The 144,179-nt window shown below is 36.8% G+C and overlaps 3 protein-coding genes and 2 pseudogenes across 7 annotated transcripts in view; 2 read left to right on the top strand and 3 right to left on the bottom strand.

Moving 5' to 3' along the window:
- LOC105048934 (uncharacterized) overlaps positions 1 to 16,269 on the top strand; it is a 52,928-nt gene extending 36,659 nt beyond the window's left edge. For all 4 annotated transcript variants that reach the window (XM_010928436.4, XM_010928434.4, XM_019851637.3 and 1 more), the window contains one exon: positions 15,952 to 16,269. In XM_010928436.4, coding sequence (XP_010926738.1) covers positions 15,952 to 16,029 — 78 coding nt within the window. In that variant the 3' untranslated portion in view covers positions 16,030 to 16,269. The remainder of the gene's footprint in view (positions 1 to 15,951) is intronic.
- A 2,354-nt stretch (positions 16,270 to 18,623) lies between these two features.
- Positions 18,624 to 22,022, bottom strand: LOC105048933 (auxin efflux carrier component 5-like; annotated as a pseudogene).
- Positions 22,023 to 34,221: 12,199 nt separating this feature from the next.
- LOC105048932 (probable inactive ATP-dependent zinc metalloprotease FTSHI 5, chloroplastic) lies at positions 34,222 to 106,640 on the bottom strand. Of its 2 annotated transcripts, XM_010928433.4 has the most exons (19): positions 105,572 to 106,638; positions 99,268 to 99,739; positions 98,378 to 98,578; positions 97,908 to 98,201; positions 97,500 to 97,769; positions 96,908 to 96,997; positions 96,671 to 96,802; positions 95,605 to 95,778; positions 94,927 to 95,048; positions 85,591 to 85,792; positions 84,277 to 84,405; positions 73,190 to 73,372; positions 62,562 to 62,681; positions 60,883 to 61,068; positions 60,685 to 60,759; positions 43,673 to 43,732; positions 43,403 to 43,510; positions 42,624 to 42,704; positions 34,222 to 34,514 (listed from the first exon to the last, which is right to left on the bottom strand). In XM_010928433.4, the coding sequence occupies exons 1-19, from the start codon at positions 106,462 to 106,464 to the stop codon at positions 34,443 to 34,445; spliced, it is 3,864 nt and encodes a 1,287-aa protein (XP_010926735.1). In that variant the 5' UTR covers positions 106,465 to 106,638; the 3' UTR covers positions 34,222 to 34,442. The 2 variants fall into 2 exon arrangements, with proteins under 2 accessions (XP_010926735.1, XP_073117232.1); XM_073261131.1 differs by lacking the exon at positions 73,190 to 73,372 and having other exon boundaries at positions 105,572 to 106,640.
- On the top strand, positions 66,767 to 70,180 carry LOC140859476 (uncharacterized; annotated as a pseudogene).
- Positions 106,641 to 107,675: 1,035 nt separating the features above from the next.
- Positions 107,676 to 116,366, bottom strand: LOC105048931 (stearoyl-[acyl-carrier-protein] 9-desaturase, chloroplastic-like). Its single transcript, NM_001404965.1, has 3 exons — positions 116,115 to 116,366; positions 109,190 to 109,691; positions 107,676 to 108,681 (listed from the first exon to the last, which is right to left on the bottom strand). Exons 1-3 carry the CDS (start codon positions 116,231 to 116,233, stop codon positions 108,121 to 108,123), a joined length of 1,182 nt encoding a protein of 393 aa, NP_001391894.1. The 5' UTR covers positions 116,234 to 116,366; the 3' UTR covers positions 107,676 to 108,120.
- Positions 116,367 to 144,179: the final 27,813 nt, after the last annotated feature.

Here is a 144,179-nt window from a genome sequence, read left to right as displayed (position 1 = left end):
GTAGAAGTCTAGAAGGACTATTGTTTGTGTAGTGCAAAAGTATCCATGGACTTTTACCTCCAACATAAAAAGGAAAAGGCTTATAGGGTTAAGTTGTTGACCTAAGTAGGCCTATAAGACCTGCATTTAGTCATCTAGCTATCAAATCCCATTTATGGTTTTTCTAAGTGTGAAGTTAATTTTAGAGCAAAAATGATCATTCATAGAGTAGCTAACACATACATACCAAAGTTAATGCTAGAGCAAAAATGACTATTCATAGAGTAGTACATACACCACATATATTGACATTCCTCCCTTTCTAAAATAATATTAGCAAGAGTCTTCGGAATGCTCTTTTCAATTCCCACATCTAGCAAGAGTTCTATCTCCAAACCCCTTTTCTCGTGGCCACTCTCATTGCTCCACATCCATCCACTTTGCAACTTTGAGCCTTACAGCCTTCTTTCAATTCAGTTAGGATGGCAAACATCTAAAGAAAGTTTTAAACCCACCACAAATCATTTCATTCTCAGTTGCCACCACCATTAGTCTACTGCTACCGACCATTAAACCAACAATCACCTTTATCTTCACCTCATACCACCACCCCCTTATGTCAGCTCCTTTGAAAAAAATTAAAACCTTGCATAACCTTATAAAACCCTGCCTCAACTCTTGTATGAGCCCTTGTTGTCCTTGACAACATCACGACGTTGACTCTTGTATGAGTTTCTGCCTCTCTATTTCTACCAAGCATGCAAATCATTGAGTTTCACCTTAATCCCAAGGCCTTTATAGGATGGTGGAGGCAACAGAGATGGAAAGATGGGTGATCTAGGTGAGGTGGGGAATGGTGGGGATATTGATAAGCATGAAGGGATGAGGATGGAGTTTGAGATGAGAGGGTGCTGCCATTATGGCGAAACAGGAGGTGAAGGGGACAGTGTTGGCCAGAGTTGGTGGTGAATGAGGTGTTGATGGAGATGGTGCTACCGGCGGGGAGAGGTGTTGTTGGTGGTGTACCTGATGGTGAGTTCAAGCTAAGTGGGGCCTAGCAGAGATCACCATAGTCTAGGTGAGGCAAGGAGTACAACTGATATTGTTGAGTCATGCAATGGTGATGGTGATCATGTAATTGAAGTGACAGCAGGGTTGATAGTGATGGTGGTGGTGATGAAGGTCATATTGGACACAATGGTAGTATAGAAAGTGGTGATGATAGAGGTGGTAGTAATGATGCTAGTCTTGATGGTGGTAGAGTAGGGGATGATGCTGACTGGAGTGGAGGCGGAGGGATGAGTGTAGGCAGTGGAGTTAGGGGCCTTAGAATGATCAGAGATGGGGTGTTATGGGTTCTTGGATGAGGAAGATCATGGAGGAGCAGGACTACTTTCAACCCACTCACCTTTGAAAGGGGAATTTAGTTAATACATGTAAAGACACATTAAATTGCTTTGGCCAAAGCAAATTTGCTTTAGCATTATCAACTACCCTTTTTCTAAGCTCAGTATACATAAATTGCTAATATTGATTATGTTGGACCCATTTATGACTTTGGTACACTTATACTTATAGGCCTTTAGCTATATTGTCCTTGCTACATCGTTCATGTCTTCATTGGAATCATGGCTTATTCATCAACCAAACTAGGGTACATAATTTACTGGTCTTGTAATCACTATACATAGTCCTATCAAATTTATGGAGCCTATTTCTAACTTAATTGACTCTAAGGGGCCATATCTAGCGATGTTAGGCTTCTATAGCACACCTATTTACATATAGTATGAATATTTCATCATGCAAAACCATAAGACCTAGTTAATGGCTCTATTAGGAAATTTTTGGGTCTATATGGCATCATGGCCATGTGTTCCTTTTGCCATATTGGGTACAAGATTCCCAGTTTTGAATGTGGGATTGTACTCTCAATCTCTTGTGGCTGTCTTTTGGGCTTTCAAGCCGATATTGGTTATGTTAAGCAGTTAGATATCTACTTATGGTATATTGAACTATCAATATCAAATCCACTACTGTATTGGTTCAATTTAATCTAGTTTTGTATTAGGTTAAATTGGATTCATTGATGTTGTTCAACATAGAAGAGTCCAACTCAAGCAATGAAGTTAATTTTATGATTCATAAGGCTTATACTAGAGCTTGCTTAGACATAGGAGAACAGAATAGGACATTTTTAGGGTTAGACTCATTTAAACCATGTCATTTATGTGCACCATAGGGCTCAAAATGGAGCCTATTTTGGTTTGGATTATGATCAAAGGATTCAGGTCCCAGTGGAACATCCCGAAACGTCCTGTGGAACATCGGAACGGGGTACCATCCCATATGTTGGGGCAAGCCATCCCACTAGTGTCCTAGCATCCCGATCGGGATGCCTTGGGACATCCTCTATCCCAGGTGTTGGGACGGGGTGGGACGGGGATGCCTTCCATTCCATGGGAAAATCGGGATAACCCCATCCCACGGGATTTAAAACCTTCATATTTTGTACTACTCAGTGCTATGGACCAAAAAAGCTTGGGCATTAAGCCTTCTTTAGAATCTTACTCCAAGGTCAAGAATGGGTAAACCAGGCTATGAGCAAGAGTTTCCCCTCAAAAGAAAAAAGACATGGGCAAAGGCTTAATTGTGGAATATGTTTGTGCTTAATCATGATTTCTAACATTGGTACCGAATCCAATGCCAATAGATGAGTACAGTACCAGTACACATACTAGTATATCGATGGCATGTATGGAAATTGACAGCTTCAAAAATGCAAACAAAAAGCTCTTGGTACTCACTGGTGCAGTCAGGCCACATTGTTGACAATAGTGCAGATCGGTATGGCTGGTACATTACCGATACACTGAGTTTCATTGGCCTAGCAGCCACATGATTCTAGTTTTATTTTAGAACAGTGCAATACTGGTTGCACCTTTCCATTCCAACGGTTTATGAAACCATGAGCTTAGTAGCATGATTCTTAGTAACTTAACAAGTTAATAGAACTTTATCATAAAATTTATGTTCTCTTCTTTTTACCTAGATGACTCAAGTTTGTGTAAAGAGCCTTTGGGCTTGTACAATAGTTTTGAGAGCTCCAACAGCAATTTGCAATAGCATAGCCTTAAGTGTAAAAGCTATCGGTTCTTAATCTAGTTCTATAAACTCTAATAGTTCACACAGGATTTAAAGAATAAAGAATGGCCTTCATCAAAGAATAAAGCTAGCAGGTTTCTTAAAGAGATTGAAGCAAAGATTTAAGTGTCAGCTTATAGCAGTCCATATTGGCATATTAAGTTATAGACTTGTAGTGGTAAGCAAGGTTTTAAAAAACCAATTATATCATGCTATGTAATGCCCCATACCATGGTACGTACTAATACATATTATATGCTGTAATTCTCCATATTGGCAAAGCAGAGGTAGACAAAATGGTGCAGCATATACCATGATGGTATGTGATCAATACACCCCTGTATCAGGGTAATCAAACCATGCCTGCAGGGTATGGATATTGATATGCTTCCCATATCAGTATTGTACAGTTGTACTGTCGCATGATATTTCATTTCTGTTTTACCATGCTGATACCAAGAGACATACCCTGTCTGGATACAATACCATTGCATTAATAAGATACCGATACTGTTCTAATTATGACCTAATCTACAAGTTTAGAATTTAGAGGGTCATATTGGGGTGTGAAAACTCTTTCTGCAACCTAGCATGACTGGAACTGAAGTACAGGGGTTGTAGCAGGGTTCGCCGTACCGGGCCGAACCGCCCGGTACGGGGCGTACCGAGCCGGACCGGTGCTCAAATGGTCCGGTTCGGACCTTTTTTTCGAGAAACAGCCCGAACCGGTACCGAACCGAGCGGTTCGATCCGGTTCGCTTCCATACCGTCCAAAACCGGACTGTATGGTCCGGTTCGGTGTGAACCGAACCGTACCGACACCCCATGTGCCAAAAGTGACGGAGGGGGAGGGGAGGGGGGGGTCGGAGATCACATGCATAAAAAGCCTTACCTGCTTTGGAGTTCTCTGAGATGTCTCAGAGAACTCCCGAGGGTCCGAAGGTCTCAACGAAACCGTTGAGACCTCCGAAAAATTAGAAAAAAAGAAAAAAATTTCGTCAAATTGCAGGAGTGTTCGAGGAGAGACTGATCTTTGGCTGGAGGTAAGATAATGTTTATTTTCTTAGTAAATATTTTTTTTTAATTTTTGTTGTTAAAAATAGGATAAGAATGAGAAAGAATGAAAATAAGAGAAAATCATGCCAAAATCTTATGATTTTGAGATGATTTAATTATATGTGATAAATCTTTGGAAGATCTACATGATGACACAAAATTGTTAATTTTCGTTAATTATATATTTTTTAAATATTTTTAAATATTTATTTATTTAAAAATTAAAAAAAATTAAATTTTAGAAAAAATCAGAGTTTGGGAATCATGTTTAGAATGATTCAAACTACTTAAATCTAATTTCTATTTTTTTTCAAATATTTGAAATTAAAAAAATATTTTTTTAATTATTTAAATTTAAAAATTTAATTATAAAATAAAAAATATATAAAAATAGTGTTATATTTTAGTTAATTTAAAAATATTATTTGAAGCATATAACATATTTATTTTGAATTTATAAGTTTTAAAATAATTATTAAAATTATTTTAAAATTATATATAATTATTTTAATTATCGTTAAACTATTGTTGTTTGTTATACTTGCATATATTTATAAGAAAAAAATTTAGAGCATGACGTTCGTTCACTTTAATTAATCAGCTATTTTATAGTATATATTTATTTATATAAAAATTATTAAAAAATAAAAATAAAAAATCAGTGTTAGTTTTGAAATTGAGAATAATGTTTAGAATGATTCAAAATAATTGAAATATTTGAATCTAACTTGAGATTTTTTTGAAATTTTTTTTGTAAATATTTAAATAGTAAAAAATATTATCAAATAAAAAATATATGTAATTAGTGTTATATTACAGGTAATTCGAAATAATTAGTATTTTGTTATATCTGCAGAAATGAGTAAGAAGAAAGATCAAGAGCGTGACATCGGTTGGGATCATGGCGAGATGCTCTCGGTTCGGCATCATTGGAGATGCAAATGGTGCAACACAGAGTTCAAGGGAGGAGTGACTAGGTTGAAGCAGCATCTAGCTGGTGGTTATCTTAATGTGTCGATGTGTCGAAATATCCGCAAGAGGTCCGACAATTGATGAAAAAGTACTTTGCTGATTCGAAAGCGCGAAGGAAAGGACAAAGCAGAAAAAATCGAAGTAGACCGTCGAGCTGCAGAGCCACCTTATCACTCTAGAGATCAGAGGAGGCTTCTGCTCCAGATGATGAGGCACAGATTGAGGCTGCCATTCATGCGAGCTTGGCGGATCAGTACCAGCAGGAAGAGATGGCTCGTACAGAGACCGATTCGGACCATCATGCTACGAATCAGGATCTGGATCAGCGACTAGTAGGGGAGAATTCGAGTTCAGGAGGACTACCTCAGTCAGAGAGCCTGGTGGTAGAGGGAGCAGACGCAGCATGTCTTCTTTGTTGGGAGCTTTTGGCAGTAGGAGGAGGTCCTCCAGAGATATTCCAGCAGGAGCCAGCATTCAGGATTTGGATCCACATGCTTTGTCCAGTAAGGATTCAAAGCAGCAGAGAATTGACAGTATGCTGAAAAAAGATAAGAAGAAGGATACGTGGCGAGCTATTGGATCATGGTTTCATTTCAGTCATATTCCAGCAAATGCAGCAGCCAATCCTTACTACCGATCTGCTATTTCAGTCATAGAGGCTGCCGGCAGGGTGTAGATCCTTCAGGACCTAAGGACATCTATGTCAGCTTCTTGACAGTAATAAGGAGGATCTGCAGAGATGGATTGCTTCTTACAAAAATAAATGACCTACATACGGTTTGACAGTGATGTGTGATGGTTGGACAGGTCCTACTAGGCGGAGCATCATTAATTTTTTGACATACTGTGATGAAAAATATTTTTTTACAAATCAATCGATGCTTCAGATAAGATGCACGATGCCACATATATCCTTGGTCTGATGGAGAAGGTGATTGATTCAGTGGGTGAGCAGCATGTCGTGCAGGTCATCACAGATAACGGACCACAATATAAGGCTGTCGGAGAGTTGCTGATGGAGCAGCGACCGCAGATATACTGGACCCCATGTGCTGCACATTGCATTGCTCTTATATTGATGGATATCGGAAAGATTCGCAGGGTGCAGCAGGTAGTGGAGATTGCTTAGACCATTACTAGATTCATCTACAACCACACATGGGTTCTTTCATTGATGCGGACGTATACTGGGGAGATCTTACGACCGGATATCACACGGTTTGCTACCAACTACATAGCACTTGATAGTCTTCTTCAGAAAAAAACAGCCCTACGTCAGATGTTTGTCAGTGCCGAGTGGCAGGAGAGCAGATATGCGAGGGCCGGCACTGATGGAAGTCATGTGGAGAACTTGATGACGAGTCAGTCATTTTGGCAGCGGGCTGAGAAGATAGTGAAGGCTATCAAGCCTTTATATGAGGTGCTTCGCCCGTGGACAGCGAGAGATACCCCCAGATGGGCTTCCTATATTACATGATGGAGAGGACAAAGAAACAGATCAGTGAGAATGATCCAAGCATGCTCAAGAATTCATTAACATTATTGAGCACCGTTGGGACTATCAGATGGGCAGAGATTTGCATCTAGCTGGTAAGTTTGGATTCAAGAATGTTTTAAAATATTTTTTCGAAGCATGAAAATAAAATTATGCTTAATCAGTCTTGAAATTTATCTGCAGCTTATTACTTGAATCCGAGATTTCAGTATACTATTCGGGGATAGATATGGATAGCGAGCTTCTTGCTGCTCTTCGCAATGTCATATATAAGATGGTGCCTGATCCAGAAATTGCGTCGTTGTGTCTGCAAGAGGTATGCTAGTTTAAAACAGATGTAATTATTCAACTGAATTCGATCTGATATATTTATAAATAATAAATATATTTTATTTCAGACGAAATAGTTTAGAGAGGGATCAGACAGTTTTGGAGTTCCATCAGCTGTCGAAGCAAAAAGCAGATGAATCTAGGTAAATTACATATCAATAATGAGCAATGTAGATTGATATGTAATTTTGCTTAATAATATCATCAAATTTGATATATAATTTTACTTTTGTAGCTGAATGGTGGATTCATTTTGAAACGTCAGCAGAAAATTTGAGACATATGGCTGTCCGTATTCTTTCTCAGACGGTCTCTGCTAGTGGTGTGAGCATAATTGGTCCACTTTCGTCCTTATCCACAGCAAACAGAGAAATCATCTGACACAAAAATGCCTCGATGATCTTGTATATGTTCACTACAATCTGAGGTTGAGGCTAAAATGTATTCAGGAGGAAGTTCAGTTGAAGTACACTGATCCGACGCTGGATGATTATGCCGACGAGGATGACAATCCGATCATTGGATGGCTTGCAGTCAGCAGTAGGAGCCAGAGCTTGATGAGTCAGGATCCCTCCACAACCAGCCAGTGTGGTGGCAAGGAGATCAGGGTGGATCCAGGACAATGGGCAGAAAAAAATATTCCACATAGGGTTCCAGCTGATCAGCCACAGTCTGAGGGGACACAAGGACTCATTCATCACATGACTCGCTATCCGATACATCTTCCAGAGATTCGAGCGAGAGATGTATAGACGTTCCTCCCGGCAGCCAGCAAGAAGGCATCCATCCTCCCAATCACAGGAAACTCAGTCACAGAGGGGCACAAGGGGGGAAGGAAAAGACAGTTGCACGTGCACCACTCTCGAGAGTACAGGAGCGATCTGGTTCAGATACGGACACCAAGGAGAGTGATGATGATACTGGTAGTAGTAGCCATGGATCTGATGATCAGGAGGAACTGGAGGACAGGAGACCACCGTTTATGAGACACAGCCACAGGTGATATTCGATTCATCGGTGAGTCTCAGTTTACGTATGTCACACAGGATAGGGATCATGGTGGACGAGTCAGTAGAGATCGTGGGGAGCCGATTTCATATAGACGACGGGCTCCTAGAGGTCGTTCAGCACATGATGCAGCTGCGGACGATCTTGCACGTGAGTAGGGTCCATGGATTATCTGGATCATCCTCGCATTATGGATCCTATTATCCACAGCCACCTTATGATCCATATGCATATGGTGCATCCGAGGCATCATCTTCTAGTGGTTACTATATGCAGTCTGGAGCAGCTCTAGGATCAGATTTTGCTACTGGCATATTTAGATGGGCTCCTCCACAATCGTACCATCATCTCGAGGATACTTCTCAGAGTCAGAATTTTAGCGAGAGGTCTGAGATGTCTTACAATCCAGAGAGGATGTCTTATGGGATGATGAATATTCGAGAGTACGGTGCAGCTTGGCTAGAGGGTTGGACTGATGTCCTTCAGACTATGTTGATGATCCAGATATCTACGAGCGTCACAGACACTCGACAAGAAATTAAAAGCAGAGTACATCTTAAGGTTCGTATATCAGTTATTTGGCTTTGTACTTAAATATTTAGATACATTTTAATGCGTATTTTATATATTTTTTCTTTATTTTAAGATGACATAGTTGTAATATAATGTAAATAAATATATGTTTGAAATTTTGGATCAAGAGTCTTTGTACCGCAATCTAACTCCAAATTGAACCCAAATATGTCAATAATATGTAATATAATGCCATATTGAGGTTGTATTTATCAATTATTAATTTAAAAATAAAAAAAAATTAAAAATCAAAAAAATTGTGTACCGGTACCGGATCGGTATGCCGGGGCGTACCGTGTGTCGGTATGGTATCGGTACTGTACCGGTCCGGCACCGGCACGCCGATCGGTACCGGTACAGCGAACCTTGGGTTGTAGGTTTGCAGAGTTATGAGCACTGCAGTGGTTTCTGTCATCTCCAAGTTGAAATAAAGAGCTTTCTTTTTTGGGAAGTTCTAACGCATGGTTGATACTACCTATATTGGAGCATAGATTCTGATGGTTCATGTTGAAAATTCCCTAAAATCTCTCATCTAATTGTAAGATATTTATATAATTTTCTATTCTTCCTCTCTTTCCTTAAACACTATAACCATATTTAATTATCCCTTATTTGATGGGATTTACATGGGATTTGATCTTGTCTCTTATTTCGTGGGATTTACACGAGATTTGATCTTATCCCTTATTTCATGAGGTTTACATAGGATTTGATCTCTCAAGAAGATCATTCTTTGTATATTTATATGGGATTAATTATCCACTGTAAATAGAGAAGTTAATCACATCTTTTCTCATGGTATCAGAGCTCTTTCCATAGGGTCTGTTTTTCCGCCATTGCTTCTTTTTCTATCTATCTTCATCACTGAAGTCCATAGCCTTCATCGCTGTTGGTCCCATTGCAGTCGACCTTATTTGTCTTCATTGCAGACATCTTCAGAGTCGACCCCATCTGCCTTTATCGCAGACGTCTTCATCGTTCCCTGCCTTCATCATAGAAGTCATCATTGTTCGCAGCTTTTCTCTATCGACCGAATCTGATTGTACTCCTGTTGTCAATTAGTCTCTCTATTGTTGCTGTTATTTGATCCCTTCTCCTAATCAACATGTCTGAAGCTTCTAAGGCAACGGCGTCCAGCCTTTTCGGACCCGCCTTTGGGACAACTCAACCCATTTTAAACGGTGAATTGCAAGGCATGAACCCTTCCTATCATCTTGATGGGAAGAATTATTTTCAGCGATCACAGTTGGTGAAAATTTTTCTCAAGGGATGTGGAAAGCTGAATCATTTAATTGCTTTTGGTCCGAGTCTCCCAGATCCAAAATTTTCTACATGAGATGAAGTTGATTCCGCGATCATGTCATAGCTCTGGAACTCAATGCAACCCGAAGTCAACCACAATTGCATGTTCTCTCGTCTGCTAAAGAAATATGGGACACTGTTCGACAGATGTATTCTAAAGTCTGGGATGTAGCCGTCATTTATGAACTTAAAAACAAAATCTCTCACACGAAACAAGGTTCTCTTTCTGTCACTAAATATTCTTATTAAGGGCTTGTGGCTTGAGTTAGATCACTATCAAGCCATCAAGATGTCTTGCCATGAAGATACTAATACCCTTCTAAGTCTTGTGGAATGAGATCATCTCTTCGAATATCTTGCAAGACTGAATGTTGAATATGATCAAGTTCGTGTTCAGATTCTAGGAAGGGACGACTTCCACAATTAAAGGAGGTCTTCTCTATCATCCAGACTGAGGAAAGCCACCAAAGTGTAATGCTCAAACTCCCCCTTCAAAAGGATCCGTCTTAGTATCCACCAAGAGTTCGGATGGAGATCACAAGCCAAATACTTTTAGAGCAAAATCGGATGATCATGCTTCAGACAACCCTTCCAAGTAGTCCAACCATGATGGTCTTTGGTGTACTTACTACAAGAAGCCTTACCACATAAGGGATAATTATTTTGAACTTCATGGCAAGGCACAAGTTTTGAGTAGAATCGGGGATTCAAAGGGCAACAGCGGAATCAAGCTAATTTCACCAACAAGAGGACCTATACCTGAAAAATCTAAAGAAGCTGAATTTTGGAAATTCAACAAAGAGGAGGTTGAGAATTTACGAGGTTTTCTAAACTCTGTCTACTTCCTCTGGTTCATGTTCATTGGCTCATTCTAATAAGTGCATTATTTCTAATTCTCTTAATGGCTGATGCATTGCCTCATTCCTCCTGGGTACTTGACTCGGGAGCAACAGATCATATGACCCATAGCCCATCTCAATTTAGACCTACAAACCATGCCCAGAAAATCAAACAATTACCGTGGCTAATGGTTTTCCTATTACCATAGTCGGCCAAGGCCAAATTTTCTTAGCCCCTTTCATTTAAAAAATGTGTTACTTGTTCCAAAATTATCCACTAATCTAATCTCCATTTATTAGCTCACCAAAGATTTAAATTGTTGTATCACATTTTTTGATACCCATTGCATCTTTCTGGACAAAGTCATGGGGAGGATGATTGGATCTACCAAGGAACGAAATGGTCTTTACTACCTTGATGCTGTCAGTAGTTCTTCCACTCCTACAAATCGGTTCACTCTCTCCTACATATCGTCCAATCTGCTCATCCTTTCTCTTGTAATGAATCTGAAATCTAGATCCAGCATCTTCGTCTTGGCCATCCACCCTTTTTTTTGTTGAAAAATATGTTTCCTTTATTATTCAATAATGTTGATGTTCAAAGCTTTCATTGTGACACTTATGAATTTACTAAACATCATCATGTGTCATTCTCTTTGAGTATTAATAAATCTTCCAAACTTTTTCTTCTTATACATATAGATATTTAGGGTTCTTCTAGAATTCCTACTCGTACTGGAGCAAAGTGGTTTGTGTCATTCATTGATGACTGTATTGGGACCATGTAGATATATCTTATGAAGAAAAAATCTGAGGTCAGCCATATAATTCCATCTTTCTATCAAATGATAAAGACACAATTTGGGGTAACCATACAAAGAATTCATTCTGATAATACTCGAGATTATTTTAATTTCACTCTTGCTTCTTTCACAAAGAAGGAATCATTCATGAATCCTCTTGTATTGACATGCCCCAATAAAATGGGGTAGCAGAGAGAAAAATCGACATCTTCTAAATGTCACTTGTGCCCTACTTTTCCATTCTAATGCTCCGAAATTTCTTTGGAGAGATGCTGTCCTTATAGCAACTTTTTTTATTAATAAAGTCCCTTCACGTATCCTTGGTAATCAATCTCCCATTCACCTATTGTCTACCTTTCATTTTGAGCTTCATTACCCAAGTAATCTTCCTCTTCGCGTCTTTGGGTGTGTCTCCTATGTCCATATTCATAAACAACATCGGGGAAAGCTTGATCCTAGAGCTCTAAAATATATTTTCGTGGGCTATTGCAATACACAAAAAGGATATAAGCAGCGTTTTCAAAACCGCCCTGAATCGTCCGATTCGGGGCATACCGAACCGAACCGAATCGGCACCTAACTGGGCTGGTTCAGTTGTGGTTTTCAACACCAAAAACAAAAAAAAAATTGAAAACCGCCTGGTTTGGCCCGGAACCGGATGGTATATGGCTTGAACCGGTCGGTTCAGGCTTATTTGAACCGAACTACCTAGTTCAGTGGTTTAAAAAGAAAGAAAGAGGCAAAGAGGAAGCTGAAAGACCTCCTCTCTGTTTCTTTCATTTCTCTGATGCTTTTCCTCACTCTCTAATGCTGAGAACATCAAGAAATCATCGGAACAACGTAGATTAGGGGTATGTTCTCCTTCCTAGCTTCCTTTCTTCTCTTCCCCTCTTCCTTTTTTTTTAAAAATTCATGAAAAATAAAAAATAAGAAAAAATTATGTCAAAATTTTATTTTTTTGTATGATTTTAATATATGTTATAGATCTATGGATGATCTACATAACGACACTAAAATCATTAACTTTCGTTAAATATATAATTTTTAGAATTAAAAATATTTTTTCAAAATAAAAATTATTTAAAAAAATTTAAATTTTGAAAAATAACTTAAATTCATATCACATACGATTAATGTTGTATCGGAGTGATATGAACATTAATTAATATCATTAAATAATCATTTGAACTTCAAAACATTCAATAATCACTAAAAATTTCATTGAATACCCTTTCTCAAAAAAAATTCAAAAAAATTGGCGTGCCGGTTTGGCCGGCATGCTTGGCCATACAGCATGTCGATACGGTTCGGTATCGGTATTGTACCGACTAACGACCGACACGGCCATTGATATCGGTACCAAAAATCTTGGGTATAAGTATTATCATCCTCCTATCCAAAAAATATTCATCTCCATGGATGTCACCTTTAATGAGGATTAATTTTATTTTTGTAAACCTCATTCGTCTCTTCAATGGGAGAAGCCTAAGGATGGTTCGGAATGGGTTGTACTTGATAATCTCGGAAGTCTACAGCCCATATCGCCTCCACATAAATCATCCTCATATGAGATGCCTTCTCCACATGAACCATCCTCATATGAGCTGGGATGAGACACTGAAAATCAGCAACAAAAACAGCCTGAATTATTGCAGTATTCAGGGAGAACAAAGGTGATTTTCGAATCAATGCAGACCCAAGACTCCAATCCAGATGAACAAGAGCCAGGTAAATCAGTTTCTCTCACTGATTCTATTCTTGATGAATCTATTCTTGAAGAGTCTATTTTTTAAAATCTAGATCTCCCAATTGTCTTAAGAAAGGCCACCAGAAAGTGCACTCAATATCCACTCTATCCAATTTCACAGTTTGTCTCCCTTCATCATCTTTTTTCACAACATAAAAGTTTCCTCACTGTCTTAGACTCAATTGATATCCCTAAAATCATACAAAAGGCATTAAAAGACAAGAATTGGATACAAGCCATAAAAGAGGAAATTACTGCACTGGTGAAGAATAAGAATTGGAAGGTTGTGACTAGGCCAAAAGGGAAACAACCAGTTGGATGCAAATGGATTTACACTTTAAAATACAAAGCAGATAGGTCTCTTGAGAGGTACAAGGCAAGATTAGTTGCAAAGGGGTAGACACAAACCTATGGGGTAGACTATCAAAAAATTTTTGCACCAGTAGTAAAGATGAATACTATAAGAATTCTATTATCTCTTGCTGCTATATTTGATTAGGATTTGCAGCAATTTGATGTGAAGAATGCATTCCTACATGGAGATTTAGAAGAAGCGGTCTTTATGGAGCCACCATTTGGGTTTGATGGAGATTTTGGAGCTAATAAAATCTACCATTTGAAAAAGACTTTGTTTGGTCTAAAACAATCTCCTACAACATGGTTTGGAAGATTTACAAAGGCAATGCTGAGAATGAGATACAAAGTCAGGAAGACCACACGTTATTTATAAAATACTCAGGTAAAGGTGAAGTTACAACCTTACTAGTGTATGTGGATGATATTATTGTGATAGGAAATGTAGCTGAAAGAGAATCTCTTAAAAAAAGATTGGCTCAAGAATTTAAGATCAAAAAATTTGAAAAATTGAAATACTTCCTAGGTATTGAAGTGGCTTACTCAAAAAAAGGTATATTTATCTCTCAACGGAAATATGTACTAGACCTTCTTAAAGAAATCAGAAATCTTTGCAGCAAAGCAACAAATACGTCTATTGATTATAATCATAGGATAGGAAGAACTGAAGAGGGTAGCTCAGTTAATAAGGGGAGATATCAGAGACTTGTAGGGAGATTAATTTATCTCTCACGTACAAGACCAAACATAGCCTACTCTGTGAGTATAGTCAACCAGTTTATGCATGACCCAAAAGAAGAATGCTTGCAAGTAATTTATAGAATCCTCCACTATCTTAAAGGTACATCAGATAAGAAAATCTTGTTTCAAAAAAGAGGAGAGCTTACTCTTGAGTCCTATACTGATGCTGATTATGTTGGATCACAAGTTAACAGAAGGTCAACATCTGGACACTACATATTCCTAAGAGGTAATTTGGGGACTTGGAGGAGTAAAAAATAGAATATGGTGGCAAGGTCTAGTGCTAAGGCTGAGTTCAGAGCCATGGCTCAGGGGATTTGGGAACTACTTTGGGAAAAAATAATCCTAGATGACTTAAAGATCAAGAGAGAGGAAACGATCAAGCTATACTGTGACAACAAATCTCCCATTAATATTGCATATAATCCGATTTAGCATGATCGAACCAAGCACATTGAGATAGATAGATAGTTCATAAAAGAGAAGTTGGACAGTGGGTTGATTAGTATCCCGTATATGCCATCAGAGAATCAGTTAGCTAATGTTCTGACCAAGAGCCTACCTATAACAAGATTTCAAGAAATTATTAGTATGTTGGGAATGGAAGACATCCACTCATCAGCTTGAGGAAGAGTGTTGAGAATTTTCTAAAATCTCTCATCTAATTATAGGATACTTGTATAGTTCCCTATTCTTCCTTTCTTTCCTTATTCACTGTAACCATATTTAATTATCCCTTATTTGATGGGATTTACACGGGATTTGATCTTATCCCTTATTTCATGAGATTTACATGGGATTTGATCTCTTAAGAAGATCATCATTTTGTATATTTATATGGGATTGATTATCCACTGTAAATAGAGAAGTTAATCACATCTTTTCGCAGTGATGGTCATAAGAACTCTAATGTGTATGTGGCAAGGCTTGGATTCAGATGTAGAGATTGCAAGATTTGGAATGAGAGAATATAGGGAGGCTTTGGAAGAGATTGAAAGTGAAGTGGAGAGAGACTAAGTTAGAAGTAAGCAACAAATGATTGGTGCAAAATGAAAGATGCTTTTATAACCTCTTGATGTAGCTACTCCTAGCAGAAGTTGGAAACTTGGAGTATCCATGCATTTAGATTTCAAAGGCTGGAGCCGTCTAGTTCATCTAATGGGAAGCCATGGCCCTGAGAAGGCCTGGTTTGACTGCCAAATGCTAGCATGCATTTGGCATGCAGTGATTCATTGCTGTTGCACCTTGTAGTGATCTGCTTCATCCTATTGTCCTGTCAATTAGTGGAAAAGACATAGAAGCACCTTAATTTTCCCTGGTCAGAAACCAGAAAATAAAAAATCCCTGGTATGGAAGCTCACAAATTTGAGGCAAGCAGACTTTTAGCATGGTTCTTTATGTTTTCTAAATAAAATGGAACTTAAGAAGAGGACTGATATTTAACAACAATAAATCTATAAATGAGGCTTATTGGCTCTTTATAGTGGCATTGAGAAGTCATACTAAAAAGAAAGAAGATATGTTGCATTTCTGTTGTTGATTTTCGTTAAAGTACTATTCATGTTAAGATTTTAGTAGTGAAATCTTGTCTTTTGCTTGGTTTTGCAGGCAGGTCATCATGTACAAGAGGATTCTGGTGAAGAACTTGGTAGGATCATAGCAGAGATTATCAGAAAAAGCAAATAATTTGCCATAATTTCCATCATCTCTCTCTCTCTCTCTCTCTCACCCATGAGAAAATTTAAAATCCTGACAGAGCAAAAGTTAAGAACCGAGCAGCTTCAGCTATGTAAAGTTGATGTATAGTTGATGGGTTTAGCCAACTAATAAACCTTGGTGATGGTGATATGTTAAATATGAGGTTCTTCTCTTTTATTTATAAAATATACATTATAACTTTAACGATAAACATAAGTTACCTCTTAATCCCTGTTTCTAGATTTTATTTTATTTTATTTTTACCTTTTGCTGAAATTGCATTTCATTTCCTTGAAAAATATATTCTCCTGCATGTCGTACAAAGTCTAACTATATAGTTACAGGTTTCCTCGTTGATTATTTGTATAGCTTTTTGTCTGGGATTTTGATAGGGAATAGGAAGGCTTTGATTATACCATGTAGATTTTTGAATTCAGATGAATGATTGTTGATGAGCCACATGAGCTAGGAGATCAATCAAATGCACATTGGACAAGAAAGTTTGCAGATCCCAATGATTTAGTTTTCAGTTTTTTAGATGTCAAGACATAGCCATCTATCAATTAGGGAATCACTTGTATTTTGAGTGATCAAATGTAGACTTGATCATTTCTTGATCAACATTTCTGTTACATTCTGCAGTTTTACGTTGTCCGATCTATATATACATTTGCCTTACTAAATGCCTTTTAATCACAGCATGCTGTGACTTCTGTTATCTCCTGATGAAATCCTATAACTTTCTTTCGAAGTTGTGCTTTTGTAGTGAAAATAGTGCATAACTAAATGATTTTATGTACCATAAGGACATGACATCATAGACTGTAATCTGTTATCAAAATTAGGCTTAATTGTTCCTTTTTCTTGCATATTTTTCACCATCAAAATTTCTCTTCAGTTGGTTTCTTCCCTCAGGACAATTATAGAATATTGACTCATCTGGAGTATATTATTGTTATTTAGATATATCATGACATGTCTTTATGAATTTTATCAGAATAGCTTTTCCCTTTTCAATGCTTTAGGTGATGTTTAGCTAGCAAACAAGATCTGGAATCTTGATCATGAGAGATTTGCTCTGCTAGAAGTTCAGCCACCCTTTGTGGAAAGCAATATTTTTGTTTGAATCTCCATCTATAGGTTTCAGGTTCAATGTAAGGAAGAATTTTGAGACATTGAAACTCCTAAAAGTTCTGTGGACAGTAGAAAGTTAGTTGAACCAAGTAGAGACCATAGCTTTATGGTTGTTTGTCACTTTATTTATGGTATTTCAGTGGAGCTGTCACTAAGGAAAGTAGCCATTCTTTTTTTATCTGTTTAATTGGTTATCAGACTAGTGACATGGTATGAATGTCAAAGGATCGTTCCACCCATTCAATGTGACTTCTTCTCCCAAAAACATACATACTTATGGAGATGGAAAATGGTCCTATTGTAGGGGTGGAATCACTATACTATTTTAATATGTTTGGCATAGCTTTTCTTCTCCATTGATGTGTGGAACTAAAATTATTTTTGATATTATAACTTATTTTATTTTTTAAGTTCTCTTTGAACAAACCTTGATGTTTGCCTACATCCTTGTTATTTGAATGCAAGACCATATGCTGGTGCTTCGCTAGATGGTCTATGCAGGGTATTGCTGGATTGTGCATATTCGGACGTAATGAATTATAATTAGGGATAGAGCTTTTGTCATTTATGTCTATCTGGATCTAGTTCAATCTTGGCATCCTACTGACTCAAATGTATGATTAGGATCGAAACTTGATCACCTGATTGTAGATTTACAGCCAAGTTGAATAAACTCTGACGATGTGACGGTATATACCGAGCCAGTCTGCAAGCATCTGAGAGTTGAGCCAGAGCATGGTTCAATATATATAGTTGTAAAATATAACTCTGGTTGGTGGTCTCATGATGAGTAAGAAGATGGCTATACTAGCGAAATTTGCCACCCAACTGGTACCTTTTTGTTTGATTATTATTGGTGGAATGATGGAAGGTGAAATTACTGTTCTGTTAGTTTAGACAGACAGATGAGCTTGCAGTAACCTCTCTAGTAACCGTTTGCTTGCTAGGTTTAGAAAAAGCAGTTATCTTATAAAACTTGCTTTTATTAAATTTTGTTTGGGTGAAGATTCTAAATTTAGTTTAAGTATGACAAATGTTATTAAAAAGAAATAATTCGCTTAACTGGTCTGGAAGTTTTTAATGCTCCACTCAATGGCATGGTGTACAATGCAAACTTGGGCTGGTCAATCAGATCATAGCAGCTTGCGGAAAGAAATTTGGTTCTTATTGGATTACGATGTTGAAGCATATGCCTTACAAAAGCTTGGTTTATTCCGCCTGGATTTGTTGTCTATACGTCAGCTTACAGTGGAATATATTCGTTCATAAATCAAATGATTTCTCTGAGAAGATATCACAAATTGAGATGGAAGAAAGCCTTGAATGAATCTTGCACAATAGATGTGTCCAAGTATTTCTTGCATTCAATCCTCCTCCGTAGTTTTCATTGTTGGTTTGCCAGTGGTGTTCGCATAGTAGTTGGAACATGCCAGGCTAGTGCCATGTAGTTGAGAAAGCTGTTATTATTTATTTACTTATTTGGTACAGAGAAAAGGGGGAGTAAAGTATGCAATTAATTGATGAAGCCTAGAGCAATATAGTAAGCAACCAATAGTGGCAGGGAAACCAACGTTCCAAATATGACCCTGCAAGAACGACCAACATCAGCAAATTCTGTTAAAAGAATTGCATTGCATTCTATGTGATGCATGGTCTTTTATTTATATCATTTATATCATAAGGTAGACTTACGCAGTGCTAAGCACATCAGCATGCAATCCATACTCCCTAGCAAAAATAAATGAAGTTATGGCTTGAGGTAATGCAGCCTGCACGATAACATAAAAGAAGTGTTAATTGTTAAACACGTTGCGTGGAATACAAATTCATATGCTATTGTTACCTATGAACAATTCGCAGCTTTGATCCTCAATTGGGTGCCATACTTTGATCTCTTCATATTGAGGTGTCAACATAAAACGAAGTAGAAAGTAGAAAGACGATAACGATTTATGGTATTTTCATGCTCATTGTCGGATGAGTCGGCCCCGTTGGTACTCATCGAAGAACTATGAAAGGAATATTGGGTCTTGCCCTACTGATGCTGGCCAACAAAGAAGAACAACTCACTGTGGCGCACTAACTTAGTGCTCTGATAACACTTTTTGCACCATTAGTGGTGAGAGATTGTGCTAGCTTTTTAACTGATGGCCGTGAACTAGCCAAACATATGCTAGGAGATGGGTGTATCCATTCTGGCTGACCCTTTCAAGTTGTACCGACCACGATTCATGGGTAAAGATCCTACTTGAAACAAATGGGCCTTCTTCAATCTGGTTTATTATGTGACATGTAACTAACAAGTTTTTAAGCTTTTAGTGGGCCATCTCTGTTGGGAAGGAAGGAGGAATTGAGTTCCAGGGAAAGCACAAAGAAAAAAAAGTATGATCAATTATTCTACCTAAAAAAAAAAAAATCGTAGTCATGAACTCTGGTGAGCAGTGCCCACCATAGCCCTCCAAAACGTACTGCTCCCGATGTCAACTTCCTTTAACTACAGCAGGCTTTTGACAACTTGACGTTCGTCCACTAACTTAAATAGTTCCATTCTGAGGCTTAAAGGACGGCCCAAAAAGTTTCTTGCTTTTATAACAAAAGCAAAAGTGTAAACAGGACGCTGGAAAGACCCAGAACCCTCTACGGTGCGTGGTTTGTACCATAAAGTACTGTACAACGCTCGATGGCTGCCATTGGTAAATGGATACTATCAATAGCGATGGGCCATGTGTAGTATATAAAGCCATCTTTGTCTTAATAGTATATGGTTATCCACGTCTTGATAGTGGCTATGGAGTGCTGCACAGTACTTTATGATGCAAAACGCGCACCACAGAGAGAATCTCAATCGGAAAATAGATAATATATTGATCAAGAAAGTTATATCGTGGACATAATGTTAGATATATCAAAAAACAGGATGGCTTCTAACAACGATAACAATATATTTTTAAAATAATAAAAGTAAAAGAAAAACTATGAATTCCATGCATCAATGAATAAGAAATACCAATTTCTACGGCCAATTTAACAGGTGAAAAATATGCAACCGTCTCGCCATAAACCTTATCTTGAAATCATCACAGCAGCTACTATAAGCATCATATATATATATATACATGCAAAGCTATAGATGCCTCAACGATCATGAGAAACGTTATGTGCACCAAGATTACCACAATGATCGCCACACGCAGAAGATCACCATGAAGTCCAACAGCAGTGGCACCGATCGCCATGGCTGCAGGTCCTGCAATGAACCTTAATACCATTCCGAATGCGGTCAAGTTCAGCCCACATGCAATTATCTTCTCTTGCAACGCCATGAACAATCCTACTCACAACAAACTCAGGTGGTTGTTTATTCCAAAGAAGGCTTAATTCAGACATTAATTAGTTATATAAACTTGGAGAGTGCAGTACATATATATCCTTACGTACCCATGCTAAACATAGCCAATCCAGCCCCCGTCTTTGACATGATCAGTATCGAACCCTCGATGATGCCTGGCATCTCAAAGTGCCACCTATCCAGAACAAAATAATCACCAAGGGCGAAAAGGAGCATTATGGAGTATAAAATAACAATTATATCTAGTAGTTGCATGGTTTATATGTTTTTGGCTTTCGAGAAACTTTGTGGTAGCTCGTCACCTATGCATATGTAAGAAAGAATTCTTCTACGTGCTAGTATTTTTACTATAAAAACCATGTTATGAACTTGCATCATGTTGCCACCTTCGATTGAATATATAACACTTAGTGCCTTAAATGGACTAGTAGACGTTAGATTAATATTTCTGGAAAAACGTTGTGATTATTTTTCTATATATGCAGAAAACACCTTGTTAAGTAAAGTATATTAGATTAAATATTCCGTGTTTACCGATTGGCGATAAAAGCCCAGGTGACACCGAGAAAGCTCGCATAAAAGTTTGGATTGAATGCAAGCTTGAGCCACACAATCTTCATCAGTGACCAGAAGGAAGGCCGGCTGGCCACCTCGATGTTACCCTCTACATCCTTCACGGTCTGAAGTTCCACAGACACACCATCACCACCACCACCACCATTAGAGGTAGCAGCCACCGTAGCTGCCAACGTTCCTGCCTTCCTCAGCTCGAACATGAACAAAAGGAGGATAACCCATACGATGGATTGCACCACCGAGAGTTGCACCACGAGGTCCTGCGCCCACCGCCCATACATGGCGTTGAGCAGCGGCACGCCGACGACCAAAGTATTGTTCAGTGTGCAGAGTGAATAGCTGGTGATGGACCAGCAGTAGTTCCCTTTGCCACTAAACTTGGCCCATGCAGCTAAAACTAGCACTATGATGACCTTAGAGATGGCATCGGCTGCTATGACTCGGTAATTCATGGCAAAGGGGTCAGTATGAACTGTGAACTCGAAGGCGAAGAAAGGGAGGCAGAAGTAGGCCACAAGGCGGTTGATTGCCCGCACTGCTCCGGTGTGAAGATCCGCCACCACCGCACCGAGCCATAGCCGAGACCGAGGGCGACGTAGAGTGGCACCATAGCCACCACCACCTTATATATATCAGCCCACCCTATCATCCTCCTCTTCAACTATAATGGCTTGTTAAGATGTGTCTAACGTTTTAGTGGAAAGGAATATGTTAATGAGTTAAATGGAGGTGTGTGATATATATAGGTTGTTGGAATGGGAGGGAGGAAATGGGAGGACATGAAGCATGATGTGGAAAAAAATGTGGTGGATTGGATTCTAATGCTGCGGATTCTCACCTGAGCATCTGTGGGTAGAGAGAGTTAGGATTTGAGCTAGTGGGTGGTCAGTGCATGAGGTGGCTTTGGATAGACAAAGGAGACTTGTAATGAAGCCTTGGAATATGGATTCAGTGGTCATTCCACTGGCAAGGGAGATTTTGAATTATTGTGTTGGTTATTCCTCAACGTGCCAGACCAAAGCCAATGCCAATGCCAATGCTGGGTAAAGAACTTGGTTGGGAGAATATGGAATACCTGCTTTCGCCATTGTTGGATATTATTTTGTCTTACTGATTGAGAATATGCAGAAAAAGATACGGTTATTGGGAAATGATTATTACGTGAAATTATGTTATACATACGTGCTTCCGTATTGTAATTTCTCTTTTGCCGCCCATACTTTTGTTGGGCTAGGTGGTGGACATGTCAAAGGCTAATGAATCCATAATTTTAAAGGCACAATCTTAGGTGTCACTAACGTCAACGACATCCTCGTCACTCCCCATTATATTTTGTAGAGACAACGTAGTCAAATAGTTTCCACTTTCACTCCTGTTCAAACTTTCAAAGGAATTAGAAGATTGCATAATGGTTGACTTTTCCTGCATCAAATTAGCCTTTCTCGGAAATTAGGAAAAAATATGTTTTTCTACAATGAAGTATAGGGGTATTAGCAATCAAGTGATCCAAATTTTATCTTTGCTAATTAATTTGGTCAATAAAATAAAAAAATTTATCAAAACCAGGAAAATGGACAGGCGGAGTTCAACATCGTTTATTTGTGACCATCATGTGACCACTAAATAAGCATACGTGACAAGTTAAAATTGAAAACTTCAGTCGGTTAAAAGAAAAACCTCCCTACTTTTCTTCCATCCCTCTCAAATCCCAATCTGATTTTTTTTCCAAGTATTCTTTTCCGACTATATCTTCATCCAGCAACTTGGTCGGCCAAATCAGCCACCTACCTATTCTCCCTTAGAATGCTACCGTCGTTGTGAAGAAAATGACTATTGAAATACCTAAATTGAAGATTCTAGGGCAACTTAAGAGTTACAGATTAAAAGAATAGGTTTATAGTTAGGGGGCATTAGAATTTTGCATGAATCTTTATACATGGGATCTATACTTTATTTGTTCTATAGGATTTTTGTATGATATATTTTTGTTTTATTTTTTCTCTAAGTCATGATTGTGGTCTCCTAGTCTCCGCTTTGAGATGCTGAAATGCTGAAAATATCTAGCATAATGTCTGCTTCTCTACTATAGAACCCCTAATGTCTGCTTCCAATCTGCTATAGGACCTATTATGTCTACTTTCGATCTGCTATAGGATCTCTAATGTTGGCTTTTGTCTGCTAAAAGATTTATTATAATATTTCAATGGATCCCTAGTGTCCATACTAAGTTATTATCTAATGGTTTAGTTTATCTATTATGTCTTGTTTAAAAATAAAAGTGTCTTTATATTTATATGAATATTTTAATCATTTACAGTATGGATATAGTTTTTACAATTGTTATTCATCATGGTGGCTCATTCGTCAACTATCCTACATTCGATTATGTTGGTGGATCAATGATAGAGTTAGAGGATATTGATGTAGACAAAATATTATATATTGGTATTATTGATAAGTTAAATGAGTTGGTAATAATAATGTGAAAAAAGTGCACTATGGGGTACTAGGAAAGAATTAATTTAAAAAATAGCCTTAGACTTTTATATGATGACCAGCCATTTTTTGAGACATTTAGTCTAGTGAACTATAGGGGAATAGTGCATATTTATATTGAACATCACTTAGATATACCTAAAGTCTTTGATACTGCTGAATTTGCAAGTAAATCTAAAAAGGATGAGAATATAGGTGCTAGTGAGAATGATTCTTATACTTCTACTAAAAATGTTGATAAAAAGATTGATGAAAATGTTGATAGTATTGAGAATGATGCTCGTAATAGTGCTAACAATGATATCAATAATGACTCTGATAGTGATTATAATAATAATGCTGACTGTGATAGTGATTTATGGATGTGAATATGATGGAAGCTAGTTATAGTATTGACTTCGAAAGTGATTTTGAAATAGAGATGCACATGTGTACAAAGACTTAAGTCCATTTAATCAGTTCTTTAAGAATATGACAGAAGAAAAAAATGTCTTATTCTCATTATGCTGATTCTAGTGATGATGGTGATGGTGTTAAGAGAAGTGATGAAAAATTTGAAGAGTTTAATATTAGAATAAATTTGAAAGACCTAAAACTCTTAAATGAAATGAAGTTTGATAATCATAAGGAGTTTAAAGATGCTATAAGGACATATAAGATATTGAATAGATATAATATTAGATTCAAAAGAAATGTCAGTTTTTATATTGCTGCTGTATGTGCTGATGGTTGCCCATGGAGCATATTTGCTTCATGGATGAGTACAAAAAAAGTCATTCTAAATTAAGTACCATTGCTTTGAATACAAATATAGTAAAAGCTATAAAAACTACTAGACGGAGTCATCATGGCTTGCTAGACACTACTTAAATAAGTTTATGAGCAATCCTGATTTTAAAGCCAAAGACTTACAGGATGATATTCATAAGAATATGATTGTTAATGTTTCAATATACCAGTGTTATAGGACAAAAAAAGTAGGCACTTGAGAAAATTTAAGAATCTTATAAAGTGCAAGATATAAGACTGCATGACTATACTCAAGAATTGAAAAAATCGAACCCTAACAACACAGTTGCTATTCATGTATGCTTAGATGCATGCAAGAAAGAATTTCTTGCTGGTTGTAGGCCCATAATTTATTTAGATGGTTGTTTTTGTTGGAATTTATATATGTAGATTGTGCATTAAAGGAAAAGCAAACATAAGTATAAAGATGAGAGATGTGGAAAAAGCTTATGCTCTTTTGTCCCACATTGGAAAGTTATAAAACTTACTTTTGATTTAAAAGTAAGAACTTACTTATTTAAAATATTTTGGAGGGAACCTCTAAAATTTGAAGGGGATGAATGATTGAATATTTATATAATCATTTAGATGGACACTTAGGCACTTGGGGTGAAATTGAAGATGTACACTTATATTATTGATTTATTTTATTTTTATTTTAAATTCAGTTTTGTAATACATATTTTCATTTACAATTTTTTTAAGTCAGTTTGCCAAGGACATCTATTGATGGCAGTCGAGAGAGATGCCAATAAAGGAATGTTTCCTATAGCTTGGGCAATAGTAGAAATAGAAATAAGAAAGTGATAGGAGTAGTTTCTAAATTTGCTTTAGATGGACATTAGCTTTGTACAACAAAAATATTAGATTTTCATGTCAGACTAACAAGAGGTAATATTGAGCAAATAAATTTTTATTTTTTAGTTTTTTTTACTCTCTTTTTTTCAATTGCACAAACTTATTCTACATTTTTTTTTGTCTTACAATGCAAGGTTTGGTACCATACTTCTAGCAAGTTTTGCGAGAGGTTGAGCATAGGTTTTGTATGATGCACATGCAAAGTAATTTTAAAAAAAAATACAAAGAAAAGATTCTTAAAAATATACTATGAGAGATAGCACTTGCCTACGCAATACAGGAGTACGAGGCTCCATTAGAATACTTGAAGAGTCTTAAGCAAATTGGAATAATTGAAGAATCTAAAAAGAAGAGGCTTACAAGGATGTCATAAATAAAAAAGATACTGCTCCTCAAACATGGGTTTGAGCTTTCTTCGCAGAGAGAGCAAGTAGTGATGTGGTACAAAATAAAATGGCAAAATATTTTAACTCATACATCTTGAAGAGTAGAGATAGACCTACTATCATAATACTAAAAGAGATTAGGATCCTTATAATGATCAGGTTAAGACAGAAAAGAGAAGAGTTGAAGAATTTTAGTAAGATCCATATGTTCTGACATCCAAGCAAAGATAGAGAAAGCTAAGATGAATAACAATATTATACCTTAACCTACAATAGGAAGAGTAGTTATGAAGTGAGACATGGGGTTGATAGTTGGATTGTAGATCCAACAAAAGGAATGTATAGTTGTAGAGCATGGTAGCTTAATAGAATCTAATATCCCCATGCAGTGATAGTGATATGGTTTAATAAACAAGTTGTGGAAGATTATATGGCACATTGGTTGAGAATTGAAACTTATGAAAAGATATATGATTATGCCATAGAGCCAGTCAATGGATGAAGACTATGGGCAAAGTCTGGGTATGACCCATCAAAACCACCACCACTTAGAATACCTCCGGGTAGACCCAAAAAGCATAGGAGAAGAGACCTTGGATGAGCCTAAAAATCCATATAGGCTATCTAAGGAGGAGGAATAGCAACTTGCTCCAAGTGTCACATGATTGGTTATAACAAAAGAGTATGAAAAGGTCCAAGTACAACTCCTTTCAGCAGCCAAGAGAAGAAAAGATAAGGTGCCAATAGAAGAGGCAGTGCATGAGTCCACAACTCTCAAGAGACAATGCAGGTATATATCTACCCATTTTCAATTTATATGGGTATATTATATACTGTCTAAATGACTTTCTACATCAGTCATCTCAGCTTGAATATCAAAGACAGAGTAATAGTACAAAATAAAAATCAGTGGCAAATCAATAGCAAAAGAGGAAGCAGAAAAAAAAGATAATTGATTGATTAAGTTTGTTCTAAGATTATCTTGAAAACATATTAACAAAAATGATTTAATTGGGTGATATAGGACTCAATAGTTCTTGTTCGCTATAGGATATATGTTCCGGATCAAAGTGAAATCTTTTTTGTGACTGAGAGGTGCAAGTTGAATGTGATTTCTATACTTGGTGTCATGATACAGGTGAGACAAAGGTTATGATCAATGTGGTGTTGTGCTAATTCATCAATAGTCTAACATATTATATATAATTTTGTAGGATTCTAACAAAGACTACATCTTAAGGGACAGTACCACAAGGGACAGCATTAGAAAGGACAGCACCACAAGGTCATATGAGCAAAGGAGGATTGTTATTAGTATTTAGACATCAATGATAGAGTCAAATACTCCCAGTCAGTTAAGCCAAACATCACAAGAGTGAACATGAAGTATTAAAGTTTTGGATTATGATTGTTGTTTTGTTCAAATTGTATGTATACTGAATATGAAATTATTAGAGTTGCATGCATGTAAACAGTTCTTATTTTCACTAAGTGAATGTTAGAGTTGGCTAATTGAATTTATTGTTGTTTTAGCTCTATGAATATTATAGTAGCCAATGAAAATTGAAATTATTTTGACTGTTTGCAATGTTAAAGTTGGTCAATTGTGGTATATTTCAAATTACTTATAATCAATTGAAACTGTTCCTATGCTATTCATAGCATTATATGCTTGGATACAATGTACTGGTTCAATGAAATTTAACAAGTCTTTATGAATTTCCATCTCATTGCTATTTGTTAGGTTAGTCCATATATACTCATTATTGACAAGAAGCAGATTGTTTAATGAAAAATAAGAATGTAATAACTCTGTGATATTGATATCAAATGGTGGCAAAATGGACTATCAATATATAAGCATAGTGAGGATGTATGTGTAGGTGATGTACTAGCTAGTATGATATGTTGGAATGAAGGCTCTTACTACCATTGCTGTGACAAGTAACTTTACATTAAAGCTCCTTCTGGTATGATGTAAATTTACATTGTCTATAGGTGCTCATAAGTATTAGCTGATATTATGTACTAGCTGGAATAATATATTAGTTAGTATGATGTAATTTTGTATTAGCAGCTTTATCTACTACTTTTCAAGGTACTCTACCTTATTTGGTTTATGTAGAAAACGGGATGGAGTTGTTTCTTCTAAGGTTTTGGAGAACACACTGATTGATTTTTTTATTTTCTTCATTAATTTATTATAAGATCCGGATATTAGAATCACTCGATATTATATGGTCCCAACTTATTCCAAGTCAATGATTTTATCGTACCAATTGAACATGATAGCCAAGTATCACAACCTACATATAATAAATAAATATTTTATAATTATAGATAAATTGATTATTGACTCAAGGATTGATTTTGATAATAATAAAATATTTGATTATATACTTGGATACTAACGAGTTGTTTAAGCTCTTGACAAGAAGTTTCAGAAAGCTAAAACAATATTTCAAAGAATCCCCTGATTTTCATCTTAAAGGTCTAAAAAAACATAGATGAAAAAGGCCATACCATAAAAAATCAAGTGAAAAAGGTTGAGAGCCGACTCCAAGCCTTGAAGAGTCAACTCTAGCATGTAAATATTAGATGGCACAGGCCTTGAGTTGACTTCAAGCATTACTTGAGTCAACTCTCTGTGGAAGACAGAGAACATGTTTTCTAAGACTAGTTCTTTAGTCAACTTCTGAAGATTTGGAGTCAACTCGAAGATATCTCGAGTTGACTCCGGACCTAATTCGAGTCGCCTCCATTGTGACTAATAGCTCTAGCGGCTAGTTTTTCATATATTGCAGTTTTACACAAAAATTCTATAATAGCTAGTTTTCAATCTTCAATGGCTAAAAATCCATTTTTGAACACTCTAACAAGGATATATAACACCAAAAGCATTAATGAATAAAAAGATGAAAATAGAAGACAAGAGAAAGCAAAAGAAAGGCTAGAAATCAAGTGAAAATCATTTTAAGCATTTAGTGAGCTTTCAAGAAAAGAGATTAAATTTCTAACCACCAACTTCTTAAGTCTTCAAATGATTTTTAGAAGAAAGAAGGGTGCATTGATTGTAAAGCTTTCTCATCCCCTCAACTTGAGCTACATCAAGTTTTTCTTTACTCTTAAAGAAACTTTTCACTTTGTGCTACATCTTGTACTTTAAATTTGTTACTTTAACAAGTTTCAATTGAGATTGAAACTTGGGGATAGGCATATCGAAGTCTTGAATTAGATTGTATGTAACTCTAGGAGTGGCTTGGGAAAAAATTTTGGTTGGTGAACCTAAAAATCAACTGAAATTAATTATGATCCCAATAAAAAATTAGATTATAATCTTAATGATTATAGTTGGAAATCATAGGAGATCACTTGGAGAGTGGATGTATGTGCTGAATTTGATGCTGAACCACTATAAATTATTGTGTTTGTATGTGCTCTTGCTTACTTCTATTTTGCTGTTATTTACTTCAGCATATTTCTTATTTAAATACATTACTTCCACTACATCCTCAGTTCAATTTAATTAAGCACATACATGTTTTTAAGTTTGTAAAAATTTTAGAAAACTTATTCATAGCCCCTCTTAGATTGTCTCTCTAGGCAACATTAGTCAACAAACATTCCAATTATAATATGAAGAAAACTATACTTAATGTAAATTACTAAAAATCCAATCATTAAATAGATGTATCTGAAATTGATCAAAATGCATCTGCTTCTTCCATTAATAATAGAAAAAGTTTAATTCAGAGAGTATGAAATTGTAATAAATATTCTAAACATACTCAACCCAAATGACAACCATCCTTGTATATTTTTAACTTTATAGATTATACCAACATACCAATATTATTATTATAGAATAGATTTATCATCCAAAAATTCATAACTCATAAAAACAATGCAAACAAAGCCAACTTTTTAAAACTCCTATACCAAGCTTCTAATTTCTGTAATTTTTGAATCAATTCTGACTCAACTTCATGAAGTCTATTTGCATTTTTTTTAGCTGCAATAAGTTTTGTTTGACAAGCAGAAACCTACAAATTTATATTTTTTTTTAAATTTTGAATTTCATCACGTAACTTAGAGATTATCATCATTGATCGAGCACACATAGAAAGGTTTATTCAATCGAAATATCATAATATAACTCCTCATCTTACACAATTAAACCACTCAATAACTAAAGAACAACTAATATTTGAGAAACATAACCTTTGATTTATTAAATTATACTTACATGATAGTTAGGGTAGCTAAGAAACCTCCTACTAGGATTATCATTAGTCCATGATGCCTATTATTAAATAAATACATTATAATTGCATTTTTCTAACCAACATTGCTCTTCTCAGATGGATCAAAATGTCAGAGTGGAGGTGGAATATTGCTTATTGATGAAGAGGCTGAATTGCAGCTAAATTATTGTATTCATAGTTTAGAAGGGAATAAAATCATGAGAAAAGAATGAAATTTTTCTTTAATACCTGAAATGAATTGCTTCTCCTCTACCTTCCCTTTTTGATCTCCATCCCCCTTTCTTTTCCTTTGAAGCCCTGGATGAGGATAACAAAAAGATGAGAAAAAAAGAGAGGTGTGGTTGGAAATCTAACTATATTCCAATCTTAATCATTGATTAAGATAATAAGATGCTATGTCAATAGTGCTTAACAACTTTTTTATCTGTATGCTTGTTTAGTGGACCACGTGCGATCAGATGATGGTCACAAACAAATGACATTGAGCTCCGTCTATCCATTTTCCTAATTTTGATCAATTTACCACTTTATTTATCAAATTGACAAACATGGAATTTGGATCACTCGATTGCTACTATCCTTAAACTTTACAAAAATGCATTTTTTCTGAAAACTACATGTTGTTTCAGTCTTTGATATTGTTGGGGGGTAATTTCGTACTAGCTGAAGATGTAAGGCATATGGGGACGTAAAACCATATCAGGCTTGGCCTAGTCCTGGTTCCATCACACCATCCCATTAAAATATGAGAATAATCTGGAGTAAAAAAGAGCCTCCATTCTCAAAACAACTGGTTGTCAATCTATGCCATTAATGAAGATGGACCCCATGTGCTAAAGGGTGACACTACCTATCAGATCCAAAAAAAATCAAAAAGCCCAATATGATTTTGAGGATATTCAATGGAGGACGAAAAGATCTCAATAGCCACTTCCTTTTTCACGGTTTTTCAGCCTCCGCCTATAAATAAAGGCTAAAGAGGGACCCTCGAGATACGCGATCTCTTCTCTCCCAAAATGCTCACTCCTCTCTCTGTTGAACAAAAATTGACTTGAGCATCGGAGGGTTTCCGCCGGAGCCAACTCCGATTAGGGATTTCTTTTGCAGGTCTACCACAGCCGTCTGACTGTCACTGACCTACCGTCACCGCCCAACTTCAGTTGATCTAACCTTGAGACAAAATTCTGCATCAACGGATATATAAGTAGACTATCAATCCTTTTCGTTCTAAAAATAGAAGATAGAAAATAAATAAATAAATAAATAATCATTCATGCATACCCAAAGAATTCTAAACTCGCAGCCAATAATGCGGCAATATCTATTGTGTTTGTCCTAATTTACTATCATACCTGCTTCCTCCATTTATCCGATAATTTGTTTTGTCTTCAAAATTCATCGGATAACTGTTGTTTTATTTTATCTTGCCTCATTTAGCATTCTACATAGTTAATGAAATATCTCTGTTCATTGTTACAAAGGCCTCTTGTACTTTTACGAAGCCGGAAGTGAATGTTTAATTCATTAAGGCTTGCACTTTCCTAAACCCAATAAATCTTGGAGTAGCCTCTTCATCTTTTCACGATTAACATGACTTTCATGGTTTAGCATTCACTTGATGCCACCATTGTCCTTTTTTTTTTTTTTTTTTTTTTTTTTTTTTTTTTTTTTTTTTGTGCGTGTGTGTCATTCACGGTTTTATCGATATCTGCCAAAAATGAAATCCACAAATCCTAAATCAATATTATTTACTTTCTTTTCAAGATGGAAAATCCGCAAATCCCAGCCTGATATATTGCCACTTTTTCCATCCACAAAAAGATAAATCGATATCGCTGCTTTCAGGTTCCACTTTTCCTAACAGATAATTAGTCCTCAAACAATGCTGGATTTTGAAATGGTTCACCTCACCATGATAGCCTTCTCTGATAATATTATTCTGCTTGAAGATTTGCTCAGATATACTACCGACATGCTTATTTGATCCTTCTGGAAATAAGCGTCCACCACTCATATTCCTCCTGCAGGTGCTCCATGGGAGGTTCAAAGAATAGAATTTCATTTGGTGGTTCATTTGCTGACGCAACCCTTGACTGAGACAGGGTCTACCATCCCCCCTAGGCTTGAGATGGATCCTTCTTTTCTCGATTTTTTCTATTGCTCTTCCATCTCCCCTTCCTTCCCAATACCAGGCCTTCGGTCGGTGGATTATCGCCAATCATCCTCTCACCATCTTAGTGCTCGACCTTTAAGCATCTACTTCCATCCCTTTTTTTTTTTTCCTTTTCAATCAAAAAAGAAGCATATGCTTCCTCCTTCTTCCATGGTATATGTCCAATGGAACAGTAAAACATAATGGGAAGACAACCATCCAATGCAAAGGCTAGTTAGTGTATGGATGCACCACCCATGACTGATGTGGTGCCATTCCAAGTCATTGAACACCATCAACTAAAAGGGCAGGCAGACGAGAATAATAGATTCTATAAGCTGATCTTTTTGGTGGCTTAGAGCAGCCGGCTTACTGGAGCTAGCGTGGTAGCACTTGCAGTTTGGTACAACAATTACAATATATAACTTCAGAAGACCACAAACAAGACATTGTGCACTAATAATGGTCCACATATTGCCATGTGCTCTTATGACACAATCTATGTTGAGGAAAAGCTGTAGTGCATCTAAACTAGAACAGATAAAATATAAGAATGGAATCAGAGAGATTAAATATCGAATCATCATAGCAATAGCTGATCATCCAGCAGATGATAGTGCTTGAAAGCAGCGGCAGGTAGAACTAAGATTTGACATCACTAGCAGTCTGACGCCTGTAGAAGAATGCATCAAGTTGAGAGCCAGCAGCACAAGCAATGTCAAATCAGAACTCCTCACACTTTCAAGTTTCGATAAAGCTTTAGAGGAGCACTCAAACTTATGCTAGCCAGAAAAGTCTCAAACCATGCAAAGTAGTGTCCTAACCTTTTCCAGCGAAAAATGGGGACGGCACTAAAACCTGGAAAGCAGAGAATCATAAAGTACCAGGACTAGCACTTAAGAGTTCACCATTGACAACCAAACTACTGCAAATAACAAAAATTTAAGAAAAGAAAATCCTATGTTTGTTACACAAAGAAATGGTTGATGTAGAGAACAGGTGAAATGATCTTGAGATAAGATCTACGATTAAATTTTTATTTATTTCGAAGCTCTTGTCATATATTATTCCATTTACAATCAAATAAAAAGCAGAACTTGACAGACGTATTTTTCAGAAGAGATTGAGACAATTAGACTACAGCTCCTGTATCACCATTTTTGCCTCCAAACTCTATAGGTATTTTCAGGAAAAATGATAAGTTTATGATAATAGGCATTTGTCCTCGTGTAGATGGATTGATGGGTGAGAAAGCAGCAACTCCTAGCAGGTTTGCATCTTGAACAAAACCAGAGCCTCCATCCTCCACTTCTCTCAAATCTTGGATCAGGTAGAAATTACTACACTCTTTTCAACCAGAATTTTGCTCATGTTTTACTTTGGTTTTGTGATGGACGTGTACAGAGGACTCATCATAGGAAAGGCCATCACTCATGTTCGACCGCATATATGTGGAAAGGAAAGCATGCCTGCAGGCCCCAGCACATAAGGTGTCACAAAAAATAGATCTGTTGATGTCCTTGCTGGGACTGGATAATGATCACAAATGTTATACACATATAATCAAGAATTTAAATCTCATAGGATGGGATCATCTTGATTTTTCTGTAGAACGAGATCAGTTGTCATCCCACCCTATCTCAACAATTGGGATGGAAATTTCTCAGGATAAGACAATAGGATGACAACCAAATGATTCTGTCCCGGCACTTAGGATGGCATCCCATCCTGATGCCCAGCTGCATTGGAATTTGAAAGTGGTGGCAATAATGAACATTTGCTACTCCATGAGTGCCAAAGCCATAAGCTAATCAAAATTGACTCGAAGCAATCTAGCCACATGACAATCTACATATTAAAGGGCAGCCCAATAAATGAGATCCCTCTGGTTCAGATTTGAAAATGAGCATTGCAGTCCGGTTCAAAAGAGGATGCGTGTGCAGGTGGCTCTGATCCATATGTAGCATCTCTAAGTTAATTGTTTCTAAATGCAGATAAATAGGTAGCAGTGGTAACAGAGATTGCCTTCTGAATTTTCAAATGGGTAACAAGTCCATGCAAAAGTGTCCATGCTAAACTTGAGAAGATTGGCATCCATGCAAATAGTATGAAGTCTAACTACTAGCATGCTGTCATGCCAAAAAAAAGAAAAAAAAAGGAAAAGAAAAAAAAAAGGAAGGCAAACTATTGAGCTTTACTTTTCTTTTCACTGTGCAAGAAATTCAAAAGAAGTACATCATACATAATCCAATATTTGTAATGAGAATATTAGGTGAAAATATCAACAAACAATAGAAATCAATTCCTCAATAACTATACATCTGCGCTCGGTGAGAACTGATACAAAACATGTGAGCTGTATTTGAGCTAGTCTACAAAACCTTGGCCATCATGCCTTATGTTGAGGCACCTAATAGGTCCAATACTTGTGAATTCCCATCACCATACAGGGAGGTGCCAGATGTAAGCTGCAGAAAAGACATGATATGATGCATCATAAATTAAATGGAAGTCTTTTTCTTCTGGTAAACATAAAAGATACAATAATAGACTCAAAAAATATTGAACAACAAAATAGAAGCCCAGGTAGCAATATGAAGGATGAACCCTAATCTGATTTGGAGTTCAAAACAACCCTTTCCCATCAGGGATTTCCTTATGGCACCATATCACATCAGCAGTGTTTTGGATATAGAATCTCCTTGAATCTCCCTTTCAGATTACTAGGATGTTGAGTACATTCCAGGTACAATATCATATGAGGCCCCAAATAACCATAGGGAAACAATAATTTAAAATGATTTCCAATCTCACAACTGACATCTGAGATAAATCTATGAAGGAAGAACACTAGTACATTCTGGTTATTTCAAAGATAAGAATTAATATGTGCTTGCTTAAATGCTAGATCTATATGGACATATTTCAGAGGTACCAAATGCAACAGTCAACTTTACCAATGCTGAAACACTATGGAAGCAGAAATTCCATTAGAGACTTGTTATTTAAAAGATAATTACAACAGCAAGATGAGATCAAATATACAATATTCATTTATCAAGGACAAACCAACAGGTAATCCATTCCATGAATAATTACCGAGTTTGAATGATTACTTCAAAGAAAATGATGAAAACCAGAAAAGCTTAAGGCACAATGGGTGAAGGAAGCCGATGAAAAACATACATCCCAAGATTAGTGTAAAAATAAAAATCAAAAGCAAAATTGTATTTAAAATCCTTCCATATTAAGTGTTTACTTTGTTATTATTAGTTATGACTAAAGAAGTTCATAGAAGCCATTTTTGAAATGCTAAAATGTGGCGAAGGAATAGGTATCAGTTCCCATTCCAGTCCATTCCATGTTTGGTAACTCACATGGACATTTGAATTATTGATTTCAGTGGGCATTGGATTCCCATAAAAAGGGATAAAGGCATCCTACAGGAGGCCTTGGGTATGCTGATTTTTTCCTTGTGTTGGATATATGCATGAGTAATTCTAAAAGAATTTCTTTGTATTTAGGAATATAAAGTATATATTATAATAGAATATAAATTATATATTAAAAATATATTATAATAATACATCATGCACTTAGAAATAATTTGACACAATATATGACTATGTAAACAGTAGCATTACAAAATACTAATAAAATAAATATCAATTACTTATTATAATAATATATAATTCAATAAACTTACATCACTTTATATATTTCAATATTGATATACTAAATATTATAATAGATGTTTAATAAATTAAACAGTAATAGAGTATTAGTAAAATCTTATGATCAATATAATATGCTCCAAATACTTTAAAATTGGTATAACATATAATTTTTCAATCATCAACTAATATTTTATTATTAAATTATATTTATGAAAAAGAGAAATATGTTATATAATTATTGTAATACATTTTATACAATATATTGTTTAATGTATATTGCATATTTATCATATATCATTACTATTGTTTTCTACTTGGGGCCTTGATGCAATTGTAAAAGGCTGAGGCAGACAATGCATGATTTTATTATTATAATATAATATCATACAAGAAATTTCTAAAAGAAAAGTATAAAAATAACTATCATAATATTGTAACATAATATCAATATCATTATAATTTTAATATGTTATTAACTTTTTAGTATTATAAAATAAATTACAAGATAATACTTACTATATTATTTATATTTATATTGCATTTCTAATATCATACAAATACTTATGCAAATAGGAATATGCTATAAGGTTTGCAACTTTGTTTTGTTCACTCAATTACATGGATATATCCAAACACAAAAATCAAAATCAAATATTCCCAATCATCCCAAGTAATGGATATCCTATGTGTCATGCTCCGAACCCAATATCTGGATCGACCACATGATATAGCCGCATGAACCCTAAACTGAAACCTTAGATATCATTCAAGGCCTATAAGATGACTCCACTACTCGAACTCTGGGTCAAACCTATACAAAACTATATCCTACAGTTCTGAAAAAGGAAAAGAAAAGAGGATTGTGAGCTTTACAACCCAATAAGAATCCCCCACACTCACATCAACATAAATATGAAATATATATATAGCTAATAGAATAATAATAAGATTTATACATCATCAATTTGATAACTGAATAATATCATTACAACTCTATTAAGCACATCACATATCACCAATCAGTAAGTACTCAATAGCAATTCAATGAGATTACTTATCATTAACTGGTTAACACAGCTCTGGTCTTGACAATATTATCATTCCGGCACTGAACTAAATCCACCCATGATCCAGTACATGGTAGGCCAAACATATTACATTTCTCTCTATGGCCAACAACCATATCTCAGCCCATAATTGATAGCACAAATACCACAATTCACACGTGCCAGCTAGTCCAAATATCCTTCAAATAGATATAATTCATCATCTTGATTTGATTTCAGCACTGAACTAGTCACAACCATGCTCCAGCCTATAGCAAGCCAAATACACACACCATGCTTCCACCTATTGCCAGCAATCATAAATCATATCTCAACTTGCGGCTAATAAGCCATGTTTCATACATGGCCGACTAGTCCACATGCTCCTTTTCTTGCTCTTATAACTATGCAAAATTATATTTGTCCTTCCGATATTGGACTAATTGCAATTATGCTCCAGCTCATGGTAGGCCAAACACAATATTGCACCTAACCCAAGGCTGACTAAAGACAACCACATTTTTTACATGGCCAATCTGTCTAAATACCATCCATGCACCATCCGTATTATTAAAGTCATGATTTGATTTTTGGCATTCAATTAGTCACTGTCATGCCCCAACCCATGGTAGGCTAAACACAATGCTGCACTTTATCCCGAGGCTATCCCAATATATATGCCACGTTTCTTGCATGACCGACTAATCCAGATGCCGTCGACACCCCAACAATTAAGTCATATTTTCTTTACTCAACAATCATTAAGCACCAATTAATCATAATTCAAGCAATGTCAATTTAACAACACATAATACATGTACCGATATATATAAAATAAACATCAATCATATAGATACATTTTTATATATAATTTTTCATACATACATACATACATACATACATACATACATACATATATATATATATATATATATATATATATATATATATATATAGTTGATCGTGTTGAAGAACCCTTATTTCTATTGAAGACTAACTTAAGTACGGTAAGCACAGATCCACTCCTCGATCTGTAAACCTAGGATAGTGTTCGGTTCAACACCATCTTGCCCAGATAATTGCTCACCTACAAAGCTAGGCCTTACCATCTGATAAATCATAACATCAAGGATCCTTAGTAGAAAATCATAGAAGATTAAGGTAGATGGTTGCACGATATTAGTCTGAGAGGGCAGGGACCCCTGATTATATATCGTTAGTCTGGGATCCCTCCTATGGTCAGCCCAAATCCACAAGGCATCCTGGACCCACCACTAGTCAGAAAGAGTGTGGATGAGAGAGAAAATAGAGAGAGAAATGAAAGAATCAATATATTTTCTTCTTTTCTTTCTCTTTCTCGTTTTATTCTTCCTCTTCATGGAAAAATAGGGGAAAGGACAGATTTCTAGGCCAGCCACTCCACAGCGGCTACCGCCAGCAAGCGGCGACTCATGGCACTGACCCACGATATCGACCCCTTGATGATAATAGCTGTAGCAACGGCCTATGGTGATAATGGTTAGCCAGATGAAACGAAAGAAAGAACAAAAATAGGGGAGGCCCTGTCTCATGAAATTTGGTAGCCCACTCGCTTAAATCTGATGATGGTGGTGGCCCACAAACCAGAAAGAAGGAAGTGAGGAAGAGCTAAGGTTGTTACCTCGACTCTAGCGAGGTCTTGCAGCCAAATCTGACAGTGGAATCCCCACAGAATCCTCAAGATCAATGGCTCTAAGGGTGCGAATTGATGGAACTTGAGTATGGGATGCAAGATAAGGGGTGAAGACTGATTTTTATAGCCAAAATCTATGGTTTATCAAGGAAAATCAGAATTCTAGATCCCTACTTTCATCAAAATCAAAAGAGAACTCCCGATTGATGGAACTCAAGTATAGGATGCTAGATCGGGGTTGAAGACTGATTTTTATAGCCAAAATCTATGGTTTATCGAGGAAAATCAGAGTTGTAGATCCCTACTTTCGTCAGAATCAGAAAAGGTGGACTCCCATTGGAGTCCTTTTCCGGCCCACATGCCCAGCATGTGTTTTTTCCTTTTTCTGCATGCTGGAAAGTTGGGCTTTTGCGATCTTTTTGGCCAGCTCATTACATTGTGAATAGGATAAGCACTGGTTTTCTTTCCTGACAACCAAACATGGCCATAGTGTTTTCAAGACTAGCTCTAAAAGCAAGATGTAGCCTGTGAACTAAAGTCTAAAAACTTAGTTTTGGTTTCAATTTTAGCCAATTCCATGAATCTCTGATTTTGGTAGGTTTTGTGATACCAGAAGTTTCACTCCAAGTTACAGAGTTTAGATCAAAAAATCAATAAAAAAATATAGAAATATTAAAGAAATCGAGAAAAGTTATTATACAATATTTTTAGAGTATTTTGGTTACAAAGGTTCTCTATTTGTGAAGTTTTGTCAATTTTAAGATTAAATTAATATTGAATAGAAGTGAAATTCAAATATGACTTCTCGAACTACAATTGTTCGAAAAATCATTATATTAAACAACTGCAAAGCTTTTCAGTGGCTAGTGCACTCATATCTTTTCCTTCACTTATTTGTTCGAACCACAAACAATATCGAATTTAGGCATTTCTTCAAACCAAGGTTCGCTGTACCGGTACCGAACGGTTACCAGTACCATACCGTACCGACACACGGTATGCCTGGGCATACCGGTCCGGTACCGGTACACAATATTTTTTTCGATTTTCAATTTTTTTTTTGATTTTTGAAGTTAATAATTGATAAATACAACTTCAACATGGCATTATATTGCATATTATTGACATAATTGGGTTCAATTTGGAGTTAGATTGCGGAACAAAGACTCTTAATAGCCATATATTGCAATCGAATCAATTTCATGTAGAAGAAAATGGGTTTGGAAGATTCAGAACACATCATAAAGCCCTCAACCATTTAACTTGATTAAAATTAGGGTGGTAAAACACCTGAACTCTCTCCTATTTGACTTATTTATGAAAAGCCTTGCTCCAATTGTGATCCTATATGATATCGCATATAACAGTTTAAGCTTCCAGCATCACAACATTATGCAACCAGAAGTTATTCAATTTTATGATTCCACCATAAGAATTTCTTCATTAACTCTGAGATATATATACCACTACTAGCATCACAAGATTTATGATATTGATACAACTAGATATTATTCAATTTTATGATGCCATTTTGAGTTACTAATTGGAATATTAGATATTGCCCATGCTTCTTTTTTAATCATAAATGCTGAGTGTTGTGTGATTATAATACTGAGATTTTTATTTTAAAATCTTGTTGAGGTCTCTAAACTATTTGTTACAACTGCGATTAATTGTTGTGGAAACGAATACTTAAAACGGTACGAATGCACAGGGTTAAATGAGCAAGGAGTCATGGTACCAAACAAGGAGAAGGGTAATGGTAAATGCTTAGTAATTGTTGGGGCGGGGAACCTCTATTACTAGCTATCAGAGGTTCAAAATTTCCTTTCAGGTTTCTTTCAAGTTCTCAGAATGCTTCCCTAGGCATTTTCATCTGTTTGGTGATGAAAAACCAAATCAAATTCATCTTACGAGTTGGATTCCGATGAACTAATACATGGTACAAGCTTTACAATCTCGATACCGGATCTTATACTGACACCATTCTATTATAATGCCGATATATATTTCAATTTGGTACAAAACAACATACCAAATATTGGTATAATATGAAATAACATATCAATATGATATAATACATCATATCGGATACTACAAGACAGATGGTATAACAGATATGATAGAGAAAGAGAGAGATGTGCGTGAGGTTTCATTTTATTTCAGATACCAAGAAAATAACACAAGATCCTCATCAAACTGAGCCACCTTCCCCCTTTCTCATGGGCGGTACGGCTCGGTTCACCCCAAACCAGTCCAGAACCGAGCCGTACCGCCCGATTCCAAGCGGTAAGAGCCCGAACCGCACCGAACCGCCCGGTTCGGTGCGGTTCGGGGTCTTTTTCCGAAAAAAAGGCCCGAACTGGACCGGTAACCGGTCCAGCTCAGTACGCCCCGTACCGGGCGATTCAGCCCGGTACGGCGAACCATGCTTCAAACATTTCTAAGATTAAAAGGTTCTATTTAATCAAATACACATCATTTAGAATGTCATATTTTTTATATAAAGAATATATTATAGCTATGAAATGTCTTATAATTAGTGCTATTAAATGAGCCTTTTTGGAGTCCTAAACTCGCCAAATATTATGTTCGTTATCCTTCCACTCTTTTAATTCAAGAAAAAGAAAGAAAAAAAAGGAAAATTGAGAATATATAGCTTATCTACATAAATTCGTTAAGAGATGATCCCAAAATTATAGTGAACATCAAAATAAAATATAAAAAGAAATCTATAGTTGATTTCGATTAGCTTCAGCCGAAACTGGCCAAAACCACCAAAACTAAGCTGAAACTGAAACTGAGTTCGATTTTGGTCCAGCCTCCACAAAACCAATTGGTTTCAATCAAAACAGATCAGTTAACCCGTTTCAGCTGAAACTTAAAATATTCCATGAAGTAGTTTATTCACATCGATGAGGTAAATACTTTGAAGACTATGTGGTCATCTTCAATACATAGGATTGTACAATGAGTGAAATGTTCACAACCAGCTAATTTTGGCATGAGATTGGCTCAGTCACCAAGCAAATGAGCTGAGCTTTAGCTAAGTCTGGCTCACTCAAGCTTCTACAAATTAAACTCAAAATATGAACATAAAAAATTTATAAATAATATACTATTATTTTCTCTATAAAGACTTTTTATATTTTATTTGCTATAAATTAACATTATTTATGTAGAATAGAACATTTTCAATTATAAGATTAATATAAACTAGAATAATTATATCAACGTATATAAATGGAAGTCTTGAAATACCTCGAGCTCTCACCAGATCTCTCAAATGATCTATCTATGAGATGCTCAACTTCAGCTCAAAATTAAATAAGCTGGCTTGAGCTTGGCTTGATCGTGAAACAAGCTGAACTTGACCTATGCATGGCTTTCTCAAGCTTGGTTCATTTACACCTCTATGAGCAGGAATCTGATGAACTAGATCAAATCTTACCAGAAGGATTGACCTTTGATGAGATTAAAGTCCCAAATAACATGAAGGGTATATAACTTCTCGGCAGGCTGCAGGTCTTAATTCCAGATTTGTCATAAAGGGTTTATAATTTAAAGGACCACAAAATCTGAAGGTTCATAAGGGATCAAGTAAGGCTTATTGATGCATGCCTCTGAATGCTATTCCATCCACAAGTGTCCATAACAAAAATATGGACTGGAGCTAACAAAATTGGTCTTTGTGGTCTTAAAAATGTGATAATTCTTCCTTAAAGAAACACCAAGTTTTAAAGTGCTAACTAATAAATCCTGCTATAAGATAGGCCATCAAATATTAAAGTCCATCTCCAATACCTATCCTTTTTCATTTCAAAAAGTTAATAGTTTAACAGCAAATAGTCCCAGTAAAGACATAGCCTATCATGAAAATTTAGTAAATGGTGAAAGAGATGGTTTTGGATAGAGAACACAAACTTAAGTGGTACATATTTTTTTCTCCATTAATAAGGTCCCAACCTCACACATTTGAAAAATATGTAAGATCATACCACACCATGCAGAGGAAGCAAGGGAAATATGTGACACACATTAAAGTCTTTTCATATATTGGTGGAATTGCATGCAGATTTGTTGTTTATAACATATCATCAGATTTGTTGTTTATAATATATGTCATCAAACAATCCACATTTAAGTCAGTACAAGATGTTCAAAAGAAATAAAAGAAAATACCTCCTTATAATAATGTTTTGATAGAAAGAATGGTTCTTGCTCCAGAGTTCCTCCATAGTCCTCAAGAATATTTAACAACTCCTGGCGGAAAAAGAAAATGAATATAAATGCCCACTGATTATAAAGATTATGATTTATGAAGGTGATATAATTTAAATACATGCATGATTATTGCAACAGCATCCTACCTGGTAAATATTCAGGTACATGAATAATTACCAAAGGATTTAAAATCTATCAAGTTAAATGTATAACCAGTAAACTGATTGAACAATTATTGTTATTTAATAGTTCTTAGATGAAAAATAATAAAGCTTACCTATAAACAAAAATAAAAGACACTGAAGGGTAGCAATACAGAAAATATAAAGTTCAATATCATGTCATTATGAATCTAAATAACAATGATTGCTGACATGGTGCTGCGATGCTAAGATAGCAGTTGAAAGTTAGAAAATGTTAAGAGGCCCTTCATCAGATGCTAAAAAATACTTAAAATATCCCTAAAAAATATTTCTGTTGCCTTTGCCATAAACTTTTTATGAAGTTTCTTGTGAGTTCATTATCACACAAGCAATTTTATGCATTCGATTTTCGCATACAAATTCTTTTGAACTGATAAAGGCTCATGTATCTTTGACTGCATGGTCAACCTGGTGGACGCTAAACCAAATTCAAGTTTTTGGGTTGGATATTCAGACTATGCCAAATTTCATTACTTTCAGCACCTGGATTGAAAAGTATATTTTATGCAATAAATACTAAATGGAAGCACCCACCTTTTGCGTCAGATTTTCAAACTTGAGCAACTGCTCCACAATTTTCTCAAGCACTTGGCGATTTTTTTGAAGCATATCCCTAGCCTTGTCATATGCCAAGTTGTACATCTGGGAAACAAAGCACTCAAATGGATTGACAACATAAATCATCACAACATAACAGTTTGCAGATAGTGTCATCAGTTCCATATTTATATGCACAGGAAATACGGAGGGTCTGATTCCACAGAGCTAATACACTGAATCCACATGAAGTAATTGGATCCATACCTTCTCAACTTTAGCTGCCATCTCAAACTCATGGTTGTTACCCATACTCAAAGTCCCAACCTAATCAAAATAACGAATCAATAGTGATAAGAAAGGCAGCAAGGATGAACATTTATAATTCCACATAGTTCACCAATAAAAAAAGACCAAAAAATCAAAAACATAGACTTGCAACTCAAGATCCAATCCAACAAATCAATATTCAAGTCGATCTGAGCAAATAAATTAACAGTGAACTTCCAGCAAATCAAGATTTAATTCTACAAAGAAAGCTGCAAGTACTAATTTGGGTGAACTTGAGGAGCCTAAATAAATATTCTGGTCAATATCCAATAAAAAAAAAGATACATATTAACCTCGAATAGATAAAGATCTAACTCCAGCAGGAAGCCTTGAATGGTAATTTAGATGAATTTGAGCAGTAAGTTAAAGTTACATAACAATTGACAATCAAGCTCATGAGTTGATGTTTCAAGGATCACACTAATGCAAACTGAAGCAATCTTTGCATAATCATAAAAATGATAGAACCAAGGTATGCTGAGCCGGTACTGCTAGCCGTATCGGCCGGCGGTACGGTTCGGTACGGTTTCGTACCATACCGAATCGAGGAGAACCGACGAAGGCAAGCAGACCTGAACCGGAAGAAGAAAAAGAGAGAAAGAGAGAAATAGAGAGAGAGGAGGAAGAAAAAAAAAGAGGGAGGGGAAGGAGCCAATGGGGCCGTCGGACGGCCTCCGGCTCGCCACCATGGCAACCGGAGGGCACAGTCCACGTGGGCGGTGCCGCGGGCTTGAAACAGGGGCGACGCCCGTGTTTCACAAGTTTTTTTAAAAAAATCTAGTTTTTAGTGAAGCCAGCAAATAGTTTGCCGGCTTCACGATTTTTGAATTTTTTTTAAAAAAATCCCTGAAGTCAGCAACTGGGTTGCCGACTTCATCAGTTTAAAACCAAAAAAATAAAAAATAAAAACAGACGATGGCCTGTTTCGAAAAAGAAGAAGGGGGTGGAACCACGAAGGGGCTCCGCCTGCTCGACCGCCCTCAGGCCATCGGCATCGGCTCGCCGGCCATCAGGGGCCTCGCGACGGAGGTGTCGTCCATCCAGTAGGTCCCTCCCTCGAGCGCTCTCTCTCTTTCTCGCTCTCTTGAAAGCCCTATCGGGTAATACGGGGCTCGGAAGCCCTTCGACGGCCGCAGCCGACCTCCGACAACTCCCACCTCCCTCCTCCTCTCTCTCTCTTTCTCATTTTTTTTCCTTCCGTACCGCCGGTGTACCGAATTTACCGACCGAATCGTGCCGGTTCCCCACTGGTCCGGTACGATACGGAGTGTACCGACTGGTTTGGTACGGTATGAAAAATCTTAGATAGAACCAAGGAATGCCATATCGGGCTGAACCGCCCGGTATGGGGGGTGCCGAGCCGTCCCGACGAAGAACCGAGACGGTTCCGGCATGCAAAACGGCACATGCCGGTGCCGAAGAAGAAAAAGAGAGAAATAGAGAGAGGGAGGGAGGAAGAAAAAGAGAGAGGAGAATCCACCGGAGGGGCCGTCGGAGGGCAGCCGTGGCCGTCGGGCGGCGGATAGGGCTCCTGCGGCTCCGCGCAGGGAACAGAGGCGATCGGCCCCTGTTTCTCGGGGAGTGAAGCCGGCAAAACCCATGCCGACTTCACTTTGAAAAGGCTTTTTTAAAAAAAAAGCCCCGAGAAACAGGGGTGGATCGCCCCTATTCCCCGCGTGGAGCCGCGAGAGCCCTTTCTGCCGCCCAACTGCCACGGCTGCCCTCCGGCAGCCCTCCGATGGCCCCTTCGGCGGTTCCCCTCTCTCTCTCTTTTTCTTCCCCGATTCGTCCGTGTTTTCCTTCGTCGGTTCACCTCGGTTCGTAACGGAACATAGACGTGCCGTACCGTACTGCCGGCCAACCGATCCGACCATCGGTACCGGTTCTGCCGACCTTGGATAGAACATTCATTTATTTGGGTCAACCATGTAAGTCCTTTAATATCTATTCCTATCAAGTGGATTTAATGGACCCATTTCTGATCTGCAAATGAACCCAATGCAACAAGGCCCAATCTGAAAATCAATTGGGGTCATGTGGTTGGTGCAACCTTTCAGTCCATATGGGAAGTTCATTCTATAAGCATTGCCCAAAAGGTCTAGCCATGGTTGACAAGATGTATGGGCTAAAGATAAAAGCGGATGGAGTTGGGTGCTAAGGTGCTCAGTTTCTTGAGCAGCGCAATGAAGTTAGGGAGAAATGAGCAGTTTGGGTGGAAGAGAATGAGTAACTAGAGGTTGGAGCCCCTGCCAACTAGTTTCTCTCCCCCCTCTCTCTAGACACACCTTGTCTATTCCACTACTTTTAAATGAGACAAAGCATAAATACAACTTTTTTTATTTTTTGGATCTTTTCATTTCCTTGCTTGCTCAAGGATTCTTCTAAGAGCAGTTTCCAAGAAGTGCACTAAAGGATTTTGCATTAAAAAACACTTGATTATCAATTGTGCAAGAAAAGGCTAGACTTTTATCTCTTAGGTGGTGCAATAAAGTTATGGAGAAAGGAGTGGTTTGGGTGGAAGAGAATGAGTAACTAGAGGTTGGAGCCCCTGGCAACTACTTTCTCTCCCCCCGCTCTCTACACACTTTGTCTATTCCACCAATTTTAAATGAGACAGCATAAAATACAACTTTTTTTATTTTTGGATCTTTCCATTTCCTTGCTTGCTCGGCATTCCTCTAAGAGAACTTTCCAAGAAGTGCAATGAAGGATTTTGCACAAAAATACACTTAATTATCGATTTTGCAAGAAAAGGCTAGTTATTTTTCTCTTTTTTGCAAATGAGACACTTAGCTATCCCCAACAAAAATTATCCCCAGGTCCAAGTACAAGACAGGCAATAGTCTAAACAAATGGTTATCAGATAGTCAATATGTGCATCAGATATTCAATAAAAATGTGTTGGGTAGTTAGTAAATGTGCATTGCTTGCCTCATACTTAGCCCCAGCGGGAAAAATCTCCAGCGACCCATAAATGTGTAATGTTCTTCAAAAAATAATAATAATCTGAATTTTCTTGCAAATTGATATTTAGTGGGTAGTTTATGCAAAATTCACAAGCACATTAGTTAATCAAACTCAAAAAAATAACTTTTAAGTTTTAATAGAAAAATATGAAATTGAAGACAATTTTCAATTTTGAACTATCAGGGTCCAGTTTTACTTCTATTGCAGTAGAACAATTTAATGAAGCTTTGCTAATTCTAAATCAGAAAATGGATGGTTTAGACAGTTTGGTCATCCATGCCCAAACCAGCAACAAGGAATTAAAGGAGGCTAACATGCACATAAGTACAAATATCATGATGATCTTACAACAGAATACACAAGCTAGCAAAGTGGCATCCAGAGAAAGAAGAGAAGAGTGCCAATTAAATAACTCAGGGCAAAAGGACTATACAAACAAAATAACAATCAAAAGGCCACAGTAGTGTACAAATCAGGGGAAATGTAAAGCAAATGAGATTTTACAAAGGTGAAAAAATAGGGAATGGAAGCAATAAAGAAACTTAGAGTTGGAACTTGGATGAGCATGCAAAAGGATGTTAACTATGAAGTCATGTACTTAGAGATGGAAGAAACTATCATCTTATACACTGTTGTTACAGTTCAGTGTTTTAAAAATTTCAAATATTTTGAGAATTCTAAACATAGCATAGTTATAAGTAACCCTCCAGCAAAAATGACAAATCAAATATTTCACCATAAATGGAACTATTGTAGCATATACCACTCAACTGTCAGATTTTAGCACATCGAATGCAACTATAATGAAGGTTGCTGAATCTCTGATAACTAAAAGGATTAAAGGAACATTTTCTCAATTAATCTTTTTTTGCTACCTTCCTAATTAGTCTTTATTGCTAGTAAAGTTTTCTAAAACTTTCAACAAATCTAAGATTTCCTTACAAGAACTAGGTTGAAATGTCCAATAATAGAGAAGTATGAAGGAATAAGAAAGAATGATGAGGCTCCAAATCATGGTTCACCGAACTGCCCCGAACCGGACAATTCGGGGTATGCTGAACCATACCAGCAAGCAACTTACCAGTGCAGTTTGGGTGTTCAATTTAGAATGCCAGCAAAAACGAAGCAAGGGAGAAGGGAAGAGAGGAAGAGAGAGAGATAGGGGAGCGAAGGAAAGAGAAAGACTGGCTTCACTGTATATCGTTTTTTAAAAATATACAACGAAATGGGGGCTGCATCCTTGTTTTGAACCCACTATGGCCACGGGCTGTTTTGGGCTATCAGACAGCCACCCAGCGGCCCTCCGGCAGCCTCCCCGCCGCCTTCCCCTCCTTCACCTTCTCTCTATTCCCCCCTCTCTCTATCTCTCTTTACTCTATTTTCTCTTGCGGAGCCTGGGAAGCACGCAACCTCCGTAGCCCTCCGGTGGCCACCGCCAGCCTCTCTTTCCTTCTCTCCCTCTCCCTCCCTTCCCCCCTCTCTATTTCTCTCTCTTTTCCTCTCTAGTTCATCCCTCATTTTAGTGTCGGTTCGGATCCGATACAGTCTGCTACAGGGGCATACTAACTCGTACCATCGGCTAGCCGACACGAGGTCCAATTCTGAGTCGGCGATTTTTGCTTTGAATCAGATATTTAGTTGAACAAAACAAAAATGTTACAAAATGAAATCTAAAAACAAGGATCATTGAATGCTAAAGGCAATGCTGAAATTCAAGAGCTGATTAAGATGTATCCTTCTTTGTGAAAAGCTGGTTTTGAAAAAAGAAAAGAAAGAAAACCAAAAACAGGACATCAAATACAAGGATAGGATTGACACAAGTAAAAATGAAGCACTCCATTAGATCTACCGTCATTGAGAATTAGTTAAAAGCTTAGGGAACATCACAAAATCAATCACAATAATAGAACCAAACATGTGAAAAGGAACTTTAGATGAGTGTAAAATGGGGCATCTTAATAAGTATTCATATAAAATTCTTACTTGATACCAAGGTTCATTGTAAGGGCATTAGTAATCATATTGATACGTTACTAGTGTTGCAAGATATGCCCCTATACTGACGGAAGGTCAGAAAACCAAGGTTCGCCATTCTAATACAGGATCCCATACCAGTACCATGCTAGTACGGTGTCAGTATGCCTGGTATGGGGGTCAGTTCAATGCATTGAGGCTTGGTATGTCCCACATACTGAGTGTCAATTTTGTACTGGTATGGTATAGTAAGCCCGGTTTGGGGTGCACATTGATACAGCAAACCTTCCAAGAGACCCTTTTCACATTCTCGGCTATCGTAACACACAAAATAGGCAATATGGGTTAGTACAAAATGAAACTAGACAAAATAAATTTGTTTCCACCTACTACATATCGAATTGGCCCTAGACTATATTGAACCATGCAATACTAGTACCATACTTATATGGTAGGACACACCCAATACCAAGCGACACAAGTCGATACAGTGAACCATAATTGATGCACAACTAGCTAATCCAATATATTCTATGATTTATTTTCTTATTGGGTTGTCAAACCTTATTCATCTTTCTACAAAAGTAACATTTAATTGGTCAATCTTGAATCATTTACAAATAAAAACCCCAACATTAGTAAGTGGCCATATTTGTAGAGGCAAATTGAGAGGGGACATGGACACTACATTATATTTGCAGCTGTTGTTCTCAACAAACTCTAAACAAAAATACCCTTGTAAAATGCCTGTAGTTTCTTTCAACCCAGATATTCTCCTAATTCATGTTCCCCCTCATCAATAATGGATTTTATGCAAGGTTCGAAATAGTGAGGATTAAACCCATACCAACCCCTGGTAGGGCATATAGCATGCACCATCTCAAGAATCATGCTAACAAAGGCTATCAATTGGTAAGCATAGATGTGCCCCAAAGTTTTTGGTACAACATCATATTAGCTCCAAAATCTAGTTTTGGACTTCTTATCATATTTCCTTATCATAATACTATGTTTTGCAAGGAATAAGATGGGAGTATTGACTTTGGTGCTCAAGTTGTGGTTTTCTATAAATGCTGAGGTTAGGATAAGGTCAGCAATCTTGGTATCGAGTATCATACTAGCGTGTTATCAGTTCAGGACAATATAACCAGTATGGTATGCACCTCGTATCAAGACAGCCTCATTCTCACTTTTTATCATGGTACCACTTGAAACTAGGTGGTACAATTAGGACGATATGGTATGCACTCCAATATTGTTCCGCTTAATACGCACTGGTTCAACTCATATACCAACCAAATCTTGATACTATATCGATATTTGTTGGAAGATGAGTAAATATCATAATGAGTTGTCAAGATTATGACTACTATGGTAAGTATAACCTCAAGGATTTCAAGATCAGATATCATGGCTATTATAGTCAGAATATCATGACTATTATGGTCGTAAAAATCATAGCTTTATGGTAGTGATTATTATAGATTCCAGGACCAAATTAACCCTATTGTTAGATACAATTATATAGCTTCTATATGTGTGTGGATACAATTGTAAAGTTACTATAGTAGCTATTCTATTTTAATCTATTTAAAGAGTTGTATTCATGAAATTGAAGGTGTGAAATAAAAATCTTTTTCCACATGATATTAGACCAAGGTTAACCCTAGCCGTGCTCCACCATAGCTACCGGCCACTCTAAAAACCGCCCAGCCACCGCCGACTAGGGTTAGAAAACCCTCTGCTGCCACTGTTCAGACATGCTACAAGTCCTATCGTCTCGGACAAGCCCTGAAAGAGGCTCCCTTGCTATCGGCCAGTTGCTGTCCAGCCTCTATCGATTCCTATTCTGCTACTGATCATCTCAGATCCGTTTTTCTGTAGCAATCAAATCTTGGTTCAGCAATATTTTTTGATCTAAGATGGTGAAGACAGCGATGACAAGATCAATCGAAGATAAAGAGGACTCCTCATTTGGAGCCACAATAGAGATTAATACTGTCACCGGCACACCTCTCAAGATAGATTATTCCACTGGATCTACTCTTCCACTTACCATTCACACAAAATTGAATAATACAAATTACTTGGAATTAGGGTTCGCCGTACCGGGCCGAACCGCCCGGTACGGTGCGTATCGAGCCGGACCGGTGCTCAAACGGTCCGATTCGGACATTTTTTTTCGAGAAACACCCCGAACCGGTACCGAACCGAGCGGTTCAGTCCGGTTCGCTTCCATACCGTCTAAAATCGGACGATATGGTCCGGTTCAGTTCGGTTCGGCGTGAACCGAACCGTACCGACACCCCATGTGCCAAAAGTGACTAGGGGGGAGGGGGGGGTCGGAGATCACATGCATAAAAGAACCCTTACCTGCTTTGGAGTTCTCTGAGATGTCTCAGAGAACTCCCGAGGGTCCGAAGGTCTCAACGAAATCGTTGAGACCTTCGAAAAATTAGAAAAAAAATTCCGTCAAATTGCAGGAGTGGTTCGAGGAGAGGCTGATCTTTGGCCGGAGGTAAGATAATGTATTATTTTTTTAGTAAATATTTTTTTTTTAATTTTTGTTGTTAAAAATAGGATAAGAATGAGAATGAATGAAAATAAGAGAAAATCATGCCAAAATCTTGTGATTTTGGGATGATTTAATTATATGTGATAGATCTTTGGAAGATCTACACGATGACACCAAAATTGTTAATTTTTGTTAATTATATATTTTTTAAATATTTTTAAATATTTATTTATTTAAAAATTAAAAAAAATTTAAATTTTAGAAAAAAAATCAGAGTTTGGGAATCATGTTTAGAATAATTCAAACTACTTAAATCTAATTTCTAATTTGGGTATCACACGGTTTGCTTCCAACTACATAGCACTTGATAGTCTTCTTCAGAAGAAAACAGCCCTACGTCAGATGTTTGTCAGTGCCGAGTGGCAGGAGAGCAGATATGCGAGGGCCGGCACTGATGGAAGTCATGTGGAGAACTTGACGACGAGTCAGTCATTTTGGCAGTGGGCTGAGAAGATAGTGAAGGCTATCAAGCCTTTATATGAGGTGCTTCGCGCCGTGGACAGCGAGAGATACCCCCAAATGGGCTTCCTATATTACATGATGGAGAGGACAAAGAAACAGATCAGTGAGAATGATCCCAAGCATGCTCAAGAATTCATTAACATTATTGAACGCCGTTGGGACTATCAGATGGCAGAGATTTGCATCTAGCTGGTAAGTTTGGATTTAAGAATGTTTTAAAATATTTTTTCGAAACATGAAAAAAAATTATGCTTAATCAGTCTTGAAATTTATCTGCAGCTTATTACTTGAATCCGAGATTTCAGTATACTATTCCAGAGATAGATATGGATAGCGAGCTTCTTGCTGCTCTTCGCAATGTCATATATAAGATGGTGCCCGATCTAGAAATCGCGTCGTTGTGTCTGCAAGAGGTATGCTAGTTTGAAACAGATGTAATTATTCAACTGAATTCGATCTGATTTATTTATAAATAATAAATATATTTTATTTCAGACGAAATAATTTAGAGAGGGATCAGACAGTTTTGGAGTCCCATCAGCGGTCGTAAGCAAAAAGCAGATGAATCCAAGTAAATTACATATCAATAATGAGCAATGTAGATTGATATGTAATTTTGCTTAATAATATCATCAAATTTGATATATAATTTTACTTTTGTAGCTGAATGGTGGATTCATTTTGAACGTCAGCAGAAAATTTGAGACATATGGCTGTCCGTATTCTTTCTCAGACGGTCTCTGCTAGTGGCTGTGAGCGTAATTGGTCCACTTTCGCCCTTATCCACAGCAAACAGAGAAATCGTCTGACACAAAAATGCCTCGACGATATTGTATATGTTCACTACAATCTGAGGTTGAGGCTAAAATGTATTCAGGAGGAAGTTCAATTGAAATACACTGATCCGACGCTGGATGATTATACCGACGAGGATGACGATCCAATCATCGGATGGCTTGCAGGTCAGCAGCAGGAGCCAGAGCTTGATGAGCCAGGATCCCCTCCACGACCAGCCAGTGTGGTGGCAAGGGAGATCAAGGTGGATCCAGGGCAATGGGCAGAAAAAAATATTCCACATAGGGTTCCAGCTGATCAACCACAATCTGAGGAGACACAAGGGACTCATTCATCACATGACTCGCTATCCGATACATCTTCCCAGAGATTCGAGCGAGAGATGTATAGACGTTCCTTCCGGCAGTCAGCAAGAAGGCATCCATCCTCCCAATCACAGAAAACTCAGTCACAGAGGGGCACAAGGGGGGAAAGAAAAGACAGTTGCACGTGCACCACTCTCGAGAGTACAGGAGCGATCTGGTTCAAATATGGATACCAGAGAGAGTGATGATGATACTGGTAGTAGTAGCCATGGATCTGATGATCAGAGAGAAACTGGAGGACAGGAGACCACCGTTTATGAGACACAGCCACAAGGTGATATTCGATTCACTGGTGAGTCTCAGTTTACGCATATCACACAGGATAGGGATCATGGTGGACGAATCGGTAGAGATCGTGGGGAGCCGATTTCATATAGACGACGGACTCCTAGAGGTCGTCCAGCACATGATGCAGCTGCGGACGATCTTGCACGTGGAGTAGGGTCCATGGATGTATCTGGATCATCCTCGCATTATGGATCCTATTATTCACAGCCACCTTATGATCCATATGCATATGGTGCATCCGAGGCATCATCTTCTAGTGGTTACTATCCTATGTAGCCTGGAGCAGCTCAAGGATCAGATTTTGCTACTGGCATATTTGGATGGGCTCCTCCACAACTGTACCATCATCTCGAGGATACTTCTCAGAGTCAGAATTTTAGCGAGAGGTCTGAGATGTCTTATAATCTAGAGAGGATGCCTTATGGGATGATGAATATTCGAGAGTACGGTGCAGCTTGGCTAGAGGGTTGGACTGATGTCCCTTCAGACTATGTTGATGATCCAGATATCTACGAACGTCACAGACACTCGACAAGAAATTAAATGCAGAGTACATCTTAAAGTTCGTATATCAGTTATTTGGCTTTGTACTTAAATATTTAGATACATTTTAATGCGTATTTTATATATTTTTTCTTTAGTTTTAAGATGACATAGTTGTAATATAATGTAAATAAATATATATTTAAAATTTTGGATCAAGAGTCTTTGTACTGCAACCTAACTCCAAATTGAACCCAAATATGTCAATAATATGCAATATAATGCCATATTGAGGTTGTATTTATCAATTATTAACTTTAAAAATCAAAAAAAAAATTAAAAATCGAAAAAAATTATGTACCGGTATCGGACCGGTACGCCCGGGCGTATCGTGTGTCGGTACGGTATGGTACAGGTACCATACCGGTCCGGCACCGACACGCCGACCGGTACCGGTACAGCGAACCTTGCTTGGAATGGTTGCAATCGGTCAAGTTGGCCGTGAAAGGTCGGGCCAAATTTGGATATCTGATGGGTAGTGTCAAAGAGCCCGCTGAAATTGATCTTAATTTTCAGACTTGGACGACGAAGAATGCAGTGGTTATGACATAACTCCTCAATTCCATGGAGCCGACCATTGCAAAGATCTATCTATTTCTCTCAACAGTGAAAGAAATCTGAGATAATGTTGAGGAGACATTTTGATCAAAAAAATTATTTTCAAATCTTTGAGTTGAAGTCTAAGCTATGACGATCGACATAGGGAGATCGAGATGTTACCACCTACTACAATGAGATGATAATACTGTGGCAGGAGTTGGACCTATATCGCACAATTGAGTTAAAAGATCCCGAAGAATGTGCTAGACAACAAGGGTGAAGATGCTGATAGGGTGTATATGTTCTTGGCTGGTGTGAACCAAAAATTTGATGAGACAAAAAAAAAAGAATCTTAAGTCAAAGCCACTGCCCTCTATTAGGGAAGTGTTCTCTGAGATCTGACTAGAAGAGAGCCGGAGGAAGGTAATGCTTCATTCATCCTCGTCTCCTGTTCTCCTAGAGATGAAAGTTTAGCTCTTGCAACCTGAAAATCGGAGGCAGACGGAGAAGAAAAAGCGGCCATGGTGTGACCATTGCAGGAAGCCGGGGCATACTCGGGAGACTTGCTGGCACCTTCATGGCAAGCCTCCTAACCAAAAGAAGAAGCCCAATGGGAGAGCTCTTCAAACCATCACTGATAATACTCAGGAGCAATCGATTGAATCTAACTCGGCCAACTTCACGAAGGAACAACTGGAGCAACAGTATCGATTGTTTAAATCTTCACAATTCTCCACCACTCCTTGTTCTCTAGCCCACCAAGGTAACTCAATTGTGTCATTCAATACCTCCCTTGATTTTCAGAATCCTTGGATTATTGAATCTGGGACAACAGATCATATGACTAGTTGCTCTCAATTGTTTTCATCTTATAGTCCTTGTGCAGGCAATCAAAAAATCAAGGTTGCCAACGGATCTTTTTCGACAATTATCGAGAAGGATTCGATCATGATCTTACCTACACTGACCCTCCATAATGTCCTTCATGTTCCCAAATTATCCTATAATTTATTACCCATCAGTAAACTTACCTGTGATCGGAATTGTCATGCTAATTTTCACCATTCTCACTGTGAATTTCAGGATCTTATAACGGGAAGGATGATTGATATTGCTAGAGAAAGAGGACTTTATTTCTTTGAAGATGGATCACGATCTAGTAGACTTGTTTAGGATACCTATTTGATTCTGTTTCTTTTTCTACTGATCATGAAATAATGTTATGGCTCTATAGATTAGGCCATCCGAGTTTTCACTATTTAAAATATTTGTACCCAAATTTATTTTTGAATAAAGATCCATCTTCATTTAAATGAGAAATTTGTACTTTGGCAAAATTACATTGGGTTGTTATTCCCTCACAACCATATAGGCCAATACAACCTTTTTCATTAGTTCACAGTGACGTGTGGGGACCCTCAAGGATTCCTATAGTTTCAAAAAAAAAAATAGTTTGTCTTTCATTAATGACCATACTAAAATTAATTGGATGTACCTTTTAAAAAAAAAATCTGAAGTTGCTAAAATTTTTAAAAATTTTTAATCTATGGTTCATACCCAATTTCATTAAAAAATTCAAATTTTTCTGAGTGACAATGGTTGAGAATTTTTTAATTCAACTTTAGGATAATTTTCTTAAAAAAGAGTATTGCCCATCAAAGTTCTTGTACTAATACCCCACAACAAAATGAGATTGCAGAAAAAAAATAAACACCTTTTGAAAATTGCTAGAGCCCTTCTTTTTGCAACTAATGTTCCTAACTTTCTTTGGGGTGAAGTAATTCTTATAGCCACGCATCTCATTAATTGCATACCTCAAAGATTTTGAATTTCAAAACTCCCTTGCATGTTCTCACAAAAAAATTTTCTAACTCTCAAATACCCTCTTGTTTACCTATTTGACTGTTTGGTTGCATGGCTTATGTCCATAATTATGACCAAAATCGTGGGAAACTTGACCCAAGGGCCATTAAGTGTGTATTTGTGGGATATGCACCTACCCAAAAAGAGTACAAGTGCTAAGACCCCATTTCAAAAAAAAAAATTGTAACAATGGATGTCTCTTTTTTTTGAACAAACTTCATTTAACTCTCATCTTTAGGGAAAGAGAGAGAAAATGTGAGAAATTCTAGCACATTTGAAAATGAATTCCTTTTTTCCTTTGTTCCCCATCGTGTGGATGTCCCTACACTCGCATCCGAGAATGAAATTGTTGCTGAAAATGAAAATCCAAACCAGCAAAATGATGCTGAAAGTGAAAATTCGGCAACAAACATTGATAAAAATCCTTCAAATGTTTTAAATAATGAAGAACTTGAAGGTTCACCTGTGATCCCACCACATTCATGATCAGAATGAAAGAGAAGTAAACATAGACAGGCACTTTGGAAAAGTCTACTCTAAAAAGGATGTTCTTCAAGAAAAAGAGTCCGAGGCTTCTCTTCATAGTCATGAGTCTGAACCGGAGCTGGATCAAGATTCTTCATGTAATTTAATTCCAATTCCAATTCTCCAATTGTATCCAATAAATTAAATCTTCCCATTGCTGTTTGTAAGGGTATTAGAATATGTACTAAATACCCAATATCCAAATATGTGTCCTATAGTAATCCATCACCATCTTTTTCAGCTTTTTCCTCTCACCTTTCTCTTGTGGAGATTCCAACAACTGTGCAGGATGCTCTACGAATTTCAGAGTAGAGGGAAGCTGTGTTAGAAGAGATGCGGGCACTTGAGAAGAACAGGATTTGAGAAGTAGTGGATCTTCCTAGAGGGAAGAAGATAGTGGGTTGTAGGTGGGTGTTCACTGTTAAATACAAATCTAATGACTTTCTTGAAAGATACAAGGTGAGATTAGTGGCAAAGGGGTTTACACAAACCTATGGTATTGACTACATAGAGATCTTTGCACCTATGGCTAAACTAAACACTGTTAGGGTATTGTTCTTATTAGCTGTTAACCTTGATTGGCCATTACAGCAACTGGACATTAAAAATGCATTCTTGAATGGAGATTTGAAAGAGGAAGTTTATATGACTGCACCTCCTGGCTTTACGAGTTTGGGTCCTGAGTTTGTAGACTCAAAAAGTCTTTATATGGCCTTAAACAATCTCTAAGGGCCTGGTTCGACAAATTCACTAGATCGATGAAGAATCAGGGATATCAGACCATACTATGTTCTATAAGCATGGAGACAGCAAGAATATTACTATTCTCATTTGTGTCAGTGGATGATATCATTCTAACCGGTGATGATGTTGTTGAGATAGAACGATTGAAGAGTGGCTTGGCTAAGGAGTTTGAAATCAAAGACTTGGAACTGATCAAATATTTTCTTGGAATGAAAGTTGCTCACTCTCAAAAGGGGTTGTGAATCAGAAGAAGTACATTCTTGATCTCCTCAAAGAAACTGGAGTGAGTGGTTGTAGACCTGCAGATACTCCCATTGACTCTAATGTCAAATTGGGGGATAGTGAAAAAGACGAGGTGGTTGACACTTCGAGATATCAGAGACTAGTGGAGAAGATGATTTACTTATCTCATACAAGACCTGACATTGCATTTGCTGTAAATAGAGTAAAACAGTTTATGTATTCTCCTCGGAAAGCATATCTTAATGCGGTTTATAGGATCTTGCGCTACTTGAAAAGTTCTCCTGAGAAGGGTTTGTTTTTTCAGAAACATTCTCAGAGGAATATAGAGGTTTTTACGGATGCTGATTGGGCAGGTTCTTCAACCGACCAAAAATCCACCACTGGCTACTATACTTATGTTTGGGAGAATCTGGTTACTTGGAGGAGTAAGAAGCAGAATGTTGTATCGAGCAGTGCTGAAGCCGAATATAGAACCATAGCAAATGATATTTGTGAGTTACTTTGGCTGCAGTGAATTCTAGGTGAATTATATCTTTCCGTAATTTTTTTTATGAAGTTGTAATGTGATAATAAGACTGCAATCAGTATTGCCCATAATCCAGTTCAACATGACTGCACCAAACATGTTGAGGTTGACCGGCACTTTACAAGGAAAAGCTTGAAACTGGAGTTATTTGTATATTGTTTCTTCCCACTTTGCAACAAGCGGCCAACTTACTTACCAAAGGGCTGGCCTCTCATCTTTTCAATTTTCTCATTGGCAAGTTGGGCTTACTTGACATCTACGCACCAACTTAAGGGGGAGTGTTAGAAGATGAGTGAATATTATAATGAGTTGTCAAGATCATGACTACTATGGTAAGTATGACCTCAAGGATTCCAAGATCAGATATCCTGGCTATTATGCTCAGAATATCATGGCTATTATGGTCGTAAATATCATGACTGTTATGGTAGTAATTATTATAGATTCCAGAGTCAAATTTATCCTATTATTAGACACAATTGTATAGCTTCTATATGTGTGTGGATACAATTGCAAAGCTACTATAGTAGCTATTCCATTTTAATCTATTTAAAAAGCTATATTCATGAAGTTGAAAGTATGAAATAAAAATCTTTTTCCATAATATCTTACCAATACAATATGGTACGCTTAGTACACGTCAGTGTGGCATACCATGGTTAGCGATATTCGTATTTATTAGTAAGCTAAACAAAACTTGGAAGCTAGAATAAATTTAAAACCAATGTTAAAATTAGCAAATAAATGCAATAAAGTCCTTAGAAATCATTGAACTAGTCTATAGTGTGACCATTAACATGCTATGATTGATGGCAGGCACTTATTTAGCCATATATTGTCATCAATTTTATTAATTTTTAGAAACATTTTATACCTTGGATTGAAGTAGAAGTTTATTACACACTCCATTAGTGCATTCACATTATGTGCATGAGTGCATCAATTTATCTTCCTTTTATTGGTGATTTGCTAGTTAAAAATTGACATTAACTAAGAACAATTTTATGAAAAAAATACTACATATCTTAGAAAACAGTGTATATTTATCTAACACCATATATATAATTTTTTGGAAGTTGTTTCAAAATAAAGTCAAAAACTCAAAATAATCATGGAAATTAATTTCACTTAAGGCTTTGACTGGATATGCATAACAGAGAAAAAAAATCAACCCAAGCAGAGGTATCTTGGGTTGATTTACTTAGAATGATCTTGGGCCTAAGCCTAGGTGAAACACAAGCAGGCCCAAATCGCAAGCATTATTGTCCAAATTTTGATAGCATGTACACATAATTAGTGCCAACATGATATGAATTTTCCCCAAAAACTCATTACTTAGTATTATCAAAATTATGAGAATAAATTCAAAAAAGATGAAAAATAATTCTGATAGGTTATAGATCGGACCCTTCTCAACAATATAGCAAAAAATCAACTAAAACAAACACTGTTTGCTTAGACTTACTTTTGACTGTACATGATTTTTTTGTATACGCTTTGGGGATCCACCTAAAACCCCCAAATTAACATGATTTTCATGAGCATGAATCTGATGATTAAAAATGTTCTGAGTTCTGACTTCTGAACTCAATTTTAAAGAGTTACCATTAGTTTAAAGTTTTAAAGTAAATTACAAAGGTTCAGACTTTTGAAGAAATCTTTGAAAAAAAGTGTAGAGGCACTGTTACCTAGCTAGAAGTGATTTTTAAATTGAAAAATTGCTAATATGAAAGAAATCTAATGCAAATATGAGCAGCACATTGCCGTTTCTCCATGTTCTCATTTCCATTATTAAATAGTGGAAAGAAAGGACAAATATCCTTGATACATGCAAAAGATACGTAGTCATACCGCTTAGTTCGAGGCTAATTCTAGCGAATCATCCTTGATCGACTCCTAAACCACTCAAGTCGAGCCAATTCAGGTGCTATTTGGTCAATTTTTGCCTGAGCCAAGCATTTAACGTACCAATGTGTATGATTCAGTATGAAGTGTAAACTAAGCGGTTTTTGAATTGTTGATTCTATCCACCACAACATATTTAGCTGAAGATAGAAGTAATAAAGCCAGAAAATTATACTTCAACACACAACATGAAAAGTTGACAAACACCATAAATGAAATAGCTTTGGAAAATCCTTCAACACTCCATGCTTTACATATTTTTGTCATCTTTGCATGAATAGTGAAGTTTCATGCATGGATTTACCTGCCAGTTGGCGGGAATGACAAATAATATGTTGATTACTTTAACAGCACTTGACAACTAGCAGAATACCTGCTCCATGCCAATCATTGGCATGATCCGTGCCAAGCACTAGCAATGGAATGACATGGCACGGTAAGCACTGTACCACTAACAGGCCAGCATGCCACCAGCACATTATACTTCAAATCCTATATTCCATAGCAAAACTATATATGAAACATAAAGCATGCTGATACATGACAATATTGGAGAAAAAAAAAAAAGCAGTGCTGAATGTGTTTTCATATATCTAAATAGATAGAACTTGAGCATTTGAGAATTCGTAAATACTGCTTTGCTACTAATGTAAATGGCAGGACTGTCATCAGGACCCCATCCATATTGAATCACCATCCGAGTAGCTATCTGTAGATAAAAATCATATAATAGAGGAAACAAAGATCATAAGTCCAAAAAAAATTGTTCAGAAAGGAACAAAATAATTTTAGGACTAGCTTTTGCAACCCAAAGTAGCAAAATGTAGCATACCTCTTGTGCTTGCTTGAGCTCGGATGAGGACAAGAAGTTTTCCTCCCCAAAAGGAAGAAGCATTTGAGATGCAATATATGAACCAAAGCAAAAGACGAGCTTCTTTTCAAGGTATGATCTTGATTCCAAATTTCCATTTGCAGAGCCTTTGTTTTTTGCCTTTGTAATCTTTGTACATCCAATTCCCTAAAAACAGAAAGGATAAAAGTCGTCGTTATTTCCATCTGACAAACATTTCATGATAGATGTAGATAATTTCAAACAACATAGCAGAAACTTGGAAGCTAGAATTCAAGTGCAGCCGGCATGGGATATATCCGTATATCAGAACAATATATGCCTGGCCATGTTGTAGCATGATAAAACAATAAAACAATAAATATAATAAACAAATAAAGGAATTATGGCTTCATAACAAGCATTACCAAGTCACATCAACGGTGCCCAACTGGCTGGGGTTGATATAGACTAGCACACTAGATATCTGACACTAACCCAGTGCCAGATGCCAATATCGGCCTGACAAGCTACATGCTAACAAGCAAGGATTGGCACATACCAGTACTTGAAACCAGGGTTGCATATGCACAAATGCAGAAATGATACCAAAACAAATAGTAGCTTTGTATATGCACTAATAATTTGTTTAATATATAAGACATGCTAAATTTCTATGCAGATGAAGAGTGAGTCCGATATAAATGATTGGAATATGCTTCATAAATGAAAGAAATACGTTTCTGACTTCTCACAAATGCAAACATAGTTGACATTTGGCTTAAATTTAAAAGTCTAAATTAAGAATTATTCAATGTTGTGAATGACATAATAGACATTACACAATATGACCCAAGCACTGTAACAAATTCAAAAAATACACTCCGGAAAAGATGACTTCCTGGATAGATCACCAGTTGAATGGTTTTGAAATTTGATTAGGTAACATTAGTTGTGCTTAAATAAGTATCAAGAACTCTGGCTTATCCCACATAGCTGCAAGAAGGTTAAAGCTGTCATCAATCAGCTTCTTCTAGCAGCACAGTGGGCATAGGAGAATCCTCAGTTGGCCCTTTTGTAAGAATTAGTCTGAAAAATAAATTGTTATACAGAGAATTAGATCAAATACATTTTAGCAGATATTAATGTTGGACAAAATCATTCAACATTTTAGCCTCCATATAAATGTCTAGTGGATTAATAACACTAAATTCTGTCTATGCAATAAAAGTACAGAACACACACAGAAATATGCTAAAATGATGACAAAAAATAAATCACACAGCTACACAGTACTCCAACTTGCCTTTCTATAACATACACAACCAATTTCTTGCTGTCAAAGAATTAATTAACCTTAGATTGCTTCACAAGATAATTATATAAATTCAGTGAATATATTATCAACAATTTGTACAAAATTGAGACAATTAACTGAAATCATAACTGATATGTTTTTATATGCCAAAATTGTTGACAAGGTTCTATCAAAACTAATACGTTTGGAGGTTTAAATTTTTCTTTAGTGTAAGTACATTAAACTATTTAAAGGACCAAAAGATTTGTGTTTTGATGCTACATATCTCCTTGCTATGAACACTCAACTCTTTGCTAAGGTCACTGCTTAAATAAATAATGCCAAAAGGTTGATCCTTGTCAGAAAGGTATGAACCAAGACAAACCTCCCAAGCAGCTGGCTCCAGCCATATGTTATCAACAACATCAAAATTTGGCAGAAGAAGCGCAATGAGGGCACGACCAGCAGCCCAGACCGCATGTGGAAATTTTGTCTCCCTTGTCCACTAACAATCATTAAAAAAAATTATAAAAGCACAAAGTTAGGAAAAACATATGTACAGATATATAGATATATAGACACACATACATATACGCACATATATATCTCAAAAGACTTTGACAGCAGCTTAACCTAATATATATCACAGTGACTGAGTGGGCTGGTACATGGGTAGATCCAAGCAACTAGTTATGAAACTTTAATCCAATATACAAATTCCCCATGCCAACAAACAACAAAAACAAAAAATAAAAGGAAAACTATAGTTTCTCTCCATTTGACCAGATAAATATGCTCATTACTACATAACACAAGAAGCAGGACGAGGTCCACCTATTTTGTAAATTACAGGCATAGCCATACTGTTATTTTGGTTATACTAAAAATTGAGATACAGATAAAAGGAATTCAAGAAAACACCATTTGATCTAAAAAAAGGCAGTTGGTGTAATTAGATTTACATTATTTCATGTTGTTTGATTCCAAATAAAACAAAATGAGTTGAAAAGTATATGGTCCATTGAATTAGGATCTCAAGTTTGGATGTGAAATAAATTTGTGATTCTACATGATTTAGCCTAAAACACAAGTAATCTATGTTATATAGAAGGTATTTTGTGTTTCATAAATTCTTGTTGGATTCCTCGGTCACATTGACCATATGATGGTGGTCAGAACCTAAACTAGTCCAACATTTAGGCCATGCTAGTTGGGTGCTTGCAAGTATAAATGAGACAGATGTACAGTCAGATCTGAAGTGACCCTGTAGTACAATTAAAGTCACTCGCTGATAAAGAGCTGGTATGGTGAATCTACCAGGCTTATGTGGAATGATACACAATCCTGTAAAATGATCCATAGCTGCGATGCTACAATACATTTCTTTGTTCAATTTCCTTAAGACACAGGTCGATTTCAACTACTTTTTTAAATTATAAAGCTGTATAGAAATCTAGGATCACAAGATATCCTACATATCTAAGGTACTTTTTGACAATTGCATTGCATAAGTTCTTACAAGGTTTTAAATCACATGGGACAGAGGTGTCTCGGCATCTCCATAGAACAGGATGCCCTAATGTCCCATCCTGTCCCGACAACTGTTCCGGTCCTGCATCTCGATGAATATCCTCCTTTTCTCTCTCCTTCTTCTTTCATTTCTTTTTTTCTTTTCTTCCTTTTTTTCTTGTTTTTCTTCTATCTTCCTTTCTTTTCTTTTCTTTCTGTTTCATTTTCTTATCCCTTCCTTTCTTTTTTTCCTTTTTCTTGTTCTCTCTCTTTCCTTTCTTTTTCTTTTTTATTTTTCTTCTTCTTCTTTCCTTTCACTTTTTTCCTTTCTTCATATTCCTTTCTTTCTTCTCTCTTTCTTCTTCTCTCCCTGCATGGATGGGTTTCGAAGTCCGACCCCATCTTGATCTCATTTTCTCATAGGAACGAGATAGAATGGCCGGGATGCCTTCCATCCCACTGGGACATAAATCTTTGAGTTCTTAAGTATTTTCACATGCAATGATATTCCTATGCCATTGCATAATCTCAAAATTCATAATAAAAAACTAAAGGGGACAAGTAACTATCTAAAAATTATCAACAAATTGTAGGTGTCATATGCATGTAGCTGCTACATTGAGAAGCTCATGTATGGGTAACAATATTTAAAGCTTTATGATTAAGGGATACATTGATTTTTTAATTTGGTGTAAAATTATGACATTTTCTTAGTTGCGAGTCCAGTCTATATATCAAAACTTCCAACACTGAATGAAGGGGAAAGGGGACCAAAAATAATTTCAGTCATGGGGAAGAGCCAGAATAAACAGGGTTGTTCGCAATGAACTACACAGATTGATAATAAGGAAGGCACAAACTAATACTGCTTTATGTCATACACAAGTAAATATTATCTAATAGACATCAATAGAAGCAACATACACGACAATATAGGGCCAATTCAGATGATACAAAAGTACAGTATAGACTCGTGTTGTGCTGATAACCAACAGGCACAAATTATATATTAGATAAAAAGACAGATATATGGACAACTCAGATCAAACTAAAGTATACAGTCTTGTGATGTGCTGATAACCAACTAGCATAAATTATATAATAAATAAAATACATTTGGCATGCATTTTAATCATTGCTTGTACTAGTGCATAAATAAGACTAATGTTTGTCGGTTATCTTAACTAAGCAATAAGGTTAATGAGTAGAAAATGACAGACCTATGTCCAATGCAAAGATCCTGCACGGTGGACGCCTAGCAGACAGATTAAAATTACGATTTAATTTGAAATTCTGAAGTACAAGACAGTCTTTAGAGTTTAATTTAGTGAAACTAATTTGCCTAAACTTGAACCAAGGTACCTTTTCCTGGTGGATTGCAATAACTTCCATTTGTTAAAAAAGCAATCAGAGTTATACATGAGCTTGAAGTAGCTAGATCTTACATAAATCTTCTTGAAGATTTTAACTTACTAAAGGAGTTCATTCTCCAGCTATTCTAGCATGGAATCCATTACGCCAAGCATAATTGGCGGAACCATCCCGAACCGTCTAGTTCATGGAGTGCCGAACTATACCAGCAACAGATCGGGATGGTTCCAACCAAGGTTCGCCGTATTGGGCCGAACCGCCCGGTATAGAGCATACCGAACCGGATCGACGTTCGGCCAATGTTTTCGAAAACCACCTCCGAACCGCATCGAACTGGATGGTTCGGCACGATTCGGCTCTATACCACCCAAAATCGGGTGATATGGATCGGGTCGGTTCAATGTTCGTGAACCGAACCGTACCGACATCCTTCACGTGAAAAGTGGGGGGCGGAGTGAGGGGGAGTGGGGTGGGGCCTAGGCTGTCTTTTAGTGACAGCCCAGGTGGGTTGTCTTCTCTGAGAGACTCGAGAGCTCTCAGAGAACTCCCGAGCTCATCTAAGACTCAACGAGACGCCAAAAAAATAAGAAAAAGAGAACAATTCCGTCAAATTGCAGCACTAATTCGAGGAGATGCTAATTTTTGATCGAAAGTAAGATAATGTATTATTCTTTTAGTAAATATTTTATTTTTTATATTTTTGTTGTTAAAAAAAGGATAAGAACGAAAAAATATGAAAATAAGAGAAAATCATGCCAAAATTTTGTGATTTTGGTATGATTTGATCATATGTGATAAATCTTTGGAAGATCTACATGATGACACTAAAATCGTTGATTTTCATTAATTATATATTTTTAAATATTTATATATATATTTATCTGTAAAAAAATAAATTCAAAAAAATAAAAAATCAGAATTTCAGAATCATGTTTAGAATGATTCAAGCTACTTAAATCTAACCTCAATTTTTTAAAAAAATTTTTGAAATTAAAAAATATTTTTATAATTATTTAAATAATAAAAAAATATTATCAAATAAAAAATATGTAAAAATAATGTTATATTTTACTTAATTCAAAAATATTATTTGAAGCATATAACATAGTTTTTTGAATTCATAAGTTTTAAAATTATTATTAAATTTTTTTTGAATTTATATATAATATTTTTTAATAATTATTAAACTACCGTATTTTGTTATACTTGCAGATATTTGTCAGAAAAAAAATTTAAAGCATGATATTCGTTGATTTTAATTAATTACATATATTTTTTAATATATATTTACTCAAAAAATTATTAAAAAATAAAATTAAAAAAATAAAAAATCAGAGTTTCAGAATCATGTTTAAAATGATTCAAGCAATCAAGCTACTTGAATCTAACCTCGATTTTTTTTGAAATTTTTGAAATTAATTTTTTTTGTAATTATTTAAATAATAAAAAATATTATCAAATAAAAAATATGTAAAATTAGTATTATATTACAGTTAATTCAAAAATATTATTTGAAGCATATAACATATTTTTTAAATTTATAAGTTTTTAATTTATATATAATATTTTTTAATAATTATTAAACTGTCGTATTTTGTTATACTTGCAGAAATGAGTAAGAAGAAAGATTCAGAGCGTGACATTAGCTGAAATCATGACGAGATGCTCTCGACTCGACATTATTGGAGATGCAAATGATGCAACACAGAGTTCAAAAGAGAAGGGATGACTAGGTTGAAGCAGCACCTGACTGATGGTTATCCTGATGTGTCCATGTATCGAAAATGCCCACAGGAGGTCCGACAGTTGATGAAAAAGTACTTTGCTGATTCGAAAGCAGTAAAAAAAAGACAGCAGAAAAGGATGGAAGTGGACCGTCGAACTGCAGAGCCACCTTATCACTCTAGAGAGTTAGAGAAGGCTTCCGCTCCAAATGATGAGGACATACAGATTGAGACTGCCATTCAGACGAGCTTGACTGATCAATACCGACAGGAGGAGATGGTCCGATATAGAGAGCGATTTGGACCATCATACTACGAATCGGGGTCTGGATCAGCGACCGATGGAGGAGAATTTGAGTTCAGGAGGACTACCTCAGTCAGAAAGCTTGGTGGTAGAGGAAGCAGACACAGCATGTCATCTTTGTTGGAAACTTTTAGCAGTAGGAGGTCCTCCAGAGATATTCCAGCAGGAGCCACCATCCATGATTTGAATCCACATATTTTTTCCAGCAAGGATTCAAAGCAGCAGAGGATTGACACTATGATGAAAAAAGATCAGAAGAAGGATATATGGCGAACTATTGGATCATGATTTTATTTCAACCATATTCCAGTAAATGTAGCAGACAATCCTTACTATTAATCTGCCATTTCAGCCATAGAGGCTGTCGGCCAAGGTGTAGATCCGTCAGGATCTAAGAACATCTATGGTCAGCTTTTTGACAGTAACAAAGAAGATCTGCAAAGATGGATTGCTTCTTATAAGAATAAATGACCTACATACGGACTGACAGTGATGTATGATGGTTGGACCGATCCTATTGGATGGAGCATCATTAATTTTTTGACATACTATGATGAAAAAATATTTTTTTATAAATCAATTGATACTTCAGATAAGATGCACGATGCCACATATATCTTTGGTCTGATGGAGGAGGTGATTGATTCAGTGGGTGAGCAGTATGTCGTGCAGGTCATCACAGATAATGGACCACAATATAAAACTGCCAGAGAGTTGCTGATTGAGCAGCGACCGCAGATATACTGGACCCCATGTGCTACACATTACATTGATCTTATATTGATGAATATGGCGAAGATTCATAGAGTGCAGCAGGTAGTGAAGATTGCCCAGACTATTACTAAATTCATCTATAATCACACATGGATTCTTTCATTGATGCGGACGTATACTGGGAGGGAGATCTTAAGATCGGGTATCTACGATTTGCTACCAACTACATAGCACTTGATAGTCTTTTTCAGAAGAAAGCAGCCTTATGTCAAATGTTTGTCAGTGCCGAGTGGCAGGAGAGCAGATATGCGAGGGCCGACACTGATAAAAGTCATGTGGAGAATTTGATGATGAGTCAGTCATTCTGACAGCGGGCTGAGAAGGTAGTGAAGGCTATTAAATCATTATATGAGGTGCTTCACGTCGTGGATAGTAAAAGATACCCCTAGATGGACTTCTTATATTACATGATGGAGAGGACAAAGAAACAGATCGGTGAGAATGATCCGAAGCATGCTCAAAAATTCATTAACATCATTGAGCACCGTTGGAACTATCAGATAGATAGAGATTTGTATCTAGTCGGTAAGCACGGATTCAAAAATATTTTAAAATATTTTTTTCTTATGCTTGTAAAAGTGTACTTAATCAATTATAAAATTTATCTGCAGCTTATTATTTGAATCCAAGATTCCAGTATACCATTCCTAGGATAGATATGGATAACGAGCTTCTTGCTGTTCTTCGTAATGTAATATATAAGATGGTGCTCAATCCAGAAATCGCATCGTTGTGTCTGCAAGAGATATGCTAGTTTAAAACAAATGTGATTATTCAACTGAATTCGATCTGTACTCAACAATATATTTATAAATTTAATAAATATATTTTTTTACAGACGAAACAATTTAAAGAGGGATCAGATAACTTTGGAGTTCCATCAGCTGCCGTAAGCAAAAAACAGATGAATCCAGATAAAGTACTTATCAATAATGAGCAGCATGGATTGATATGTAATTTTGCTTAATAATATCATAAAATTGGATATGTAATTTTGCTTTTGCAGCTAAATGATGGATTCATTTTGGAATGTCTGCAGAATATTTGAGAGATGTGACTGTCCGTATTCTTTTCCAGACGGTCTCTACTAGTGGCTGTGAGCGCAATTGATCGACTTTCACCCTTATCCACAGCAAACAGAGAATCATCTGACAAAAAAACACCTCAGTGATCTTATATATGTTCATTACAATCTGAGATTTAGGCTAAAATACATTCAGGAAGAAGTACAACTGAAGTCACTGATCCGACACTAGATTATACTGACGAAGATGACGATCCGATCATCGGATGGCTTGCAGATCAGCAACAGGAGCCAGAGCTTGATGAGGCGGGGTCCCCTCCACGACCAGCCAGTGTGGTAGCTAGGGAGATCAGGGTAGATCCAAGATAATGGACAGAAAGAAATATTCCACATAAAGTTCCAGCTGATCAGCCACAGTCTGAGGGGACATGAGACTCATTCATCATATGACTCGATGTCCGATACATCCTCATAGAGGTTCGAGCGACAGATGTTTAGACGAGGTCGGCAGTCAGCAAGAAGACATCCATCCTCCTAATCACAGAAAACTCAGTCACAGAAAGACACAAAGGGGAGAAAAGAAAAGACAGTTGCACGTGCACCACTCTCGAGAGTACAGGAGCTATCTGGCTCAGATTCGGAGATCAGAGAGAGTGATGATGATACTGGTAATAGTAATCATGGATCTGATGATCAGGGAGAAACTGGAGGACAGGAGACTACTGCTTATGAGACAGCCGCAGGATGATATTCGATTCATTGGTGAGTTTCAGTTTATACATACCACATAAGATAGGTACCATGGTGGACGAGTCGGTAGAGATCGTGGGAAGCCGATTTCATATAGACGACGGGCTCCTAGAGGTCGTCCAGCACACGATGCAGCTGCAGACGATCTTGCACATGGAGTAGGATCCATGGATGTATCTGGATCATCCTCGCATTATGGATCTTATTATCCGTAGCCACCTTATGATCCATATGAATATGGTGCATCCGAGATATCGTCTTCTAGTGGTTACTATCTTATGCAGCATGGAGCATCTTACGGATCAAATTTTGCTACCGACATATTCAGATGGGCTCCTCCACAGCCATACCATCATTCCAAGGATACTTCTCAGAGCCAGAGTTTGAGTGAAAGATCTGAGATATCTCACAATCCAGAGAGAATGCCTTATGGGATGAATATTCAAGAGTACAGTGCATCTTGGTTAGAGGGTTGGACTGATGTTCTTCCAGATTATGCTAATGATCCAGATATCTACAAGCATCACAGACACTCGATAAGATATTAAATACAGAGTAGATTTTGAGGTTAGTACATCATTTTTTGTGCTTTGTACTTTAAAAATTTAGATATATTTTAATGCACATTTATATATATATTTTTTAATTTTAGGATGATATAGTTGTAATATAATGTAAATAAATATATATTTAAAATTTTGGATCAAGAATCCCTTTATTGCTACCGAACTCAAAAATTGAACCCAAATATGTCAATAATATACAATATAATATAATTTTGGAGTTGTATTTATGAATTAATAACTTGAACACCCAAGAAAAATGAAACAAAAAAAAAATTGTACCGATATCGAACCGGTACGCCGAAGCGTACCGTGTGTCGGTACGATACGGTATCAGTACGGTATGGGTGGACCGGTATGAGGTTTGATACCGGTACAGTGGACCTTGATTCCAACTTTCAAAACAAGACACCGACGAGGACAGGAGGAGAGAGAAGGAAAGAGAGGAAGAGAGAAGGAGAGAGGAGAGGGAAGGAGAGGGAGGAGAAAGCCTCCGGAGAGCCAGAGGGTCGTCGAGGCCATCATTGCCGCTGTCGAGATGGCAGATATCCGAATCCACCGAAATAGGGACTTCAGCTCCTATTTCATTTTTTTTTATCAGGTGCAGTCAGCTTTTTTTTGTGCGATTTTGGGTGAAATTAAAAAACAAAAAGGGGACTGAAGCCATCGTTTCGATCAATTCAGACATCCATCACCTCGATAGCAGTGCTGGTGGCCTCAGCGGCCTTCGAATGCCATCTCTCCCTCTCCCTCTCCTTCTCTCTTTCCTTCTCCCTCTCCCCCTCTCTGCTATGTTGATTTGGGCTAGGCATGGAATGGCATAGGGGCATACCGAACCGTGCTGCTGGTCAACCAGAATGGATCTTGGTACTGGCACAGCCAAACTTGATACCAAGTTAAGAACAGTATCAACCTCTTCAATATGGAATGGTTTGCTCGAAAGAGATTATAGTGGGGCTTTATGATGAACATACAGCCACGTATAACAAGCCATTAGGAAAAAAAAAAAAAACAGAAACTTTCAATTTTGTTAACCTAATAGCAGATTCCAAGAGCTTGTATATTTTCTACTTCATCATATGATGTCCATTGATCAAAGGAACATAACCCTAGGTTCAGCTTTCGCTATAGAAATGTAGACATCACATAATGAACACGATATGGCCTAAGCACTACTCAAGTCTAGACAGGATGAATATTTCTATGCAAGACTAGTTACTAAACAAGTTGCAGCAAATTTAAAATTTGAACCAATTTGTCCTTTGATATTAGAGAAAATCCATAAAAACAGACCATATAAAGAAACAAATCAAGAGGTTCACCATTTTACAGTAGGAGAACAACATCATGTTGACCATTACAGATTACTATGAATGACACTCACAAAATCACTTTTGTTTTATTTATTGGTTGCTCTGCAAACACTAGACATGAATAATATTTCACTATTATATTTAATGCTTAGTTATATCTGCACCTGATAAGCTCACCTAAATAACAAATCCAAAATACTGTTAAAAAGTAAAAACAAATACTTCAATATAAGGGCTAACAAGTAGCAATGAAATATGGGTACAAGATAGGTTCGCACAAATTGTGGCATGGAAAAAAAAAAGTCACTTGCATTGTAGCTCTTTAGAGTTGAATTCTTATCTTTAACGTATAAATTTTAAGATGGTGTCCCGTGACCATGTGATCATAAGGAAGCATATCAAATCAGGGATGGATACTTAGATAATTGTCAACTTGTGATTTTATATTGTAATAAAGTTATAAAACATTAACATTTATGGTTAGCTACCATGCTAATAACTTGATGACTGTAAATGGACACTGCAATAAGCAAAGTTTAGTGGTGGTTTAACAACACATCTCCAAGCAAGGATTGCCGTACCGGATTGAACCGTCTGGTACGGGGCATGCCGAACCGTCCTGGCGGAGAATCGAGACGGTTCCGGCATGCAAAATGGCACATGCCGGTGCCAGAGAAGAAAAAGAGAAATAGAGAGAGAAATAGAGAGAGGGAGGGAGGAAGAAAAAGAGGGAAGGGAATCTGCCAGAGGGGCCGCCAGAGGGCAGCCGTGGCCGTCAGGCGGCGGAAAGGGCTCCCGCAGCTCTGCGCGGGGAACAGGGGCGATCCGCCCCTGTTTCTCGGGGTTTTTTTTAAAAAAGCCTTTTCAAAGTGAAGTTGGCATGGGTTTTGCCGGCTTCACTTAAGTGAAGCCAGCAAGGGTTTTGCCGACTTCACTTTGAAAAGGCTTTTTTAAAAAAAAGCCCCGAGAAACAGGGGCGGATCGCCTCTGTTCCCCGCGCGGAGCCGCGGGAGCCCTTTTCGCTGTCCGACGGTCACGGCTGCCCTCCGACGGATTCTCCTCTCTTTTTCTTCCTCCCTCTCTCTCTCTATTTCTCTCTCTCTCTCTTTTTCTTCCTCGGTTCGTCCGTGTTTTCCTTCGTCGGTTCGCCTCAGTTCGGAACGGAACAGAGGCGTGCCGTATCGTACCGCCGGCCGACCGATCCAGCCACCGGTATCGGTTCCGCCAACCTTGTCTCCAAGACTCCAATAACCAAAATAAAGCAGGAAATGAAGAATCTACCATGCATAGGAAAAATTGCTATAGTCAGACATGTACAGTCTACTTAATATCACATATAATAGAAGACAAGGATTCAAGTCCCAGCGAGATGTCCCGTGGGACACCGGAATGGGATACCATCCTATGTGTCAGGATGGAACTATCCCGCTAGCGTCCCAATGCCCCGATCACGATGTCTTGGGATATCTTCTATCCTAAGTGTCGGGATAAGGCGGGACGGCAGCGCATCCCATTCTATGAAAAAATCAGGACAGCCCCATCTCATGGGATTTAAAACCTTGATAGAAGGTAAGCAATAATATGAAATAGAATTGTAAATACCGGAAATATAAAGACTAATAGTCTAATAAAATTTATACATCTAATGAAAATACAATAATATTCTAGTATTGTAGCTTACATCAAGCGGGGGGCTCAAAAGTTCAATCCCATTGCTTATCTGACCATAAGGTTCCATTAGATCAACGACTGATCGTATATCTTCCCTTGTTAGTGTCAATCCAAGATGATTAACCAGACTTTTGCTTATCCTCTTAATAGGTTTGGTTCGTCTCAACCATTTAGGAATAGTATTACCCAAAGTCTGCAAGAGAAATCACAGAGGAATGATGAGTCATATAAAAGATGTGATCTAGAGTACAATCATGCAAACCTCATAGTCAAATAAGATGACAATGTGACCAAAATTAAAAATAATAAATAAGAATATATTCAGAACTAAATATGATCCCAAAGAACAGGTTCTACATAAATAGCTTCAATTACATGCATATAAGACAGCAGTTTATACCAAAATCAACCATAGGCGCACATATTGCTGGCAGAAACAGCAAATTATTTGTAGAACCTTTTCCTTCACCAATAGAAAAGGATGTGATAGGTATTGCCACAGCACTTTTGTACTTTAAAAAAAATATGTACGGATGTGTGTAATATTGAAATATAAACCTTCTATGAATGTGCTAAGTGCTGAATAATACTGAAACTGTGCTGTGCCTTGGAGAATAATTTATCAGACTTTTGGATTTAACAATGTTTGTCAAAATAAAATTTTTAAAAACTCAAGATTTAAGAAATAGACTAGCATTTCAAAGTTAAAATTTTGACCCAATGCTAAAAGTCTATAGTTTGCAATAAAACTGAGAAACCAACTTTCAATTCTTAAGGAATTTGAGTGCTTGAGTATTTTTATTGAACTTGCGGGGGGGGGGGGGGGGGGGGGGGATGTGTGCTGGATGAGGGGGAAGGTACTTCCTTATTTATATATGACATCTTAGGTAAACGTAAATAGACATGAAAATAAAATGAAAACAAGGACATTCATTCGACTTAAATAAGAGTTGTTTTGGCACTTTTAGCAGCTAAGGGACTGTTCGGTGTTGCTTCTCTATAAAAAGAAAAACTAGAAGCTTGGTTTTCTAACTTCTCTTAGGAGTGCTCTATTCAAATTTTCTTCAGGTAGAATCACTTGTCAGAGAATGTTACTAAACAATTATTTTGCTAGGAAGTTCTTTTTGCTTTAAAAGTCACAAAAGCAATTTTTAAGAGATACAGGATGCACCTTAAGTCCTCACCTGCATGACTTCCTGACCCCAACTAACACATTTACTTGACCAAAGGCCCAACCTACTTAGGTAACGAACATAAGTAGGTGAGTTGTCTAGGGCCCCAGTACTTGCCTATAAATAAAGCCAAAGGAAAGGAGGATCGGCTAAGGAAGAGGAATGAACAGGCAAGAGAGTGGGAAGAGGAAGAAAAACCTAGACAAGAGGTTAAGGATTTTACTGGATATATAAGGTAAGTAACTTAATTTTTTTTGGAATTAAGGTGATGGTTTTGAGTCTTTGAGCTCCTTTCAAGTTCACGTGTGTCCCAACCAATGTTACCTCGTTTGCAGTTGGCTCAATATGGGTTTAGATTTGTTATTTGTGATTTGCTGGCTACTAATGAACCCAATATGATAGGGGTAGGATTAGAAAATTATATTTTAAAATTCTAATGTATATCCAATTATGAATCAATTTTGAATGGAATGGTAGCTAGCGGAATTTGACATAGTTATAAAAATTTGAGTGAAGGGAAAAAAGCAAAATCATGCAGCCAATAATCAATAATGTATTAAAAATAAGTTATTTGGATTAAGTATATGCAACCATTAATTTTTACGTAGGACTTGCATAGTTTGTCACGTAACTTTTTGTTTGACATTATAGGAAGTTCTCTTCCCTGTTTCCACGTTTCTGATTGACCAAAAGCTTCCACAATAGTCCAGCTTTGGCTGGCTTCCTTATTGTTTTGATTCCCCTCCCATTTGTAGTCTCAAATAACTCAAACTCCAGAACTCTAATAACTCAATTATCCATCAGAATTCCCTACCTTCTGGATCACAGTAAATCGTATTGCTAGTTGGTTCAAAAAGTACTAATGTGCAAGATGTTTGTAAACCAAACAATTGAGGTAAACCTGGTTTCATCATCAAATCAATTTTCAGATTCTAAGGTTTCCTAGATAAAATTCATCTATCACCTCTTGATTCAAGTTAGATTTTATGCTTGTTAACCTCATATTCAAAGCCCTCTAAACCAAGATATCTCTTTGAAACCCTAAAATTCAGCAACTTATGAAAGCCCTTTAGAAGGACCTTTGAACCCAAGTTCTCTTTGGCCTATGAAGCTTATAGATAAAGATTGCTTTCGTACATCTTCAAATTAAGTATATATCAGAAAACCTAGAACACTAGTGAACTCAAATGTTCCTTTGGATTTTTGGATCAATAATTTGTTCTGGATTTTAAAGGTGTCCTTCATTTTTAAATCTACGAATAATACTTACTTGCTACTCCTTGGAAAAATATTGATACTTGCTAATATGAAATTACAGTTGAGTCCTCCAATTGATGTTTTGAGCTCATTCGTGTGAATATGGAATCATGAATATGTTTCTTTGCTCTTTGGTTATGAAAACATCTGAGCTTCAATTTGAAACTTTCAAATATATCTTCCATATTATGTTTGCGAAATCCTTTTCAAAATTGAGAACTAATATCATACATGAAAGATATATATATATACATACATACATATATATATATATATATATATATATATATATATATATATATATATATATATATGAGGACCCCTTAGTGGCTAGCATTTTGGCACCCATTTTAATTACTGAAGGGATCTCTTTGGACACCTGGCTAGGTGCTATGTGGCCTCATTCAAAAGATGAGGATTTATGTTGACCTTTGGCCAGGTCATATATGTGGACCTTGAGGATGCTCATCCTGTTTACTGGTTCTCCTGTGAGGATTATGTGGCCTCACCAGTTCACTGGTGAGGATTTTATGTAGCCTCATCTGCAACAACAGGGAGGACCTCAAGTGTAAAATTTTAAAATATATCTGTGCTGCTAAGCAAGTGTGAGATATGTGAATAAATTAAGACCTTCCTTCCATGCTTTTTGATCACTTCCTAGTACATGAAAATGGCATTAGCAACTTTTGAGTCAAATATATCGAATAGTGACCCTACCAATAGCATTAGCGTGACAATGTTTTAATGCAAAGTGATGATAAATGACTTTAATTTGTAGAAGTCTAATAACTTAGTGAGTATGCTAACTTGCTGCATTAGCAAAGGATCAGTAATTCAGCATCAGATATAGGAGAACCAGCCAATGGAAGCCTGTAGATTACCCAATGTGCATGGCATGGGAATTCTAATGGCTATCGGCAGCAACATTCTCAAGTGTGCTAACAAATTTTAAGATAGGTAGTTTTGAAACATTAGGTAGGATAAATGGGTCACCGGATGCGACTAGTACCCGACCAAATTTGCTCTGAACATATAACCCAAGGTTTCAAAACAAGCAAAACAGGATGGCATCACTTGTGTTGTGCAATAAAAATGGCAGACTGTACTAGAATGGACCCCAAGACACCATGGACTGGCATATAACAGCCATACTAGTCCATATCGGTTCGCACCAGTGGTCCATACCAACTTCTATCGATTGCAATTTTGCTGTTCATTTCTTAGTGATCCTGGCAGTCTTGACCATCGCAACTGGGTACCATACTAATACCCGGTACTGTTTCGGGTGATAATCCAAATGGGGTTTAGTACTAGTATTTAAAACCTTGATGTACCTGTTGAATTAGAGTTAGCCAACATATCACTAAAAGGGCTCAAAATAACCCAGTCCACCATTTGAATGAATCAGATCTGGGGCTTAAATTATAGGCATGACTTTTGTTCATGGGAGATCCAAATCAAGCTAGAAAACCCCTGGCCAGTTTGGATCAACTCTAGCCTACGGTAAAGATGGACTAACCCAAGTTGACACAATTGCAGACTATGAAGCATGGGTATAGAAATCGAATATGGATGCAATATGATAGGAAAAAGTTGATACTGCAAATGTTGAAAAGACATGAAATCATAGAGCTGGGGAGGACTATCACATACATGTGTTTTATACACACAGAAATAGCACAATTACTTAGACATTATTTATAAAAAGAATTCATAGTAAAATAAACCATACATTGCATCTTGATGTAGACCTCTTAGCCGATAAATATCTTAATTTGATAGATCGGGCCCAAAAGAGCAAGAAATCAAGCTGATTGCACCTGACCCTGTCGATTTTGACCCTACCACACTCAAATAGGCGTAACTTTCTCATCCGATATCAAAATCACTTATAAGACCCCAATTCGAAAAGTTCTTTTCGTGCTCTATGAGTCTGATGCCTCACCGTCACAGCCAGTTTTATGGTCAAATTCTATCATTTGACAGGTCAATAGGAGCCGGAGGATCCTAGATGAATTGGAAGTCCTATTTTGTTTCGGATTGTTGTTTTGTTTCGAATTGCTTCGGCATTTAGTTAGGCTTTTTTCATCTACAAATATGGCCCTTATAGCCAATGTTATAGTCAATCTATTTTCTTAGTTATTGAATCAAAACTCCAAAAGAGAGTTTTTTCTTACTTTTGTTGTTCTCTTGTTTCGTGCGTCTTCCTTCTCTCTTTTCCATCAAAGCGTGGCTTAGGCTGCATCACATCCTTTAGACATTATTGAAAGAACATATAGAAGAATTCTGCTCCATAAAATAACATCAATTTCACCATCAGTAAAATATGACTGTTTCGAGTCAGTTTAATGTAGGATGGTTATGTTTGACATGAAACACCCAAGGCAAACCAGAAAATAGGACTTAAATCATTTGTTATGTAGTTTAAGCTCATCCAATCAAAAGTATTGGGGTTTGAAAAAGTCTTGAAGAAGATATAGAGAATAATTTGACACAGGGCACTATACCAACATGACACACATAGATGAAAAGACTACTGTAAACACTTCCAACTCAAAGCTAAGATAATATTGAAAGAAAAGGTGAAGCGCACTTTGGAGTAAAAGGAGTTATCCAAAACTACATAGTCATAAATTTTTATTTTATTTAGAGTGCCACAAACTCTTGAAAACCTATTTGCAGTCTCATTATGCACCCACTTATTAAGCACTTCCTGTACTCAAAAGTTTTTTAAAAACCCTGCTTCTCTGCTCCTAGACCAAAATCAGCTATAGCACCAACTCCCAATTCAAGTAACTAAGGTCCAAAGGTTGCATTGTTGAAATTACTGGGGTTGAACAGTTCATATCGGATATAAGAACACTTGTGTAGAATTGTATCAACCAATACTGCAACATTTAGTATTGTATTAGCCAAAATGAACTGATAGTTTCTAGCATAGGCCAAAAGAGTCCAATATGAATATTGTATGAGTCATGAAATTTGTGTTGTATTATGAAGGCTGCATGCTAGCACAAATCATATACTTAAATATTGCTCCTCGATGACAGAAAAGCAAGGTCTGAAAATTCGGTTTCAATTTCAATTTCGGTTAGGCTTGTAGAGTTTCTATTTCAATGGTTTCAAAAGGTTCGCTGAAAGTTTTGGCATTGTGGCCAAAAGATCGAAAAAATTTCTAAATAATTGAAAAAAAATATAAGAAAAACAAAAAAGCCAAAAATCTATTATCTAACATCTTAGAGTATTTTGTGTAATATTGTGATAACCTGATCAAAAACAAGGGGCCACACGAATCTCAAAGAAGTAAAGAAAAACACAAAAAAAAAAAGGCTGAGTTGAAAACTCCCAAAGGGAGTCTTCTTCTCCACTGGGTCCACCATGGAATAGGACTCCTAGGGCTGCCAAAACTCTAGGAGATCCTCTATATATACCCCTCTCCCTCTCCTATGAGCCTCCACCAAAGATCATCAAGTTTTCCTCCCTCTTCCTCCTGATTTCCATTGGATCACTTTTATTGTGCCCGCCGGAAGTTGGATCCTTTTAACTCGCCGGTGTCCGGGGAGAGATGATGGGGAACAAGGCTGGAAGTGTGATGGAAAGTTTTACAAAAGGCAAGGGAAAAAAGATTCTAAGACTCATGAATATGACAATTTGGGCTTGCTTGGAGAGCTTGAGTAGTTCGATATTCAGTCCAAAGACAGTTTTATGTTTATTAGTTTATGTTTGGTCTTGTTTTTCAGTAACTTGAGTGTCAGGGGTAAATCTGAAATTTTGGTTGTCAGGGGTAAATCTGCAATTTTTATATTTGCTCGAGGTTTCCAGATTCTCCAGGTTTTCTAGAGTCATAGAATCTTTATTTTTATAAGTTATTAGTTGCTCAAACTTCCCTTTATTAGGTTTTCCTTTGGCTTGGAAGAGTCTGGACTCTAGAGTCTAGGGTTTAGTGCTTTATATATTATGTCTTGTACTGGTTTTTGGGCAGCCGAAGAAATAAAACATTTCAGAATTCAGCTTTATGCTTTTCTTGAGGGTGTGATTGCCTTCTCCTACGTGTGATTGCGTAGAACCCTAGGTGTGATTACTTAGGTTATTTCTGTCTTTTATTTGCTTGTTCTTTACCTATCAAAACAGATCTACGGTAGCCAGGGTTTTTTAAATCTCATGAGATGAGGCTGTCCCAATTTTTTTATAGAATGGGATGACCGCCATCCCACCTCGTCCCGATACTTAGAATAAAGGATGTCCCAAGACGTCCCAATCGGGACATTAGGATGCTAGCGGGATGATCCCGTCCCGACACATGGGATGATATCCCGTTCCGGTGTCCCGCGGGACATCCCACTGAGACTTGAATCCTTGACTGCAGCCTAAAACGATCCTTCCTACAACCAAACAGCCCTACAACCTAATTCCTTCATTCCAAATCCTCAACCCCAATCTTAATTCCATCCTAATCCTTAATCTAGTTGTGGTTTTCAGCCTGCATCACAACTCTTGTCCAATATTTCTCAAACAAGTTGCAGTAATCTTCAATCTTTAAGTTATGTAAGTCTCATCTGATGGTTACTGGTCTCATTCCTTAGTTAAGTCAGACCTACCATTCAAACGCAGAAGCAAAGCCATCATTGGATCCCTCACCTAATAGTTCTTGGGCCTAACCCATCTTCTCTTCGCAACATTTCATACTAATAAAGTAGTTGCGCCTTCCCGATGCAACTAACCACTGTAACTAGCTGAGCTAGTTAACACCAGTAAAACGCCCGCACATCTCCAATGACAGAAGACCGCTCGACTTAATATTTATGAGGAGATTAAAATTTAGATCTAAATTTTTAATTATTTATATCTAATGCAAATAAAATCCACTAAACATGAATAAGAACCGATAATGATCATGGATCTAAGAAAAGGATTCGGGCTCGAGCCACTAAGCTGGAATCGGGGTCTTAGGGTCAAAAGTACAAGCACACACATGTCAACCAGTTTGACCGTCTTCAACTCCTTGATTCGATTCCGAGCAAGTCCTTGATCTAATCATGCACAACAACTTGATCCAACCTCAACTAATTGCTTGACTCAATCCATGCTGATTGTGCTGTAGGTTTGCAACCGATCAACTGTTGGCGTGCAACCATACAAAATACAACCCAATAAAAAATACATAATAATTAATTACAACCCTCTAATTTTGATCTAACGAAACTCACAGGTCTCCAAATTATATAAATTTGCTAATGCTCACAGCCATCTAAAAATTAAATAATTTAAGATTACCAGATTCGCACACACAGTACAACACAGATATAAAAGTAAAAGGATCGTAATCCATGATCATCACCACATATATCTGATACATGAAAAATAATAAATAATAATAGATTCGAATATTAAATTAATCATTTAATATTAATTCATTAATCATTCAGTTCGTGATCCTATTTGCTTGTGATCGATCATCATAATAAAATTCATGAAAAATGACAAGAACAATCTACAATATCCAAATCTATAAACTTAATCTTAAAACGTATGAAGATGGCTTTAATACCACTATTAAGAAAAATCAAGATTAACATGTAGTAAAAAAATAATAAAATAATAAAAACTTTTTGATTAAGCACGCAAAATCATATCTCAAAAAGCAAAACAAAATTCTACTCCCTCGTAGTTTTAAGATTAAGATTAAAAATAGAAAGTCAGATCAAAATCATCACCTTTGCATGAATAGATCTTCACCATAATCTGATGATCATGGATATCTTCATGGTCCACTTGAAGCCACACAAGTGTCTGGCCTCTATAGATTTTCATACAAGGTTCTAATCTGATTGATGGTTCCTGATTTCACCGAGATACTAACTTCCTTGCAGAGATCCCTCTTATGACGGTGGATTTCTTTTCTCTTATTCCTTATTACTAAAAATCCTTCTCAAGGATTTCAACTTTTCTCCTTTTTGAAAGATTGCACGCTGGAACCCCTTAATGGGAGAAACTCGATTTTTTTTTAGCGTACACCTGTTGGCATGAAATCTTTTCATGCTAGGTCATCTTTAGCATGATACCTATTAAGGCGTGAGGGGTTTCTTCACGTGGCCACTTCATGAAACTCCTTGGTGTCCAACTCTTGGAGCGTGAGGCGTTGGGAATCCAAAGGGGGCGTGAGATACTTTCACATTAGATTTCTCAAGGGGTGCAGACTCTCTTGTACGCTAGATCTCATATAAGGCGTGAGAAGTCCTAGCTATCAAACATTTTGATGGATCAACCTTTGACCAATCAAAATTTGTTAGGAGTCCAAGTGCTTTAGGGTTTGATGGCATCAACTCTTCGACATGTCAAACCTTTGATATGTCAACCTTTGACTCAAACTTAAATCGAGTCCAATCAAATCAAATCTCAATTTAATTTAACTCAAACTTCACCCCAAGTATTTAATTCGATCAAATCAAATTAAATAATATTGCAACAATTGCTAATAAGTCCTCCTAAAACTCACTAACCGTCAGTAAGTTTTCTCTTGCAACTTTTGCATTTTAGAATCATTAATTTATAACAATTACAAATTAATCCAATTATCAACATATTGACCATCGAATCCTACAGTGATTCAAAAATCATAATCTAACCATCTGATCAATCACAACCTCTTATGCGTGTGATCCCATAGATTCTCTTCTATCTGATAGTAAGATATATTATGATTTTTATTGATAATATCATTGAAACTCTTTTCAATGGATTGGAATAATTCTAACTCATCCCAATAAGAATTATCGACCATCAAGATAATTCTCGTGGATCCCACAATCCACCAGTGATGCCTAGTAGTATGTAGTGGCAATCCAACAAAACAGAATTGAATGAATCTCTAGGTGTAGTTAACGCGTGATAGTTCTATCGTGAGTGCCAACTAGACGGAGATCATGGAATTACTTGTCAAACCCCATCATCTGTCAAATATTAAATTTATTCGACTCAAGTTTCTGACATGAAAATGGCAAAAATCTTTTTTTACTATTCACACTGCCCTCTCCAAGATCTTCTAAACTCAGTTTATAAATCATATAGGACCAACTTTTTTATCTATTAAGGGTGATAGATTCCATATAAGTGCTATCCTATTCCTACAATGAATTTACTACAGCCAACATGTACCACAAAGACCCATATGGCTAAGGACCAAGTGTATGTACAGTCAAACTACAGTAATTTCATTGAGAATAATTGAGGGACCGCAGGTCCAAAGACTAATCATACTACTGCAACATCGAGTAAATCACTGACGAGTGAGTAGATATCTAAGTGACTTCTCATATCATCATGCTCAGTACCTTTATTCACTAACAACCATCTACACTTGCTCTAGTGTTCCCATGCTGTAGACTCAAGACTCGTCTACTCTAAAAGAGAAGCGATCTATACACCAATTTCATCGGATCAATCACCACCACCGTGATGATCCATTGCTCGAGAGCATTTAGGAATTAATCATCAATGACACATGCCTTAAATTCTCAATTCTTGAGAAAATATATCATCATCTTATTAATCCCTTGGACAATTTATCGACACATACACAATATGAATGAAATTAAAAAATCCAATTTCATTAATAACGAAGAAAGTCAAATACAAAACTATGTCCTAGAATAAATACATGTGTCGGCCTGATTAGCTTCTAGGGCATACATCTAACATAAGATTTATCAACAATGAAGTTCTAAATTTTTGAATTTATTAATAAGTTGAGAAACCTTACAATAGGAAATGATTGGGAGAAATTGGTCATATGGTTATTACCAGAGATTTTAATTAGTAAGAAACCCTTCTCCTACAAAACTAGAGAGGAACACCAGTTGCCAGCACTCCTACAAGGATGAAATGATTAGAGCCTGTTTGGATATTCCTATAGGATTGGGCTGAAATTCCCATAGTATTTGAGGAAGCATGGCCCTGTGTCAACCAAAGTCCATCCAGCCCAAATCCTGTGGGAAGGAAAAGAAAAAGACCTCCATATGTCTTTTTTCTCTTCCTGTAGCCCAAAGGCTAGCATCTGGACTGAGTTTGGATAGGTCCTTAGAAAATGAAAGCTAGGTGGACCAACAGACCCGATTCCTACAAGATTTTCAGTCCAACAGTATAGAAATATCTAAACAAGGCCTTAGAAGTTCTTTATTCTTTCCCATCCCAAGAAAGAAAATACTTGAAAATGTAACAGAGAACTTATGATACTCCATGTCTCAATAACATCAATCAAGCTAGTTAATTAGCATAAGACCTATAATTTCATGCCTTTAGAAAGAAAAAATAAACAAAAAAAAAAAAACAAACATAGGTTTTATGTTGATTCCAAATGTTTCTCGATAGAGAGGTAATAATTATATGGAGGCACATAATCATAAATCCATGATATTTAGTAATCAGCTATCTCATAGGTCGACAATATCTGACTTAAGCAATTAATGTTTGATCATAGTGTGGTATAGACCTACACATTGACAAAAATGCTTGATTACTTGCGCTTTTAAAATTTACAAAGCTCTGGTATTCGTGACAAAGAAGCAAATGACGAAAAAAATTATCAGTTTTGGCAGATCAGTTTTGGCATTAACTAACTTCTTCTGAAAATAAATTGGAGATACTAACAAGCCAACTAAAAATTTCATACCGCAAACCAGCTGCAATAGCACATTAGCTCATCAGTGTCAAGAAACTTGCTCCGAAAAGCACTAGCTTCCAGTGCCAAAGGAACAAGTTTCAATTCTATAGGCCTCAGCAAAGCCGTCTTCTCAGCAACCTGGAAAGGAGATCATAAATTGATTCCTTAAAAGTAGAAAACAGATCTCGAGGTAAAATGTTGACAAACAAAAGAAACAACCAAGCTTTCGCTAGCAAAGCATGTTTCAGTTAAGTATGGAACATTCTTGCTTCCATCAACATTTTTAGCATCTATAATATGAGGGTAATGGAGTCACGGTATTTTATGGACTTGCAGAATTAACATTATATGTTATTAATCAATCCATTTATCCAGTTCTATCAATAAATGATTGAGAGGGTGCAAAACAAAATCAAGGATAGCATTTCACCTAATCAAATAATATCAGTATTGAAGTACATAATCATGTAGAGACATATAACAAAATATGATAGTAGGACATTTTGCCACATGAAGCTAATACATTTTGCAGTAAACTAGAGGACTGGGTTCCAACCATATAGGGAAGAGAATGCCAATTATAAATTTTTAAAGAGCAATAATATTGTAGCGTGAGAAGCACCAGAGTTAGATTATATAAATGTCTCAGAACATGCATCTTACTAAAACACTTCTGATAAAACTTCAGTGTTTTCGCAAATAAGTAAGATTATTCAATAATAAAAATGAAATTTATTTCAGTTACTTGTTAAATGAAATACATATTCTGATCCTCGCTCACCAAGCAATTCTCAGAAGAAACAGAAACAAAGTGAGTCCATCATTACAACTGGAATACATGTATTGGTCCCACTGCGATATGAGAGGCTGAGGATGACATTGGAAAAGAAAAAGAAGCCTGTTTCAATTTGCTTCACAGTATCACATAAAGGTACTAATTTGTCCGGGCATAGTAATCCAGAGTCACGAGACAAGATCCTCATGCAACCATAAGACACCTCCTTTAATGGTAATACAGTTACAGGGTTTAAATTTTCAACCATTTTTTTAATCTGATATTCAACCTAAGTCATTACACAGTCGATATAGGCACCCAGGCAGTGCCTAGGTGGTCAGGGTTCCCTACCAAGGACTGCCAAGCCATGGCCAGTGATCCCTACCAAGGACTACCCACCCATCTTGACACACTTGCGCATGATTCCCTCTCCCCAGCAAAGGAGAGCTACAAAGTCTGAAGTGTGGTTGATAAAAACTATGGAATTATAAGTACAAAAAAAAAAAGACAAACTACAAACAAAAGCATCAAGACATAAGTGATTCTACCTTTTTCCAATCTACAAAATCAATTAGTTCATCATCCATTGTTTCTTTTGCTGCTAGGCGCAATATTTTTTCCCTTTCCAGCTGAGTTGGCCGTTGAAGATGCAATACCCTATCCATGCGACCGGGTCTTTGCAAGGCCTCATCGATTTGTTTAAGATTTCTAGTGGTCGCCATTAAAACAACTCCATCTTGTTTTTCAAACCTGTGAAAGAAGTACCTTGTAAGCCATAAAGAGTGTCTACCACCGTGGCACAATGATAATAAAAAGTAAGATGATTTGACATTCAAAAATAGACCACTAATAAAGGACCTATGTGAAAGATAAAACTTGCAATCTTCTTTTGTATAAAAGTATTTATTTTACTATCATAAACACATGATGATGTAGGATGAGATCCTTTTAAACTTATACAAGTCCAGGAAATCACATACCATAGACGTGGACTTAAGCTAGCAAAGGACATCCTAGAAACTCATAGGTCAGGATAAGAAGAGAAAATTGCAGTGAAAATAAATCAAAAATAACTACCAACTAGAAAATAAACTGGGTGAGGCTCCAAAGAGTGTAAAGGTAGGTTCCTATGACGGCTCATAGACATTAGTCAAATCTTATTGGCTCCTCCATGACCTAGAAATCAACGCTTTGATAAAATGAAAACCTAGATCTTATTATTGTAAATAATATGCCAAATCTTGATCCTTAACGAGAATAACATTGGACACTTGAGAATTAGTGAAGGCCAACGGAGGATGTACCAAAGCCACAAAATACTACCACGTAGGGTACAAGAAGGGAAAGGAAATGCCATTATTACTCTGCAAGGCTCAAATTAAGGATACTTTCAAGGAAAATCGAGTGGCTTTTGTTCTTGTAATGAAGGAAGAGCTTAGTCACCCTATTAGTTCACTATATATTTAGTTTCCTTCAATTGATCCAGAAAGCCACCTAGGAAAGGACATTGTGGTGGCCTTCAACTCTTCCATAATAAGAACACTAATCTACATAATGAAGTTTTATACCAAACAAGATTTCAAATCCTGGTCCTAGACCCAATATCCGCCAAGTAACATATCAAGAGGATACCTAGATAGGACCATATCAACCAAGGTTTGTTGTACCATCCCCTGCCGTCCGGTATGGGGCATACCATACCATACCAGTACCATACCAATATTGCCATATCGTACCAAACCGCATACTAACACTATAATAAGATGGTACCAGTATGGAGTCCGATACCAAGACGGCGAACCTATGTTATCAACATAGGGTGGTATGGCATCTCAATACTTCACTAGGAAGCCAAATTCTTCTCCTCTTGAATGTTGTTTTTAGTCGTTGTTTAGAAACTTTTGGGGTCAATTAGGATTAGCAGGTTTGTGAGCCCATAATTGGGTGTATCGTGCCATAGGCATCTATATCAAAACTAATTCACATTTTTTCAATTTTTTTATATTTTATAAGGTATAAATACTGGATGTGAGCAATCTCTCCCCCTTCTTTTAGCTTCTAGTTTCCTCCACTTGTATGCAAAGCACATGGGGAAAGAACAAGGCTCGAGCATCTTTTTTTAAGAGACCTAGCTAGTACATGGTGAGTATCAATTGGTGCTGGTCACTAGATTCATACTGTCTGGTATAAACCAAGATGACCCAATTTTCCAAATAACAAGATGTAAGACAAAAAACATGGATATTTCAAATCCCAAACCTCCTCCACAGCACATCCATATCAAATACAGATATTTATCAGATACTCCTTGGATATGTAACCCCAATACTTGTGTTAAGTATCCTATCAATATTACTCCTAAAAGAAATTAGGAGTCATTGGCAATTAGAAGTTTTTGGTTGTCCATGTAACTAAAGTACCCACAAATAGTCTAGATGAAAAACCTAACTTTTCATGAATTACTAAGACTTAAATTCGAATAAAAATATTTAATAAAAATATCAATTATTTTGGTAGTAAATACAAGATAACCATTCTCTCTTTGTATTAATCACCTGATCCCGTTAGCTATGGGCCTCCTCTTGTGCCCTCCACCCCCTCCATTTTTCCAATCCAATTAATCCTTTCCATTAGTTCTCTCTGTCTCCCAATATTTCTCCCCCTAAATTAAATGACATTTCCTGCCTGATTAATTAAATTGGGATGCAGCCAACCTTCTCCTCCTTCCTCCCTCTGCTTCTTCTCTACTCTATAACTAGCAAGCACAGGAATGCAGCTTAAGGTACACTCCTCTCTTTACTTCCTTTTCTTGGCCTTTCAACCTATTTTCTTGAACAGAAAGATTGGATTGAGTCCAAGCCAAACCTCTTAACTTATTTTTAAATATCGTATTCTTATACTTAGGAAAAGGACAAAGGCTTTGATTAAGTTTAAAATTTAGATATCATAATTTGTCAAACCATTTTTTTCTTGTTAACCACAAAGACTAACATTTTATTTATATCCTTCATGATGGTATTACATCTTTGTCATCAAATAAGCTTACAAGTTTATTAGAAAATAAAGTATTCAAGTAGGAGTCAAGTCCCAATGGGACATCCCGCAGGACATCAGGATGGAATATGATCCTATATGTCAGGACAGGACCATCTCGTCATCGTCCCAGCTTCCCCATAGGCATGTCTTGGGACATCTCCTGTCTCAAGTGTCGGGATGGAATGGGGTGGTGGCATGTCCCATTCCATGGGAAAACTAGGACAGCAGTATCCCATGGGATTTAAAACATTGATTCAACTTTTTTTGTAATTCTAGTGGTTAGTTTTTTTTTCTTACACCTATGTTTTAATCTAGATTTGTTATGTTGTACAGATAATTTTAGGCATAAATATGTTAACCGCTCATTTGTAATGAATATGTCCTTAGGACCTATACTCCATCTTAAAAAGGGGATCCAGATAACATGGTTTATGCATGCTTTAGATATAAATTTCATGTCATAAAATTGTTCTATGCAAGAATCAATGGAATTTAAGTCTTTTTTTTAATTAGATGCATCAAAACTTATCTTTTGCTACTTATTTGTGATAAGATCTCTATTTGGAGGGAGAGGAACACCTGTACATGTCTAGGTAAGACATCATGGTCCTCGTCTCTCTGAATGTTCTTAGCAGCACTCATTTTTTCACTGCCAAGTTTCCCAATGTGTATCAAAATTTTTGATGGCGTGGATAATGAATGTCATCAATATACCAATTCATTCTATCCTTTGTCTATAGCTTTATAATTACAAAGGAGTTACACAATGGTAATATAGGATCTAGCAATTATACATATGCAATTTTTATTGCTGCCATTTAAGGGACGGGTTGTAATGGTTTATCCCTTCATATATTGCTTTCTACTTTATTCCCATTTTACATATTGAGCTTGGAAAACAGTTGAAGGAGAGTTATGAGTGTGTGGTGACATTAAGCTATCAATCTCTTTAAAATTCAACTTGATTTTAGTTCTGCCTATGATCATAACATTAGCTTTTTATCGTTGGAAGGTGTGTAGTGCAAAAAAAATGGAGAGTTTTGGTGGCATAAAGCTGAACTAGAAGTGGTGGCATGTTCTAGCCATACAAGTTGCTGGCTTTGGTGCATGCCCTTTACCCTCAAAAGCTGATCTAGAAGCTAATTGAAGCTAATGGGTTTGCCTAACATTTGCACCCAGAGAGAGAGAGAGAGAGAGAGAGAGCTAAGTGAAACTTTGGACCAATGTCTACTAGATTTGTTTTCCTTTTCTATTTAGGTTATATCTCATATTTTCTTTTTTTTGGGTATTAAATTTTGCTTAATTTTTTTATATATGCTTGCTCTACATTAATTTATGACATTAAGAACCTTTATTTAAAGAGCATATAGAGAGGAGGATTTAAAGATAATAATGCTTTGTTGATGACCAATTTGGTTAACCTATCAAGTTAAATAATTTCTCTACCAAAGACAATTAGATAAAAAAGTGCCCAACTATGTCTTTGGGATGGCCGATGTGGAAGGAAAGATAGTTAAGGATTTTCTTCATTTTCCCTCTTTAAGACAAATCTACATCATATCTCATAGTTCTTCAATCAACTTATTTTTTAACATATTTTTTGTCAGAGGTGGCACTTGAGAAAAGTTGACAGACCAAATGGATTTAAAGCAGATTAGTCCTGACCAAAACAGAATCAAGCGAATAGCAGGCTACAATTTCATTACAGCGATAAAATAAAGATGGCTGAAAATAGTTCATTATTAGGGGATGTTGGTGTTAATAAACATTTGATCAATGGTTTGGGAAAAAGGGAAAAAACTAGGAGTTAGTGAGACAGGAACTTTGGTTATGTTCAAAGGCTTGGAGAAAAAGAAAAGAAAAAGGTTCTTACTACAAATTAGTGGCTCAACAATGCAGGAACTATTTCCAAAAGGTATTTAGTGGCCAGTTGCAAGAGAGGTGGGCATAGTGGATCCAAATCAGTTATGTATTTTACTTTTTGGTCATAATCATATAAACTAGATACACAACACCTGAAACCTTTATACTTCTTACAAGAGTTTTATAGTCAACTAGTCTCAATTTTATAGCTTTAAAATCAAGTAGTTTGCAACTTAGTGGTCTGTATGATATGAAGAATAAGTCCAACAAAGTCCAACAAAGCCTTCACACCTAAAACCTAAAAAAATTAGTGTATCATAGCATCATATATTTTGGTTCTAGCTTATTTGTTTATGTGATGGAACATTGAAAAAAGAACTTTTTACAATTAAACTTTCTTAAGTCATTTCCTTCCATTTTAGTCTATTCAGATTTCCTCAACAACAAATGCTATAAACTAGATATTATTTGATTGGTGTATGATACATGTATGCCTTTCACTAGCATATAACTCCATGTTTATTTCCAATGTATAAAATCAGCATAACAATGGACATAGCAAATAATTCTTCATAAATAACTCTCTCAAGAAAGAATGATGTAGATGAAGCATTTTCATTTCTTTGACCAGACACAACCAATCCATGAAGAAAAATTTACATCTGTTACATTTGTTGGTGGTTTCAGATATATTAGGTCATCACAAGTTCAATGATTCACGATATATAGAATCAAATTAATTGGCATTGTGGAGTTTCTCAAATGCATCACCTGTGCAACACACTAGTTTTCAAAATTCAAAAAGAATTCCAGATACTTCCAAGATAAACTGTAGATAATCTCCCGATACCTCCAAAAATGAGGGGAAGGGTCAATTTTGCAGTCTATTGATATTAATATTAAAACACTGATGTATGTATTATGGTCTATGGAATAATGAATGAGCTTATAAAAGTTAATGCCACCGTATAAAGCATGATATTATTTGATAACCTACTATGCTTTATGAATGCTTCTTTTATATACAAATTGTATGAATTTATGATATGTCTGTATGCAGGTATGTATGTATAAAATACATATATAGATACATATATACATATACATCATATATATACATATAACACATATATACATATTATGGTTATATTGAATATATGTGTTGGACTTCACACTTTACATTAATCTTTGAAAAAGGACTTAATGATTTTAAAATCAATGGCAGATCATTCAAATTGAAGATCCATTCCATTGAAGTTGACATATACCATGGAAAATGGCTAGAAAGCAAAATTACCTATTTCATAGTCTATGTATCATGAATTCACAATGAATGGCATCAAATGCACTAGCATGCCAAAAATACATGATACATTAATATCAATATATGTGTGTGTGTGTATTGCACATAAATGGGAGATCTGCTTCATCGATCATGATCTACGCATCTTAAATATGGGTTAATTTAAATTCACTAGGTTTTGATTATTAGACCATGGTATCATACTATTAGAACAGTTCATCGAATCTTTCTTTTTTTTTTTTGTTTCAACAGATTGATTGTGAAGTATAGGGTCCAACTACACACACACATACATACATACATATATATATCTGTGTGTGTACACACATACATACATACACATAGACATCCATACATACATACATACATATAGATAGATAGATAAATAGATATATGTATGTATATATAGATGCATGGTTCACCGAACCACGCCGAACAGTACCGGTGGCTAACCAGAACGGTTTAGGCATTTGATTCGAAATGCCCACAATAATCAGAGTGAGAGAGAAAGAAAGAGAGGAAAAGAGAGAGAGAAAGGAAGGAGAGGAAAAGGCCAACGCTGGCCCACCGAGGCCGCTGAGGATGCCAGGCTCCATAGTTCTCTATAGGATGTGAGAAGAGAGATATAGAGAGAGAGGGGAAGGGAGAGAAGAGGAGTGAGGGGAAGGCAGCGAAGGGCCCAAATCCACCCCATTGTTGCCATGAGTTCGAAACAGGGGCAACGCCCCTATTTCATCATGTCTTTTTAAATCCGACGGCCTCCCCACTGCCTTCCCCCTCACTCCTATTCTCTCTCTTCCCCTCTTTCTCTCTATCTATCTCTCTTCTTGCATCTCGTGGAGGACCGCGAAGCCCAGGAGGCCTCGGCAGCCCTCCGAGAGCCAATGCGGCCCTCCGATGGCCATCGCCAGTGTCTTCGCTAGCCTTCTTTTCCTTCCCTCCCTCCCCTCCTCTCTCTTTCTCTCTCTTTTCCTTCTCGATTCATCCCTCATTTTCATATCAGTTCAGATCCGGTACAATCCGATATGGAGGTATACCAACTCATACCACCAACCGACCGGTATAGGGTCCGATTCTGAGTCAACGAACCTTATATATCTATATGTATGTATGTATGTATGACATACCCATATACCATATTCATGCCCGTGCTTCATAGTCTGAGATACAGGACCAAACATCTTGCTTGTTTGATCTGAGACTGCAGGGACAGACTAGTAAAAACCAGGTTTTCGATCCCTCCCACCAATCTTATCACAAGCCCTAATCTACTATACTTACCACATTATTGAATGGGTACAGTGGAGGATGAGGATTTGCAGTCACAAGTCTTAAAACTTTAAGGGAACTAATGATGAGGGAAAAAGTCAATATGCAATTTCAGCATTTCAAACTGCCATCTAGGATGTATATGTATGTGTATTGCTAGTTGCTCTGTCAATATGATCCCTGTCAAGTACAGGTTTTTGATATTCAAGGCATGTCGGACTTTTAAGGCTCATGGAGCTTTCCCATGAGGATACAACCTGTGGTCGACCAAATAATTGCATTATAAGACTTGTGAAGGTCAACTAGTTAGTCAAACCATTTTGTTAATGAAGGCTCATGACACTTTCATTCGCATTACAAATAAAGGTTTCTGAGGTGGCTGTATATAAACTTCTGCAGGGAATATCATTGTAGGGAATAAAGAAAAAGTAATAGAGACTTCCTAAGCTCCCAAGCATTAGAATATCATTGTAGGGAATAGGAAAAATTTAAAAAAAAAAAAAAAAAACATTAAAGGGAAGGCTTCTGAGCTTTTTGTAATTTGAAATGTAAATCTTTAATGGTTTGCCATGCACAGGTTCACAAATGGAGTAGCTTTTCTGTGTTTATAAGCAGAATTACACAAGATATTTAGAAATATCAAGGAAAGAGAAGACAGCTAAACTTCTAGGACCCTTGGCTTTTTCTTCCTTCTATCTTTTGTTGAATCGAACTCCAAAAGCTGCCTAAGCCAGTCACCAGCACCCTTTTATGAAACAAACACCTCCTTTTACTAGACAAACTCCAAATCCCCCCTTCAGAGATATGCAAAAGAAACTCACCACAATACCCAAAGCAGCTCAGTTTAACACTCAAAAATATTTCAAAATTCAAATAAAATATGCAAAATGAAATGGCTGACAAAAGCTATCTGTGGCCAGTCAAAGCCCCGAAAGAGATTTCCAGATGTTCCCTGAACAACACTAACACAACTCCAAAAAACTTGGACAGCTCAGAGTGTCTAACCCAGTAAGTAAAACAAGCCATCTGAGAAAGATTGGAGCTCCACTATGCATCAATCATATTCCCGTGGCTCAGACCTGGGCTGCAAAGTCCTTTCATGGATATCTTTATCAGGCTCATTAGTTTCCAAAAAATAGTGAGTTATCACCTAGATTAGATTACATGGGTTTGGGTACAGATGTTGTGTTCAAGTGTATCTTCGGGGTAAGACAGATTTGTCCTATTTCCAAAATATTAGCATACATGGACTCAGATAATGGGGATCCCAAAATTAGTTGGGGGTATGCTGTAAGCTTCTTGAAAGCTGTCCATCATCTAATCCCTTCTAGGATTGCAATTTAAGTGAACAAACCCAAGCCCAAGCCAGACTTCAACTGGGCTTGCCCATCCCTGATCACAGCTTAGGCTGAGCTTGGGTTGGCAAAACCAGTGGTAATCTAATTCCTCTAGCCCTTGTCCATGAGGGAGTGAATCCCATTTTGCAGATCCTATTACTTACTCTTTTCATTCACTCTCTAATAGATCATTATAAATTAAAATAACAACTAAACTGGGATGTAAGTTTATTAGATCTAATACAAGGGATCTTGATTGATGAGATCCTAGCCATCCATCAAATGCTTCCTCTTAACTAAACCACATGTATGTTCCCCCTTTCTTTCCCTGTCCTCATAAGCCCATCCCATTAAGTCCTCCAATCTTGTCCGCACACCATAAGCATCCTCCTATATTGTATGCATCTCCTCCAGCCGGCCATGTCAGGCATCATTGGCTTGATACAGCCCACCACCGGAACACTTCCTCTCCATTAGGAGCCTCACACTGCACAACCCCCCCCCCCCCCTTCTCTCTTTCTCCCTCCTTCCCCATGTCTTCCAAGACCTCCCTTCACTTCTGGGTTCATCAGACCTCAAGTCCAAGCATATGCTGCATATCAGGCACAAATTGCATACCCCTGCCCATATCATGTCATTTTGACATGGGGACATCAGTCTACTTAGCAGGTCCAAGTATCACAGCATAGACTGTCACCCGCCTTCGAAGGAGCTCACTATATTAAAAGCATGGTCTTAAGCACTTGCATCACTCTTTTCTACCATAGCATCTATCCTTAGGTATTCATAACACTCTCCTCGATTAATATACAAGAAAAGGGAGTGACTTTATACAGAAGCTCTCACTTCTACATTTGCCTGGTCAGGCAAGCTAGAATAAGTAGATTATATATCACCAAGTATGGTGATCAGCAAGAATTAACACTAGACCAGTAAAATCTATCATCACTTCAAGCTTCGTTAAACTTGAAAGGAATATTCAAAGCAAATAACCAGTTAATCAAAAACCACTAATAAAGAATTATGAAAATCAGCAATGCAACAAATACTAAGATCAAAAAAAAGATGATCATTACCCATCAAGTTCCACAAGAAGTTGATTAATGAATGCCTCATGGTCTTGCTTTTTAGTGTGAATAAATTGGCCACGAACACCAGCAAAGAGATCAAAATCTTCAACGAAAATAATTACCGGTGCCTATACAATTAAGTTTACAACAATTCCAAAAATAAGTAAGAAATGGATGGAGTTTAAAAGTGATCATGGAAAAGAATTTTAGAAGTTGATAAAAAGTACAAATTGTAAAGAATATCATGCTAAAAGGAAACTATGGTATTAAGTACAAAAAAATATGACACTACAAAGATTAAAGAGAGGCAAAAGAAATAAAGTTATCTTAGAAGTGTATAATGTAATATTGAAGACTAATTCCATGACATTATTACATCAAGTGATCCAATAAAAGCCTTTTGAGGTTCATTGTCTGGAAAAAGTATCTTACCACAACACTAGAAAATGAATAGAACAGCCTCTTCAGTTTGTCTTTAGCTATGATATGCATGATATTGAAATTGCCATTCACAAGATTATACTAGATTCTCTAAACAGCATTTATGAGTGAGTTCTCATCAGGTATAAATACTGTCATTTTCATCTTTTATATGATTTTTTTTTAAAACACTATTCTTTCTAAGATGTAAAATAGAAGAAAACGGCTAACTAAAAATGGTCAACCAAGAACTTAAAGTACAACCAGATCCCTTGCTGTCTGGAACAACTCTCTGACATTTGACGCACTTTGACCAACCCATAGTCCTGCTTCAAGCTGACGAGCTTTGACCTCAACAAGAGGAACTTTGGCTTCTGCAGCTATCGCCAATGCAAGGGACGTCTTCCCTGTTCCTCTCTCACCAACAATAAGAACTCCCTGCAATTTCAATTATTATCCATCTTCAGTGAATCCACAATAGCAATTATTAGGCCCATACATTTTAGAATTGTAGGAGATGTCTGCAATAATATATTGCATGAAGAACAAAAGTATTACAGAGAACACATATGTATGCATGTGTGTGTCAAACAAAAACAAGCAATGTCTAGCAAGACATGGTCTGAGTACAAGAGCATCCATGATGAATGATGGGAACCATGTCTTACCAAATAGATTGTGTCCCATGAAGGTTATATATTGATATCGCACAACCTATTATCCATCAGTTTTGTACAACCTATTATCCATCAGTTTTAATACAGATGTTTTTCATCAGGCCCAATGTCCTCAATAATGTATTTTTGCAGAGAATTCTTAATAATACATTTTTTGTCTTAAATTGCCATCTGAAGTTTTTATATGGTGCAAAATGATTATTTCAGTGTCTACAAGAAAAATGCATATTCTGGTATATCCATCGTGGAAGTAAGATTATAGATATCCAACATGTATATTTGACCATATGACAAATACATGAAAATGTGTTAAATGTAGTTTATCAGTAGAAATATTCACTAACAGAAAGGAATAGCACATGAAGTATACTTAGGACATACATTTAACATCAAGCAAAATAACCATATGAGTGTTGTCATTATCCATTGTTTGCTGCATGTCTTAAGAAGTGGCCTGCTAATGATGAATTTCTTGGTCCCTATAATGTTAGTTTTGCATCTAGAATCTGTGAATGAAGTGCACTCAAATTCCATCAAAAACTTTTTAAAAATATAACCACCTCAGATGAGCATTACATTATTGACGATTTCTAGTAAAATCTGAAAATACAAATTCGCTAATTGACCAAAAAAAGTACATGACATGATCATACCCTGGGTGCACGAGCTCCCTTTTCTTGAAAAGCAGTAGGATTTTGTAAACATGTCACTATGTCATTGATTTCCTCCCTCATAGAGTCAATGCTAGAAAAATCATCCAATCGTATTGGTGGATTCTTTACCCTCTGCAAATAGAACAATCACAAATATATGATACGAAAAATGATGGTTATTTGAGTGCAGATAAAGCGAAGTCAAAACATGAGACATTTTGCTTGATTAATCCACACCTTCATTTGATCAAATGCAGACCTTATCGGATCAACTCCCTCCTTTTTCCTTCGAAGCCTTCTATATAACTTATATTTGAAATAAGCTTTCTGTGAATAAAAAAGCCAAAATAAGTCTGTTCGCACTCACCAGTATTATTTTGGGAAAAAAATAAATTGGCAATGAAAAAGATAATGATGATGACGGTGATGAATGCCAGTAAGTCAGAGGTATGCAAATGGCTTCAATCTGAGATCTCAACTAGTCCATGCTATTTTCCTTTTAAGGCAATTGCAGCTTTCTTTATCTTCGGTTGTTTTACCCTTCCTTCTACATGTTACTTTGATTGAAGGGCTTCTATATCATCATGCTCCAAAGAATTCAGATGTCAATCTTTATATTTAAAACAAAATATGAACATTTCTAGTAAAGAATTAGAGAGATAAATGTTATAAAGAATAGAATACCAATGACTTTAGCATACAATTCACTCAAGCCAGCAAAATAAGTATAAAGGAAAATTCCAAGATCCAACAAATACTTTATTTTGGCAATTGGTGATTGACGAACCCAAAATTGAAAAAGTGAGATTGAGTAATCACAAAGGCATACCACTCTCCGTAACTTGCGCAAGTTTGGATCTCTACGCAAAGGTCCATAACCTAGAAGCCTTGGAATCTTTCGCTTCAAAAACACTAGCACATTAAACAAAACAAACCCAAATATGGTGCTTCTCATTAAAAACCCAAGGTACCACCGAAAGCTGTCTTTCTTCCTGGCATTGTGATTCATTTCTGCCTCAGACTGCCATTTCAAGTACCATGTTGTGCCAACAGCTTGATACACTTCTTCAGGCCATGCCATTCCTAAGCTCATTCTTATCTGATAAAAAGATAATGTTCCAATATAAATTTACAGTTCTAATATCATGAGGCACCTCATGTTTATTGACCCTATTTATCAATAAAAAAAAGAGGCCTAATATGGAAGAAAAAAAGATAAAGTTGTTGCTGCTACTACCGGCTTTGGAATAATAAGCTCCACCATTGGAAAAACTATCATGACCATTAAATCATCGATCGTAATTTTTGTCTTGGAGAGAACCCAATCTTTAACATAGGATACAACATCTGACTTCCATAATCCAACTAAACACCGAGATGTTGTCCTTGTTATCAAGAGAAGCTGCTGACGGATATCTAACTCAGAGAAAGGAATCCACATCAAATGAACAGCAGTTGGAATGCCAGATACTAGCATTTTAACATAAAGAGCATCAAATCCCCCAAAGTCTTCAAAAAGCAGGTCAAATTCCTGCATTCAGTTTAGAGATTCAGATATATTTGAAATAATAATGATAATGATAATGAGAGAAACATAAATGAGATGTGATCAAAAATGTGTCCTATTTGATAGGACATTTTCACTTAAATAAATAATTAAAGAATAGAGGAGGAAAAAAAATGTTGCATGATAAACATTTGACCAACCTTGATATCAACAAAATATTCCTTATCATCACCTTTAATTGTAAGATACATAGCAGCCCAGTCATGCCTAATACGAGCACCTCCAACTAATTTCTTGGAGATGGCATAAGGTACAGCCACTGGATCCATTTCCCATCTATTCCTTTCATCATTGTACCACGTTTTAGTCATAACTCTCTCCCGATCCAGAATGATACGCTCCTGCAACAAAAATATTAAACAAATCACATAAAATACAATTAATGGCAGCAAAGACCTGCAGCATGACATGACCTAACATCAAAAGGAACTACAGCATGAAACACCTGCGAAAACTAGGTGGTCTGGCATAAGATTCCCTAGCAAGAAAACTACAGATGAATGAATTAACAAACAAAGACAGATAAATAAAGTAAGTGGAATAGGGTTGTAAAATAAATAATAGGTATGCATGAGCTTGCCTCCATTCTCCATATAACCGTTATAACCAAGGTATGCCATCGCAGTACCATGCCCCAAAATGGTACCACCCTGTCACTATATCTATATGCCTGGTACAGTCACTATGTCACTCGGTCTGCCCCCATACCATGTACTGGTACCAAACCAATACAGTATGGTACACCCCATGCAGGCCGGTTTTGTACGGTATGGCATACCATGATTATAACTACTTTGTCAGCAGTCACCTTTTGATGATTGATATCCAGACTCTATATTATGTTTGCAAGATGCTAAGTTGCTAACTACCATGAAATTAATGAACATATAGGAAAACACTTGACATTCAGCAATTGGCCCTATATCCATGCATGGGATTGTTTATTTTGGTTTCTCAAAAAAAACAGTTGGCACGAGGACTGTCAATTTTTAGTTATCTCAATATATGCTCAGTTCGACAAAATGGTTACCTGTCTTTGAGCCATGTACTGCCTACCATAGTCGATGTTCTCCAGTATATCTCTTTTCAAGTTGGCTTTTGCTTCCTCACGCCACTTCTTCCATCCATGAAACAAGTGAAGGCTCACAGCTTTAGGAATCACGACTTCTTTTGGGCCAAACATCCACTTCAACTCGATATCTGGGAAACCCTTCAGCACCTCTTCTTCTGATGTTCTCACAAGAAAACGCTTTTCATCCCCAAATTTTTTCAGCTTTCGTCCTAACTGAGTCTCAAGCTTCCTTTGCATCTGCCGGGACTCTTTAAGAGCTCGCCTTATATTAACAGCAAAACTTTGAGTACTAGCATCTGGATAAATTTCAGAATTTTCGGCTTCCAATACTTTTGGCAATAATATCTGCTCCCAATATTCATTACAGGCAGTTTCTAGATCTTTCTGGATATCATGTCTAGAAAGCCTAGTAGTGAAGCTCTTCAACTTACTGCAACAATATATATTTTAGCACTTAATGGGAAAGTGGAATGTAATAGTATTTTTTTAGTGTAATAGCATTTTCTTAAGAAAAAGCCATGGAAATATATCAGTTAAAGGGAAAGCAAAAAAAACTTATCTTCCTTCCAAACTGAGCCAAATAATATGGTCGTCAAATATGAGAATTTTGCAAAGAAAACTTATACAACAAAATTCCAATAACTTACCATTCTAAGATTTATCTGTAACAATATATTTAACCCGTACAAGTTTATATACCTCTATATCTGTTGATGTATCAGGACATACACATGCATCATTTTCTATGCTTGTGACTACATATAAAAGTAAATGTTATGCTTCATAGTGCTATAGCAGATGACAAATTTGATGCTCACATAGAAATATCCGCATGCTTATCTAGCATATATAAATAGGGCTTGATGTACTTTTAAACTAACAGTTATCCACGTATTTTAATATTTTCTTCTTTTTTTTTTTTTCTGGCCCACCCAAATCTCCTTATCATGATTTGCACCAAACAGTTATGAACAATCTATGGTGTCATCGTGCCAAGGCATCAACCATTGGGCAACTACTGCTATTGACAACCAAGGGAAGAAATGACCCTTTCTAGCAGTCAATACTAATTTATAACATCACAGGTCTTAACACATGGCATCCCCCATTCATTAATTGGTGGTTGTAGCAATTAACAGGAGCTGGAGAAGAAGAGTTTGGCTGTAACTCATGATCCTCTCTTCATCTCTTTGGATTGGGATAAGATAAAAAGAGACAAAGAAGCTTTTTTTTTCCCCATCTTGTAGTAGACAAGCCCCCTTCCTGGTCTCTCCATTATATCACCCAATGGCCCAGTATAAATCTAGTCCGTTCTACTCCACCTAAAAGACCAAATAGTTAGATGCAAACCATTATGGTAGAAGAGCAGAAGCATGTCAGAAATAGGGGCAATGTATAAGGCAGCCAAAGCCATAATGCCACTCAACATTAGAGTGAATCTCAGCTACAACCCAAGGAGATGGTAGCGTATGTTCAAACTAGAACAATGTGATGTAAAAAGGTGATCAACTGCTTCATGGCCTTCTTAGCCCTCCCCATCTTCACCTTCAAGTTTGTGAACTGCTACCTCATGGTGACCAAGGAGATTGCTACACCCATCATAGTGCTAGTCCTCGCCATACAAGGTGTACTACTATGGAGAGACACAGTGGCTTCTCAATCCAAACGTACGAATTCTTAAGTTGCTAGCTTCCCACTAGTCAGCATGATGTACAAGGGATTCCATGGGATTTCATAGTGTGGAGTTTGTGGATGTTAGCCATGAAAGCATCATGTAACTGATGTTACTACTTTTCATGTTCAAGTGGCAAAGGAAGAAAGCAACTTTAGAAAATAATAGCGACCACTAGTGGCAGTGGCAATATTGGTGCTCTTGTTTTGTCAGTGAAGCCACCATTGTAGAAGGACGTGAAGGTGGCAAGCAAGCCATCACACTAGTTAACAATGAAGTTTGTGTGGCTCAAGCTTATATGCAAGTTAAACTCATATGTGAACATCTTTAGCAAACTTCTATAGCAAACTGGTTTCCATGAACCCTTGGTCTAATATATATTATAACATCATAGTTATATTATACATGATAATATCATAGCTATACAATACTTCATTGCACAAGAGGATCTATACTTCGACATTAAACTATTTATTCTTTGGTATGGACTACCAACACTTTGGTTGAGCACAAGCTTGAGCCAAAACTTTACTAGCGACCCACAATAAAGCCAACTCATCAATGTTCCTTTCCACATCATTCAACAATAATGACTCAACCAACACCGCTATCAGCCATAGCTGTCGCCAACACCCTGCTTGCCACCTTACTCAACTTAGGAAGAATAGAATGACTGCAGGACAAATGATGGCTCATATAACTGGCAATTGCACCAAGCACGATTATACGTCCCAACGGGACAGGGGGGACCCTAGCCATCCCATCCCATTCCTATGAAAAAATGGATAGGGATGTGTTCGGAGCTCCAAAATCCATCCATATGGAGAGAGAAGAAGAGAGAGGAAAGAAAGAAAAGAAAAAAAGATGAAAAAAGAAAAAGTAAAAAGTAAAAAGAAAGAAGAAAAAAATAAAAACAGAAATGAAGGGAGAAGAAAAAGAAAGAAAAAAGAAAGGAAAGAAAGAAAGGTACAAGAAAAGAAGAAAAGAAGGAAAGAAAGAAAAAAAAGAGGAAAAGAAAGAAAAAAAGAAGGAAAGGAGAGAAAAATGAAGGATATCTACCAAGATGTATGGTCAAGACTGCTATTGGGACGGGACAAAACAAGACAGCAGGGTGTTCCATTCTATGAAGAAATTGAGACATCTTTGTCCCACGGGATTTAAAACCTTGGCACCAAGAGATACTGCAACATGGTTTACCGAACCGACCCGAATCAGACGGTTCAAGGTATGATGAACCGTACCAACGGCCTATCGATATAGTTCCAACATGAAATCCGAAACACTGAAGGAAAGAGAAGAAGAGAAAGAGAGAGAGGGGAAGAGAGAGAAGGAGAGAGAAAGGTCAAGGCCATCAAAGACAACCGAAGGGCCATAGATGACCATGGTGCATGAGAGGGAAGGAACCTAAGAGAGCAAGACAGAGGGGGGACGGGAGAAGGAGGGCAGGAGATGGAGAGTTGACTATGGCTGGTGGTGCCTGCTGGAGGGCCAAGGAGGCCCTTGGAGAGTCCTCCCCCTTCATGCAGTTGAAACAAGGGCTAGTCACCCCTGTTTCCATCGTAAAATCGCGATGGATTTTTGTTTTTTGCACTGCTTCACAATGAAACCGACAAATGTTGCCGGCTTCATTGTGAAGCAACGAAAAAGAAAAGATCACGAAATCATGATTGAAACAAGGGCAACTCGGCCCTATTTCAATCGGACGGAGGGGGAGGGCCTCTGTGGCCCTCCGACAACAACGGCCAGCCACGGTAGTCTCTCCCTCGCCTTCCCCCCTCTCCCTCCTTGCTCCCCTCTCTCTCTTCCTCCCTCCGATTCACCCTCTCCTTTGCACCACCATCATCCGCAGCCCTCCGAAGGCCACTGTCGTGGCCGGCCGGCCTCTCCCTCTCCTTCCCACCCTCCCCCCTCTCTCTTTTCCTCTCTGATTCTCCCTCTCTGCTTCTTTTGATGTGTCAGTTTGGGCCCATACGGCCCAGTAAAAGAGTGTACCGAACCGTACCGTCTGTCGGCCAGTTTAGAATCCGATTCCGATTCAGCAAACCTTGTCCAGCAACAACCTTCTATGCATTGCTCTTACCAGCAAGATACCAACATTCAGTTGGTAAATGAGAGTGGAGAGTGAAAAGTCAACAATTGACCATTGATACTGCTACTCTTCACCCATGCAAATAGGACTAGAACCACACTGAGCTTGGAGAGGGTGTTGAGCATTGTGAAGTGGTAGTTCATTCCAAAGGGGCCAACATGGAGCATGAACATGAAGGACTAGAAAGCAAGGATGAAGAAGGCTATTAAGTACAAGGTGATCGATTTTCTAGCACTACTCTAATGTGAAGATCTGCCACCACCGAAATGAATCATAGTTAAACCTGACTACAATCTAGAAGTGACACCATGGCCACAGCCACCTTGTATGTATGCATGTATGTATGTATGTATGTATGTATGTATGTATGTATGTATCATAGTTATACCCTCAAGGGCCTCAACCATCAATCATCATCCTTTCTCTCTTCTAATATGGACAACTAAGTGCAGAATGGGCTATAGCAAGTCAACAGATCACATTTGTATGTAGGGCTGAGCAAATAACTGAAACCTAAAGAAACCCACCCAATCTGACCCAATAAACATCGGTTTCGATCGGTTGAAAGACATAAATCGGGTGGAATAAGCTTGAGGTTTGTAAAAAATCGATTATTTATAGTCGGTTCGATTCCTACACTTTTAACCCGTATGAAATTAAACCCAATCGATATAGTATTTCATAAACTCACTTTCATTTTGGGACGACATTGTTTAAACTTCAATACTTCATTCTAAAAAATATCCCATCATCCATTTGGATTCATAGGAATATTAATGTTGAATTGTTGATGGAAGCACATCAATTTGAGACAATTCTAAAGTCAAAACTTTCAGATGTAGTTGCTTTCATATGAGTAAATTTTTTTTTCTGTTTTATTTTGTACAAGTTCAAAAATAAGCCCAAAATTTATAACTTATAAGCTTTAGACCTTTTTTGCATTAAATTGAAAAAAAAAATAAATAAACTTAAGTGGGTCAACATTAAACTTAAAATCAACATTGGGTCAATATTGAAGCCCAAACTGACAAAACCCAGTCGAACCTGCTATATACCGTTCACTTCGATTTCAAACAGTTTATACATAATAAATGATCGACAGCGGATTGAATTTTCTTCAACCTGATTGGGTTCGGTCGGATGAAATTTTTTCCTCAACCTGATCGAACCCGACCCGTGCTCAGCCCTATTTGTATGATGGTATCGTTCTAAATGCAATAGACAACAATTCTATCATGCTCAGCATTATACTTATATGCAGATTGCAGAAACAACAATGATGATGACATTTACACTCACAAGCATTATTTCAGCAGTAGTCATTCAGAAATATAACTATATAAGGATTTCTATAGATAATGTGATACATGATAGGTTATGAATCTGTATCATACTTTAGTGATAGTTTGATGCTACTTCATGACATTCAATACAATATCTCTTAAATCATCATGAATACATCAAGGACTCAAGTCCCCATGGGATGTCCTGCAAGACAAATGGATAGGATACCATCCCAAGTGTCAGGATAGAACCGTCTATCCATTGTCCCAACATCTTGATAGGCACGTCTTGGGACATCCCTATCCCAAGTGTCGGGATGGAGCAGGATAGTGGCACGTCTCATTCTATGGAAAAACTGAAACAACTCCGTCCCATGAAATTTGAAACCTTAGAATATATGCATAATTTTTGTGTACATATATATATATATGCACATATATTATATTATTCAAAAGGCATTGCTTTTTCTTAACTTGTATGCCTTATTTTTCTAAAAAATATTTTCAGATTATTGATTAGGTATAATTCCCCTCACACATTTCAGACATAAAATCCCATTACATTAGAAGCCTAACCAGCAAAATTACCAATTTTGGCCTCAAACTGAAATTGAAATTCAATTTTAAAACATTTTTAAACAATGGTAGCACAACTACAAGTGCAGAGTTCCACCGATTGAGTACAACACTGTGGAGAACTAATTTACACGAAGTTTTGTCAATGAATAAAGAAAGAAGAAGGGAAGACCCAATAGAACATAGGCAGAAGCATTATTGAATGCATGGTCTAGAATATTCGCATTGACAGAGGAGGAGGAGGAGAACAGGACACTTTGATCCTTTTGTTTTAGCCAATCAAATTATGTCCTAAAGTAAGATAACAGAACTGTACTAGACCATAAAGACTCTGATGTATTTCCCACTACTTTTTCCTCCTCCTTCCTGTTGATATTACAACTTCAGTTTTGTATGACAAAAGGACAATTCAAGATTTGCTTTCAATTTTCATCATAAACTACTACTTACACTCTTGTTAGAAAGTCAGCATAAATTCAGCATGAATGGCAGGATTTATAATTCTTTTACTCAAATTTGTCCATTTTATCTTTGGAATGCATGGGAGACCATCAGAACAACACCTACAAGTGTCTTGTGAGAGCATACACAGCTACCTGCATAAAGAGCTATTTACATAAGGTAAAATGTCTGAATTGGCACCTGTCAAGATTGTCCCGTCTCACCCGCCGGCTAAATCTCTCCACTAAGAGCTCACTCTCCCTCTCTATGAATGAAAGCTCCCTGATAGCTATACTGTATGTCAATGTCTCCCTCCTCAAGATCCTATCATCAATTTCCCCAATCTTCTCCCACAGCTCATTGTACGCCTTCTCTGCAACACTCATATTATTCTCCAACCTCTCCACATTCTCCTTCACCTCATCACCCCCTCCCTCACTCTCCAATAGCCAGTCGCGCTCCTTCCTTGCTGCCAAAGCCGAGTCCAAGACTTCCCCAGACCGATCAATCAGCTCCTCCTTCTCCCTCTTCAACTCCCTCAGCTCGGAATTCAGTTTCTCCAGAACCTCCTCCTGAATCTCCTCCCTTTTCTCCTTCACCTCCTTCAACGCTTCTCGAACCCCATCCATATCTCCTTTCGAGGACCTCACCTCCTCGATCCTTTGCAGAAGGACTGAAACAACCGCGAGCAACCTCTGAGTGTAATCCGAGAACTCGTGATCCTTAGAGCTCTCACCTTTTTGGGTTTTAACTTCCTCCCTCGACGCCACCCCGACAGGGGCAGCAATGGCATGGAATCGAGCCGCGGGCATCGGGAGGAAACCAACCGCCGCGCAGAACAAGACCAACGCGATCGGTTTTCGCGCAAGATCAAGAAAATTCGTCCCATTTTTGGGGAAATTTGGGGATTTTTCGAAGGACTGAGGATTGGGGAGCGTGGGGGAAGTGGAAACGGAGAGATTTATCGGCGGGAGACATAGATTGGGAGGTCTGGAAGACGCGGTGGGCCGCCAGCGGTGGCGGCGGGGTTGGCAACGGCGGAGGGGAAAGGAGAGGGTGGAGGGGAGGAGGGAGGAGAGAATGGTGGATTCCATGTGAGAGAAGGTGAAGAAAGATTAGGCTTTTGGATTCATAAAAGCTTCCAAGATGGTAGCATTTTCCCCTGGTTCAGGAAGCACAGAGGGAGAGGGAGAAAGAGGGGTTTAGATAGGGTTTGAAAACGTTCAAGACCGATGCCTCCGAGCCCCCGGACTGTGGTGAAATGGGAAGAGAAAAGGACATGTAGATGATCAAATAAATTTTAATTACCCAAAAAAACCAAATATGAGCACAAAGTTTGTCATTTGAAAAAGATTTTCGAATTCTCTGGCTGTTTGGATGGAGACAAAAGTAAGTTGCTTAAAGAATTTGACCAATTATTCTTTTATTCTCTAAAACATTTTCAAAAATTTCCAAAATAATCAAGCGCGTCCTAAACCGGCTTTGGTTTTTCTCAAAGATATTCTTGAATTGAAATTCTTCAAAACTTTGATGGATGGCTAGAATATTGTCTAGACGCTTTTGTCCTGTACAATAAGCGGGCAACCGTTCCCGACACCCAGAAACAGGGGGGAGACTTGGCAGGCTATTTGTTTTCCTTCTTTTATCAACCCTAAGAAAAAGGAAGAAGCTAGATCCTCTTGCGAGTACAAACAACAAAATCGGAGACTTGGCCAGGAGAATCCTCAAGAGACATTATTTACATAATAGCTAGCATCTTTGACATGAAATATCATTTAGCATGTCAACTATTGTAGAACCATTAGTTGTCATGCAGAAATATTTTAAAAGATATTTTTGGTTGGAGAGAATTAAAATCTGAAACAAAATAAGTGATTTCTATTTACTGTTTGGAAGAAAAAAATTTTATTTTGATTTTGAGATGAAATAAAAATTATCCAATATTTTTAAAATCTAATCTCATATTTTTTTATGAATTCAAACTTTCATTTCAATTTTGATTTAATCACGAATCAAAAGTTTTGATAGACGGGACAAATTCTGATCTTCATTCTGATCTATTTCAATTTTGATTTAATCACGAATCAAAAATTTTGATAGATGTAACAAATTCTGATCTTCATTCTAATCTATTCCAATTCTCATCGCAAACCAAACACCTTTTTAAAATATTTATTATATGATACCAAAAAAACATCTGGTTTCAACCATGTTTCCAATCAGTAGAATAGAAGGAAAAAAAAGGGGGAGGCATGGAAAAATAAGAAGAAGAAGATAAAAAAACAGCTGGAAAGCTTTCTTAGTATAAGTTTCTAGCCGCAGGATACAAAGCAAGCTTGAAGAAAAACATTAATCCCCTTACATATCTTAAGATTGATAGACTGAAATTTAGACATTCCAGATGAAGCATACAGACATTGAAAAAAGCGAGCAAGAACTAGGTTCCAGATACAGTAATCAGCCCATTTTCCTACATAGGAGTACTAATACACGAAAGAAAACATTGAAACAGGAAGGTTTCCAACTGGACACCACTTCAACAGCATCCCTCACCTGCTCATAAGATGATCTGTGATAGCTTAAAAGAGTATCTACGGCTTTCCCCATCCTGACCTGACCTACTAACAAAGCATATATGGATTTTAAGCTAATCGTTTTCAAAACCCTATAAATAGCTGATACATGCAGATGCAAAATTTTGGCCAACCCTGAAGAACTGGTATTTAAACCAAAACAGATATTGGTCATGCTCAGAGTTGCACTTCCCGGCCATAGATCCAGCTGAAAGGTATGCGTGGTGCTTGCTTGGCCCTTTCCTGAGCTCTTTCTTCAATCCTCCTGATCCTGGGAGCAAGAGTGCAGACGAAGTCCTGGGCTCTCTTACCTTCCCCAGAGAAGCCGGTTAACTCACCCACTTTCCACCTATTAATAAGGAACTCAAGTATGTCGGCATAGTCCTTGGCTGTGTAGACACCCAAACGCTGGGCTACTGCCGAGAAGTGCTCGAAGAGGTTGTCATCCTGACCATCATACATCAGATGGGCAGGCATTGAGATCTTCTTCTTCATCATGTCAGCAAAGGAAAGCACCGTACCATCCGGGTCGATCTCAAACAGTTTCTCCACGATCTTAGTATAAGCTGTCTCATGGCGTTTCTCATCTGAGGCAATTGTACCACATATCTGAGCCAACTTCACGTCCCCATGTTCCTTGGCATGCCTGGCAGTATTCCCATGAGAAATGAAAGTCGCCCTCTCCTGAAATGAGGTGTATATAAAACCAAGGTAGGGGCTGTTCTCTGTCCTAGGATCCTACAGACAGCAAACAAGAAACTGATATTAATTGATGTGACCTATTCAATCAAGTAAAAATACCATGAATTCAAGCAATCTCCAGCATCGGCTGAACAAATTATGGAAGCAATCACTGCTTCAAACTATTTGTTAACAGATACAAAATAGTCTATCCTAAGATGTTTGATCCAGATAATAAAACACTAAGCCAATAATGGGCTAAAAAGAAACCTAAAAGAACACATAAAAGAACTCAGGCATAACTTAATATCAAGCAAGCTATTTTTGAAGTAACTTGCAGTTGCTCCAATTATTCAAAATAAAAAAAGATAAAAGAAAAAAAAGCCCATATTTTGAGATAACAACTGTATCTCAGAGAAGTTTCTCCATGATTGGCGACCTTTGAAGCTTGTTCGGGCAAGCAAAATGCACCCTCACTCTTATCAGAATTTGATGATGCTATAATCACAAGGAAAATATCAATTAAAGAAATTGAGCAAATACTAGACTGTCATGATAAACTTACCATTCCAGAACCTATCAGATATTGGATTGTTTTCTCAATTTGCTTCATGTCCACTCTACCAGAAAGGTATAGATACTTGTTGAGAAGGTCCCCATGTCTGTTCTCTTCAGCAGTCCAAGCCCTCGTCCAGACTGCCCAAGAAGTAAGGCTTGCCCCTGTCTCATCTCGAACTCCATCAAGGGTGTTGAGCATTGTTTGATATGTAGGAAGAGCTTCTTCAGTGATCATATCTCCAACCAAGCAAACATAATAATCATCAGGGATCTCCTTAGAGCGTTCTCTCAGTTCCTTAACCTCTTCATGAAATCCTTCTGATGATGGATCAGGCAGAAAATCCTGGGGCTGCCAACACTTCTCAACAGGCTTCAAATGCACCAAGATATTATTTTCTGCCCAGTCCTCTAATGACTTAAAAATCTCAATCTTCTGAGGTGGCATTGAATGTGTGACCTGAACATGTACCTCACGCGGAGGCATGAAGGGCTTTTTTGGAATCTCAACCCTAATATGATTTAAAAAAACACATATTTTAGTTTTTGGAAGAATACTTCTTCAAAACATAATATTCACCAGACCAGATAACCTCATCTTGTGAGATCATAAAAATTTAATACATGAGATTTTTGGCCATTATCCATGATGTACACATTTATGCAGCAACCTTCGTTGGGGGAAAAAACATATTCAATTAAGTTATTGAATGCACTGAAATGACAAAAATATATGGACAGCTCAAAATAACACTGCAACCATGGAAGATTAGAAAGTAAGAAATTGATAGTGATCAGGTATGCTAAGAGGAAAAGAATATTAGAGCTGATGACCTCGCACGAGGAAGTTAGTAAAATAGGTATCTACACACCTACTAGTTTTGCTGATATAAAGTATTTCTCTAAAATGGCATCAAACCACTTAGCTAGGACAATCCATTTCCAAGTCAGGCAATAACAAAGGCACATACGCTAGCAAAATGTAAAAATATAAATCTAGCCCATAGAAACAGAGTCTTGATAAATATTGAGAAGAAAGATTGTTCCTGACTTGCAGTTTTATTATCACAGGCATTTTGGATGAAAATGGCTTGGATAGCGGTATATCAATATCTGTATCCATTTTCAGTTGATGAATAAGATATGGATACGAATCTAACAGATGTACAATATAAATGCAGATATAAATTGGATAGTTGAATTTTATGAACAACCAAATCAAAGATATCATAGTATAGAAGGTAAATTAAGTTAAGGACATGTTAATATTGTCACTTATCTTCCTTTAAAGTTTATGAGAGCTATATAAGACTAGACATGATTGCAAACAGAACTGAATATTCAGATACAGACCAAGCAGCTGTCTATCCGTTTTCATATCTATTTTCCTTTGATGGATTGGATACATATATGGATATTAGTTGGTTGCTGAAATTTGTATCATATCTGGATAGATTAGAAAAAGGAAATGGATACAGAAATTGATCTGGACAAATATTATCTAGTCTCTCTCTATTAGACATTCCTCCTTGAAAATCTAGACTTCGAACAGAAGAAAACATGCATTTAATACATCTGTTCTATTATTCTATATACTACAATCATAAATTCATGGAAATTGTTCAATTCTCTGCTACCAAGTGAATCAAATCTGAACAGGGAAATTGATCCAAATAAAAAATATGCCAATATAACTATTTTCTAGAAACAAAATTCCAAAAATAACATAGAGGGGTTGATGGTAAGAGCACTTGGAAGTATAGACACATTATGTTCAAGAAGATTTTTCCTGAACACATGGGCAAAGAACTAGAAGTTCTCCAGCCATGATACAGTGAGAATGTTTCGATCAAATTTTATGGCACCATAAAGTCATGAGTAGACCTGTTCATAGGCCAGGTCGGGCCGGGCCTTGACAAGGTCAACACAATTTTCATAGGCCCAGACCCGACGCAGCCTGACCTTTGGGCCTATCTTCTAGGGCTGTGCCAGGCTTCGAGCTTCATGATCATTTTTATTTTTTTAAAAAAATACTAAAAATTCTCAAAAATATTTAAACAATGCTAGATATAAATAATTAAATATTGCCAATAATCTATAACATATCTATTATCCTATTAAGTTCACATATCGACAACCACTGTCAATTAAATCTACAAACATAAACAAATTACACAAGCAAAATAATTAAAAAAATGTCATATTTTCAGGGTGGCTATCTAGGAGGCCTAGATTATTGTATGCAAGGGTCAGGCCACCATCTATGTTGGAGTCAAGTCCAAGGCATTGATTATGAACGAGAGACAGATGTCTATAAGCGGCATAGACACTCTGCAAGGGACTAGATATCAGTATATATTTTTTTTTAATTCAAATCCATTTGACATATGTATTTTCAAGCTAAACTATGTACTATCTATTTTTATCTATTACAATTGCAAGCATCAAGTAATCATATAGTCCCACGACCAATATGATATAAAATAACAACAAATGACCTACAAATCACATTTCGAAGATCTCTAAATATCAAACCGTGCTAGTACCATATCGGTACAATACCCGATACCAAGATTGCAAACCATGGGCAGAAGGACTACTTTCTTCAAGAGCTACTTTCTCTAGCTAAGTGAGATGCTTGAACCAATAAACAAAATTCCCATGCTAATGTTAGCAAGGATTGCTTAAAGGAAGTCAACTCAGTTGCAGGCTTGAAGCAACTAAGCAGAAGGTAACTAGTAAGGTGGGCATACCATGGGCCTATAGCATGAGAGCATATAATAGAAAGCATACACTTAGTATAACAATTGATGAAACCTAGCTTAACACTATAGTGTCCACATGTATGTGGACTTCAACAGCCTCTAAAGATTACCACCTATTCCTAAAAATTAATGATATTTCTTTCATATATGTATATCTCTTTGGTGAAATTTCAGTAAGTTGAGAACATCACAATGGGGGGAAGGGTATTAACCAGCATTATGACTCTTCCATGATAATCTTCAAATAAGTGGAATCTTGATTAATTTAGGTTAAAGGCCAAGATGTGAAGTTCACCCTCTTCACAGTCTAGGCTCAACTTTCAAAGAATTCTCTAATTTCTGTGTTTGTTCTCGATCCATCACATGATTCAAACTGCACCTAAGAACCTTTTTAGCTTTATAATAGGGAAGAAAGTGCAGTATTATTGTCAAATGCAGAATGACCAAGTAACATATGCACAATATTGCCACTGTTTCAATCCTAGACTTCTGACAAATTCAAATGAAAACAACTATTTTTAATTTACAGCAAGAAATAACCGACTTCCCAAGTTACTAGTTCAGACTTGTAAAGTCATGTATCATAACATGAGTTGCAGAATTCTAGGCTCCAACAGATGGCAACAGCAGAGACCCATTTTTTATTAGGGGGAAAAAAAATTCAAAACAACTTACTTACTCCTTTATCAACTAGAGGCTAAAGCAACTAATTAGCAGGCTGCCAAGAATGCTTCCACCACACAAAAATCACGCTAAAGAACTTACAACAAAATATTGTTCAGAAACATGATTTGATGCATCACATTGGTTTAGTCTGATCACTGCTTCTAGACTAATCCATTTGGCTTCTTGACAAATCTAGTCATTATGAAGGGACATAAAGGTTCACCATCTCTATACTAGACCCTGCACCGGTACCATGCTGATACAGTGTCCATCTGCCCTCCATGTCAAATCTCAGTTGAGTAGTGGTATGACAAGCCCGCTATGAAGGAGTACGCACCAGTACAGCAAACCATGACAGACACATTTCTCATCAAAAACAAAGTAAACAGTTTCTACTGGGTTTGTTCTTTGTTTCCAATGAAAATTAACAGATTCGAACACAATCTAAAGTGCAAATTCTTAAAATTATAAAGATCCATAAGGTATGTTTCATTTGTTCATTTTCTGCACATTCCATTAATTAAACTTTTCTTATACATAGAATGGTTATCAACTTTTTGTGTTTACAAAGGGCTTGAATCCCTATTTTTTAGATTCTGTATCTTAATGTCAGTCTGTATGATTGATTGTTTGCACCAAAGTCAGTCTAGCAGCCTCTTATAGTCATGCTTACCATCTTAGGCATAAGTTTGTGTTCATCCCAGGCCTTTGTTACTAATGTTTTTTTGGCACAGCCAGGAGAAAAACACGAGGCATGCGATGAGGAAGTTGAATACTAAATTGCATAATCTGTCAAGAAGGTGGCAATGACTTTCCAGTACTTCATGGGGAACTTTGAATCTTACATCCAAAATAAGCTCTCTTACCAAGATGCCTAGCTCCTCATATACATGGGAGGAATGGGAAACCCCTGGGTCTTGTAGCCACAATCTCTCCCTCCCTCAGATGGGTAGTGCCCCAGATGCATGGAAGTAAGGCTGTAAACAGTTTGAACTTAGGTTGAATCCATGCTGTCTCCACATCTGAACTTGATAAAACTAATCCAGCCAAGTTATCAGGTTTCAGGTGCCATTTACACCTGTATAAGGGACATGGTGCATTTATGTAACATTTTTATTCGGAGTTACCTTATAAATTTACTGGAGAATCTGATCCCAACATATTAATACATGACAGGCATGCATTTAGATGCACCAACAGATTCTCATTTATCCGATAGTCACCCATTTCCATATATGTTAATACTCATGATTTATGAAATGAAATGTTCAACTTTCTTGCAGTTTTCCCAAAACCTGGTCTCTAGACTTGTACTTGGTCCATGTATTCTCAAATTCACAGAGAGATAATACAAAAGAACAATACTGCAAGGTACAGATAGAAGAAAGAGATGAGCACAATAAAGATCCATTTTTATGAACCAGAATCTTCTATGGGACATCTTAAACGTCATTGCCTTTCTTTATTTGGTTAAAGGACTTACAGAATAGAAATATTCAACAATACATGTTGACCAGACATGTTAAAGCTCGAATACCATTAAACCCTCACCAACAAGTTTCCTAAGCAAATCAACAACAATAAACATTATAGATAATAGCAAGAAGGCCATATAGTCTAAGGCTGTGTTTGGTATGCAGCTTTTGGGATAGCTTTAGGGTGCGTTTGGTTAGCCATTAAAAAAAATACTTTTTTTGCTTTTTGATTTTTAAAAAGTAAAAATCAAAAAGCAATGTTTGGTAACACCATGAAAAGCAAAAAGTAAAAATCAAAATAATTGCTTTATATGCAAAGCAAAAATTTTTTGCTTTCCAAAACTTATTTTTCTGCTTTTTTTGCTTTCCCACATCTAAAACGCCAAACCAAAAAGTAAAGAGCCCGAACCCTTCTCCTTCGTCGAGCTCTTCACATCCCCACCCTCTTCTCCCTCACTTTCCGAACCCTTCTCCCACGTCGAGCTCTTCACCTGCCATCCCCAAATATTGCTTTTTACTTTATAGCAATGTAGTTACCAAACATACTTTTTGCTTTTTTACTTTTACTCAATAGCAAAAATAAAAAAAAAATAAAAAGTACTTTTTAAAAATCAAAAATCAAAATGTGTAACCAAATGCACCCTTAGCTTATTTAAGCTACAGCATAGCAATATTAGCATTTGGTAAGGGTAACTTATGGTCCATAAGCTAGCTTTTGTTGACAGTTCCTCATCTAAAGGTTCAAAATCAACAGCTAGCTGTGCACTTGTTAGTTCCAAATTTACCCCTCATCTTTTTTTAAAATTATTCACGCACTTAACGTTTAAACTTCCTCCCCTCTCCTCTATACTTCTCACATCCGCCTCTCCCCTCTCCTCTATTCTTAATTCAAACTTAAAAAATATCACATAATTTTTATTTTTACTATTTTATAATTTATTTATTTTATAATTTAGTAAAGTTGATTTTTATTACATCTATTATATTTAATTGAACTGAATATTTGAAGTGATGCTAAAAATAAATAAAATGAAGTTATGTCTTTTATGTCATTTTGTACATGACAGCTTACTGATACAGTTAATTTTTACCAAATACTTAGACTAACACAGATACAGCTCACAGCTCAGGCCACAGCTACAGCTGCATGCCAAACACAGCCTAAACCAATTCATAACACATTCAAACGTGCAGAAACAAACCTACAACCAACATACATCAATTATTCTCAATCAAGAAGGCATGCAGACATTACCACACGACAATAAAATCAAACCAATTGGACCCATGTGTCGAGTAACCTAAAAAGCAGGATAATAAAATTATAGATAATTTAATGGGATTGATTAAAATATAACAAAACCCATCAAACAATACAAAAAAAAAAAAAAAGAAAGCAAAATGGAGCTTGAGTATAAATCAATCCCATTAAATTATTTATATTCTGGACCAATTCCAATGGTAGCAAAAACAAAATCATACACTCACAAACACAGGACAAAATGGGTCCCTCAAAACACCAACTCTAGATTAAATTAAAAAAATGAGAAAGAAGAAGAATTTAAAAAAAAAAAAAAAAAGAAAGCATATACACCCCATAAAACAAAATGAGGACGCTTCCTCTACAAAAAAGCAATTTTTTTTCCTGAGAACCAACACAGTGGGAGCCCTCAGCCAAATCAGCCGGAGGACGGGATCAAACTCGGGTATCTTTTACCAAGCGTTCATCAAATCGGCCAGTCGGCAACCTCGTGAAATCGCAATTTCGACAAAAATCAGAGAAAAAGACCAACTTTTCACCAATCCCAATCCTTAAGCATACAAAATACGGAGAAAAAAAGAAAGAAATAAAAAATCAACAGATTCACACAAACTGATAGCTCGAGACATCAAGATCACCCAGAACTGCACAAATTCCCCGCAATAAAACAACCCCTTCGATCAGGAAATGGCACCGATTCACGCGCACAACAGCAACAAAAGTTCTAATCCAACGCGGGAAGGGAGTATAAGGGATAAAAGAACTCACTTGGTGGAGGGGCCAACGGTGGAGGCCATGGAAATCCTGGGAGATCTGGTACTCCTCGTGGTCTTGGGAGGAGAGAAGCATAAGAACGCCTCCGGTCGGAAGGCCACCATCGACGCCATTGCCCTTTCTTCTTTTCGCCTCCCTTTCTTCCTTCCTTTTTTCTCCCTTAGGAGAGAGAGAGAGAGGGAGGAAGGGAGTGAAAGAAGGAGAAAGAGAGAAAGGCCCCTCCTTTGTCTTCCCTACGCTTGAAAGAGAGAAGGGAAAGAGACGGTGAAAGCTTGCGGCATTTAACGGGAGCCCCACCTGGGATGCCGGTTCTTTTGTTCTCAAAATTACGCTAATGCCCTAATGATTTTAAAATCCTGATATTCTGAATTAGCACATAAATATTAAAATAATAATTTTTGAGGGTCTTGTCAAATATTAAATATTGTAAATCCTAATAAATCTCTCTCTCTCTCTCTCTCTCTCTATATATATATTATTATTATTTTAACAATTTTCTAGAGTTTTATATATAATTCTTAGTTCGCACCATCAGCAATGCATCATGGGTGGTTATTCAGTGACTAGTGTATAAATTGGGCATGTAGCAATACATTACATGCAACTTGTTGCATGCAGATTCTTTCATGATGATCAATGGACTTTCAATCAATTAAAATAAATTATATTTTGAAAGCTTGATTAATTTTTTTTGATTATATATATAGACATATGTACGTATGTATCTGTAAAAATATATATATTTTTAATTTTTATTTTTAGAGCTAAGCTATGAAGCATATCTAAGATATCAATATGTGATGCTATAGCCATCCATTGCTTTCTTCAATTGTAACTTTATAGGCAAGGAAATATGATGATTTGAGATTGAAAAAGTTGACAAAATTGATACTTATATAATGCTACCGTTGTAATACGGTATTTTAATTTTTTCTTTAAATTCTTCAAATTCTTACACCAAGCAGCTATTACTGGCCAAAGTTATATCACCAACCATTGAAATTATGGCTATTAGAAGGCCTTTTCGTGAGTTAGCAATGATGTACAATATAATCACAATTTCTTAACCAATGATGTCTACTTTCCTACCGTCCTGACTGTAGCAACCAATAGAAGGGTGGGGAGAAGAATATGAAAGTGACTTGTACCCCACTTTACATCAACTTCGTTTTGGGACCAAAACAATTTCCTAAGCATTGAGATGAGAAACTGAGGTCCTCACGCTTCCAGCCATCAGCCTAACATCTAGTGTTAAAAAAAAAGTACTAACCTGATATTGATAGAGGAATTCAACCACTCTTGATCTCAGATAGATTTTATATCATCAATAGATGAAGTTTATTTATGAGTTAAGACTTGAAGGAATTAAATGTAAATTTACATCTAGTTTTCCAGTTCTGATATTTCTAGAGAGATTACACGTTAGAGTGTGGAATATGAGCATATTTGATTACATTCTTAGACACTCCGTCCACGTTCAACCTTTCGCTGTTGGCCTTCTTTTGATTCTCCTTCTCCCTTGGTGCCTTTGGGTGTGTCCTTTAATAATATTTTTATACAAATTCCTATCTTGTAATTTCAAGGAAAGTGGTGGCGATTAGTCGAGGCAAGCGTGTTAGGAGAAGATCCAGAGAGAAATGATGCGATGTAACTGGAGCTCAACTTAGACGGTGCAATAACGGCGGTGCACAAGAAGAATCTCCGCTTTAGGCTCCCTTCCAATCGATCCATTGTTCATGTACTTCCAACTTTGCCTCCGGCTTGCTCCACCATGCTCTTGAGATGGCGTTAGGCTTGGCTTCCACCCCTTCCTCGTTCTCTATCGCCCATCTTGTTACCATAACTAAATGTGTCATGCTAGTTGTGGGTCCACGTACCAAGAAACTGTTACCTACCTTACATCTGATCAGCATGGCTGTATATGCAACCAACCACGACAATTGATTTTTATGAGCAAACACCAAATTGCACACTTGATGAATGAGATCTATAAAAATTAGTGATTGTTATTGGCTGCATGCATGGCCATGTGGACCGTGTAGATATAATATTTCTTGTGTCTCCATGCATAGCATGTGTAGTTGTCGATGGAGGTCCATGATTAATACATCTTTGTGATTATATTTTATTACAATCCAATTTTGTATTTTAGTGGAGAGTCTGAGTCCACTACGTCATTTCTATTTTTTTTAAAAATTTTTTTTTTTAAAAAAGATAAAAAAATTGACTAAGATTCACATGATGGAGGTGAGATGTGCATCTAGTTCAGTTCACTAATACCCATCTTTCTCTTCGAGTACAACTCTAGCTATCAGCTAGTTATAGAAAATTTCTATAACCTTGGTTACACAGAGATATTTTGTCGGCCAGCTTTGATTATAATCTAGAACTATCATTTAATGAGTTATGTATGAGAGAGAGAGAGAGAGAGAGAATTAAGAAAAAATAGAGAAAAATCGAGTTATAAAATCCATACATGTGGATGCTATCATTTAATGAGTTAAGTAATCTAGAGCTATCATTTTAATGGTTGATGCACTACGCAAATTCGTAATTCGTATTAGATTTGAAGGGAGAGGAACGAGCAGCCTCAACATGCTTGCTCATAATTTTCACGTGTTCCATCCTTCATCTTCTATGGGCTGCTATGGGGAGAGCGCTTGTCCCTGTGTACCTGTTGATTGGGGAAGTGGAAGTGGTCTTGATAGAGACTTGCATGTTAATGCCGTCATATGAATGTGCTCTCCACCTCTCCACGTGAAGTAAAGAAAAACCAGTACATAGAATCCATACATCATTAATTGTTCTCTCTACTTCCACCCAGCACCCTGCCTCCATTAATCCATCCTTCGCTTTTGCAACTTCATGGAAGAAACTTCATCTTGCATCTTCATTATTTTGTCCAATATCTTAAAACATTTGGACAGTAGTATTTACTTTTATGAGACTCAATTCAAGATATGTACGTGTACATGTGTGTGTAAGGTCTTTACTAGAGGGATAGAATGTATCAATGAATATAACGAAGCCATCATCCGATCTAGTATAATGACATTGATTACAAAGGGATATTTCTTGCATTAATCAGAAAGATCAAATAATCTTTTCACCTGAGGCACCTAAATGAAAATATATCGGATTTTTACTATTCTTTTTTTTGAAAGAGTGATTTTTTCGAGATTTTAAGAAATTGAGTACTGAAAATCATTTTCTCCGTCTGATTCTCTTATGTTTAAATTGGTTGGTGGATGCAAGTTCTTCCGATTGACTTTGTTATCCGATATGAGTTGCTGTAGAGGATGTTTGGAATAAAAAATAAAAAAAAAATAATTTTTACTACAAAAAGTATTCAGATGTAAATAAATAAATAATAAATAAATAAATAAATAAATATTATGGGGAAGAATTAGAGGAGGAAATGGTATTTGTTTAGTATTTGAGTCATTTTATTTTGTTCCAGCATCTGTGCCACATGATTGTGGAAATATGCTTTTTAAAAGCCTAAAAGAAAAAGAGTGTGGTGTTCCACTCTCTCTCTCTGTAATTATTTTTTCCCTTCCCTTTCCCTTTCAATTAAATACTTATTTTTTAACTTCATCCTTTCCAGTAATTCCCTCTCAAATTTTCTCAGAGGGAGTGGTGTGCGTATGGGAAAATTTTCCCATAAAAGTACTTGGCATTGATTTTTCTTCATAGAAATCTAGAAACAACTACTTTTGTTCACGTTTATTTGCAATCATTCATGCAATATTTTTGCAACTCTTTCTCCCGTGCACTTTGTCAAAAATTGCAGGGAAGTGTTCCCTGGCTTTTTTTTTTTTTAATTATATATTTAATATTTAATTCAAATTACCATCGGTTGAAAAGTATTTCCAAATTTACTGTACCAGATGTGCCATCCATAAAATTATGGCTCAACCCACGATTTTAATACTAGATCAACTAAAATCATGGATTGAACCCACGATTTTTAAATTCATTTGATCAAAATTGGGATTGAACCCACAATTTTAGCTTGGTGAATTCGTGGGGTGGAGCCATGATTTTAGGTGAAATCATACTTACAATCTATGATTTTATTTGAAATCATGAGTTGAACGCACGATTTCACTTAGTGTTCTAATTTTTTTAAATCCCAGTCGAGCTCCGCTTTCTCCCTACTCATCTATCCAAAAACTCTTCTTAATACATATATCCCAATTCCCATCCTCACCCTCAAATCGATCTAGCAGCTTCAAAAAAATATGAAGATATGTCAAAAGAAAACAGGGCTCAAATCAAAAAAGAGAAATAACCTTCATGCAGGTATAAAAAGGATTTGTTTCTGAATAATGAATATAGCGAAAATTTTAGATCTAATTTTCCTCAAAACAAGGGAAAGAATAATGTATTTAAATAGTTCTAATGATTTTCTAATTAAACTTTTGTTTGAAAGGATAAGTTGACTATCTCTAATTATACTGAACAAGCCAACCTATCCTAATTTAGCTAAATATTTTATAGTAATTTTAATTTTAATATTTCAGTTTATTCTATTATATTATATGTGAAAGAAAAAATTATAGAGTTTGACGGTAGTATTCTTAGTCAAATCTTGGATATTCTAGTAGATGGTGATAAATATTTCAATAATACTTATTAGAGTCATTGAGATTTAGATTATCTTACCTATATTAGAATTATTTTTGAAAATGATGGTTTAATTCAAACTAATAAATTTAATGTACATCTATTACCACTTGAAAATAAATTAATTCATCATATTTTTATATTTAATTTTTTATCTAGAAGAGGTCACAAATACAGTATATCATATCTAGCTATTTATCTCTTCAAAATGATGCATTCGAATGATAGAGTTAATTTGTCACATTTAATGATACGTTATATGAATGAATGTTTTCAAAGTCCAAAATCATATTTATCCTGTGGAGCTGTTATGACCGCTATCTTCAAGATCTTTTGCTTTGTTTGGATTAGGGGTATATGAGAGTTCATAAAGAGAAGGGAGGGAGGAGAATGGAGGGAAAGGGAGGGAAGAGTAAGGGAACTAATGAATCCTTATTTGGAGAGGGAGGGAAGAGTAAAGAAGGGTACATACCTTATCTTTGTTTGGATACATAGGTTGAGAGAGAAGTAGAAGAACTTTTATATATATTTTGATAAATATATCTTTTCTCATTAATAGATGTACTATTTAATGTTTATGATATTTTGATAAATATTTGTTCTTTTTGACAAATATGCTTCTCAAATCTACTCTATTTGATTTCTTTTTTTGGCATTTACATGAATCTATTCGAGAATAATTTTAGCTTTCTGAAATGTCCGTTCCATTGTAGGTGAAGGGACAGCTATAGGGTTCTGAGTTGTGTGAAGAGCAAAAAAGCAGTTGGAAAGATAGAGTATATAATGGTCTAGTTGTAATTTTAAAGTTTTATTAAAAATAAGTTAGGAAATAAAAATTAAACGTGAACCTTCTCTCCATTACATCTCAAATCGGAGGGTATAGAAAATTGAGTAATTGAGAGGTACAGAGAGGTTGAGGAAACCCTTCTCTACCCTCCTTTATCCCTCAAAAAATTTTGCCAAACAGGAGTTTATTCTTTATCCTTCTCTCTCCTTCCCTTATAAACCTCCGTGTACCTCCAATCCAAATAATATTTTAATATCTCTATCACTGATGAGGTTGAAGTTATTAAGCTCAGACCCACTGACACCTATAATTACTCATCTTTGAGACATATGGGGTATATATTTACTGATGGGGTGTGGAGGTGTATGTCTAAGATATATGAAGAAGAAAGTGATAGTGAAAAAAAAAATCAGCCTACCGATAAAATCAATCTAGACATCCTACTCAGCATACACAGCCTACACAATTTAATCAGAAATCTTTCGATCTGTATGCATTGTCTGCTTGGGTAGATGCACTAGAGATATCTTTCACTGCATGGATGGATGAAGGATTTGCATAGATCGACGAATGGGCTAACAGTATTGAGGTGCGACTGGGCGAGGGATTTGCACAATTTGATTGGTTCATATAGCAATTTTATCATCAGTTCTCTCAGCCTCCACAGGATCCTACAGGAGATGATTAAGTGCCGATTTCTGGTTACAGTATATAAGGCTCCATCTGATGATGTATCATCCTTTGTACTTATTTTTAATGTAATTTGATTTGTTGTAGACATATTTCTAATTTTTTGATGCTCCCCTACTTGTCAAATGAAATCATGTATATAATATTGACCAATTTTATCTTTTACTTGAGATTTCTTATAAACTATTATGTTCTAATTAACACCATTATTCTCATGCATTTGTACATTATTTTTATGACGCTCCACTTGTATCTGGATATCCATATCGTATCACACTATCTCAATTGCTGACAAATTTATATGCTGGTGATCAGCAAATGGCTTCTTTAGCTTTACAAATACTATTTTCATGTCAGATGATAGTTTCTCATTACCACATGATGTGAACTTATTCTCAAGCATCATATCAAGAAATGATGGCTAACATACCTTTTTTTATGACATAGACCTTTGAATATGCGTGCTCCATAGGTTTAGGGTTTTTAAGTTATAGGGTTTCATAAATACTTAGTAATCCAACCATTGAAAAGAAAAAAAAAATTAAAAACCTGATCGACCTCATGAAAGATAGAAGGGTGGTTGGCATGTTGGATTTGCCGGACTTGACCACCCAGCTCAGTCTAAGGCGGTCGACTGCCTTATTTTCATATCATGCCATGACAGTCGGTAGGTCCATTGAGGTGATCAACCGCATCAAATCGAGTTAGACAGTTGAGTCCGATCAATTCAGATGGTCAACTGGCCCATTATGATGGCCGACCATATCAAATCGAGTTGGGCGGTCAAGTCTGGTCAATCCGAGCAGTCGACCGCCCTCCTACCTTTTGCAAGGTCGATCGACCCACTGAGGTGGTCAATCGTGTTAGATCGAGTCAGGCAATCGAACCTGATCGATTGGGCCGATCGACCTCCCTTTGTATCCCAACACAATCGACTGTGATATGGTGCCAGTCGATCGTATTTTTTTAGTTTGTTGGATTTTTGTGAATTTCGACCAAAGTTAATTTCACATGATCAAAATAAAGTGACAGCCTAAACCCCATACCCCAGACCTCAAACTCAAAACCCCAAACCTGAAATCTGAAATCCGAAACCCTAGAACCCAAAATTTCAAACCCTAAATCCTAAACCTCAAACCCTGAACGTGAAACTTAAAATCTAAAACCCCAAAACTCGAAACCTTAAAATCCAAAACTCCAAAATCCTAAACACCAAACCCCAAATCCGAATACAAAATCCAAAATCCCAAACCCCAAAACTTAAAACTCTAAAATCCAAAACCTTAAAATCCAAAACCCTAAAAAGCTAAACCCCAAACCCCAAACCCTGAACATGAAACTCGAAACCCCAAAATCCAAAACCCTAAAATTCGAAACCTTAAAATCCAAAACTCTAAACCCAAACCCTAAACTGCAAACCCCAAACCCCTAACCTGAAACTCAAAACTCGAAATCCAAAATCTAAAACCCTAAACTCAAAATCAAAAATCCAAAACTCAAAACCCGACACCCAAAATCTAGAACCCAAAATCCAAACCTCATAAGTAACACTTGATAATCAACACCTGAACATTGCATGATAAGTAACATTACGTGACCAATAATACCTGAACATTGCATGACAAGTAATATTGCATGATGAAAATTGCATGACAAGTCACAAAATAGGGACCAATATACCATGAAATCATAGAAAAATGTATAATTTTACTTATTAAAAAAAAATCAAATCCATGTGGTACATATATATAATAAAATAAAAAAAGATCATGTTCCACATGGCAGCCGTTGCTTCTTCCTTGTAGGGTGCTTCCGACAATCCATAAGTGGAGCTTCACTGAGGCCCTCATGCTCCTCGATACTATGCCCTATCTATGTGATAGCCACTTGTGTAGCTCCCTCATCTATATAGCCTCTTACATTGTACGAAACTCCCTGATGGCTAAGATCATCCGCCACATACTCAAAATATACTACAGTTTCCTCAACGGCCTGAAACTAGATGATATTGTTTTGCATGTACGCATTTGATAATATATGGACTGAATATAAGCAAGTCTGAAATCAGAAATGAAAAGGCAGTATGTCGTCGGCTACCTCATCTATGCAAAGTTGTTGGTGCTCCTGATGATGATGGATGCAAAAAAGATGAAGGAGTGGATTCTGAGGTGTCGCAACTATGATCATACACATCCATGGAGATACGATCGTGCTCATCGATGACATAGAGAATTGAAGTGCATATCTCCTGGATGACATGCCTAGATGTGGATATAGAGTCTAGATAAGCAAGATCATGAATCCAGACCAGACTGTCACTTTGACATAGATAAGCAAATAATGAGTAGTATGAACAATAATAATAAACATGAAGAAAAATAAGTAAATTTAAACTCTTACTAGATTATCGAACATCGCACCATCATGATAAATGAATCGACAAGTGATGCAATGGTACCACTCTATGTAGGAATTATAATAGTCCATAGTATCATTAACCACTGGACTGTCCATAATATGATCTTGCCGACTCTCCCAGAGCACAACGAACTCATGATGAGTAATGCTCCAATCATGATCGACTCATCCACTAAGGTCGATACAATGCAGTCTAGAATTCATGCACTTTGCAATCTGAAAACATAAAAGTGGCATCCGGTATCGCCATATATCCTGTCTATCGAAGTAATAATCTGGTAGAAGTGAAAAAACTTTAGGAGTATATGAGTACAATATAATTTTTTTATAAACATAATTAAATGTAAGAATTTTGAGACAAGTAATTCTAAATACAATTACAATATGCATAAATCAATTATAATTATACCTGCTTAGCTCTGAGATGATTAAGGTGATATCGATATATCATCAAAATATGGATGAAAAACTGCATCACCAAAAAAGTATCTTTCCACCTGTGCAATGAAATTGGATAAGTTAGTTACATATGATTCAAAATAGCTTGGATATAAAAATTAGTATTCAACATTCATTATGTATCTCATGACCAATGGCCTACATGGTAATGCACCTCTATTAGTCAAATCCATAACAGGATCTATAGGAGATCGATCTAATCTATGGGGAGTAATAAATGGAGATCTATCCTATGACTATATCTAAAGTAAAATCAATGGTCCCACAATATCATGTGTATCTATCCTATTTGACCTATAAAGCTCTTTATACAACTAAGCTAGACCAACACTATCCTAACTATAATGTCTCGCGGCCTCAAAATCGATAAATAGTGGCAAAAACATAATGTCCATCAGATTATTTAATGTATCCATAAATAGACATCCTCCCATCAATGATAAAACATATGCCCTAATATAATACTGTACGGCTATAATATCTATAGTAGATAGTAGCCTACAGAACTGCTGTCACAACCATACTATAGTTAATCGAAAACTCCTGAGTTTATCAGGAGGTGGAACAATACCTAACAAATCAAAGAATACCTACCACTAATTCTGACGTGTTCTATCTTTAACTCATAGATTGTCAATTGATAAATCCAACTAGATGCTGGCATCCTTCAATGTGATAGTATACTCTCCATATGACAAGTAAAATGTATGAGTCTCTGGATGCCACCACTCTACAAACGTAGTGATCAAGTGCCAATCTAATGATATGAAATCAATGTGGCAAAGGCCATAAAATCTAGCTTGCTGTAGATATGACACTATGCATATATCAAGCAGTGTCGATAGAGACACAGCAAGCTCCCTCTGTCAACACGTAGGAAAGCTAGGCTCCTATTAAGACCAAAAAATAAAAAAACCATCATGTCAATATTAAATCAATGCAAATAATTTTTTGATATGATTTGAATAATATAAATATATGCTTGACCATCTTAAATGGTCGATGATTGATAGGGATAGCAGTCGGATGGATATTTTTGGATACCCAACCAATCCCAAACCCTAACAGGATCCATTTAGCATATCCTAAAGGGCTTGGAACGGGTTTAGGATTTAACATTACAACCTGAATAGGTTTGGGATTCATCTTTTGGGTACCCGCTATCCGAAATCAGATATACTTATTAATCCTTGATTCCTTTTGAAAACTCTAGCCTTAGGTCACATTCTCTAAGGCTCTAACCTCCAAGCTACCGCTTCAAGTCTCTAAGACTCCAACCTGATTCACCACTTTTCTGTCGCTCCAAATTTTCTCCAAGCCATAGACTCCCACCCGATCAAGACTCTTGAGGATGGAAAAAATAGTGGAACCATGGAATACGATTCCATCCCACCCAATCGAGATTCCTGAAGATGTAGGCATTCCACGAAAACAAAAGAACCAGGAAACAAATTAAAGGTAAGACAATTTTCCACATAGATTGTTTTTGTTACCACATAAACAAATCAAAGATAAGACCTTTTTCCACATAGATAGATCATTTTTGTTTGCTTTTCCTATGATTTTTTTTTGCTTCTTTTTCTTATCATTTCATTCTTGATTTTGGAGATTTGTGGAGAAGGAAAGCACTCGAGGGAGATCAATTGGAGGGTTTCTTGGGGGTTTTTGACTTTTGAGACTTGAGAGAGGGGATTTTGTGTGATTTGTGGTAGTGTCTTGGCGTTTTAAGAGCTTAATCTTGATAGAAGCATGATATTTTGTAGGGTTTAAGATTTTTATTAGAAAGGATTCTTCTTTGGCAACAAAACTTTAAATTTACAGGGATTTTTGTTTGAAAGGAATCATCTACATTTTACATCACTTTAATTGCCGTTTAATTTAGATCATCAACTATAAATCATGAGAAACATTCAAGAAAAACTCTATTTTTTTTATTTTCAGATAACATAGCGAGTTCGGATACCCGAATAATTCAATCCGAATTTAAGATAATCAGGTAGGTTCAGATACTCGATGGGTATCTTGATGTTATTATGAGATGGGTTTAAAAATTTAGGTTGATTTTATAATCAAGTTTGGGATAGGTTTGGATAGCTAAGAGGTTAATCAGGTTTGGATACGGATAGGACAAATTTTGTGGGTACCCTATCCATTGCCATCCATAATGATTGATGAATAGCCCGCACATATAGTATCGAATAATTTATCAGACCTAACTTCATGTATACAATATATTACTGACATTAATAGTAACAAAAATGAGTATACTAGTACTCACGATGTATTGTATAGATGGAATAATTGGCAAAATACTAATACTGAATCAAAGAAACCAAGCAATATACCATTGGTAAAAGTGGAACAAAGGTTTATTAGATTTCAAAAAAATATAACATTAAATACAAAATTTCATTAGTTTTTATCTTTGGTTCGTTCTCTATTTTTTGGGCATGTCCGTCTGTTATATCCTTCTTCGCTATAAATTCAATACCTAGATTTGTTGTCAATTTTCATCTAATACATTTCATTCCTAAGTCTTGAGGATCATGGTCTTCTTTTCGGTTACAATCATTTTTTTTATGGTACTATCAATATATCATTTATTGATTGCGACCGATATTCTGCATGTAGGTTGAAATTGATGATTGTAACTACAATGATACTTCTCTAGAGTGTAGTCATCAAAAATCAATTAACACATGAGTACAAGCAGCCATCACATGTGAACACAACAAATAATAGTATTATCATTTCTAGCTCGTACATGTATGCTCTGATAATCATACTATCTACACACCATATTATATTATTAAAAATTAAATTTATTAATTTATTATAAATAATAACATGATCATAAATTATATTATTTGCATTACTATTCACCTAAGTATGGTTGCCTTTGTTCATATAAGGGCCATAGAAAGCCATTTGCATTTAAAACACCCTACTTGCTCTATTAAATATTGTAACATTATGAGATGTAGCTTTAAATTGGTTGACGATCGAACAAGTTATGGCAAAAGAGATAAATCTTTCACCTCTATTTAATGCATCATCTATCTAGACACATCGACCATCAAAATATGATGTAAATTGGAAGAATATCGGTTGCACCAATGAAGTTACTGACAGAAAGTGAGCATTTTTTAACACTCCATTAAAATATTCAGACAAATAAATAGTCATCATTTCAAATCTTCGGCCACAATCATATGCAAGAGATCATTTTTCTACAAAAATTTTATTCAATCATTGAATGGCTTTCGAGTTCAGTTGTTCAATCTTTCTCATGTACTTGTTGAACTTTCTCACTTGTATTTATATACCAGTTCTTTCACCAAATCTCTCAATCTTGAATCTCGGATCTTGTATTAAAGTTGCTCGCTATATGATGCAAGCAATATACATGATCTATATTGGATGTTTGCCAACCAAAATGTTCATTTTGTACAGTTGATAATACACCTGCATGCTAATCTGAAATCAAATAGATATTTTGACATGATGTAACAAAACATCAAAGGCAAGCTAAAAACTAGCCCTACATATCGGTAGACTCTTCATCTACAATAGCAAATACAAATAAAAAAATTTGATTATTTCCATCAACAATAGGTGCAACATCAACTTCTCTCGATATTTTCCATCCAAAAATGTAGCATCAATATTAATTACTGATCTACAGTATTTAAAGCCTTCAATCAATAATGTAAAGGCTCAAAAAATATGATCAAATGCAGCACATGCTGGATGATCGATAGGAGTGCTAATAAATTTTACTTAAGATCCTGAATTAAGTTCCTCTACAGCATGCAATCACTTTGGCAACAAGTTATATGACATCCAAATCTCTATATGTCAAGGCTATTACTTTTTGCTTCACCTTCGATAGCTTTTTATAACCGGTGTGAAGTTGAATCTGTTCTTTATGACTACACTAATGCTGGCAATGAAAGAATGATTCTAAAAAAGCATGGTTGAAATATGGTATGCAGACCAATATACTGTGTGATTTTAAAATAATTATACTATTAAATTGCTCAAAGCATCCAATTACATTCTGACTCTCTATTTTTAGATTTAACCATCCAAAGCTTTAGCTTTGACTCAATAATCTTAAATTCATGATGTCAGTCAATGAATACTATTTTACTGCAGTTTGTAGTTTCACCTTATCCATAAAATATAGTCCTTTACATAACTCGACACCTCTTTTTCAGATGATACATTATGCCTGCAATGTAGAAGATATTGATATATTAGCAGCCGCCCAATCAATCATTCTGAATATCCCAGAAGGAGCTTCAAATACTAGAAAATTTGGATGCTCTACCACAAGTGGGCACCCTCTATCGTTTGATGTACCGACTTACTGAATACTATCATCCATGTTATCTTCACTTACTACATCATCTTCCTCAAATAGCTGATTATCTATATGAACTATATCGTCGCAATTGTGAAAATTAAAGATTGTCTGATAATAGTACCTGGCACATCAATATCCATTGTAGAGAACTAGTCCTCTGTATGTCTCGAACTCTAAGTCACTAGGACATTATCAATCATATATGAACTAGAGGCTCCAATCAGTTTACTGTCCTGAATTGTTTCTATGTCCCTATCAACTACTTCACAATCATCTTGATCAGGGATAGGCTCGATGTCTTCAATGGACTGCATATCTAGGTATAACTCTTCATCGAATAAACATAGATGCAAACTAACATTTAAAAAGATTATCTTAATATCTTCACCTTCAGAAATTGAAATAGATTTATACTTTAATACTGTTGGCTACATAACTTGTGGATATTTATATATTATCGTTAGTCTATTCTTTCTCTTGTCTATATGAAATACTTAGTATAACTTATTCTTTAACTTCTCAAATTTTATTTCATATTTAATTCTAATTGCCCTTTGAGGCCCTCCTGGGCCTGGCCCAATGCTAATTAGATTAATTCTAATTAGAGCTAGTTTCCTCCTTGACCTAGCCAATGGAGTTGCTTATACATGCCTATGGATTGGATATTTTATTTTTCAGGGCTAGTCTCTCCTTGGCCTTATCACGAGGCTGATCATGATCGTAGTCAATGAAGACTGAGAGAGATTTTAAAGCTTATTCCTAGATATGATATTTTTAAAAATTTAAATTATATTTGTTTATACATCTATTATTGTATATTTGAAAAAAAAAATTAGTTATGCTTGATCTTTCAAAGATATTGGTAACTTACTGAGCCTGTAAAGCTCACTCTCTTTTCTATATTTTTCAGATCCAGAAGATCTTATGGGACTAGGGATCGATCGGTGAGGAGTATAGGACTAAGATGGTTAATTGCTTAACTATATTCAAATAGTTTTATTTTAAAATATTATTTTGAATTTTGTTGGATTTTTATTTGGTTTGTTATTAGTCATGGAGGCTTTATTTTCTATTCAATAAAGATGTTAGAGAATTTACTTTTACCACTGCCTGAGTTGAATTAATATCTTTATATTTTGGAGAAAGACAGGCCTTGCATGTTCAAGGGGTTTAAACCCTAAGGATATACAGCCGTCTGTCGCGTGCTCGACTTGGGTCATCGAATTTGGACATAACAAATTAAGTGGTAGCAGAGTTTAGGCTTAAAAATTCTATAATATAAATTAGTTAGTCAGAGTGGGGTAGAATTTAGGATGTGATTGGGTGACTATAATCATTGATAATCGATAATTATATTAAAATTGATTCTTTCTTTTTAAATAGGTCGTGATGGCTCAAAACCACCCAGGATGGTTGTCTAATATTGTGAAAGACTCTCGTATGATGACTGCACACCATACTTATCAGAATAAATATACCTCTTGAACCCCTAGTGCCTCCCAAACTCATGATGTCTCTCAGACGACTAGTGCTTCTAAAGCTAATGCCACCTCTCGAGCAGCTAGGGTATCTAGATCAGCTCAAAGTCCATCATCAGAACAAGACGAGAGCCGAACTGCTAACCCTCTCTGTCAGCAGGATGATGCCCAAAACAACAATCAAGGGATAACCAATATTGATTGTCTGATGGAAAACCTCATACAAGCTCTGATCGGACTGGTGTAGTAGATGGAATGGCAAGAAAATAAAGGTGGCCAGTTGTTAAGGTCAGAACGATGAATAGGAGAGTTCAAGAGACTGGCACTACCTACTTTTGAAGGCTCCACTGATCCAACCGAGTCATTAAAATGCCTTAAGGAGATGGAAAAGGCCCAGAGATTTGAGAAAGGATTAAAGTCCAGGATTCGTGCTGGAGTAAGACTGATGCAGTTGATTTTTTATCGGAAGGTTGTCAATCTAGCTAAAATTATGGAGCAGAAAAATGATAATATATAGCAAGAGAGGGAGCGGCAAAAGAAAAAAAGATCCGAATCTTGTGGGTACCCTGGCAAGCAGTCAAAGCATCAAGAAACTCAGCAAAAAGATGACAGAGACCAATCAAAGAAAGAACCTCGATATGGTCGATGTGGGGGTATCCATTTGGAGCAGAATGGTCGCTAATTTTCAGGAGCCTATTTTGATTGTGGTCAATGGGTCCACAAGGCTTTAAACTGTTTTTACTGTCAAAACTCTAGGTATCGATAGCCCTCCTAGAATGCATCTAGACTACCTGCTTCAGGAGCACCGACCTCTTATCCAGGTCAATCGTCGGGACAAAGGCAAGGAGGACCTCCAAGGTGTTGCCCAGCTATGCAACCCAAGAGGGAGGGTGAATTGGGTTTATAAAAATTTTAAACTTAACTAATGACTTATGAAAGATGTTTGTCGATAGCTAAATGAATGAGGAGAATAATCTTAGTTCAAGATTAATTGCCTAAAGCAAGAATGCAAGAAAATAATGAAGAGTTAAAGAGAAACAATTATGCACACCACAAACACAAGGATTTATAGTGGTTCGGTGCCAACCTTGCACCTACATCCACTCCCCAAGCTCCTACTTGGAAATTCTAATCCACTAAATTTGTATTCAATCCGAATACAAATATCGAAAACTCCGACACTAGCTGTCCCAAGCTAGTCCACTTATTTTTCGGATACAAGCCAATCCAATACACTCCGATTCTAGGTTCGGATCAACCTTCCTTTGTTTTGAAACCTCTCCAAAATAAAAACAATCACTCACAAAGAGTAAAATAGTTTATAGCACAAATAAGTACAAGAAAAGCTCCTTTAATGAGCGAATATAACTTTAAATATACTTTACTCAAGTGAAGAAGCTCCTTTTTGAATTTCCTCAAAGTTGGATGGGAATTGATTGAGAGCTTGAGGAGTTGGTGAGCTTTGATTGTTGGCTTCTTGAAGGCTTTAAATGAGCTCTTGATTAGGACTGAAAAGTAGGCTTGAGAAACCCTCTCTTTTGAATGCTCTTGAATGCTCTTCAAATCTCTTTCTTTCTCTTCTTAATGTCTTGCTTATCCCTTTCAATCTCTTGCTTGTTTTCCACCTTTTGAAACCTTTTATAGCTTTAAGAAATAGAGAAAAATATTCTAGACAGAAAAAGAGCCGTTAGAGCATATTAAATGAGCATTAAAAGCACCTAAAATGGGTTAAAAACTAGTCGTTGCGGACAAATCCCGTCGCAGGGGTCGACTCATGAGTCGACTCATGCCTCAGGGGTCGACTCATGAGTCGACCTCTGTTGCAACAACCAGAAAATGGGTTTCTGGAAATTTTGGCCTAAAACTGCAGAAGTCGACTCATGAGTCGACTCATGCCTTGTGGGTCGACTCATGAGTCGACTCACAGGCCGTGCCAAGCCAAAAATCCAGCGTGCCAAGCTGCTCATTGTGCCATGAGCTGACTCATGAGTCGACTCATGGATTTCAAACATGCATAACTTCAAAAATACAAGTCCAAAAATAATGAAATTTTCACCAATAGATCACAAATCTTTTGCTCTACCAAATGATACTATTAAATCAGAGTTTTGATAAAATTATAATTTTGCCCCTGAAGAACACAAAGACTTTTTCAAATAAAAGTATTGGTATCCCTTCAATCTGCTTTGTAATCATCAAAATCAATCTAGGAGCAACAATCTTCCCCTTTTTGATGATGATAAAACACTTAAACAAAAGCATTTATGTGAATCATGAATTTCAAAAGGATGCATTATAGGTGCATATGCTTGAAAAGAGTATTGATTCTTTTGGCATGTGATACAAATGGTCATATGCATAAATAGTTTGCCCATTTGCTTAAAGATTTGAAAATTTGCTCATTGGATTATGTGAAGTTGGTGTTAGAGCAGAAAATTTGTTTTTGTTATCAGAGCAAGCTGTATCTTGAAAATTTGCTCATTCTCATTTGATTTTAGTTTTAGTATCAGAGCAAAAATAATTAGGTGTGCCAATGCATGTCTAAGAGTTAATTTGGAAAGTGTATCAGAGCATTTTAAATTTAAGATGTATCAGAGTAAGTAAGAATTTTACAATGTATCAGAGCAAGTTAAGAATTTTAAGATGTATCAGAGCAAGTTAAATTTCTTAATATGTATCAGAGCAAGTAAGGATTTTAAAGCTTATCAGAGCATATTTAAATTTTTAAAGCAAATCAGAGCATATTTAAAGAAGCAATTTACTCATTGTATTTTTAAGTTATGTAATAATTTTACTTTTAATATTGTTCTTTAAATTCTCCAATTCATTCATTATATTTCTCAAATAATGTATAATTTTGGCTTTTAATTTCTCATAATTTGTAGTTTTGCTTTTGATGGGTTGCTTTTTCTTTAATTTCTCCCCCTTTTTTGACATCATCAAACATGGTTAACTCCCCCTCTTTTTTGAATACGTTTTTTTTTAATACTTTTAGTGCTAATCATTGATGTTTGCTCCCCCTCAATACAGCAATTATTAACAGCAATCATCAACAAAGAGAAGATATATAACCAAAAGATGATTGACATCATTACAAAGAGTAGATATATAAGCAAAAGATGATTAAAACCATAATTATTTCAATACAAATTCCATAACATAAAAGTCAACTAGCTAATGTCATTACATGGCCCCAAAATACAGATCCTAGAAAGAACAAGACACTAACACCTAGGATCTAGTAAAGATCATGACTAGAAGGATCGGAGTCATCAGAGATAGGATGAGGAGCTGATGGATCTCGACCAGAAGAACGTCCTCTACCCCGTCTGCCTCTGGCACGAGCAGGTGAGCGAGATGAACTAGGAGGCTGAGAACGCTGCGAGGCCAAGGACTGGACAGAAAGAGTGAGTCTGATAGAATCAAGTACGTTCAGTGCTCTGAAAACAGACTGAAGTAGAGCAGTGAACTGAGTGGATGCATGCTCACTCGAGCCTCGGATCTCTCTCCTCAGTAACTCATATCCACCCTCCTGTGCACCTCTGAGCCTGCCAGCCTCTGCAGTAAGGTCTGTGACCTCAATAGTGGACTCCTGTGGCTGAGGATGGGCCAAAGCTAGGACTTGCCCCTGTAAGTCAAGAACTCTCCCAGTCAGTCTCCAAATGGTGTCCTCAAGCTGCTGAATCTGGATAGACTGATCTGTGATCAACTGAAACACAGTGGAGATATGAGGAGTCATGGTCTGATCAGATGAAGTGGCCCCTGGTGTAAATGAAGAAGAGCTCCACTGTCTAGATAGCAAAGAAGCTACACGCTGTGATATCTGCTCGATCTGATCATCAGCCAGTCTAACTCTGAAGAAGGTGCACTGCTCTCAGGCTGATGTACTGGTGTGGGCCTCCTGGTGAACTCTGAAGGGCCAGCCTCTGGATCTGGAATAAACTGGATATCTGGTGAAGCTGCCCTGAAGTCATGGATAGGAGATGATGGACCTTCTTCTTCAGCTCTGTCTTCTACTCTTCCTCAGCTCTCTCCTCAGAACCCTTGATCCAACCACCATCAGTTTTGTAAATCCCATGCGGTGCAGAGTGTGTTGGTTGAAGGTGTCTACATGAGAAGCTTAGTAGATGCCTCACCCCTCAAAGCTAACTCCAAACCTCCTAAAAACTCGAGTAAGGGCCATACCAAAAGGCAAATGTGCCTTAGATCTGTTCAATGTCTCTCTCATGGCCTCTATCATTAGTGCAGGGAGGTTCAGGGGGGTTTGAGTGATAACATGAAACATAATACAAATGTCTCTGCTGGAAAGTAGATCATGCCTACCACTCCTAGGGAAGAAGAGCTTCGTCACCAACTGATGTAGGATCCTCATCTCAATAGACAAAATCTTTGCTTCCAATTTATTCAAACTCCCTGTGTAGGTTCCCCTAGAATAACACTGATCCCCTCTTCCTTTACTGGGAGTTTCATATAAGAGTAACCCTCACTGGGCAAATGTAGTATTTCTCCCAAAATACTAGGATCCAAACAAATATCAACACCCTTGACTGTTGAAGTCACTGACCCATTCCCATAATGTAGATTCTGATAGAATTCTCTGACTAGGTCTACAAAAGTGACTTCCTTAAGGGAGCAGTAGAAACCCCATCCCTGGTTCTTAATTTTTGTTCCAAATGTAAAACCCTCTTTTTCAAAGAACCGAAAATCCATATTTTTACCGGTTTCAACTTTCCTATCAGATAGAGGGTTCTTACTGGGGCTTAGGGATGATTGAGAAGGACCTTGAGCTGACACAGAAGCCGGAGTTGGAGCAGTGGAGGACTGAGCAGCTTGCCTTTTTCTCCGGACATTTTCTTCTAGCTCACGGACTGACTTTTTCTTTGTGGGAGCTTCATCTTCGGAGCCATTCTCACCACAGTAGCAGGCAGAGAGACTTGGAGGATCAAGTGGATGAGTGGAAGAAGGATTACAAAAAAATGGAGAGGGATTTTGGTGGGGAGAAGAGGGGATTTGAGAAGAACGGTGGAGTGCTAGGGCACGCTCCAACCGTTTCAATCAAAGGAAAAAGCACGAAAATCTCCTTTCCTAGGTGGCGATTTATGGTGGAGAGGAGAAGGGAGAAGAACCTTGAGCTAGATCCTTGGTTTTGGAGAGAATGGGAATGGAGATGTCGATTTTTGGAGGGAGGAAGACGAAGAGATGAGTCGGCTCACGAACAGGATCCCAAATAAAAGAAGGAGCCCATGGGAAGTTTGCAGAAATTACAAGTTTGCCACGGGGTCGACTCAAGGGGGTCGACTCATGAAACTCATAAATTCAAAAAAAATATGAATAAATTTCACAAAAATTTGAAATTTTGGGAGAAGAATTTTGCTCAAAGACAAGTTTTGAGAATGATAAACTTGAGCTTTTGGAGATCAAGATAGATGATGGAAATTGACCTCAAAGAATTTTTTTGACATCAAATCTTTGGAATTTGAGAAATATTTAGGCATATAGATCAAGAATTCCTAGATTTCTCCTAATTTACAGAATCTATCCTCACTAAGGGCCTTTGTAAAGATATCAGCTAATTGATTTTCAGTGCAAACATATTCAAGAATTATATTTTTGTTTTGAACATGTTCTCTTATAAAATGATGTCTTATTTCAATATGTTTAGATCTTGAGTGTTGAATTGGATTTTTAGATAGATTTATGGCACTTGTGTTGTCACATCTTATTGGTGTTTCATTAAGTTTGATTCCAAAGTCTTCGAGTTGTTGCTTAATCCACAAGATTTGAGCACAACAACTTCCGGCTGTAATGTATTCGGCCTCAGCCGTAGACAGTGCTACCGAATTTTGTTTCTTGCTAAACCATGAGATTAGGTTAACTCCAAAAATTGGCAAGTTCCACTTGTGCTTTTTCTATCTAATTTACATCCAGCAAAATCAGCATCTGAATATCCTGATAAATTAATTTGTGAGTCCTTAGAGTACCATAACCCTAGAGATTGAGTACCATTCAAGTATCTAAGGATTCTTTTAACAGCATTCAAATGAGATTCTTTAGGATTAGATTGATATCTAGCACATAAGCAAACACTAAACATGATATCAGGCCTACTTGCAGTTAAATATAATAATGAGCCAATCATACCTCTATAGTATTTTAAGTCTACACATTTACCTTCATCATCCTTGTCAAGCTTACATGAGGGGCTCATGGGTGTGCCAATTGGTTTGGAGTTCTCCATTCCAAATCTTTTGAGTAGTTCCTTGGTGTACTTGCTTTGGGTGATGGAGATTCCCTCTTTTGTTTGTTTGATTTGGAGTCCGAGGAAGAAGGTAAGTTCTCCCATCATGCTCATCTCGAACTCCCCCTGCATGAGCTTAGCAAAGTCTTGACAAAGAGATTCATTAGTAGACCCAAAAATTATGTCATCAACATAAATTTGTATAATTAACATATCATTTTGATTTCTTTTAATAAAGAGGGTTGTATCTACATTGCCTCTTGAAAAACCATTATTTAGTAAAAATTTGCTTAGCCTATCATACCAAGCTCTAGGTGCTTGTTTTAATCCATATAAAGCTTTATTTAATTTAAAAACATGATCAGGAAAAGCATGATTTTCAAATCCAGAGGGTTGTTCTACATATACTTCTTCAGCAATATATCCATTTAAAAATATACTTTTAACATCCATTTGAAATAATTTGAATTTCATAAAGCAAGCATATGCAAGTAGAAGTCTAATGGCTTCTAATCTAGCAACAGGTGCAAAGGTTTCATCAAAATCAATTCCTTCTTCTTGATTATATCCTTTAGCAACCAGTCTTGCTTTATTTCTAATTACATTACCATGCTCATCTAATTTGTTCCTAAAGACCCATTTTGTGCCAATTATTGAATAATTTTTAGGTCTTGATACTAAGGTCCAAACATTATTCCTTTCAAATTGATTAAGTTCCTCTTGCATTGCATTAATCCAATTATGATATTTTCAGCTTCTTCAATAGTTTTTGGTTCAAGTTGAGATACAAAAGCACAATGATTAAATACATCTCTAAGTGAAGAAGAGTTTTTACCCCATGCATAGGATCACCAATAATTAACTCCTTAGGGTGGTTGTGAACATACCTCCATTCCTTGGGTAGGTCATTTGTACCTTGAGGTTGTTCTTGAATTTCTTCACCTCTCTCATCTTGTTTGTCTTCTTGTTCCTCGTTCTCTGGAGTTGCTGAATCTTTCAGAGTGATCTCCTTCATACCTTCTATTAGAGGATCTGCATCATCAACACCCTCATTCTTCCTTGAAGGAAGATCGTTAGATTCATCAAAAACAACATGTATGGACTCCTCAACTACTAAAGTTCTTTTGTTAAAAACTCTAAAAGCTTTACTAGTGGAGGAGTAACCTAGAAAGATTGCTTCATCTGATTTTGCATCAAATTTACCAAGTCTTTCTTTACCATTATTTAATACAAAACATCGGCAACCAAAAATATGAAAATATGCAATATTTGGTTTTCTTCCTTTCCAAAGTTCATAGGGGGTTTTCTTTAAAATTTGTCTAATCAAAGCACGATTTAAAATGTAACATGCTGTGTTAATTGCTTCCGCCAAAAATATCTTGGAAGGTTGCTTTCACAAAGCATGGTACGGGCCATTTCTTCTAAGGTTCTGTTTTTCCTTTCAACTACCCCATTTTGTTGGGGTGTCCTAGGAGCAGAGAAGTTATGGCCAATTCCATTTTCATCACAAAAATTTTCAAAGTCTTGATTTTCAAATTCAGTTCCATGATCACTTCTAATATTTTGAATTGAAAATCCTTTTTCATTGGTGACTTTTCGGTAAAATTTAGTGAAAATATGAAAAGTTTCATCTTTGTGTGCCAAAAAGAAAACCAAGTAAAACGAGAGTAATCATCTATAATTACAAAACCATATCGTTTTCCTCCTAGACTAGTTGTTCTAGTTGGTCCAAATAAGTCCATATGCAAAAGCTCTAAAGGTCTAGAAGTTGAAACAATATTTTTGGATTTAAATGAAACTCTAGTTTGTTTACCTAGTTGGCATGCATCACAAATTCTATCTTTTTCAAAATTCAGTTTAGGCAAGCCAAGAACTAATTCTTTCTTAATTAATTTTGAAAGAGAATGCATGCTAATGTGTGCAAGTCTACGATGCCAAAGCCAACTAGTCTCATTAACTTTAGCATTCAAGGATACTAGGCATTGCATGTCTATTTTGGCTAAATCATTTAAATCTACCATATAAACATTGCCATGTCTATGTCCAATAAATTTAATGCCATCGTTAATAGGACTAGTCACAATGCAAACAGATGATTCAAAAACAACTTTATACCCTTTATCACAAAATTGACTAATGCTAAGTAAGTTATGCTTTAAACCTTTAACTAACAAAATATTTTCAATGTATTTGGAGGGAGTGATACCAATGTTACCTATCCCGATGATCTTTCCTTTGCCATTATCTCCAAAGGTGACCATCCCTCCATCCTTAGCATCAAGCGTGATGAATTGTGATTCATCACCAGTCATGTGTCTCGAGCATCCACTGTCAAGATACCATTTCCTATTTCCTCCTTGGGATGCTAGACACACCTGCAAACAAAAGTCAAGTTTTTGTTTTAGGTACCCAAGCTTTCTTGGGTCCTTTTTGGTTAGTCAAAATGGTTCCTTTTGAACCCATATTTTCTTTATAGTTGTGTTTGCAGATTTGTTAAAGAGGCAAGTGTATGACTTATGTCCTACTCTACCACATTTGAAACAAGTAATATTGGTAGACTTGTTACTTAAAGAGTTTACATAAATATTTTTCAAAAATTTTTGTTTCTTCAAGGGGTTATAACCAAGTCCAGCCTTATCATATACGGCTTTTTGATTATCAAGAATCATATTCAGTTTGTTTGAACTTAAGGTGAACTTATCTACTATAGGTTTCAGCTTGTCAATTTCATTCTTTAAGCTTTGATTTTCTTGAAGCAAGGTGGATTTTTCAATTGAAAAGTTTTCAGCTTGTTTTACTAAGGATTGATTTTTCAATTTCAGCTCTTTGTTTTTCATCCCTAGTTTCTTTAATTCATCAACTAAATCATAGAATGCTTCATGCAATTCTTCAAATGTAAAATCACTAGGAGTTTCAGAAATTACCTCATTTTCGTGTGCCATAAGGCACAGGTTGGCTTGTTCGGTTGAGGTTTCCTCATCGGAGCTTGAGTCATCACTCGTACTTCATGTGGCCATCATTGCCTTTTTCTTGAACTTTTTGGGACCTTTCTTCAGTTGTGGACATTCGGATTTGAAATGTCCTGGCTTCTTGCACTCGTAGCAGATAAGGGGTTGATCTTTCTCTTTCTCTTTGCTTTGTTCCCCTTTTGTGAATGGCCTCTTTCTCATCCCTGTTTCTTTTTCTTAGAAATTTCTTGAATCTCCGGGTGATGAGTGCCATCTCTTCATCCTGTTCTTCATCTTCAGTGTCATCAGTTTCCTCATCAGGATGAGCTGTGGATTTGAGGGCAATGGTTCTTTTCTTTTTGATTTCTTCCTCTTGATGTTGCTTCATGCTTAGCTCATGAGTCATCAAGAATCCAAGAAGCTCTTCTAGAGGTAGAGTGTTCAAGTCCTTCGCTTCTTGGATGGCAGTCACCTTGGCTTCCCAAGTTCTTGGCAATGACCTGAGAATCTTTCTTACAAGCTCACTGTTAGTATAGGACTTGCCAAGACTCTTCAAACCATTAATTATATCAGTAAAGCGAGTAAACATTGCAGTTATGGACTCATCATGCTCTATTTTAAACAATTCATATTTATGCACAAGCATGTTTATTTTAGACTCTTTTACTTGATTTGTTCCCTCATGGGTTACTTCTAACCTATCCCATATTTCTTTAGCAAATGAACAAGTAGAAATATGATTAAATTCGTTAGCATCAAGAGCACAATAAAGTACATTCATTGCTTTAGCATTTAATTGTGCCAATTTCTTATCAACCTCATCCCATTCTTTCTCGGGTTTGGTTGACTCCTCACCATCTATAATTTTAGTGGGTGTGTGAGGACCGTTCACTATGATACTCCATATATCATAGTCGAGTGCTTGAATGAATATTTTCATCCGAGCTTTCCAATAGGTGTAATTAGACCCATTGAAAAGTGGAGGTCGGTTGGTGGATTGCCCCTCGGCTAGAGAAATACCGACATGGGTTGCCATATATCTTTGGCTCTTTGATTGTTTAGATCAAAGAAGGGCTAGAGCACCGGGCTCTGATACCACTTGTTGCCCAGCTATGCAACCCAAGAGGGGGGGTGAATTGGGTTTATAAAAATTTTAAACTTAACTAATGACTTATGAAAGATATTTGTCGATAGCTAAATGAATGAGGAGAATAATCTTAGTTCAAGATTAATTGCCTAAAGCAAGAATGCAAGGAAATAATGAAGAGTTAAAGAGAAACAATTATGCACACCACAAACACAAGGATTTATAGTGGTTCGGTGCCAACCTTGCACCTACATCCACTCTCCAAGCTCCTACTTGGGAATTCCAATCCACTAAACTTGTATTCAACCCGAATACAAACGTCGAAAACTCCGACACTAGCTGTCCCAAGCTAGTCCACTTGTTTTCCGGGTACAAGCCAACCCAATACACTCCGATTCTAGGTTCGAATCAACCTTCCCTTATTTTGAAACCCCTCCAAAACAAAAACAATCACTCACAAAGAGTAAAACAGTTTATAGCACAAATAAGTACAAGAAAAGCTCCTTTAATGAGCGAATATAACTTTAAATACACTTTACTCAAGTGAAGAAGCCCTTTTTGGATTTCCTCAAAGTTGGATGGGAATTGATTGAGAGCTTGAGGAGTTGGTGAGCTTTGATTGTTGGCTTCTTGAAGGCTTTAAATGAGCTCTTGATTAGGGCTGAAAAGTAGGCTTGAGAAACCCTCTCTTTTGAATGCTCTTGAATGCTCTCTTGAATGCTCTTCAAATCTCTTTCTTTCTCTTCTTAATGTCTTGCTTATCCCTTTCAATCTCTTGCTTGTTTTCACCTTTTGAAACCTTTTATAGCTTTAAGAAATAGAGAAAAATATTCTAGGCAGAAAAAGAGCCGTTAGAGCACATTAAATGAGCATTAAAAGCACCTAAAATGGGTTAAAAACTAGCCGTTGCGGATAAATCCCGTTGCAGGGGTCGACTCATGAGTCGACTCATGCCTCAGGGGTCGACTCATGAGTCGACCTCTGTTGCAACAACCAGAAAATGGGTTTCTGGAAATTTTGGCCTAAAACTGCAGAAGTCGACTCATGCCTTGTGGGTCGACTCATGAGTCGACTCACAGGCCGTGCCAAGCCAAAAATCCAGCGTGCCAAGCTGCTCATTGTGCCATGAGCTGACTCATGAGTCGACTCATGGATTTCAAACATGCATAACTTCAAAAATACAAGTCCAAAAATAATGAAATTTTTACCAATAGATCACAAATCTTTTGCTCTACCAAATGATACTATTAAATCAAGTTTTGGTAAAATTACAATTTTGCCCCTGAAGAGCACAAAGACTTTTTCAAATAAAAGTATTGGTATCCCTTCAATCTGCTTTGTAATCATCAAAATCAATCTAGGAGCAACAACCTCTTGTATAGCTTGCCCTCATAAAGGATATATCGGGAGGCCTGGTTTCTAAGCTTCCGAGCTTCTTTTGCATCATGAGGAAGAACCCTGTCTTTGAGGTATGCAACTAGTGGGTCAATCCAGTTGGGTTCATGGCTGATCTCCATTACAAGCTGCGATTCTTCCGTACTTGGATACTTCAAAACTTCAAAGAAGACTTCCTTGGGTAGTTCAGCCGGAGTCAGTGTAGCCAACTTGGAGAGAAGATCGGCCCTGGTATTTTTTGCTTTTGAAATCTGCTTAATGTCAAAGCTGCCAAAGGCAGGGATGATCTCTTTTACCTTTTCGAGATACTTGACCATACTGTCCTCCCGAGCTTCATAGTTCTCGCTGACTTGTTCCACCACTAATTGAGAGTCACTGTAGACTTGGAGCCAATCTGCTTCTAATTCTTTGACGATCTTTAGTCCTGCAATTAGAGCTTAATATTCTGCTCTATTATTTATCGCAGAAAATTTGAAACGCGTGCATACTTCACGATAATTTTTTCGGATTGATCAAGATCAAGCCCGCACCCATGCCTGACAGGTTGGAGGAACCATCCACGTAGAGGGCCCAAAAACCATCAGGGAGATCTGTTCTTTCCTTAGGAAGTTCGGTTGGAGCCCTGGGTGTTGGGAATAGTGTCTCAAAGCCAATCGTCAGCCTATTGATGGTTGTGCTCTTTTTTGTATTAGTATATGAATTATAAATTAATAAAAGTTATTTTGATATTTTTCATCACAAATTATTTCATCTTCTAATGAACTCCTGTGTTGTAGTGAAGTCCTTAGGACTATTTAGACTCGACAAAGGAGGATTTGTCATTTAGTCCTTAAACCTGTTCGGATCAAATGATACGTTGTTACGAAGGACGATAACGTTTATCAAGCATAGGTCATTGTATGCCATATGGGTTGCTTGTCCTTTTAACCAAGGAGTGTGGAGACACTGGTATGGCATACAGGTGAGATGTAAGGGTACATCTACACTGAATGTGACCGACTCCGGAGCAATTTTTACTGTCAAGATTTGCTCCGATGGGATATGGGTATAAATATCGCTCCGACCTGAGACCACCACGGTGACTTGCAAGAACTCACTGCACTTAGGCACTGGACTACTGAATTTCTAATTCAGTGATGGAAGGATGCTGGGTGTAGTCAAGTACTTGACTTGTCGGTGCGTGTGTTAAGATGGGATTGACCACTCTAGTTCTGGAGCTGTGTACAGTCATATTTTAATTTAGCAAAATCTTGACCAGGGTAGTCCTAGTGAGGAGTCATAGAACTGTTTGAGTTGAGCACGATTCGGATGATCTAATCAGGGTTGACAGTTTAACCCTGAGTCATCCTAAACACAGGGGTCAAAAGGGATGAATTATACAGTAACCATATTCATATAGGTTCTGAGTGTTGCGATTGCGATTATTCGACCTATCCAGATATCAGGTACTATTACTAGATGGTCACTTCGATTAGTACTGGAATTGATTTCTGTGCTACCGACTTAGGTTCGAACTTGCGGGGTCACACACATTAGAGGTTCCTCTCTGATCTAATGGCTG

This window comes from Elaeis guineensis, chromosome 7 (assembly GCF_000442705.2).
Source record: "Elaeis guineensis isolate ETL-2024a chromosome 7, EG11, whole genome shotgun sequence".
Classification (NCBI taxonomy): domain Eukaryota; kingdom Viridiplantae; phylum Streptophyta; class Magnoliopsida; order Arecales; family Arecaceae; genus Elaeis; species Elaeis guineensis.
The sequence above is the reverse complement of the archived record's forward strand: the minus strand, read 5'-3'. Positions and strand labels throughout refer to the sequence as shown.

Excerpts from the sequence above, each read along its gene's own strand:
- LOC105048931 (NM_001404965.1), bottom strand. The coding sequence starts at position 116,233 with ATGGCGTCGATGGTGGCCTTCCGACCGGAGGCGTTCTTATGCTTCTCT. Across the intron at positions 109,692-116,114 it reads ACCGTTGGCCCCTCCACCAA|GGTTGAGATTCCAAAAAAGC; the intron begins GTGAGTTCTTTT and ends AAATCATATTAG. Across the intron at positions 108,682-109,189 it reads ATCTGATAGGTTCTGGAATG|GATCCTAGGACAGAGAACAG; the intron begins GTAAGTTTATCA and ends TGCTGTCTGTAG.
- LOC105048932 (XM_010928433.4), bottom strand. The coding sequence starts at position 106,464 with ATGGAATCCACCATTCTCTCCTCCCTCCTCCCCTCCACCCTCTCCTTT. Across the intron at positions 73,373-84,276 it reads GCTATTGCAGCTGGTTTGCG|ACTTTGGGTAATACTATTCC; the intron begins GTATGAAATTTT and ends TTTCTCTTGCAG. Across the intron at positions 34,515-42,623 it reads CAAAACATTATTATAAGGAG|CTTACATCTGGCACCTCCCT; the intron begins GTATTTTCTTTT and ends TCTTTTCTGCAG.